The sequence below is a fragment of the Mizuhopecten yessoensis genome, unplaced genomic scaffold (genome assembly GCF_002113885.1).
Source record: "Mizuhopecten yessoensis strain PY_sf001 unplaced genomic scaffold, ASM211388v2 scaffold8811, whole genome shotgun sequence".
Lineage (NCBI taxonomy): Eukaryota > Metazoa > Mollusca > Bivalvia > Pectinida > Pectinidae > Mizuhopecten > Mizuhopecten yessoensis.
The window spans coordinates 882692-1019569 of NW_018407733.1; the positions used below are offsets into that span (position 1 = coordinate 882692).

General features: G+C 36.4%; 6 protein-coding genes and 1 long non-coding RNA gene across 11 annotated transcripts in view; 2 read left to right on the forward strand and 5 right to left on the reverse strand.

Moving 5' to 3' along the window:
• The window catches only part of LOC110456640 (syntenin-1-like), a 13133-nt gene extending 9469 nt beyond the window's left edge, over nucleotides 1-3664 (forward strand). For both annotated transcript variants that reach the window (XM_021507484.1, XM_021507485.1), the window contains one exon: nucleotides 601-3664. In XM_021507484.1, coding sequence (XP_021363159.1) covers nucleotides 601-655 — 55 coding nt within the window. In that variant the 3' untranslated portion in view covers nucleotides 656-3664. The remainder of the gene's footprint in view (nucleotides 1-600) is intronic.
• A 3953-nt stretch (nucleotides 3665-7617) lies between these two features.
• Nucleotides 7618-44033, reverse strand: LOC110456590 (tyrosine-protein kinase SRK2-like). 2 transcript variants are annotated; one of them, XM_021507412.1, is made up of 11 exons: nucleotides 43893-44033; nucleotides 33413-33722; nucleotides 22006-22105; nucleotides 20465-20572; nucleotides 19877-19980; nucleotides 18751-18903; nucleotides 16312-16476; nucleotides 15675-15934; nucleotides 15044-15197; nucleotides 12666-12797; nucleotides 7618-12365 (listed from the first exon to the last, which is right to left on the reverse strand). In XM_021507412.1, the coding sequence occupies exons 2-11, from the start codon at nucleotides 33585-33587 to the stop codon at nucleotides 12157-12159; spliced, it is 1560 nt and encodes a 519-aa protein (XP_021363087.1). In that variant the 5' UTR covers nucleotides 33588-33722; nucleotides 43893-44033; the 3' UTR covers nucleotides 7618-12156. The 2 variants fall into 2 exon arrangements, with proteins under 2 accessions (XP_021363087.1, XP_021363088.1); XM_021507413.1 differs by lacking the exon at nucleotides 43893-44033 and adding an exon at nucleotides 37842-37958.
• Nucleotides 44034-48751: 4718 nt separating this feature from the next.
• LOC110456591 lies at nucleotides 48752-54051 on the reverse strand. Its single transcript, XR_002463601.1, has 2 exons — nucleotides 53491-54051; nucleotides 48752-53448 (listed from the first exon to the last, which is right to left on the reverse strand). It is a non-coding gene; the product is annotated as an uncharacterized LOC110456591 (long non-coding RNA).
• An 852-nt stretch (nucleotides 54052-54903) lies between these two features.
• On the reverse strand, nucleotides 54904-88793 carry LOC110456589 (RAB6A-GEF complex partner protein 1-like). Its single transcript, XM_021507411.1, has 32 exons — nucleotides 88599-88793; nucleotides 81460-81567; nucleotides 79545-79633; nucleotides 78041-78148; nucleotides 77139-77281; nucleotides 76650-76783; nucleotides 76242-76333; nucleotides 75568-75656; nucleotides 74717-74861; nucleotides 74285-74333; nucleotides 73990-74142; nucleotides 73517-73687; nucleotides 71293-71403; nucleotides 70831-70920; nucleotides 70249-70414; nucleotides 69785-69892; nucleotides 69158-69294; nucleotides 68548-68676; nucleotides 66926-67022; nucleotides 66115-66248; nucleotides 64768-64814; nucleotides 64280-64404; nucleotides 63737-63879; nucleotides 63013-63099; nucleotides 62639-62723; nucleotides 62191-62428; nucleotides 61606-61773; nucleotides 60250-60368; nucleotides 58972-59175; nucleotides 58221-58392; nucleotides 57634-57822; nucleotides 54904-56905 (listed from the first exon to the last, which is right to left on the reverse strand). Exons 1-32 carry the CDS (start codon nucleotides 88737-88739, stop codon nucleotides 56662-56664), a joined length of 4215 nt encoding a protein of 1404 aa, XP_021363086.1. The 5' UTR covers nucleotides 88740-88793; the 3' UTR covers nucleotides 54904-56661.
• Nucleotides 88794-89135: 342 nt separating this feature from the next.
• Nucleotides 89136-121441, forward strand: LOC110456599 (tctex1 domain-containing protein 1-B-like). Of its 3 annotated transcripts, XM_021507427.1 has the most exons (6): nucleotides 89136-89232; nucleotides 99915-100047; nucleotides 100993-101037; nucleotides 104606-104629; nucleotides 116795-117008; nucleotides 117820-121441. In XM_021507427.1, the coding sequence occupies exons 2-6, from the start codon at nucleotides 99944-99946 to the stop codon at nucleotides 118021-118023; spliced, it is 591 nt and encodes a 196-aa protein (XP_021363102.1). In that variant the 5' UTR covers nucleotides 89136-89232; nucleotides 99915-99943; the 3' UTR covers nucleotides 118024-121441. The 3 variants fall into 3 exon arrangements, with proteins under 3 accessions (XP_021363102.1, XP_021363103.1, XP_021363104.1); XM_021507428.1 differs by lacking the exon at nucleotides 104606-104629; XM_021507429.1 differs by lacking the exons at nucleotides 100993-101037; nucleotides 104606-104629.
• Nucleotides 121442-125457: 4016 nt separating this feature from the next.
• LOC110456616 (filaggrin-2-like) lies at nucleotides 125458-131993 on the reverse strand. Its single transcript, XM_021507449.1, has 3 exons — nucleotides 131988-131993; nucleotides 126939-127060; nucleotides 125458-126903 (listed from the first exon to the last, which is right to left on the reverse strand). The coding sequence occupies exons 1-3, from the start codon at nucleotides 131991-131993 to the stop codon at nucleotides 126357-126359; spliced, it is 675 nt and encodes a 224-aa protein (XP_021363124.1). The 3' UTR covers nucleotides 125458-126356.
• Nucleotides 128612-136878, reverse strand: part of LOC110456598 (sorting nexin-30-like) — a 22398-nt gene continuing 14131 nt past the window's right edge. Inside the window, exons 6-11 of the mRNA XM_021507426.1 lie at nucleotides 135551-135681; nucleotides 135282-135350; nucleotides 134736-134822; nucleotides 134249-134353; nucleotides 133653-133805; nucleotides 128612-133136 (exon numbers count right to left, since the gene is read on the reverse strand). Coding sequence (XP_021363101.1) covers nucleotides 133005-133136; nucleotides 133653-133805; nucleotides 134249-134353; nucleotides 134736-134822; nucleotides 135282-135350; nucleotides 135551-135681 — 677 coding nt within the window. The 3' untranslated portion in view covers nucleotides 128612-133004. The remainder of the gene's footprint in view (nucleotides 133137-133652; nucleotides 133806-134248; nucleotides 134354-134735; nucleotides 134823-135281; nucleotides 135351-135550; nucleotides 135682-136878) is intronic.

Genomic DNA, 136878 nt, shown 5'->3' on the forward strand with positions numbered 1-136878 from the left:
ATGGTTTTATTTTAAAATGTCAATTTGTATATCGTGTATAGAAAAATTAATTTTACACAATTTCAGCATTTATTAAATTGATACACATTAATGCAATACTGATATATGTCAGTATCATTTTTATTGACATTATTTTGTAAAAATATTGTGTCTTTCATTTTTTTTTTCAAAATTCACTCCTTTTTACATAAATTTCCATTTAAAATTCTTAAAATTCTGACAACCTATATTTTTTTTGTGGCAGAATTTTTTCTTTACTTTAAAGCAATATACTACAAAATTTGAAGAAATTCTACTGAGAAATGGTGACACAATCCTATTACCTTAACATATATTAAGGCCTATATATCCTCAAAACTTTAATTGAGATAGTTAAATATTTATGACTTTTATGTAAATAAGCAATTGACATGAAACAGTGAATGAACTGCAGAAAACTCTAGATTATTGGACTGAAAATTATGAAATTCAAAAACATTTTAGAGCATTGTTTGAGTATCAAACCTTTTGTAATAACAGGGCCTGTTACTTATGAAAGTCAATGTTTAATAACATCAGGCTTACACCGTTCTTTACTGATAATTGTTTTTGTTTTTGCAGCATGGGTAACAGTATAATCAAGAAGCTGATGGACCACTCCATCCCAGATGTGTAAACAGTACAGCAGCAAAGTGAAAAAGACTTCTGTTACTAAAACTGTACATTACGTGGTGGTGAGTCTGTGGCCTGGGGGAGGAGACACTCTGACCCTACATGTCTCAGGCCATTACCAACCCTCCTTGTGGTCTTGGCTGTCCGACCAAAACAAGGAATCATTACATTCATCACATATTACTATGTGACTCTCGCATTTGTCTCCAGCTTTCTTTAGAGGACTTTGTACAGCTTGTGTGTTGTTGTACTCATTTTTCGTGTGTTTACCATGTTTGATCACTCTCTAATTTTCCTAGATGTACTGGTGGAAGAGAATGATACCCTGTAGAATACATTGGACAAAAATAATAAAAATGTGCGTTTCTGCTTTCCACCTTAATACCCTAAATTGCTGTTTATATAAACACTATAAAATTCTAAAATGATGCCTTTGTCTAATTTTTGCAAAATTGTAAAAAAAAAAAAAAGGTTTTATCAAACTACCCAAATTTATTGAGATCCGAAAGCAGAAATGGAAGGTTTTTTGTTTGTCTTACCAAGTATGTCTTATCCTTATATTTCTCATTCATTGTATTTCACTGTTGAGTTCTAGGAATATTGATTATTTTGATTAAGGATGTTGCACATTTAATTAATTATAGCAAGAAGGAGCATCTTCTTTGAATTGAAGCTTGGAAAGTAGGATTGTAGTCAGAGACTGAAAGTAGGATATGATGAGCTACAGAAAGGGATTGAGGCTGAAAAAAAGGATATGATGAGCGACAGAAAGGGATTGAGTCTGAAAAAAGGATATGATGAGCGACAGAAAGGGATTGATCAGGGACACAAATGGATGTGTTTAGTTACAGAAGGAAGTATGTTAGTATTGGAAAGGTCAGTTAAAGCTTCATGGGTCGACAGTTTAAGTCTGTGTATGAGAGAATGTAGTGGATATCATAGTTTATACTTTCCCATAATAACTGCTTTTATTAAAAATTGGACTTTTTATGTGACCATACTGTACATGCATGCTAATGGTAGGAAAGAACAACCTATAGGAGATCTTAAGCAAAAAATAATCTGTGTTTCTGCTTTTCATTGTCAATTCCAGATTTGGTTCTTGCCATAACTTTGTTCACTGATTTGAAAAAAAGGTCTGAAACGCTGTCTGTATACAACCTTTGTTAAGATATTTTGAAAAGTATCAAGTTTTGCTTACCAACGTTCCACAATCTTTTGAGAGCAAAAGTTGAAACACAACATGTAACTATCTGTATGTGGCCATACCAAGGAGGTGAAACTACTACAACTGTCCTGTGTTTTATGTATATAGTGTAGAAACCAGTTTTTATCGTGTAATTACTATTAATTATCACTAAATTATATTTATTTTTGTTGAAGTTTGAAGGCTCTCATGGTAGTGCTAGTCTATCACAATTTCATTAATCTATTTTAGTTAAAATTACTTATGCCTGTTCAAGGGCTGTTAATACAGAATGTATGATGTACTAGAATCTATTTTCTGCTTTATTACTTGACCTGTTGTAGATTAAGAATAGCAAAGTTCTTTCTTTGGCAGAAGACCATTTTATATGAAGGTTTGTAAGTTTTATTTAGAATAGAGATGAGGGCTCAGTTTTTCAATTAATACCTGATTGGCTTATTCACAACATAAATCTTTCATCTAAATTATATGTAAAAAAAAAAGTTTCAAGAATAAATTGCATGTGTGTACAGGGATTCAGAATGATTGTCTGATTATGAATAAGACACTAACTAGCTGTAAATTTTCATATCACTTTCAAACAGCACACGACCTAACCAGACTCCAGACATCCAGGCCCTGATCTAAAGTTGTTTTCTGTGAAAGCCCTTTGTTCAACTTTTATTTTCACACAACTCTACAAAGTTGTTAAATAATTTGTTAATTATAAAGATATGTATATCATTACTATTAAAATATGTGTTAGTTTTATAAAGGTTTTCATAATTCTTTTCTTACTTATGATAAAACTGTTATCCTTGTATTGTTATTTCATTGTTTTCATTGTTAACTGAACACCAGATTAAGTGATTTGCTTAATATTTTCATTTGAATTTCTGTGTAAAAAATACAACAGAATATGCACCAAAGCAAATACAGTTTATTTTGCAAATTAATATCTGCTGTGCAAAAATGAAGTTGGGCAGATTAGTGATAGAAAACCAAAAGTAGTTCGATAATTTATCATTGTGGTTCTATGTCAAGCCATTTTATCTGGGAATGTGTACAATGGAACCTGTGTATAATGACATCAGTGAGGAGTATTTGGTCGGATAAGAGAGGTGTTAGGAGTAAGAGTTAAGGACAGAGACAACTAGTTTTGTGGGGCTCAGAAAAGTATGCCTTGTGTTTGCAGCTCATACACCAGAAAAGAACAATGCTAATATTATCTTTGTCATTCGTATGCATCTATATCCAGACAGATTTTCATTTTTTATGTAAATGATAAGAAATTTCAGCTTTCCCACAACATGTGTATCGAAAATAACAGAAATTCATATTTGAAAATCAACTCTCATTACAGTACAAAAATAATAATCTAATGCATAAGGCCATCCCATCTTCCATCAGTGGCTTTCAGTGATTACATACCGGTACTGATGTTTGATTTAGGTCTCATCTGTTACCTTCCATTTAACCTTGTCTATCTAGGGTTAGAATTGACAAGTTTTACGGATCATCAATTTTGTTTGCCCTACTTCACTACCTGTAGTCACAGATATTTTGTCACAGTCCATGATTTTCTCACGAAATTGCAACTACATTATTTTTCCATTTGGTTTCTACCAGTTAGTGTTTCTTTGAAATATTCTGAAGACAGATACAATGCACTCACTAACTCCTTTTGTCATCGAACCCAACATAGGATGGAATTCACTGGATACGGAGATAATCTGGTTTGACATAGTTCTTCTGCATATATTGTGATCTGATATGATTATGGATGTATTTTCTTATTTGATAATAAAATAAAATGTTGAAAACTTACTTAAAGACTTCTTTTTATCTATGACTAAGAGAGAATTGTAATAAATTCTAACCTGTGTTTCATATCAAAGCTTGAAGCACAGGATAGATTTGCCCTGTACAGCCCGACTTTCCAGTCAGAATGAGTTCTTTTGTGTTGGGCTAGAAAGACATAATTGTTAAATCAATAGAAACTTTTCCAGAAAGTTTCCTTTCAAATTTTTGAAAAAATTATGAAAACAAAAGGTGAAACTAATTTTATCTTTATTTTCAACTAGGGGTTAATTCCGACAGACCTGTTGATTATTAAGCCCACCGTCATACAATGGAGGGCTGCAAAATTAAAATTGCTTTTTGTTCATGGCTCAGCATCTGTTCATAAATACCATCAGCTATTTCTCAGAAACAACTTACAAGATCATGATTAAACTTGATACACATGATCCCAGTGGACTGGTCTATAGCTGTGCATACTCCAATATTTGAGAAGGATTAGAAAAGTAAAATGGCTGTCTGCATGTAGACAGACATCTTAGATTTTGCATGTCAAGTTTGCTTCCAAAATTCGTCAGGAATTACAGAAGGATGCTATGCATACCTGTTCATGATCTATCACCTTAAGCCCTAGTTGTGCCCAATTCAGAAAATCAAAATGGCCACCAGATCATATCTTGGATTTTATTGTTTACACTACTTCAGTGGGACTATACAGAGGGGATCAAGAAGAAACATGGTAAACATGATCCACTAGTCGTGCCTGTCAACTTTTTGATTTGTAATCTAGTCCACTTGTCAGATTTAGACAGTAATCCATTTGGCGAATTCAAATGATGTATTAATTCAGATTCTTAATACAAACTTCAGTACCTATATGTTGGCCTTGAGTTTTATTTCCTACTGAAAACCCCAAATTACTATTTCCCTTTATCAACTTTAGTAAACTTTAGCTCCCCGGGGGATGGAGAATGGATGACGCAGTGATAATAAAATTTACAATTTTGATGAAACACAAAGCTTTCTATCTATGTAAAGTATTTGACCCTGCGATTTCTTGATCTGAAGAAGATTTTTGACATATTTGTCAACTATTACTCCTTTTGGCCCACTCCTAGGATCCATGGGTTATTTGTCAACTATTACTCCTTTTGGCCCACTCCTAGGATCCATGGGTTATTTGAAGCAATGTATGTGTTACAATTTCAGTTTAGGCCTTACATGCTTTCAGCATTTTTTGTTTTTAAATCGGTGCACTAGTTTTTGAAAAGTCATGTCATTTGTTTACAGATACACGTCAATGAACGAAAGACAGTCACAATAGGTCATATGGAACATTATATTTCTTGAAATCATCATAAACATAATTTTAAAATCTAGGTAGGTCTAGGTCATATTAATTACCAGTATATTTATCACTGGTATAGGACAGTAATGTTTAGCTCACCTGCCCAAGGGGTTGTGAGCTTATGCCATGGTGCAGTGTCTGTCGTCCGGCGTCCATCGTCCATCAACTTTTCCTTTAAATGACTTCTTCTGAAGAATGGACAGGCTTTCAGTCATGATTTTTCTGTGATTGGTAAGAGCCCAACAAAGTTTACGAAAATGACCTTGACCTACTTTCAAGGTCACAGAGATCAAAAGTATCAAATACTTAAAACGTTGGTAAGAGCCCAACAAAGTTTGAGAACGGAAATGATCTTGACCTACTTCCAAGGTCACAGGGGTAAAAAGTGTCAAACACTTAAAACGACATCTTTTGAAGAACTAACAGGTATAGAATCTTAATGTATGGCTAGCAGCTTTGTTGGTAAGAGCCCAACAAAGTTTGAGAGCGAAAATGACCCTGAACTACTATCATGGTCACAGCTAGGGGTAAAACGTGTCAAATGCTTAAAACAACCTCTTCTGAAGAACTGAAAAGTAAAGAATCTTATAATATGTCTAGTAGCTTTGTTGGTAAGAGCCCAACAAAGTTTGAGAACGAGAATGACCCTGACCTGATTTCAAGGTCACAGGCGTAAAAAGTGTCAAATACTTCAAACAACTTCTTTTGAAGAAGCGAAAGGTATGGAATCTTAATATGTGGCTGGTTGCTTCTTGGGATAGAGCCCAACGAAATGTGCGAATGAAAATGACCTCAACCTACTTTCAAGGTCACAGGGGTCAAATATGTCAAACACTTTAAACAACTTCTTCTGAAGAACTGAAAGGTTCAGAATCTTAATATTTGGCTGGTGGCTTCTTGGAATGGAGCCTGACAAAGTTTGAGATGAAAATGACCTTGACCTTTTATCACAGGGTCAACTATGTCAAAAAATTACAACGACTTCTTCTGAAGAACTAATAGATATACAATTATTAAATTTGGCTGGTAGCTTCCAGACACGAAGCCTAACATAGTTTGCGAGTTAAATTGACCTTAACCTACTTTCAAGGTCACAGGGGTCAAATATGTCAAACTTATCAAACGACTTTTTCTGAATAATTGAAATGCATAAAATAAAAGTATTTGGCTGATTGCTTCTTGGGATTGAGCCCGACAATGTTTGCGAAAGAAAATGACCTCAACCTACTTTCAAGGTCACCGGGGCCAAATATGTCAAACATTTCAAATGACTTCTTTAAATAATCTAAAGGCATAAAATTATATATTATTCATTATTCATTCTGTTGTGTGTGGCTAACGTGTCTCTTTCCCTTTGGTTCAAGCTGAAGAATCTCACCTCTAGGGTTGACATTATATAATTATAATACTCTGGCACAGAACCTCTCTGTAGAGGACAATTGTTTTCTCCCATCCAGCTATCATTAACATTTTCCCAAACATTGATTTACCAGTACTTGTAATGTTTTCTTTCTGATTTACACATATTCTCTACTGTCAAAAGCTGCTTGTGATGTCAGTTTTTATTGTTTCTGTGTCACATTATTTCTTTTGACCTCATACCATTTGGTTAATCATTATGATGCATACCTGAATCAGGTTCAACCCCCGCCCTCACCCACTCCCCACTATGTATACGACCTTGAATCTTCTTTATCCAGGGATGCTTTACATCTAATGAGGTTGGAATTCCTTCATCAACACTTCAGAAGTGAGTGACACAAGACGGACATCTTCAGGCGAGATGAAGCTGGCAGGTAACACCACCATCATTTACTCCAAAGTCATTCGGAGAAAACCTGTTTTCCCAGTAGGTTCCACTCCTTTGCTCCCTATCATTCTTTTATCCTAAGACAAACTTCCATGATAAAGTCAATACCATAGTCCAGCAAATGTTATCTGGCCCAAATATTACGAATGTTATCTGGCCCAAATATTATAAATGTTATCCGGCCCAAACATTACAAATGTTATCTGGCCCAAATATTACAAATGTTATCTGGCCCAAATATTACAAATGTTCCTTAAATGAAGGAAATTCTTCAAATTAAGATTTTTCATAGGCAAGAAATATTGGAGTTCAAGAAAATCTCGAGCAAAGAATTTATTCCTAAACTTAATTGTTATTGTTTTGTTTCCTATTTGAAATAATCATAACTTATGGAAAATTTGTGAAACTGGAGCCTTGAACGCTCCTGTTCAGAATGAGTCTGAAATTCAACGGTGATCTTTTATTAAAAGAAATCTGAAAATACCATTGTCTGAAGCCGAGGTATGATGGCTTCTAATTTATAACGTCAATTCTTTTCAAGATATCTCCATACAATTTGGTCTACATTTTACAGACAAATACTAGCAAGAAAACACAATCTAGATATATTATACCCCTCTTTTCACTTGTCACCTCACTTGCAGCCCAACAGTACTTTTAATACTTCAAAGGTTCCCTTTTCCTAAACATGTCTTTTATATAACTCCCTTGATGTATCACACATCCTTTTTATAATGCTAAACTGTGGTGGCAGTAAAACGAAGTTATAATCAACACAAACACAACACAACTGTATTAAATGATAAGTCAAATCTCTTAATATTCATGGTTGAATGTTTTTATTGATGACATAAATGAAATATGAGCAATATTTGTCAATGGTTATTTAGCAGCAGTGGGAAATAATTACACCTAGGACAAGAATATATGGAAATCACTGATTTAGAGCTATCAAAAGGGTTAGTCCGAATTATTCTGACGTTTTATTTATATATCGGTCTGTCGTCGATTAACCGATATCAAAAAAATCGATAAAATGTCAGAATAATTCGGACTATCAAAGAGTGACTATCAAAGAGTGACCCCCTAATTTTCTGTATACTGTCATAATCAAATTTGCGGTGCCTAAGCCCACAGCTAAAATGCTGAAACAAAAAGTAATTTTATATGCTTTTGTCCATATCTGTTACTCGGTATTAAGGAGAGTTGCCTCCCCTATGTCTGGATTCAAACACAGCTAATTGGTTAGTCAACAAAGACATAAAAGACATATCTAATCAGCGTAAAGGTTATGAAGGACTACCAAGTAGAAAAAGCATAAAAGAAGTTTTGAGGAATTGTGTAATCTGTTTCATTTAAAGAGACAAATATGAGGGTCACAATTTGTCAGCTCTAAACTATATTTTATTTCCAACAAAAGGGTCCTCAGTCCAATGTTTTTTTTATATGATCAGGCCCTGTTTATAACAATAGATGCTCAGTAAGAAGTAAAAGGTTCAAGGTCTATGCCCTCAGTCCTTTTACATGTATATCTCACTGACCCTCTACAGTTCTCAAGACGGCCAGTAAAGGACTCTATAACTTGTAGTATCACTCACAGATCATTCATGGGCTGTGATCAAACTTTCTACAGGCATTTCTGCCAAATCTACCTATTTTGAAACTGGGTCAGGAGACCATCCCTACTATGCAATCCTCTCACTAAAGATATCACAATGTTTTCATTCATATAAAACAGTTGAATGCACAGTTATATTTAAGAGACCATCTCTTGAGACAAATTTTGAGCCTTTATTTGGGCGAGCTCTTAAACTAGTTTTGTTTGATAGTGAATGAAGAGTTTTAATCCTGTAGACTGTTCTGAGTAATCTCTCTTGAACAGCACATGAATGTGAGTGAGTGACTTGTACTCCCTGGTCAGGGGATTACTAAGGGACCTTGTGTACAAAATAACACACAATACTAAGAAGCAGTAAGCATGAAGATGTATAAATAAACAGGTGCTACAAATTATATCAACACTTTTGTCTTAATGGATTAAGAAGATTTATATATACAATTGAAAAAAACATACAATCACACCATACGCACACGAATCATTGAACTTCGTACTCCACATTCCCAGTGTTAAACAGTGTGGTAAGGAAATAACCTGGAATATCCTGTTTGATACAAAAGGAATAGGTCACCTCTGACAAAGAATCATCTTCTTGTGCTGAATATATTGCTTACCTGTAGTTTGGGGATTATGTAAGGTAAATATGGTATACACTATATTTTTGTGCTTTGTGTCATCAGTAAAATAAAATATTTTAAAAAAAATCCACAATGTTAGTTTTTATTGTTTCAAACAAAACATATCCTCTTCTTTCTTTTGGAGAAACAAAAATTAATAAAAAGAATGGATATGCCTTAACTACAAATAATCGCTTTCAAATAGAATACATGACATTGCTTTTTTCCCCCCACTTTTCTTGCTCTTGAGATGTCAACTGAATTTATAAGCAGTACTACGGAAAGATAATAAGAGATTTAAAATCTAATCTCCACAAGCTGGTCACAGGTGACACTACTAACATCACCTGAATGTTTGCCAGACATAGGAATGTATTAAGTTAAGATCAAGCATGCATAAAACATTGACATATCTTTATAAAGTATAAAAGTCTGAGATGTTTTTTAACCTTATTAACAACACATACAACATATTTCTTACTTGTTTTTTTCAAACTACAGGATTTCTAGGATCACCAGGTAACATCAGATGAAACTGAACAACTCTATACAAGTACAGAAGTATCATTTTTACACAAAAAAAGAACCCCAGACAAATGGTGTGTACTAAGACTTGTGTGTATACCACTACAGGCTGCTGTACTTTAGGTGCATCACTACCTGCAAATGTATTTTATGATGAATCTATGATGTGTCCTAATCCTCTACCTCTTATCAATTCTGTTACCTTCTACATATTTCATATATCCTTTTTATTGTAACAATGCATTCATATGTCTCGCTCGAATTATCACCGAACCCTTTTAAAATGACAAAAGTTTACAGGTGGCAATATAATGAGATTATACAAACCTGTTTTTTTAATATTTGACATTGTACATTATGATAAGACTAAAAAAAATACAAAATCTGTTAAATACATGTAATTAAATGTACTAGCAATGTGCCTTTTAAGCAGAAGTCACGTGACATTAATTTGATTAGGAACAACGTACACACCACCTAACTACAGGTGTGAATATTCCTCACACCTGACTTGGATTAAACGACATGGAAAATAACATTGTATAAGGATAACAGTATAAGAACAGTAAGGTTACAAATATATGTAGTATAGGTTATATAGTTTTTGACATTGTTCGTATGCTGTGTATTAGTCTGTTTATAATCATTCTATTTCTAAAACAACACATAAACATGAAAGGCAATATATACATTATATATACACAAAGAATGAATTATGCACTAAAACATATATATATAAAAAATGTAAAATGATACAAAAATATGCACTTAATTATTTTACAATATTAAAAAAAATCCTTTGGTCCACTTATAGGTAATCAAGTATAGTACTGTATAATCAATGATAATAAAACTATTTTTTTAAGCCAATCACCTCGGAGTTTTACCTTGACCTTGTCAAACATTTTAATCTCATACTGACTTCTACATATCACTCAGGCTTAGGTTTCACCTTAAACCAATCAATGATTTAGAATTTCAGTGATCAACCAGAAGCAATTTCAGATTACTCAGTTGACGCAAAATTCAAGGTAAATAAATTTCTAAAACTTCAGCTAAGTACCTCCACAAGGGGCAGGACAATTGGCACAGAATTATGTGTGTTATCGCAGAAAACAAAAAAGGCACCGAACTGAAATCAAACTTTTGCAATTTATAAATCCAGAGCACCTTAATATTGAGTACATGACCATAGTGACATGAGGCAACTTCTTACAATCAAACCTTCAGAAAAAGTCTTGGTCACTTTAAAGTTTGCTGCCATCAGCAGTTAGACACAGTAGGCTTTCTAATGTAATATTTTGGAAACTGCTTACTTATCTTTTTGTCAAGACTGTTTGGTACTTAATCACTACAGGAAGCATTCTGTAAATGTTGTTCACACATGTTTGGTGAATACATTACATTATAATGAAAATAACTTTGAGGACTATATGTATGAGGAAATCTTGTGTTATCATAAATTTCCAAGTAGACAAAACATCCTTGTGATCAAGACTACCAAACCAGCACTGAGATTGATACATCAAGTTTCTAACACTGTGAACTACATCCTGAATTTACCATAATGGAAGCCTAAGTTACCCTTTCCTACCCTTCTCTATCAATAAATTAAGCCTCTTTTGTTCATTGATTCGAACAAATTTCATGTTGGTCATCAGAAAAAGTCGGTCACTCTTCATGGGTTTGTTTAAGTATATACAGAAATAAGAAAAATATCAAAGAATTAATCATGCACATGTAATCAAATATTGCATGAACTGCTATGTTAACCATTATATATCCTCATAAATTATCATAAATCATTGTTTATGTGTTTATATCAAATAGTAACAAATTTGTTTCATGAATTGAAGCAATATCAATAGTGAAGGATGTCTATCTAAACATACACTAATAGTAAAATGAATGACACTTGTATTGCTTTATCTTAAAGCTTGAATGTCACTCAATGTTTCATACCGAAGTTCTATATAATACTTATCTGATCCTACTAGATGGATGGAGTTTGACACTTGAAGCATGGAAGTGATAGCCTAGCCATGATCCCTCCACCTACGAAGCCGGTTCAGATACCTGAACTTCAAGTTAAGTCACGCAAGAATCTCACAATCCTAACACATTGTACACCTATTTTGGCACACCTGTATTGCCGCACCTGTATTTGGAATGTTTTATCACCTTTTACACATGGATTCAAAATTATTCAAATCTGCCTCATATTCATCCATGTGCATGTACAATTTATCATAATTGTCCAGCTGAAGATTTTTTTTTTTCAAATGTAAAAATTCATTTCCAGTCAATCTCAAGTTCTTTATTTACAATTTAATAGAAAATTCATGAAAAGAATTCTTTGATTTTCTCAACTGCAGATTCACAGCCTGATCCAGGTGTTTTATCGTCAATCACTCTCAAGGTCAAGCTTTCAGCTGACCATCTTTTATTGCTATCAGTGTCAATAATTGTCTTGTATTTCTGAACGATTGTCCTTGTAAGTTGTCTGCCCACCATGGACTGGAATCTATAGCCACATACAAACTTGTTTATTACCTCCCTTCCCATGGTTGGGCATATTTAACTACCGAACTCTGGCCATCATTAGAATTCGTCCGACTCCTTGTAGTTTGGTTCAGTGGATACAAAGTAATCGTCAAAGAAATTGTAGAGGTACTCAAAAGTTGGTCTGTTTTGTGAAACCTTATCCCAGCATTTCTTCATGATTTCATACATGGACTCCGGGCAGTTGCGTGGCTTGGCCATCCTGTATCCTCGTTCTACCTGCTCTAGGACTTCTCGATTAGGCATTCCTGGTAGAAGATAGCAGAAATAAACACTAAGCTGTAAATCAGTATCAATACGTCCTTATATCAACACAGCAATTCAAACAATTCAAGTAAAATTATTTTGTGTTCATGCTCATGCATAACCATACAATTATGTATTTAAAAATAAATGTGTGAATTTTGTTCCATTCACATGTTTCCATGTTAACTTTTACAAAATGTCTAAGATAATAAATCCATGATAACAAAATCTAAAACAAACTTATATCAAAACCGTCCTCTGAATGATACCCCAGCATGTATTGCTGTAGGTATGATACCTACCTGGATATGGGACCTGGCCGTGTGTCACTATCTCAACCAGGAGGATGCCGTATGACCAGACATCTGACTTGATTGTAAACCGCCCAAACAAAGCTGCCTCTGGAGCAGTCCACTTGATTGGGAACTTCGCACCTGTTGGGAGATTTAATTTTTTTTAACAGTTACAACTTGTTTATCCTGCCTCAGTTAATCTGTGAATTTACAATCTAGACACATCTGCTTAGGTACGGATTTCCTCAACAGCAACTGTATCAGTAAACTAGGAATTCTGGATCTGGAAGTTTTTTAAGGGAAAGAGGATCACATTACATATATTCCGTCTTTTCGTATTGCCGAGTTATCTGCTCTTGTGAGCAGGTATTGATTGTTACTTCATTAGTTTGTGTGAGAAAATTACGTTGTTTTCTCAAAAATGTATGACGTTTCTCTCACAAACAAATAACGTAACAATCAATACCTGCTCACAAGAGCAGATAACAAAATACGAAAAGACGGAATACCTGGCCAAAAGGTTTTGTATATATAAAGCATGAAATTTCACAGACAAAGCTCTATGACCATGTAGTAACCTATGACTCACTGTCACAGTAAAACCTGTGTAATCTGACACCCTTTGGGATCCAACATATTGTTCATATTAGACAAAATGTTAGACAAGAGACCAAGAGGGCCTGTGTCGCTCACCTGGATATCTAACCAATCATGGCAAAATATTCTCCTAATGAGATCCAAGGGAATATGCCAGACCCCAAGACCAATCCTTGTAGCATATCTGTATTAGATTTTTCATGGCCAGCAATTTAATGTATGGTTTTGGGGTGGGGATCTCAACTGCTTCCAAGCTGTGACTCAGAAACTAGGTCCCTAGGGTTGTGGCCAGACCCCAGGATCAATTATAATATCATGACTGCATTTGTCTCTTTATGCCCAGCATTTGTATATATAGTTTTGGGGTGGGGATCTCAACCATTTCTAAATTATGACCCAGGGACTATGTCTTCAAGGGTGGGGCCAAACCCTAGGGCCATCCTGGAAGCAAATGTGCATTCTTCTCTTTATACTCAGCAATTGTATATATGGTTATACGGTAGTGATCTCAACCATTTCCAAGTAATAAACTTTTTTGGGCCCCACCCCTTAGCCGGGGGGTTAGCCCCACCATTTGTACAATTTTGAATCCCTTCCTCCAATGAATGCTTCCAACCAAATATAATTGATATCCAGTGCATAGTTCTACAGAAGAAGTCGTTGGTAGCAANGCTTTTGGGCCTGCCTCTTAGCTCGCCCCCTGGGGGGGTCAGCCCCACCGTTTGTACAATTTTGAATCACCACCACCTAGGATGCTTCCAGTCATATGGTTGATATTTGTCCCTTAGTTCCAGGGAAGAAGTCGCTTAAAGCAATATAGCCAAATAACCCTTTTTGGCCCCCCCCCCTCAGCCCCCTGGGGGTTAAGCCCCATCAGTTTGCAACTTTGAATCCCTGCCTCCCATGAATGCTTTTGATCAAATATGATTGATAACCAGTGCATAGTTCTACAGAAGAAGTCGTTTGTAGCAATATAGCCAAATTGCCCCCTTTTGGCCCCGCCCCTCAGCCCCACCATTTGTACAATTTTGAATCCCCAAAAAATTTAGTTGAATTCCAATCAGTGGTTAAGAAGAAGAAGCTGTATAAAGAAATTGTTGACATACGGACGACGGACGGACGACACGGTATCGCATAAGCTCACCTTGGTCCTTCGGACAAGGTGAGCTAAATATACTGGTCTTTTTTAATAGCTTTCATCAGAAATAAAACAACACATTGTGTTGTATCAGGTAGGACGTCAGAGGTCAGTTTAGACAGGTTTCACTGTATAGTCGCACACAATCACCCTTGTTTGTGATGACTGGACCATAATAACTCCGTAACTATGGCTACAATGAGTGACCTAACTCACAGTTCATACAGACTTTTCAGGACAAAATTCAAGCATTTTTCAACTACTTTCAGTCACTATTTTGCCATATTTTCGACTAAGGGTTGGGATTTTTTTTTTTTTTTTTTTTTTTAAATTATTTTGAAATCACAACAAATTACCACAACACAAATTTGAAAACAGTTTGCATAGAAAAGAAAACATGTTGTCTCTGGTATGTATTTCAGCATTTTTCAATGAGCATTGAGCAAATGTTAGCCGTTTCCTTGATATACTTGTTTTTCACCATTATTCAAGCAGTGACCACAATTCTATCTGTGCACTTTTATGGCCTGTATGCTGCATGTCACTTTTGACACCAAACTCATAGAGGATATATCAAATGATCTTTTTGGAGGTTCTAAAGCCCAATATATTAAAGCTAATACTGTTGTCATGTGACAGCCAGTGAACCTACCATGTTTAGGGTTGTACTCGTCATCCTCTATAATTTTAGCCAATCCAAAATCAGCTACCTTGGCAACATTGTTGTCACCAATCAAAATGTTCCTGGCTGCCAAGTCTCGATGGATGAATTTCCTTTCTTCTAAAAATGACATTCCACTGGCTATCTGTAATTCAAACATCAGTTGAAAGGGTCATAAGTGTTACTTGAAAATATCTTGGAAATCTGTGTGAACTCTTTAATTCAATCATTCATCTATTCTGCTACAAATTATATCAACTATTTGTCAATTACATTGCCATGACGTACACTTTTACGCTGTTAATGAAATGTAAATTGTTGCCAAGTTGTAACTGCAGTTAGGATAAAGCATTTGCTGAAAGGCAGACACCAGACCAGTTTTAGCTGAGCTAAAGATGTAAATATTAATAAATGTCTGATGCTGGACCAGTTTTAGCTGAGCTAAAGATGTTAATATTAATAAATGTCTGACGCTGGACCGGTTTTAGCTGAGCTAAAGATATAAATATTAATAAATGTCTTGTCGCTACACCAGTTTCACCTGTGCTAAAGATGTAAATATTAATAAATGTTTTAAAGCATTGGATTAGTTTATGAATGACATACAGTAGATTAGCTTTACCTGTGCTGAGATGTCAACCAGCTGGGGAAACTTGATGAGCTGTCTCTCGTCCTCTCGTAGGTAGTCGAGCAGACTGCCGTTAGACATGAGCTCGGTGACAATGTAGATTGGCTCCACATCTGAGCAGACGGCATACAGACGCACCAGTTTGTCATGTTTGCATTGCTTCATGATGTGAGCCTCGGCCAGGAAGGCACTTGGTGTCATGGCACCTTCTTTCAGAGTCTTTATAGCTACCTCTGTTGTCTTGTTCCAGGTCCCTACAAGTGTATAAGAAAGGTAAGCTTCGCCCTACTATAGGCAAACAGTTTATATATACATACCTAACAGTCGCAATTGACACATCACATGGGCTGTTATTAGACCAAAGTTTATAAATTATAGTATCATTTTACTACTGAATTCAGCAATGTCCCCTAAAACATCCTTCTAATTATTTGGATGAATTTCCTGTCAACAATACACTGTAGTATGAAATATTTGATACAGAGTTTTGTCAAATTAGGCCATTCCAAATTTATCCAATTCCTACTTACCTGTTCTTATTTCCTATGAAGCTTTCCAAAACTCTGATTTCTATTAACTTCACATTTTTTTTTATCAACCTCTCTAAATCTCTAAGAATCAGTTTACAAACCTTTCCAAACTTCTCCGAACTGTCCTGCGCCCAGCTTCTTTGTAAACTCCAATGCGTCTCTACCAATTTCCCAGGCATCTTTAGTTTCACGGGATAGGTCATCCATAACCGGTTTAGGTTTCGAACATGATTTTGTGAGCATCCGACACAGTCCATCTGGTCCTTCTGCAAATGTATAAATGTCCCATACAATGAATTAGCACGAAAATATCCACAAATGTCCACAAACATATATTTATAGATTATATAGATTAAAGGTATATAGAGAATATATATATATATATGGGTCAAAGAAGTAATATAGACGGTACAATCCCATATAACACTGGATCCTAATGGAGGTATGTCCGTAGGATACTAATTACTTAAAATATTATATGGGGCAAAGAAGTAATTCCAACAGTGTGGACAAGTTTAGGTTGTCAAATTTTCGGAGCGATCCGTTCCTTTTTCAAGACACAGTGAAACAGAACAGTTACATGTACATATACATCATATTACAAGAAGATAGAATTGATATACTATAATTGAAAATATAGCTATTATATAAAACCAATAGTCCCCTCGGCTAAAGACAGCCGAAGGCAGCAATTAAGCTGAGAGCATCGCGGACAAGGAACGCTGATGTAGAGGACCTATTCTTGCGCAAGATGCACAGTCATATAAAGTGGTATTAATCTCATACCTGTAATATTAAAAGTGGACTAAAATACAACTACAGGCAGAATATCAGTGTTTGATTCATAAGAACCTATTAAAAGATTTAAACCTAATTATGACGCCCGTGACCTTGAATGTCGAACAAAGACATTAGGTTGAACAGCTTCTAACAAATATCATTACCCTTGACCTTTTGATTATACAGAACAAATCATTTTTTTAAATAAAGATTTAAACATACATTGACCACTGTGACCTTGAATATGGGCGAAGGTCATTCATTTGAACAAACTTGGTAGCCCTTCATCCCAGCATAGTAATGGCCAAATATCATCTCCTTGGCCTTTTGATTATTAAGTAGAAGTCGTTCAAAGGTTTTAAACATATTTGACCCCTGTGACCTTGAATATATGTCAAGGGCATTTATTTGAACAAACTTGGTAGTCCTTCATCCGGGAATGTTACTGGCCAAATTTAAGCACCTTAGGCCTTTGGGTTAATTTATTCATAAAAAGCAGTTTAAAGGTTTTAAACATATTTGACCTCTGTGACCTTGAACATAAATCAAGGCCATTTATTTGAACAAACTTGGTAGCCCTTCATCCCAGCATGTTACTGCCCAAATATCATCACCCTATGCCTCTTGGTTATTCAGAAGAAGTTGTTTAAAGATTTTAACATATTTGACCCCTGTGACCTTGAAAATGGATGAAGGTAATTTATTTGAACAAATTTGGTAGCCCTTCATCCCAGCATGCTTCTGGACAAATATCATCATCCTAGACCTTTTGGTTATTGAGAAGAGGTTGTTTAAAGTAAAAAGTTGACGCTGGACGCCGCACCATGCCATAAGCTCACTTGGCCCTTTGGGCCAGGTGAGCTAATAAAATGAACACAAAATTTTAAACATGCAATAAGACCTCAGTTTGAAAATGAGGTCATATAGAAATGCAAATAAAAAACCCTGCATTCTTCTTTACTCTTTGATGAAAGTAATGATGGGTCTGAATCCTTATTAATTTGAATCTTCTTCAACAACAATCAATCTGTACAAACGGAATTCTTCAAGAAGTCAAGAAGTATGACCCTTGGTCTAGCGTAATCAGGTTTGCAAGTGATAATTAGTTCTACTTCTTCAGAGGAAATGATGAAAGTGGCTAAAAAGATGTGTGCCTCCTCCAATTAGGTTAGTGCATCTCCCAATTAGCCTTTTTAAATAAAGTTCATGTATGTATATTAAACAACAAAGCATCACAAGTGATACAAATCCCATCGCATTCACACATTGTGACATATGTAAGAGGAAATAAAGTCGCTAGAGCGATGACAAAGTTTTTCTAAACATAGCAAAAATTGCCTTGACCTTTAACGCAGTAACCTGAAAGGCGAACCTGTTCAAGATATTGCCATACAAAACACTTGAATGAAGTTTCATGAAATTCTGTTGAGGAATGAATTCGCTAAAGCGATGACAAAGAGTGTAACATACGGGCAGAATCATATATCCCCTCAAACTTTTGTTGCGAGGGGATAGAAATGAGAGTGAGAAACATACTGAATACATCATGTATTTATAATAGGTAGTGTTAGTGTGTTTGATAACTTGTCACCAAAGGTAAACATTCAGCAGGAACATCTCACTATATATTCTTGTCCTAGTCAGTCTCACTAAAAAGTCTTATTCATTCACATCATGAAGACAGAAGTCAGTCTCATCATAAAGTTAATCGTTTTAGGTCTTGTCAATCTGACATGTCTTAGTACCTGTGTGGTATTTACCTGAGTAATGGCTTATAAGCTCCGGTAGACTTTCCAGCACCCTTCGTGCTGCTATGTAGTAGCCTTTGTTTTCATCCATGTTGCGGATCTTGTAGTGTTTGACTGTGTCCCCTTTGGTGGCCTCATGGTCATGTACAGACAGCACATAGTTCCCTGTAACAAATCATAGGAATTTACCTGTAGTCACACCGATCACCCTCATACACAGATTTACCTGTAGCCACACCGATCATCCTCATACACAGATTTACCTGTAGTCACACTGATCATCCTCATACACAGATTTACCTGTAGTCACACTGATCACCCTCATACACAGATTTACCTGTAGTCACACTGATCATCCTCAAATACAGATTTACCTGTAGTCACACTGATCATCCTCATACACAGATTTACCTGTAGTTACACTGATCATCCTCAAACACAGATTTACCTGTAGTCACACTGATCATCCTCAAATACAGATTTACCTGTAGCCACACTGATCATCCTTAAACACAGATTTACCTGTAGTCACTCTGATCCTCCTCAAACATAGATTTACCTGTAGTCACACTGATCATCCTCAAACACAGATTTAATTGTAGTCACACTGATCCTCCTCAAACACAGATTTACCTGTAGTCACACTGATCATCCTCAAACATAGACATTTACCTGAAGCCACACTGATCATCCTCAAACAAAGACATTTACCTGAAGCCACACTGATCATCCTCAGACATAGAAAATTACCCGAAGCTTCACTGATCATCCTCAAACAAACATAGGAATTTACCTTAAGCCACACCGATCATCCTCAAACATAGAAATTTACCTGAAGCCATACTGATCATCCTCAAACATAGAAATTTACCTGAAGCCACACCGATCATCCTCAAGCATAGAGATTCACCTGTAGCCACACTGATCATCCTCAAACATAGAAATTTACCTGAAGCCATACTGATCATCCTCAAACATAGAAATTTACCTGAAGCCACACTGATTATCCCCTTACATAGATTTTTACCTGTAGTCACACTGATCATCCTCTTACATATATTTTCACCTGTAGCCATATAATGATAATCAAACAGAGATATACCTGTAGGCACTCTGATTCACCTGTAAGGAGACTTACCTGGGCTAGTTTCACTTTCTCTAATTAAGAAGAAGCCAGGTTCAGTTCCATGCCCCAGAAGGAGTCGTTCACTCTCCTTTCTGGACAGACTACCCATGAACCACCTGGAAGGAATTATTAAAAATACAGATACCAGTCAGTTTTAAAGTTTACCTACTCATTGGCATCAAACAAACACACACCAAAATACATCGATAATTTAGGTAAGTAATTGTCTGAAATACACCTACCAATCAGAATCATAGAGCTATCCTGACCTTATCTTAATATTCAAAGATTCTGCTTATTCTCAAACTGCTTATCCTCCAACTCTATCTGAGTATTCCCGTTATAAAACTGCCTAAACTTAGTACCTTACAGAGCGAGTGAGAAAGTTCTGCATGTTAATCAAATATTTAATGATTCTCCTCATCTTCAAATTTATTGAAAAAAGTGAGGAATAAAAATTGTTTTACCAAATTTGATCTCAGTAATTGAAAATTCCCCTTGATTTTTTTCAAACTCAACATTTGACAAGTCTTATTTTTCAAATACGTATCGAGGTCAGTGAAAGACTGATGAATTATTTTTTTGAAATAAGCTACTTACTCATAGGCATCCAATGTGTCTTCCTTCGCCACATAGTTACGAGGTATATAACCTTCCTGGTTACTACATTTAGAATCTGAGTGCTTCGCTAGCCACCAGTCAGCATCACTGTAATGTATAAGATGTGTAATCAAATTAACTGCATATTATTTTATATATTTATGAAACAGGGCAAAGTATTGCAATAAATCTTTGCCTCTCACAAAACAAATTCTGGTATAAAACAAGCCATATGGATTGACATGTCTCACCTGTGCCCCGCTTTGACCATCAATGCACATATCAGAGAAACTAACTTTAACACAAAAACTTAGGTAGGCCGCATCCAGAATTTGATGCATGTGTTGAGATGTACTATCTAAGATGCATGTATGGTTTAAGTTTGGTTGGTCTAGCACTTATACTTTCAGTGAAACTAACACAAAAACTTCATGTTGACCCTGCCGTCGCCGGAAAAAAACACCTAAGTCTTACTTTGTGGCGGCGAGACAAAAATGAACAAAGGGCCATAACACTGAACAAAGTCAGTGACAAGACATTATTTCAGTATGCAACACTCTGCCTCCTAAGAGGTACTTGCATACAAATTCTGGCAATTCTAAGGTGAAAGCCCCCGTACAATGTCAGGAACATTGAACGAAGGGTCACAAATCTGTTAAAATCGGGACAAAAGACACAAGTTCAGCATGCAGGATGCTTATTCACTTACAAAATTTGGCAACTGTAGATAAGAGATATAAGAGACATGCCGTGGAGAAAGGGATACACAGACAGATTGATAGACAGATGGACAGACCGACCTATAGTCCCATCTGGTAGTACACGTAGGGTAGTCGAGTGGTAAATACATGTACTGTATTATATTTTCACTCATCCAAGGGAAAGGCTGGACACAGTAACAAAAAGGTCCCAAGTTTATGGTGGGGACACAGTAACAAAAAGGTCCGAAGTTTATGGTGGTTCAGTATGCATTATGTACTGAATGTTTTCACTTAATTATTTTTGTGATATTCCAAATGATCAAAGAAAAAGGATTTTCAAAATGAACCATACATCTTGACAACATTAGCCCAATACTGAGTGTACAGCTCATTATGCTTACTGCTGTGTACATGCATATTCCAAAAAATAAAACAGAAACTAACTGTTCAATATGTTATACATTTTTGGGAATTATACAATATATATACTTCCTGGTTACCACTAACTGTGTACAGAGTTCAAAGTAATGAGGAAGATATATATAATGGAGAGAAAAACAGGAAAACGCTACTTCATATGTACATGTACAACTCTCTACTCCCACCTCAGCCTCATCATGAATAGAACTTCATACTCAAATTCATCCTCCTCTTCACTCCTACATCTCCGTCTCATATCGAGTAAATTCACTCTTTATTAAAATCTCCATTTTATAACTCTCAATATAATCAAAATGTCAATACAAATGATACTGAAACAGCCACTGTTTAAGTGTTAGTCACGACGAGACAGATGAGCTTAATTAAAAGTCGGAGGAGAGTGTCTCAATGTATAATTACCTGTCATCTATCAGGAACAATAGTTCACCCTTCTTGAAGCTCAGATCGTCCTCTGCACGGGCATCATAGTCATACAAGGCTCGAAGCTGTCCCTTATGGGCTACAAAATAACAAACATTAAGTCTTTTTTAAAGATTAGAACACAACATTTTTTCTTTTCATATTTTATGTTAAAATAAAGGCTTCCACAGCACAAATTAAAAGCACGAAGACAAACTCTACTTTTCAACTTTCCTCCCTTCTTCATAAAAGATAAAGTAGCTGTAAGTTTTTATAGCTTAGAGTTACTTCCCCTTACAATATATTCCTCTTTCATTTTGATACTGTGCACTAACAAAACATTTTATAGCAATATTTGTAACGTGTAGGATTGGTACTGATCAATAGGTCTTGAGTTTGATCTCTGGTGGTAATATAAAACAGGATCAGTTATATGCTGTGAATGCTGTCATTGGAATCAAGCACTCACAAAACCAAGATGCATAGCACAATCGCTGATATTAAATTCAAAATAAATTGTACATTATGACTTTTTTTGTTCATGAAATGAGTCCAATGACGAAGGCAAGTGATTTCATGTAAATTATAAGTTAGCAGCATATCAGGATATAGCGACTGGTGTAACAAATATGGCATAGTAAGGAATTAAATGAAATAACTGATCTGACCAGTGATTATGATGTAAACACAAAAACCAACTTTATATCATTGCATACTGAAGTTAATTCATTATTGAAATTCATTGAACTTAATTGAGCATAGAATGTTGTTGTTTGAAGAAGATTTGTTTGAATCAATCAGATTAAATGAAAACACAGCACAGCTTTTAACAGCTCATAGATAAAATTGGAGATTACAAGTGAATTTTCACACAATAGCACAGACTCTTTTGGAAAGAAAAGTAAAATATAATTATTCTTTAAAAGTGGTAAAGCGCATTGATCTTTAATAAACTGTTTGTTGTGACATCACATGTACCTTCACACACTTGTATAATAAAAATTAGTAATTTCACGTTAAAACTAATGTTATCACTATTTCCTGATTTCAGTTTTTTCACAGAATCCTTGATTGAACAGTATTTACTGTACAATAATGAACTCTTCCTGGTTTATGAAATCATGAATGCAAATTCTATTCATCGATATGCTCCAGTACACACACATAAACAAGCTATGAAATTCCCACGTTCATACTTTGCAAAGAAACATCTTTAAAAAGACGACATAAACTCACTGAAGTTTCAATAAATGTCTTGAATCAGTAGGTAGTGATGTACATTTCAGTAGGGACAAATTATGATTCCTTCATAATGCTTTGTGTAATATGCCATTCGTCAGCGCAGAAAAATATTATAGCCATTCACTTGTATCATATGGCTCAAATCCTTGTACATTGTTGAAATTGTCATATATGAGTTTCATCTATGTATAGAGTATATATATGCACATGAAAAAAGATAAACAAAGTAAATATGATATTGATTTAACAAAAGTGTCATGACATAAGGACTTTCAGCAAACCCTTAAGAGTAGGTTATTGTCTCCCAAAAATCATCTTTAATTCTCAAGTTTAAAAGTCTCTACATGTTTGCCATGTGCTTTGATTATTAAAATTCCACAAAAAATGTTATTTGTTTTCTGAAATTGTCAGGGGTCAACTGGAAGCCCTAGACATGGTTCTGTAATATATAAGGACCATATATAACACGACCAGGTAGTTTGAATTGATCACCTTTGAGACTTGACAACAGTACTATTCTCTATATATGATAGGAATCTAATCAAATGAATACTGGCATGTAATAAAACAGGCCTATAATTTATAACTCTGGTTACTTTAAAAACAAAACTTGACAACCATGTTTTTTCTATTCCATATAATACATCTGTATCAGTTCACAATCTCAAATAAATTCTGGAAGTTTTCATGTTCTTTTTTCAAAATGTCTAACATTATAGAAATTTTCTAGTACCTGACTAACTGTAATTACGAAATCAAAGGATATTCAGGCACTCAACAGTACAACATGGACCTGAATTTACATTACAAGAAAGAGAGGCTCCAAGAGAAATAGGACTGTGAGGGGTTCTCACAGAAGTAGGACTGTGAGGGGTTCTCACAGAAGTAGGACTGGGGAGGGGTTCTCACAGAAGTAGGACTGGGAGGGGTTCTCACAGAAGTAGGACTGGGAAGGGTTCTCACAGAAGTAGGACTGGGAGGAGTTCTCACAGAAGTAGGACTGGGAGGGGTTCTCACAGAAGTAGGACTGGGAGGGGTTCTCACAGAAGTAGGACTGGGAGGGGTTCTCACAGAAGTAGGACTGGGAGGGGTTCTCACAGAAGTAGGACTGGGAGGGGTTCTCACAGAAGTAGGACTGGGAGGGGTTCTCACAGAAGTAGGACTGGGAGGGGTTCTCACAGAAGTAGGACTGGGAGGGGTTCTCACAGAAGTAGGACTGGGAGGGGTTCTCACAGAAGTAGGACTGGGAGGAGTTCTCACAGAAGTAGGACTGGGAGGGGTTCTCACAGAAGTAGGACTGGGAGGGGTTCTCACAGAAGTAGGACTGGGAGGGGTTCTCACAGAAGTAGGACTGGGAGGGGTTCTCACAGAAGTAGGACTGGGAGGAGTTCTCACAGAAGTAGGACTGGGAGGAGTTCTCACAGAAGTAGGACTGGGAGGGGTTCTCACAGAAGTAGGACTGGGAGGGGTTCTCACAGAAGTAGGACTGGGAGGAGTTCTCACAGAAGTAGGACTGGGAGGAGTTCTCACAGAAGTAGGACTGGGAGGGGTTCTCACAGAAGTAGGACTGGGAGGGGTTCTCACAGAAGTAGGACTGGGAGGGGTTCTCACAGAAGTAGGACTGGGAGGAGTTCTCACAGAAGTAGGACTGGGAGGAGTTCTCACAGAAGTAGGACTGGGAGGGGTTCTCACAGAAGTAGGACTGGGAGGGGTTCTCACAGAAGTAGGACTGGGAGGGGTTCTCACAGAAGTAGGACTGGGAGGGGTTCTCACAGAAGTAGGACTGGGAGGGGTTCTCACAGAAGTAGGACTGGGAGGGGTTCTCACAGAAGTAGGACTGGGAGGGGTTCTCACAGAAGTAGGACTGGGAGGGGTTCTCACAGAAGTAGGACTGGGAGGGGTTCTCACAGAAGTAGGACTGGGAGGAGTTCTCACAGAAGTAGGACTGGGAGGAACTTCCACATACAATAATAATAATAATAATATACAACATTTATATTGCGCCTTATATAATTTTTTAAATTTCTCTAAGGCGCTTTACAACATATGGATAATAGTAATGGCTATAATTGTGAAAACAAAACACAAAGGCTTACAATCACTTTTATAGATTTAAGCAAGCAATGTGCACATAAATGAACAAATAAAAGGGTGGTATTTACATGACGTCTTTGCAAGGATTCTAAAATGCGGGCGTGAAGAGGTGAGTTTTGATGTCCCTCTTGAACTTGGCCAGAGTATTTGACTTTCTAATAGCAGATGGTAAGCTATTCCACAACGTAGCCGAAACCCTCCCAAAGCATCTGTTTCCGCAGGTCACAGTACGAGATTTTGGGACACACAACAAAGATTCTGACTCCGACCGCAGTGATCGTGACAGACGAAGGATTGAGAGGGGCTCCAAAAAGGTATATTTGGTGAGATCCAAGAAGGGAATGCCAAAGTGTAACAAGAGGCCCAGAGGGCCTGTATCGCTCACATGGATATCTAACCAATCATGGCAAAATATTCTCCAAATGAGATCCAAGGGAATATGCCAGACCCCAAGACCAATCCTTGTAGTATATCTGTATTAGATTTTTCATGCCCAGCAATTTAATGTATAGTTATGGGTTGGGGATCTCAACTGTTTCCATGCTGTGGCTCAGATACTAGGTCCCTTGAGTTGTGGCCAGACCCCCGGATCAATTCTAATATCATGACTGCATTTGTCTCTTTTTGCCCAGCATTTGTATTTATAGTTTTGGGGTGAGGATCTCAACTGTTTCAAAGTTATGACCCAAGGATTACTTCTGCAAGGGTGGGGCAGACCCTGGGGTCAATTCTAATATCATGACTGCATTCGTCTCTTTATGACCAACTATGGTATATATAGTTTTGGGGTGGGGATCTTAACCATTTCAAAGTTATGACCCAGGGGTTAAGTCTCCGAGGGTGGGGCAGACCCCAAGGCCATCCTGGAAGCATATGTGCATTCATCTCTTTATACTCAGCAATTGTATATATGGTTATAGTGTGGGGATCTCAACTGTTTCCAAGCTGTGACTACGAAACTAGGTCCCAAGGGGTTCGGTCAGACCCCAGGGTCTATTCTAATATCATGACTACAATCGTCTCTTTATGCCCAGCATTTGTATATATATAGTTTTGGGGTGGGGATCTCAACCGTTTCAAAGTTATGACCCAGGGACTATGTCTCTAAGGTTGGGGCCAGACCCTAGGGCCATCCTAGAAGCAAATGTGCATTCTTCTCTTTATACTCAGCAATTGTATATATGGTTATACGGTGGGGATTTCAACCATTTCCAAGTAATAAAGTTTTTTTTGTCTCCCCTAGCCCAGGGGATCAGCTCCAACATTTATACAATTTTGAATCCATTCCTCCCATGAATGCTTCCGACCAAATATGATCGATATCCATGGCATAGTCCTACAGAAGAAGTCATTTATAGCAATTTAGCTAAATTGCCCACTTTTGGCCCCGCCCTCCCCTTAGCCCCCTGGGGGGTCAGCCCCACCATTTTACAATTTTGAATCACCACCACCTATAGGGATGCTTCCAGTCAAATATGGGTGATATCCATCATTTAGTTCCAGAGAAGAAGTCGCTTAAAGCAATACAGCCAAATTGCCCCCTTTTGGCCCCATCCCTCAGCCCCCTGGGGGGTCAGCCCCACCATTTGTACAATTTTGAATCCCTGACTCCCATGAATGCTTTTGATCAAATATGATCGATTTCCAGTGTATAGTTCTACAGAAGAAGTCGTTTGTAGCAATATAGCCAAATTGCCCCCTTTTGGCCCCGCCACTCAGCCCCCTGGGGGGTCAGCCCCACCATATGTACAATTTTGAATCCCCACCACCTAGGGATGCTTCCAGTCAAATATGGTTGATATCCAGAGAAGAAGTTGCTTAAAGCAATATAGCAAAATAACCCTTTTGACCCCGCCCCTCATCCCCAGCATTTGTACAATTTTGAATACCCACCACCTAGGGATGCTGCAAGTCAAATTTAGTTGAATTCCAATCAGTGATTTAGAAGAAGAATTTGTTTAAAGAAATTGTTGACGTACGGACCAGGTAAGCTTATAATGACATGTACAGGGTAATATAAGTAGTCTATATAACTCCATGTGCCATTTTATTAGCCAATGAAATACTATGAGATAAAACACAACATATCTCTCTGGACTAAATCAACAGTTGAATACCTGCTGCACAGTTCATGTAGATTAGATTTCCATGTTTTTGCATCAACCAAGATAAAAGATTTGTATCACAGTGATGACAAACACTATACAGTAAAGAGTTTCTCCTGTGCATGCCTACAACTTAGTTCTAAATGGCATAGCATGAATTACCTAAAAAAAAAACTGCAAACTATCCTGATCTACCTCGTGTGTATTTTGAATACCTAGACGTTGAACCCTGACCTCAGTATTTAGTTATCTAACACCAGTGTGAAGGTAACTTCCTGATTTCGATAAACAGATAAAGGACTACCTATGTATAGGTATAAATACAAGTAAACGGTTTGGTAAGAAGTCTAGAGATTTGTGTTGGTTTACAAAAACGTATGTCTCTACCTATTTCCCAATTAAGTCACAGCATGGAAAAGATTTTGCTGGAAATAATAAACACTTATTTTACTGTTGATCTAGAAGAAAACGTCAGTGTCCTAGTTATAGTGCACTGCACACCTCCTGGAGGTGATGCAGGTATACTTCAAGTAGAAATTTCTTTCACAGTTTAAAAATTATCACATAAACAAGAGTTTATGAGAAAAACATGTTCTAATATAGTATGTCTCCCTTCATTCAAAGGTGGGACAGGATAAAGGACAGAATAATGTCAAACTTGACAGGTAAATTACATAAAAATAGTAACAGTAATGTTACCATGCACCTGAAGGACTAATACAATGAAAACGTTAGTGAATATTGTATTGTGTTCTATTATCATACATACAACATTGATCCAGTACATGCCCAGTATTAAGTCCACATGTATTTATTCTTAACCTTATAATAGACAACAGCCTGTTGATGGTGCTGGACAAACATAGCACAAAAAATACTGCTCAAAAACTTTAACCTCAAGCTTGCCAAAAAACGTTAACCAAGTCCAATTAAGCTGTTTTTGGCCCCTAAAATATGAAAATATGGTTCAACACATTGCTTACACTCCATATAAATGGCTCAAACTTATAATAGACAACAGTGTACTGAGTGTGAAGATCCAGCACTGTCTGCAAAAACTTGCCCAAAAAATTTAACCTCAGTGAAGTGGGACGCCAACGCCGGGTAGACTACATAAACCCCACTATTCTTGGAATAGGCGAGCTAAGAATGGTGATACAATAAAGTAACAGAAAGTAATACATGTAATGGCATTCCATACTACTATATCATTCTATATTTGTTATATTGTAACTTAGGACATTATTTACTTCCTTATAAGGACATGCTTTCATCCTTATAATATATATACACAGTGTGAATCAGAATTTTAAAATGATCAATCTACAATTTTATGTAGGTCATTTACTATATCCAAAACCAACCTATATCTGTGTATATACCATCAGCGGAATATATAAACATATACATGTATTTTTATATATATGTACAGTGAAACCTGTCTAATCTGACACTTATGAGACACAAGATATTGGTCAGATTTGATTTGATTTTCGAATATTCTGTTATTATTTGAAAGGTTCCATAAGAAATGAGATCACATCATTATGCTGTGGTATTATAGAATGTCAGAATACTCAGGGGTCAGATTATATATTTCACAATATTGCACAACATATACAATTGTTGAAAAGGCTAAAGTGAAAGTTTCTTTTTAAAAGATTCATCCCTTATTTCCTTATGTCTATAGTCAGCAAATAAAGGTTTCATTTCATAACAATCAAAAATATTTTTGGATTATATGATACACCTTTACAGTTTTACCATACAGTAAAACCTGCCTTTACCGACACCTGACTTAAAGGACATATTGTAATATTCGACACAGTTCTGTGGTCCGTAAAAGGTTTATTTCTCTGTCCATAACCAAACAAATAATTCAGTCCTTCTTGAAGTCAGTAAAAACAGGTTTAATTGTATTTCAGCATAAATGCCAGTCCATTCATGGTATAAAACATTCCGGAGCCGTGTGATTGATACTCCACCACAGCGTTACATACGATACCAGTGGAAGTTACATAGATACGGAGGTCCAGGAGGAAAGATTTATATACCACAGTAAACCTTACCTCTGGGCCTGGATTTGTTGTTCGCTGAAATGTTAGTCACTTATTAAATGTGTTGAACATAGGATAGTCGTAGGAGCTAACAGATTATAAGTAGATATTGTAGGGACCATATAGGATTCTCTGTTAAAATCAATTGATTAGACACAGGTGATTAGACACAGGTGATAATATTAAGATTTTATTGGAAGTTCTAACATACTTAATTTTCCCACAAGTTAAATACAGGTGTTACACAGCAGAGTACAACAACACCATTCAAACAAGCTGGAGCTTACACAATCATTGCTATATTGTACAAATTTAACACAAACAAGAGGCCCAGAGGGCCTGTATCGTTCACCTGTGTCTTTTGTTACATGAAACTGACATATAGGTAACTTCAAACCAAATTTGGTTACAAGAACACAAGACATTTTAACATCTCTTAAACGCTTAAGATATTGTTGTTTGAAATTTCAAATCTTAATTCTAAAGCTTTTAACCCACATTGACTTTTGACTCTGACTAGCACTCAAAGTTGACATGTGACCTCATTACTGTTATAAAGAAAACGTTTCACAGCTGGTCTATATAACATACCAAAGTATCATGACTCTAGTCCAAATGGTTCTTAGGATATCGTTGTTCGAAGTTTTTAACTTATTTGACTCCTGTGATCTTAGAGTAGGTCACGGTCATTTTAAAGAGGAAACTTTATAGCACTCTATCCCTGGTACCTACCGGCAAAATATCATGACCCTGGGCCTTATGGAACTTGAGAAGAAGATTGTTAAAGCTTTTAACCCATGTTGACGCTTGACCCCCGACTACCACTTAAAGTTGACCTTTGACCTCATTACTGTTATAAAGAAAATAGTTTGCGCTGCTGGTCTACATAACATACCAAAGTATCATGGCTCTAGTTCAAATGGTTCTTGGGATATTGTTGTTTGAAGTTTTTAACATATTTGACCCCTGTGACCTTGAAATTAGGTCAAGGTCATTTTAATGAGGAGACTTTATAGAACTCCCTCCCATGTAACTACTGGCGAAATATCATGACCCTAGATCCTCCAGTTCTTCAGAAGAAGTCGTCAAAAGAAAAAGTTGACGGACAGATAACAGATGCCGCAGCACGGCATAAGCTCACATGGCCCTTTGGGCCAGGTGAGCTAATAAAACAATACCAAGTTTAAGATCAGCATATGGAGTATCGCACATCTGAACACATCAAGCAACAGGTTAGACATGTATAGGATACACTTGGTGAAACTATAGCTAAGAAGTCATGAACAAAACCTACAATCTACTTACACTAGTATTATATATTGTACCTGTACAATCTACTTACACTAGTATTATATATTGTACCTGTACAATCTGACTTACTTTAATGATAAACCAAACAAATAACAACTGAACAATAGGGAAGAGGGGCAGCATTGATTGCTGAAGATTAAGAATTAAAAATAAAGATATACCAAAATTGCAACAATTCAGAGCACCGCATTGTGCATCAACATATGACTACAATATCCTTGTTGAAGGGAAATACACATCTCTGTTTTGTCTTATTTTGGCATAATGGTCGAAAAGGAATATCAGTAGTTTTGAATGTGCATATTAATTTTACTTTTCCAAGATTTCAACTGTCAGATAAGCATGTTTTTCAGAAACCATTGATTGGCAAGTGTTTTTATGCCTTCCGTTAGAAAATTACATTATCAGATGTATACTATTCCACTAGACCAACACCTGGAGCTTGTAAAGTTTAGCCCAACACCTGGAGCTTGTAGAGTTTAGCCCAACACCTGGAACTTGTAGAGTTTAGCCCAACACCTAGAGCTTGTAGAGTTTAGCCCAACACCTGAAACTTGTAGAGTTTAGCCCAACACCTGGAGCTTGTAGAGTTTAGCCCAACACATGGAGCTTGTAGATTTTTACATCAAAGCTAGTGATTTTTTTCATATTACTACACAGTATAAAGATATATGTCAAGCAAGTGTATATTTTTCAAAATCTACTTGGGTGCTAGTTTTCTAAATATGAAACTTTACACCCTAATTGATTTTGTACTGTTACGTCAAAGCTAGTGATTTTTTTCATATTACTACACAGTATAAAGATATATGTCAAGCAAGTGTATATTTTTCAAAATCTACTTGCGTGCTAGTTTTCTAAATATGAAACTTTACACCCTAATTGATTTTGTACTGTAACAACAAAATACAGCAGTTTTAACGTTGTAACAGTAACTCGCTTACACTAAACAACTACTAAATAGGAATGACTATTACAATGAATAAGGCTGCGCCATGTTATTGATTTTTCTATGTGAGTCAGGTCTGATGATGAGCAACCATTTCCATGAGATATAACACTGGAAAGGTGAAGTTGGTTAACAGATGAACACCACTTGCAGGAGTGCAGAATACTAAGTAACTTTATTTTCATTACATATTTTGTAGTTTTACCTGTCTAAGCAAACCCTGTTTTATGTGTAATAATGTGTAAGCTGAGCTTTTTTTTTTTATATAATCTTGAATCCTGTCTAAATAAGACCCTGTATAATTGGAAAATCTATTTAAAACAAAACCCTACATAATACAGAAACCTGTATAACCCAGACCCTGTATAATCTGAAGTTTTCTTGAAACAAACCTTTCATAATCTGGAATTGTACATTTTAATTGGAAACATGTTAAAACAAAACTGTGAGACCTGTTCAAACTGTATAATGTGGAAACCTATTTAAAACCAACTCTATAAAACTTGTAACACTGTCACAACCAAACTCTGTATAACAAGGAATATCCTTTCTAAACGAAACTCTATACTTATAATCTGGAAACCTGCCTATAAAATAACTCTGGATAATCTAGATACCTGTACAAACCAAAATCATGTTGTTTATAACAAGATTATATTTAGTTCAACATTCTATTACATTAATTTTAATATGCTTTCTTTTGCAAACAAATACAAAAATTTAGAATGATGTTTTTATTTCCTGTCCTCTGATGATCAATTTGAATCAATAAACATGTATTTTTAGTTTTGAATTTCAACCTTATTTAAAACAATATATATATATGAGAATGAAAAGTTGTGTATGGTTGTAGTAAGGCTGATCAGATTTCATCAACACTTCACTACATTCACTTTTACTCAACTTACTGGTCCAACATTTCTAACTAATTTTTATCTAAAATTAATAAGTTCATAAAGGGTCAAACAAAACTAACTAATCTACCCAAAATCAACAGTACACATGCACATTACAACAATCCCGCGTGCCGAAAGTTTATCTCTTAATGAGAATGATACTTCCCGGAATCTAAGAAGATAACGACAAGTGATGTGGTAGGCTAGAGTGGTTCATGACCTTCCTTGATACACACCTAACAGTACAAAGTCCAGATCATAAAATAGCCTCTGTGTCTCAATATTGCTGGAAGAAGCAAGAACCTGATTGAAGTGAATTTAGAAGAAAAATAATTCATAAGATAAACATAGCATTATCCTGTATCAGCAAAGAAACTGTCAGATAAACATAGCATTAACCTGTATCAGCACAGAAACTGTCAGATAAACATAGTATTACCCTGTATTAGCACAGAAACTGTCAGATAAACATAGCATTACCCTGTATCAGCACAGAAACTGTCAGATAAACATAGCATTACCCTGAATCAGTACAGAAACTGTCAGATAAACATAGCTTTACCCTGTATCAGCACAGAAACTGTTAGATAAACCAAAATCACACACCTTCAGTTCCAATAAAAGCAGAACTTTCAACGAAATTTTATTATCTCCTGTAGAATTCTTCTCAGCAAAAGCTTTGCTAGTTACCATTGTTATATTTATGACCCCTAAATCTTAAAATCAAACAAAGATTAACTCCTTTGATTATACCTGTTGGGGTTGGCGCTTCACTATTTTGGCGTCCGGTGGTTTTCGTAGGATCCTCTGTGTAGCGTTCCCGTTTTTTCTCGGTACCCTCAGATGGTTCTTCAGCTGCTTTACTGTTTACGTCCGTAAATTGAATATTTGATGCATTACTCTTATCCTTACTTTGCACACAACCCATGATGTTTGTGTTTTATATCACAGTTATAAATAAATTGAAACAGATTGCCACTGGTCAGTCCCCTGTCCTTGTCTGTGGTCAGTGGGTAGTTAGTGTGAGGATATCCAAGTCACGGGACATCCAGTCATGATTGGTCTGAAATACAACACAATCTGCATTAATTAAGTCATAACCTGGTAGATTCATATATTTTTATATATTACATACCTGGTGCATCTTACTTAAGTGATATAGTCAGTTTTCGGGCCAATTATAATACAATGTCCTGTATTTTACACCATGATCATTCAAAATGTATTACAGAAGTAACTAGAATTTCAGTGTCATTTTATGCTATGGAAATGTCACATCATTATTCCATCCTCTACATTATTTTGTTTATCATTGCTATGCAATTCAAATTAAAAATGTATACTGTGTAATTGGTAGGTAATGACTACCTCACAGTACTGCATGACTCAAGTTGACAACACGTTGTATAACACCCCACCCCACCCCCTCATGGTAAACCTCTCACAAATTCTTGTGAAAATAATCAACAATATTGGCAGATGACCCCCCACCTGAAACTAAATTTTGTTGTAGTTTATATTACCGTATTTATCCTACAATAAACCGAGGGGGCCAGCACATTCATTCTGGCTTATGTAGAGGTTGGGTTTATTGGAGGCACAGTAATCTAGTGGTAGGATGCCGGGCTCGTGACTGAATGTTGCGAGTTTTAATGGCACGGCACTGTTTTAAACAAGATACTTTACTCCGCTTATTCCAGTCTACTCAGCTGTAAATGAGGATGTGGTTGCATTGGGCAGTGCTAGAATTGTTGAATGCTAGCTGTGAGTACCGAAATGGCAGTACTGGCTGTATGCACCCCAGGGAGTTGGGTTTTAGTTCAAAGATATTGGCTGGTTGCAAAAGCCCTATAACCAAAGATAATAATTTGTGAACCGCTTTGAGACAACCTAGGAACTACCTAGGAACTGGTAGGTTGTGATAAAGCAGTATATACAAACCTGGAATTATTATTATTATTACTATTATTGCAGGACAGTCAAATAGCATTTGTTAGTATTTCTACCGAACTGTATTTGACAACGATGGGCCTAGTATGGGTTTATCGTTGAATAAATAGTGTTTATTCCATTTCTTTTCTGTTATTAAAATGCATATATGACAATAACTCAGATCAGGATGTGTTGGTCTATGCAGACTTAACTGTTATTTGGTCTAGTAAACAAGTTGTGGTCCCCGTTGTAGGTGATATGAAGGTGTTTACTCTCAGCAGGTATTATAGTTATGACCATATCAGGTAAACAAACCTTCATATCACTGTAAACCACCCCAGCCATAAAGTGAAATATCATTTAGATCAATCCTATCACTTTCTATCGTACACTAACCGAAAAAGTTTTTCTTGTTGAATCGGGGTTAATTTCTTAATATTGAAACATTAACAATTATGTGTAGATGCCCTTTTTAGGGAGTTGGAACATTAAAAATTATTGTTATATTGCAGAAAAGTATTAATTTAACAACTATAATGTAGCATGTTGGATTAGCTCTCTGCTTTAATTAAGAGGCCTCGAATCCATTGTTGATTTTTTGTGTGTGTAAAAGTTAAATATAAGATATCGCCCTTAAACATAATCAAATATAAATATACTCTTTGTTAGACCATTCTTATCAGGCAATAAGCCATTGTCTGGTAATAAGCCCACCCGTATCTATAACAGTTTGGTAGAATGCAAACAAAAGCTGTTTCATTGCCCTGCTGAAGTCCATAGCCCAACATTGAGTGAGAATGTATGTGTTGGCACTCTGAGCTTTTGGCAGGATATTCAGTCCTTTTTACCTTTCTTTAATCTGGTATACTTTAAAGAAAACTGACTTTACTCTCTCTTGCCCGCCAAACGCTCTGACAGTGTGTAATCCAACACGTCAGGACACAAAAGTTATTATGTAAACCAGGAAGAAATCTTTACACTTGGTCGGTAACATTGACTGAAGTGGACATTATATCTTTATACAATTCATCATTCACTTCAATTTTTTATGTCGTCTGTACCTTATTCTGACATACCTGATTTCTCTCTCAGTAAACAAGACCACTACATCTTATAAAGTCCATTTCCTTTTTGCTTGCACACTCTGTCCTGATTTTTTGTTTGTTATTAATATCCAATGTTTAATTTGGGATATTGTTGGTAACTTAAATACTCAATGAGTTAATTATTGATAGTTAAGAATATATGCTACCTTTCATGTCATACATGTGATCTGTAAACTGTATTAGAGTTAAGTCCCTTTTTAGTTTAAATTGATATCCATTGTCAGTGAAATGTATATTTGGGACAGTGTTGGTAAAAAATATATTCCATGAGGGCAGTTTTTGTTAAGGATATATGCTACTTTATTATACATGTTATCTGTGTTAGAGTTACCTCCCTTTCTATGTATTTTTGTTACTATATATCTACTATCAGTACACCAATGTTTGGGTAATGTTGATGGTAAATATACTCACTAAAGGTTGACTATTGATAGTTTAAAGTATCTGCTACCTATCCATGTGATTTGTGAGATAGATAACTCCCTTCTTAGATTATTGTATTTATCCGACAATTAACTCATGACTGGTAATAAGCCCATAACTACTGCAGTTTTGTAGAAATGCCAACACATGTTATTTAAATGTATAAGCCTCTGGTCCTACTTAAGGATGAATATGGTATATAACAGAATGCTTATTGAAGTATACTGGTACAATCTTGTGTACCTATTAATTTAACTTGTCAATAAATAACAAACTCTAATTCCACATCACATGGTTCCTGGTTTGAAACTCTTTGTGAAGAGAGATACATTTTGTACACAAGTTACAGAGGTAGTATAAACCCTTAATTGTTCATGTTTAACATTTTACTTGTTATATGGTTCTGGAAACCTACACCCACATGCCTTTAACGTAGATCAGTTAGCTATAGGCATTATGTACATTATGCATGTGTAGTGTACTTTCATAAAGTGAAATATACCCTAAGGTAAAAACTACCTGGTATGTACAGTAAAACTTCAATATAACGCCCCTCATTTCAACTTGCAAACTGGCTTACCATCAACATATTTCTAGGTCTCTTTTTGGGAAATGACTTACATAAGGCAGATCATACTGTTTTAAATAATCACATCTTAAATAAATTTAATTTAAAGTCCAATTTTCCCTTTTTGTTAATGTAATGTCCCTCCATGTTATACGAAAGCCTTTAAACAATGCCAAAATTTGACTGGACAAGTGATGGCATTACAACAAAGTTAATTCTTATATAACACATATTATTAAACTACCTGTACCGCGATACTCCTCGTAATATTCCCTGCTATAGAATTAAGATATTAATTTTAATATTAGTTTTGAGAGAAATATCAACTTACAATTTACTTTTTAAAATGCTATGAGTAATTTGTAATTAAGTATGAAGTCAAACAATTTAATACAACAAATATCATCACAACATCCTGGTTTATAAACCTTTGTTAGCCTATTGATACATTCAGGTTCCTGGTTCATAAACCTTTGTTAGCTTAATGATACACGCAGGTTCTTGGTTTATAAACCTTTGTTAGCTAAATGATACACGCAGGTTCCTGGTTTATGAATCTTTGTTAGCTAAATGATACACGCAGGTTCCTGGTTTATGAATCTTTGTTAGCTAAATGATACACGCAGGTTCCTGGTTTATGAATCTTTGTTAGCTAAATGATACACGCAGGTTCCTGGTTTATGAATCTTTGTTAGCTAAATGATACACGCAGGTTCCTGGTTTATGAATCTTTGTTAGCTAAATGATACACGCAGGTTCCTGGTTTATGAATCTTTGTTAGCTAAATGATACACGCAGGTTCCTGGTTTATGAATCTTTGTTAGCTAAATGATACACACAGGTTCCTGGTTTAAAAATTATCACTCTCAGGTATTATGCACAGATATACTCATATTTCTTTTATACACATATACTTCAGAATATTTGTGAGAATTTGTAATGTTGTTCTGCTAAGCTGATGACACTAATGATAATGGCTCCCTGTATGTCTGACATAGCCTGTGGGGACCATTGTTGTATTTATGATCACAAATACTGTTTAACACATAATGAGGCAGGTTTTGTACAAATGTACCGAAATCCCCGCTCCTCTCCCTACCTTCACAAGACCACCGTCACTAGTCGCCATAATGAATGGCTATCACATGTTTACCTGTGTAACTGTTACGTCAGAAAGTCCTGAGCGCTGGTTTAATCCATCATCATCCTTTTGTCCAGAACAAACAAACTCACTGATATATAAACTGTATATATAGAGACAACATATCTTCCTGGTAAAGTTCATATATAAATATATATATAAGGTACTTATGGTCATCAAGAGATGACAATTTCCTGTTATTCAACTATCCTGCACCTTGTATACACAGCTTAACATCTATTTACCACGAGGACTTAGGATGGACGTCTGTGTGGGCTGTAAGTACTGTACATATGACTAGAACAGGCTAAGTACACAAGAATCTGTACCAGTGTACACATATATCATCCTTCTGTATTCTGGAAAATCCCTGAAACATGCTGTATCCTAACTATATACTGTATATAACTTAGTGTATTTGTTTATATGAACCATAAACTTATTTTTTCAATTTTGTGTATCATAGAATAAATTGAGAATTTGACCTGCGTCATTATAATTTAAAAATATCCTTCAGAATAATTCCTTCCCAATGTTAATCGTTTCACAACAGGAACATTCATAACTACCAGACAGTAAAACTTTGCTATAATGTCCATCGTTAAATTTACAATTCCATTTACAGCCAATATTTCCGTTGCCCCCCCCCCCCTTTTTTTAACAATTCCTTTGTCTCCCTTGATATAATGTCAAAGCCATTCATAATGCCACATTTAGCTGGATTCTAAGCCAATCAAAAGTACAGAGCCAAGGATTGTTCTATCATAATTCAAAATAACTCTACAGCATGTGAGCTTCACCATAAGGGGGTAGCTTTCTTCATCAAGATATAACGCTATCTAAACGAGTACATGTATGCAAGCTGTTTAAACTGCTCATCTTCATCAGTTTCAAGATGCAGTGAAGGATAGTCGATATACCTGTATCATCCATCTTCTTAAGATTTAAATACCATTGGAATTGTCCTTTTTAGGGGAATTTAGGGGAAATCATTAGTTTTCAAATTTTACAGGATATTCACCCAAAGAAATAAAAAATGATAAGAAATATTTTATAGATAAAATATACTTGGAATCTTAAATATATTTATATAACACATGCATATGACTACAAATAATAAGATTACAATATCAGTTATTTTGTTTATCTAACAAAGCTTTAAATGCATTGAATATGGAAATTTTCAAATTAGTGAACAAAATGTTCGAATTGGAGGGAAATATTGAAATTATCCAGTCATATTGGAATTAAAAAGAGGGTGGTACACTAATGTTCATTCTTTGGGAGCATAAACCTGAATTGGTCCCTCACTGTGGGTCTAGCTAAAGATCCAGGGTTCCATTTAGAATATTTATGTAATTTTCCCTTATATTATAGTATGTACACATCCCTTCTTCAGTCAACTGTTCAAGCAATATGATTTTAACATAGGGAAAACATTTCTCCTAATCATCTGAGCAAAAACTGTTCAGTACAGCACATCACTCAAGAACATATTGTCATAAAAACACGAATGACAAAATGAACTTATAAAGCTAGATGTCAGGGTCAAATAAAAGTTTGATGTCAACATTTCAACAACCTTACCGACCAAGATCATGTTGTGTCTGCACCAAATGGCGCCCCAATCACTCTGTGGTCCCCTAGTATCAGGGTAATCTCAAGACCCCACTTGACCCAGCATACAATATGAATGTGCGACAATGCTGTGCGGCTTTTCCAGCACACGATTCATTAGAAATTCATGAGAGTCCATGCAGACTTAGTCAACATTAAAAAAGATCCCTCAATTGTTGTTTATCACAACCAAAATAGTCTTAAATGAGACCCCTCTTAAGTGATTTGTTTTTTGTCCTTTGTGTTTCAAGAGAATCTAAGTAAACAACAGCAATGCAACTCTTATCAGCAACCTCCCATTTACATGTAAATGGAAGTTGATACAACAAAACAAGGAAATTACTCCACACAAATATCAATTAGATGGAAATCGGATAATCTAGCAGTTCACACAATTGTCATAAATAGTGATTACATAGTGTTTCAGAGATGGACTAGGAAGTTATGGAGATATAAATACACTATGTGGTTTGTGTTTCAAAATTTTGGTATGTGGGAAGCAGAGATTGTGAAAGCAGGGTTAAAACACGATCCATATTTTCACAAATGTTTAACCACTATTTCCTACAAAAGCCATTATCTTAATTAAAATACCACTCAAAGTGTGTATCACATGTAGTAAATTGAAATAAAGACTGAAACCTGGTGAATATTATCACTTCACTCTGGCATCAACTGATTTCATCTTTAAATATCCGCAAATCCTGAAAAATCAATACACCGGGTCGGTTATCTCCTTGCTGTGAAGGTTGAGGAGCAGCAGGTCTTCCTGAACTTCCAGTCCAGATAAAACCAGTACAAAACAGTTTGTTTTTGTTAACACTGGCAGTATCTGGGGAGGATCAAGAGTCTGTTTAAGTTACTAGTAAATATATAGCGGGTTTTTTATATAATGTATTGTAGTCAAACTTTGATATGCTGATTCTTTTCATTTGCTGACTCTCTTGTGGCCAACAAATTTAAAGGTACTTTGTATTCTTTTATCTTAATACTACTTTTGTAAGTACATTTCATAACCCTGTTTAAACTGCCAAAATTTTGTTAAACAAAGTCGAACAGTGGCAGAGTAAAAAAGTTTTTATCTGTACTTATCAGCCATTTACCTGAGACTTCTCTTACCAGCCGCTGGGCCCGAGGTTCCAAAACAGAGAGATATGCATCACAATGGTATTTTTCTGACCAATACTGACTCAATAAGTGATGACATACTCGCTCTCAGATTTGAACAAGTCACATTTAAATGAAAACATGATGTACCCAAAATTCACCCAAAACGTACCTGTTTCCTTATAATCACATCCTTTCCAATTTTTGGTCTGAGCATCAAATCACAAAAATTTACCAACATGCTTGAGAAATAACTGTTAAATATGTATTGCAATTTTATGAGCATTTTTTTAAGTTTCTTCAACCCTCTAATTTTACCAATTTGCAAAAATGCCCAGGACATTTACTAGCTTGAATACAGTAACTCTCTATGTGAAGTGCTGAAAATGTATTTAACAAAAGATTCAACACAACTCTAAAGCCACTACATTGAGGCAGTTATTGACATGGAAGTTTTTGTTGGACTCTACATTAAACAATAACAGCTAATTTGTATACAGGTCAACAACAAAAACTAGACTCGGTGCAGTAGACATGTACATTTCATTGGAACCAGGAAATAATATATATGCTGTTTATCAGTGGCCATTTTAACAAAACACACACCTAACCAGGAAGGTGAACACACAGAATTTTTAAATCATTGTTGTGAAGTGTTTTATTGAGGTTACTTTAAATGTGCATATAAAATTATGCGTAGAACAATAAAGATCACATAAATGTGTTTACTAAAGCATGTCAATGCTATTTCCAGGCCAATACAACTAACCTGTCAATGGTTTACAATTTTTTTTCTTCATTAATAATTGAGATATTTATATATATACAGGTACAATATTTACCCAGTATATACACATTACCAATATATATGCAATACTCTTGACATTTAACAGTTCAGACTTTATTTTTCTACATTTAGTATCCAGAATGAATCCCAAGTTACCATACTAATCAGAAGTATTGAATTGAAGCCAAGAAAAGTACATTACAGGTAAAATTGTTCTGTTGTTCAACATCAGATATATATACAGACTTGGACTTCAACCTGGGTCCTCAAAACAAAAGCTGGTTGCTCTGGCCAAAGTGTCTGTGACATAAATCAATATATAATTATGTAATATCGGGGGAGGAAAAGATCATGTTTCAATCAAGTTATATACATATCTTCAAATCAAAGCTTCCTTCAATAGGTGTTAGATGCCAACATCCAAGATGGCTGCAGGTGGCCATATTCAGTTTCAGATCCTGGTCAAAATTGAACATGATTTGCTGATTAATATTATAAATACTTGGTTATTAAGTTTCGTCATATTCAAGGCATTCCTTAAATAATTATTTCATGGAAACCATGTGACTTTTCAGAACATTAAAGATGACCATGTTGATTTCAGATTTGAATCAGTATCAGTCTCAAATGGGTAATTGATACTACCGGTATCGGTATGCGTAGAAAGTATTACGAAATCAAGGCCTTCTTTGAGAGCTACTGCACGAAAACCATGCAACTTTTTACAAATCAAAGACAGCTGCAAGTGGCCATGTCAATTTTCTTGCTTAGGCTAAGATCAAAATTGAGTAGCTTATTTGTGTAGAACATTTCATAATGATATAAATCAAAGCATTTCTTCAAGAGTAATCCAGTAAGAATCATTTGAGTGAACATCAATGCTGACAACATTATCCCTATATTGGTGTCCATTGCAATTAATTGTTTTTTGCTTAGTATAATATTAAAACAGGTTACAATAAAACGCCACCACTCACCAGGAACACTGTTTTGTCTGATCAGCATTGTTGATCAGAGATAAGATCACTATCAATACCGTAAACAAGTTCTAGGAAATGTATAACCAGCATCAAACCAACCTGTCGTACCAAAATTAGAGATTTACAATTATTAAGAATTGCTAAGTTTAAGGGGAGACCTAATTATAAAAAGTGTACACAATTCTGAAAATCAAAAAGGCATAGATTTTATATTTCTGAAAGGGTAATTTAGAACTTATTATTATGATTAAAATATTGCAACACACTTCTATAGGTAAAAAAGCTCTACAAGAACTCCAAATTTAGACTCAGCACCATGCAGTGGGAATACACTCAGCAATTTAGACAGCACTCTGGAGACTGATATAAGCTTGTCTTCCTGAAGAATTGGTCTCAGCTGTTAACATCAGCATCATCAAATCAAGTTGAGTTAACATTGGAAAGACCACTGACACAAATTTGCACTATCTAATAATCACATATATATAGCTCATATGGTTTTTTTTCAGAACTAATAGCCTTTAAATAAAGTTGTTACTTAATTTGTGTAATGCCATTAAATTACGACTGTGAGTTGGTGAAACTGTTAGGAGCACAATTTGTTATCACTAGTTAGTGATCATGATAAAGCTTGTATATAGCACAACAGGAAGAACCACAAATGTAGAGAATGATAAGAGACAACAAACCTACAAGGCTATCAATCATTGCAGTAAAGTACAGCAAGTAATTTAATGTTACTGTCAGTCAGCTGTCCTGTAACAGGAGCACCCCTTGAATAGGGTGTGGTAAATGTGTACAGTGTGGTAAACGTGTACGTGCCAAGCAAGAAAGTAGTCCCTCTATCATTCTAATATCCCTTTTTCATTTAAAAGTCCTTCAATCATTTAAAAAAAATATAAAGTCCCTTTATCAGGACAGTATTTAAAATTCATTTATAATTTCCTTATCACTCTATCAAGGTTAAAACAAGTAATCATTAAAAGAATACATGTAACTGATCTGGATTTAAAAGCAATATATGAGATACATGTTAAAAGGTTAAAAGGAGGGGGTTGGGAATAACTGTAGTTAGTCTGGTCTGATATTTTAGTACACAAATAGTGGCGTGTAGTTTACTGGGGGTATTAAAAACAGCGACACAGAATGCTGGGTAATGGTGTTACAAATTAGGTACCTGTACATTAATACTTTATATTTCTAAATAGCACTGAACCTAAGTCACAGAGCCAGTATCATTACAATCCAGACCAGTCTATGAGGTCAGATGATACTCGGCCTACAGTACCTAGCTACTTTCCGTTTGGTTATAACTTACTATAGTGTTAATATCCATAACAACATGAAAATTGTTTAAACAGATACTCAACAATGATATGGACACACTTATTTTAGTTTGGGACATGTTTACCAACTGCCGCAATAGCAAACATTAGCACCCACCAACAAGGAAGTAACAATCTAGAGGTTCAGTTTATAAAATCTCCGCGTCGCTGTATAATGGAAAACATGTAACAGTCAATCTGGTGCCTACGGCAATCTCTTTGAGTATTCCCCGACAGTTTGTGTTACCTGTTCGTTTGGTGTCTAGTCTGTCTTCATCTTGCCTCTCCTGTAGTCTCGGCTCATCGTTATCCGGTGCGGCAAATCGGAGACAGTCACTTCTCTGTCATGAACAGTTTCAGGAAGTAAATCCTAGTGATCGCAGTGCCCTGCCCATCATTATAAAGGGGCGATAACTCCGTCACGCGTACATTTGTTCGCGCCAAATATTTGACAGACAAAAAGCAAATGAAAGATATGACCTATTTTTTCATATAGTAGACAGTATACAAGTCAACAGAAAGTGTGTAAAACCAAAACACACTGATGTACCTATATGTAGAGTGCTATACGCATAATACTTAGGAACCTCTCACAGTGACAATTGCACTCCATCAAGGAGATCTGTCACTTAACCCTTTCACCCCTATATAACTTTAGTAAACTCTATCATGCATCGATCTGGATGAGTCCATTATGGTCCTCAGTGGTGAAAGGGTTAATGGAAGATGATGATGATGATGATGATGAATACTGTAAATCAGTATATTATTGTGTATAGTGTATCCCCTTTAATTTGAGGCAGATACCTATTGTTTTTACATTTTACAAAAAACAAACACATACAGAATAAGAAAGGGTATAAAACTGTTCATTTTTCAAAACAAAATTAGCCTTTATTAAACATACACACTCATTACACAATATTAATCAAGGTTATACACAATACAAATTAGATATTTCTATGTTTCACTTCCGAATAGAAATTGAATCAGATGACATATTCTGTAAAATAAGGACATCTTAGGCTCTCTCCAAGTCGGTATTATTAAATTGAGAGCCACATTTTTTTTTTCAATTTTCAAGAAAAATAAGCCCTGCCCAATCGCAAACCCAAATCCTGTCCTTTGAAGTTTACAGAGGAGTAACACCCGAATTCAAAGCCGAGAAAATCTACCGTTATGCATAAGCACGATTCTTTTGATTTACATCACAAAATCAAACTTGTGTCTGTCTGATCAACATTCACAACATATCCCGGGGGTGCAAGGAACTTAAGTCGGAGAGTAACCCCTGAAACTTCGAGGATGATCATACACAATAAAAGGGTCAGTCCATTGACGATGGTATCTCCCTCCTAGATAGATACCAACGCTGTTCTGGGTCATCAGTTTTTTCTGCTGCCTTATTTAATGATGACGAAAAAACCCAAGAGAATATCGAAGTGTAAACGACACCGTCAACATCGATTACTGTGACTTGGGAGGAATACAACTAAAGGAAACAAATCCTCAGAGACCTTTTAATATGGTGAACAATCATAGAAAGATCAAGTGTTCCGGAAGGGTGAGAGTCTTCTGCATCATCGAACGACACGCGCCATGTAAATCTAGGTCAAATCCAGTAATGTCACGTCCCTAAAATGAAAACTGGGGTGGGCACATGAAACAACAAAGCACACACGAATGAGCATTAATGAAAAATACATCATTATCATCATCTTCCAAGCTGACAGATTCGCTGAGGTTTGTCAGAATGGTCCAGAGGATTAGCTCTATCAGTTTGTGTGTTTTGGTAAAGTGGGTATCTCCAGTATCTAACGTCAGTCTGTACCTCAATCAGGACACTTTTTAGATAAATATCAATGTTCTTTAACTATCAGTTTCAAAAATGTTTGTTCTTTTTGTATAAATAGATACTATATCCACTTTTCATTTCTATCACAATTTGATATTTCGGGCCAGTTGTTCTATAAAAAGAACGCGAAATACCATCAGAGTTACGTAGGCCCTTGAACCGGCATTACTGTACCCTGGAAGGGACAATTCCGGTCGATCAAATTATCAGCAGAAAATCTACATAGGCCTAGTTTAAATATTTTAGAGTCAACGAGGGTTCTGATTAAATTCCTTAGTCCAAACCAGCATTAGTTTTGATGAACTGGACTTTTGAAAATTATATCCAAATAAATAGCGTCGCACGGCACGTAAATCAGGCAAGTCTTGTTTTTGGTAATTATTCTTATTTTTAAATTGTTCATGTAACGATAATCAGCAGCCAATAAAGCTTAATACAGTTTAATTGTCATGAACAGTATCATCAAATGAAAACTGTATACATAAAAGTAATTGTTTGCATTGAATGTCAGTTTCTTGGGCCGTTTTCCCACAAGTGTCCCGTTTTGGTAAGGTCCTGAACATACCTGTAATCCTCTCCTCTGACTTGAGGTGTCAACATAGCTTTTCTTAGTCATTGAGGCAGTCATTCTCTTGACAAATATCGAAAAGAAATTCTTTCTTTGACACTCATAAAATGGTCAACTGTCTTTAAATCTTTACCTATGGGAACGAAGAATCATTCCGCGTTTTTCCAGCACGCTGATCCCTTTCTTCAATTCTTTATACCCCCTTTACACAGGATGACTAGCCAGGCTGCCGCTGAAGGCTCAAATAATGCCTATGTCATTCAAAGGTGGTACACAGGATGTTCAGACATCGCCATGGATGCCTTAACATTGTGGACCTGTTCTAAGCAGTCGCACAAAGGTCGCCGAAGAGGTTGGTTGCTAAAAGGTGGCTCAAATGAGGCAGAAGGGAGTCACACGCATTGTCGTGGGTGTAGAATGGATGCAGAATGATCAGCCAATAGTCGCCACATAATAAATGTCTCAAATTTCACGTCAATCTGGGTGACGTTTCTGCTTTTCTTATGCATCCCTCGTCTAGTAGGAGGCCAAGGGGGCAGAATCATGGCTGAATTGTCGACCAGTGATCGCCGTTAGTTGCCGTTGGTTGCAAATGATCGCACAGAGGAGGCACAGAGGAGGCTTAATGGTTACTCAAACATTGCTCGAGGGTTGCCTATGTTGATTTTGATTGAACGTACTGGCAATTTTTTACCATTCATAGGTGGAACAAAGGTTGCAGCCTTGTGTAAAGGGGGCTTTACATATTAGCTTCCACAGATTTCCTGGGAGTATTTGTCATAGGGCTGATCCTATCTTTCCTTCTTCACCACATTTTGAATCTCAATTGAGGTCGGGAGTTTGGTATCTTTGGATTTATGAACATTATCCACTGACTGGACACCTTTGAGATGAACTTCCATTTCCACGTTCAAGCTTTTCTGATGATCTGATTGCTCCACTTCAAATGCTTTTATTTTCTCTACTGCCTCTTTTCTTTTTCTTCTTAGAGTTATTCTTCGTTTCGTAGGCAACATATCCTCTTTAAGGTCATCCCAAAGCTGTTGTTGCCCAACTTTCTTATTCTCTGTTCCATGTCCCTATCTTCATTTCACAGTTGTTTGATGACATTCCCTGCAGATTGCAGAGGGGAGTTGTCCTCTCTCGACAGCTAATAGTGAAAGGAAGACCAGCCTTATCATTATACTTGCAACCTTTTACGACCACACATTTTTATTTTGAATGCATTGATTTTAAACAAAAGCGTGACGATTTTAATTATATTTTTTTGTTCGTTAGTACCTCCCTACATGACCAAATCGGGTCCTAGTAATAGGCCTTCTTTATCCTTCATATCTGTCCAGAATGACATCTGATTTGACTGGGTCTTACTGGACGTGATTTGAATAGTAATCGGCGTGTTTTCTGTGCTATGGTGCTATCTTATCCCATTCTTGAAAGGATCTCGAGAGTTTGCTCTAGTCTCTGGGTTTTTTTTAAACTTTTCTTTAGGAGGATATCTTTTTCATAATCAGAACAATCACTAATTTCAAACACGTGTACTGTCAAACTTAAGCTTATATAAAGGCGAGGAGAAAATGGTGGTGGGACTGGATCTGACAGTGCACTCGAGCGTTGCTGAGAAATGAGAACCAGGTATGTTTACTATGCGATCAATAAGCAAGTAACATGCTGGGATGAGGGGCTAACAGGTATATTCAATTACAGGACTTTGGCCTACTTTCAAGGTCACGGGCTAAAAGTTTGAAACAAAATTCTTAAAACAGTTTCCTCAAAATAAACAAAATACCCAGGTTATTCATATTTGCCTAGTAGTAGTAGAATGCTTGGATGAAAGGCTACCAAATTTTAAATGGATGACCTTGACCTATTTTCGAGGTAACGATGGTCAAATGTTTGATGCCATCATTTTATTAACCAAAAGTGACAAGTTTGTTCGAATGAATATCTTTTACTCGCTTTTAGGTCATAGAGGTCAAATGTTCAATATATCTTTAAATTAATTTCTTCTTAATTAGTAAAATGACCAAGGTGACGATTGGCCTGTGTTTTATTTAGTCCATTTAACATATTCGACCTTGGTAGACTTTTAAAATTACTGATGTCATGGATGTGAGATAAAAAATTAGGGGAGTGATCCAGGCCCATGGGCCCTCATGTTTTACCAAAGACTGTTTCCTTTTGGATATAAATACCTGGTCATTTCCTATCCCACCTAAAGGTTTATCATATTAGTTTAAAAAGCTTTGAAGAAATCATAAAATATATGAGAGGTTTATGGATGCTTTTCAAGAGCTGATATGATACAATGGTGAAGTTCTACAAGTTTATGAGTAGTGGAATGAATATGTATTAAACTGTAATTTATAAATTAAATTAGTACTTAATTAAGTAATTATAGACATGTTTATACATAGTTCCTTTGTATTTAGTTTTCTCATCCGACTAATGTTGAGTTCCTTGTAAATCCAGGTTTTTTTTCTATGACTTCTGCTTAGCAAGCCTTGAAGAAGTTAAGACTGATCTTCTGCCCCCATCACAATAATTTGGACTGTTATCTTTTCTCCAATACCTACTCCTTCTTGTTATACCTCTCTCCAAATAACTGCAGCCCGTGGGGGGACTTCAATGGAGAACCAAAAACAGTAATGTTCAATGTTACAAAAAAACAAAAAAATACAAATTAAGATATGTTTGTTTTCATTTATTTATAAAAGCACCTTCATTCGTATTAGTATTCACATGTCACCACTTGTGAATGCAGAATATTTCTGTGTGTCACTCTCAGTCTACATCCATGCTTCACCTGCTCTCTCACCTGTCACACTTAGAGAGGTACCTGATTTGATCGCCATGACAACCCTGACTGGGGAGCTGGTATACATCTCCTGGTAGGGGATGTTTCAGTTTTTGCTGACATTTAAATCGGACCAATTTAATACTGCCATCAGTATTCGATAATTATTTATTTGTTAGGTCTAAATGCCCCCATCAACATTATAAGATCATGCATGGCCATACTGTCAATATATAATACTTATAGCAAATGTATTGTCATCAATATTGTGTGAAACATTTACAACCCGAGACTGCAAACTTGTCGTTTTTAGCAAATGACAACCATGGTTACAACAAAACTGTACAATACACTGAAATTACCCTACTTTAACTTCCGTTTACAAATATAAAGAATTTATGACATTTTGAAGTGAATCTGGTTTTGAGTTCTGGATAGTGTGAAAGTTAAATGAATTAAAAAATACAGGTGTATTTTAGAGACAACATATAAAAACCTTTAAAGGATCTGTTATGAACATTTCTACTACTAATGTGCGATGAACGCTGTGGTATACACACCAACACATCGACGGTAATGGGATTTATCTGTACAGAAACTATGACAATTTGTTTTGATTCCTTTTGCAATTGATGTTTTTCTTCTTTTAAGAGAATCATTGCATGTCAAGAAAGTTAAAATGTTACCACCAATAGTTGCTAGTTGTCACAACCTGAATGACCGATAAATAAGGCCAAGTGTTTGCTTTCTTTCATTTCACATAAAATGCCTAAGCCTGATATCAGTGATACTTTTCTCACATCTCCGTAGTGTGAACCAAGTTGTATTTACAGACAACCGGGTTCAAGTATACCTCCCTTCCCTCCAAACTTTGTTGCAGGGGGTATACAAATATAAGTGGTTACTATTAGTTTTGTTTTTGGATAGATTGAATAGTTATCTATATCAGATCTTTGTGCTTTTAAATGGCAGCAGAATTAATAATATGATCGTATAGGATTATTGTGTAATAATACCTAACGCGATTCATTCAATATGTCCATAAACCCATTGTTGTTATGACCTCATAAATGTTGAAAAAATAAAAATCATTCCTTAAATAATACCTATTTTTTTTTATCAAATTACGAATCCTAATCACTGTGAGTAACAAGCAAGACTTAGATTTAAACTTCAAAATGTATGTTGACAGTCTACATACACTAGAAAAGCATTCAAGCTAGGAAATCTACTTAGTAATGTTCCTATACTCACACAGGAAAATGAAGTACAGCAGAAGTTCTTTTCGTTCGCATTATGAGTAATTATGGTAATTAGCTAGTATGAAGCCATGTACACATCACCTAGCTGTTGACAGTATTACATACGTATCTCCATCTGATGAGCTACAACTTGCACAAAAAATTCTACATGCAATACAAAAATAATGCTCTAAGTGAATAACGAAGGGACTTCGACAGCATACACGTTTGTATACATGTCACAAAATTTCTGTCCAACAAAAATATATCTAACACAGAAATATAACCACCAGGCGGACAAACTAATGCTAACAGCAAAAATGACAGACAAAAAAACCATGGCAGCTCGTCAATAAAGCGAACACCAATGGCTGATAAAATGCTGACAGACTAAAGATATTCTCAAAACAGTTGGATGTATATATATATTCTCCATTGGATGTATATATATATTCTCCAAGGAATTAGCCACTTCATAAATGGAATCAATTTGGTTCAATTTTTAAATAACAAAACATTGATTTTGTGAGTCGTGACTTAAGTATTAAGCTGGTTCATAGTTTGTACATCATTAAATTTTCATTTTTAAGAAAGTTAAGTTAGTAAGAAAAAAACCAACAGTGTCTGTCAAATCAAAGAAATTATATTCTTTAGTAGTTTTTTTTTAGAAAATGAACAAATATCACAATTCCACTAAAATGTTAAATATATGTTATAAATCACAGATAGATATAATGATAAATGTATACATTTTGTGGAGAACCAATCCATAATGTGGTGGACTAGTAAAGGAAGGCGGGTCAAAAGTTCAGCTTTACTGAAGCCTTACATAGGTCATCTTGTCATACAACTAAAGCTGCTGAAAGGCAAGTTTCTTCATTTTTGTTAAATACATAACAGGAAAATTCATAAGCAGTGATAAAAAAAATTCAACCAATAAGTTGATTACCACTGTTCTTATGTAGGGCTGTTTATTATATACAAACAGACGTAAACACTCTCATTGATGGACACACTCAAACACCCAAACACACACTCGCCTACAAACACGCACACACTCGCCTACAAACACACAATCACACCCATGCAATAAATGCTTGTCAATAAATGTGACCATTGCTTATTTCAATAGCAGACTTAACACAGACCTACCACAGGAAACTATATGATGCTTTTATTCAAACTAGTAATAGTAACATTGATGACTGCGGTTGTGATTGGAGTGAAAACCTGAAAGAGAACATATGTATCAGGTACTACAGTACTTCAGACTGAATCCTGCTTAGTCATGTCCATGGGATGATTAACACGAAATGTTCATGTAAATTTGTTTCAAGACCAACTATTCAACCCTTATGTTGCCATAAGATATATTCAGCAGCAGAATCTCAGACAGTATCAGTGTGAATCATAAACTACGACGACATTTACCATTGTTGACCTACTCACAATGTTGTTAGGGAAAACTACTCAATTTCATGGGCAAAATGAAACCTATTTGGTAGTAAAGCAGACTTGAACTTAAGTAGATATGGAAATATAATACTAAAAAGTAGCTTCACGATGCATATATATATATATCTCTACATAAAGCTGATTGCCTAATCCTAGCTCTACCACTGGCCTTGTCGCTCAATCTGTGTAACCATTCAAGATTTTATTGAATTCAAGGGAAGCATAAATACATTTATCACAATGGTGAAAATCTAGTTATATGTTACTGACATTTCCTTTAGTTTAGTTGGTAGAGAAACTGGACTAGTGGTCTGTAGTTCCAGGTCCATATTCTAGTGGAGGCACTATGAAAAAAGGACCTCGGTTAAACATTCACCAGTGAAAACATTTATATAGAATTAATACTTACATGTGTACGTAAACAAGGTGTGTGGGGTACATAATGTGTGAATAAATACTACATGCTCTATATAACTCTCACCACACATGTATTTACACTAAATCCTGCTGACTACATATGTACAACTATTATATACATTCACACATGCTCTCCATACATCTATCACTTCAGACATGCTCTCCATACATCTATCACTTCAGACATGCTCTCCATTCATCTATCACAAAACACATCCTTTGTATGATCCATCCACAATATCATTAACATGTTAATACACTGGGAATAGCACGCCTGTTAAACTATCATCACATGTTTATTCCCCCACATTGAACTTTGCTAATACAGATTCTGAAAGTCAGGAAATTGCTACTTTAAATGCTAGCTGATGTTCACAGAACCCGTTTATTATAACTGAAAACAACAGTCTGACTGGTTATTAATACACCTGTCCTGTTGAGTTTATACAACTTTTTTATTACCTGTTATGGGAAACTTGAAAATTCAAGTTTTGGACACAATCTTAATGTCTTCCCATGTGATGGATAGAATTTACTGACACTTTTCGATGGCTTTGAAAAGCTAATGCTTGGTACCTAATACCAACTGTGTCATTGTTTCAGAAACTATCTAGATTTTGATGGGGCGACTCACAATGTTTTACAAGAAACACTTAGTCTACAAATGTATTTACAGTTTAAAATCTATAATGTCATCAAAAGAAGCAAATTTATTGCTTTATATGACATTATATATGTGTCATGCATATTCATAAGGTCAATAATACCATAACAACATAAAAATAACAACAAGGGTAGATTATAGTCCTGTTACAAATTTTTTCTCACCAATGTGCTATCATATAGCAGGTAAATTTTGTAAAGCTTTAATCTGGTGAAATGACGGGCCCACATATAGATCAATAAAATTTAAACTGCTAAAGAGAACAATAGCTAAATCAAGAGCCGCCAGCATTTTCATCTTAAGCTAAAAAAAAATTCTGATTCTCATCAACATGGGATAGCTCAAAAAAGTACTGAAAGGCATATATTGACGTGGGCCCAACAGAAGCACCTGGTTTAGGGTAGATACCAGGTAAATTACAAAAACCTGAGTAAGGACTAATGATTTCGGATGGAAAGTAACCTGTTTGTTTACCATACTAGGTGGAAAATCAATAAAAATCTGTCTAGTGATAAATTATCAAATTCTTAATCACAAAGTAAAGTGTGTTAACTTTAGAGTTTTTTACATCAATATCACCAAACATTATAAACAACCAAAGTTCTGCTGGAAGGTGTCGGACACCTTATCTTGATTGATGGTCTCAAAACAAAGAGTCTGTGAGCGAGTACACCTGTAAGTTTATCTAAATGTTTGAAATGAGGTTGTGCAAATGTGATAGGTACTATATAAGCATTATTATATAGAAAGAATCTAATTTGTTTATCACCAGCAAATATCTATATAAATATATAGTATCTATAAACCTTTAACACTGATATCTATATAAATATATAGTATCTATAAACCTTTAACACTGACTTGTCGCCTTTTCTTATTTTCAGATGGCACAAAGAATTTTTAAAGGGATACTATATTAAGAAGCATGTATACAGAAATATTGAATCTTTGAATCCATAAACATATTTAAAGGTTTGCTTTTTAATTACTGAATTGTTCAAATTACTTCAGAACAATGTTTTAAAGGGTTGTTCTTAATCCTTCCCCCAATAAATTATCTAAATACATTTTGCTGATAATCTCAATACTGGTGGTCAAAGTTGCAAAAATAATTGATCAAACTGGCTTAACTTTCAAATTTCCATAAACAGAGCACTCACGTTATGTCTGAAACAAGTCTCGTTTCTGTACAGTAATATCTGGTGGTTAAATACTCACTAGACATGGTAAACCACATAAGTACATCCTGTGAATATTCCCTTCATTTACCTTACAAATTACATGTATTTTCATATATATGTTACATGTAACTAACTGTGATCATTTACTGTCAACATACAAATTACATGTATTGTCAACTTACATTTACTGTCGACATACAAATTACATGTATTGTCAACTTACATTTACTGTCGACATACAAATTACATGTATTGTCAACTTACATTTACTGTCGACATACAAATTACATGTATTGTCAACTTACATTTACTGTCGACATACAAATTACATGTATTGTCAACTTACATTTACTGTCGACATACAAATTACATGTATTGTCAACTTACATTTACTGTCGACATACAAATTACATGTATTGTCAACTTACATTTACTGTCGACATACAAATTACATGTATTGTCAACTTACATTTACTGTCGACATACAAATTACATGTATTGTCAACTTACATTTACTGTCGACATACAAATTACATGTATTGTCAACTTACATTTACTGTCGACATACAAATAACATGTATTGTCAACTTACATATACTGTTGACATACAAATAACATGTATTGTCAACTTACATTTACTGTCGACATACAAATTACATGTATTATCAACTTACATTTACTGTCGACATACAAATTACATGTATTGTGAACTTACATATACTGTTGACATACAAATAACATGTATTGTCAACTTACATTTACTGTCGACATACAAATTACATGTATTGTCAACTCAGTTTACTGTCGACATACAAATTACATGTATTGTCAACTTACGTTTACTGTCAGCATACAAATTACATGTATTGTCAACTTACATATTACTGTCGACATAAAAATTACATGTATTGTCAACTTACATTTACTGTCGACAAACAAATGTATTGTTAGCCAATATACCAAACTGTAACATTTCACAACATTTATGAACCAGTCGTAACAAAATAACTGATCCATATATTACAGAATGATATAATGGTGTCATATACATGTGTATACTTACACAGATCTAACATTGTGACGAGGTATCTCACCACAGCGAGGAAATGACAGATATCTATCCTTACACAGATCTAACATTGTGACGAGGTATCTCGACACAGCGAGGAAATGACAGATATCTGTCCTTACACAGATCTAACATTGTGACGAGGTATCTCACCACAGCGAGGAAATGACAGATATCTAAACTTACATAGATCTAACATTGTGACGAGGTATCTCACCACAGCGAGGAAATGACAGATATCTATCCTTACATAGATCTAACATTGTGACGAGGTATCTCACCACAGCGAGGAAATGACAGATATCTAAACTTACATAGATCTAACATTGTGATGAGGTATCTCACCACAGCGAGGAAATGACAGATATCTATCCTTACATAGATCTAACATTGTGACGAGGTATCTCACCACAGCGAGGAAATGACAGATATCTAAACTTACATAGATCTAACATTGTGATGAGGTATCTCACCACAGCGAGGAAATGACAGATATCTATCCTTACATAGATCTAACATTGTGACGAGGTATCTCACCACAGCGAGGAAATGACAGATATCTAAACTTACATAGATCTAACATTGTGATGAGGTATCTCACCACAGCGAGGAAATGACAGATATCTATCCTTACATAGATCTAACATTGTGACGAGGTATCTCACCACAGCGAGGAAATGACAGATATCTAAACTTACATAGATCTAACATTGTGATGAGGTATCTCACCACAGCGAGGAAATGACAGATATCTATCCTTACATAGATCTAACATTGTGACGAGGTATCTCACCACAGCGAGGAAATGACAGATATCTAAACTTACATAGATCTAACATTGTGATGAGGTATCTCACCACAGCGAGGAAATGACAGATATCTATCCTTACATAGATCTAACATTGTGATGAGGTATCTCACCACAGCGAGGAAATGACAGATATCTATCCTTACATAGATCTAACATTGTGACGAGGTATCTCACCACAGCAAGGAAATGAGAGATATCTAAACTTACATAGATCTAACATTGCGATGAGGTATCTCACCACAGCGAGGAAATGCGGATATCTATCCTTACATAGATCTAACATTGTGACGAGGTATCTCACCACAGCGAGGAAATGCGGATATCTCCAGCGATAATTTGAATCAACATCATCATGATTTGATGCAACAGATCACCCGAGCGATCCCATGACAAATCGAGCTACAGGATCATGAAGAATTTAGACTTAAGGTAAAGAGTCTCATCACCTTCCTACTGTATACATGGCTTTTGTTTTTATTAAATTTATTACATTTCCTATGTATTCCAACCAAATATTGTAACCTGTTGTGTAGTGGATAAGCCTCCTGCTTTTTATCAAGAATTTCGAGTGTCAAATCCCAGGGCAGAGATTTTGTTGTGAAAAACAGGAAGTGATAACAGACATATTTCTTTTTCACAAATAAATACTCTTTGCAGTGGTAAATGGGCAAGAAAGTCAGAAAAAAAAGTCAGAAAAACTGCCAAACAAAATCAGAACCCTTCAATTAATATACATCAAACAGCACTTGGAATTTCCTTAAGAATGAAGTTTTAATATTTCATTTTTAAGTCTGACTGAAGTCAAAGACCACTTCATGATCCTGGGTCCTGATCACTGATATGACAAGATAACATATGATGAATACTGACGATGATGTAAATCTTGGTCCGCTGGCTGTTTCCATAGCAAAGTGTTTTGGTCAATGCAAGAAATATTTGGGAGATATGATAATGACTATCAGGATATGACACAATCACTTCCCTTCTCCTCCTTGGCTTTGCTCTCAATGTCATTCTCTACCACAGTTTCAATGTCCATGGTGCGCATGGCTTGTAACACGGGTGATATTTGACCTTCATCCAGAGGAGAGCTCTCTAGGGGCGTGGTGCTTAGCTGTAGAGTTGGAGGTGTCTGTTCCACCAGTTTATTTAACACATGGATCTGTCCTCGAATCGCGTGTAGGAATGGCTTGTACCCCAGACTGGAAAAAAACAAAGAGTAGACAAGTGTTATTTTGTATGGCTTGAAACAAAAGTGTAAGCTCAATCTCCTGTTCCAAATGTTTCATAATGTCCAGAGTCATTAAGTCATAGTTAGATAAATCTCTTTATGTCTCTTCTGAAGTACACTGTTGTGGGCTTAGTCAACTTTTATTTTGATTCAACAGTGGTCATAATGTTTTAAGTGCATCAAGATACTGGACCTTTATCTTAAATGAGTTCTCTTCAAGGAAATGTTCTGGTAATAGACTCAGAGGCTTTATAGAGCTCTATATGGAGGTCATTGGTAGTCAGAAGTAAGCATCGTGATGTAACCTTCTCTTTTTATGATCTCAACATAAAGGTGCCTTTTATATCCCCCAAGACTTCAGACCTATACCTGTAAGTCTTATATAAAGAACTGTTATAGTGATGAGTCAATGAGACACAGCACATACAACTTTGAGTCCTTTCCGAGCAAGTATTCTTGTTTTGAGTCACTGAAACACAAGGCAAACAACCTCGAGTCCTATGCGAAAGCTCTTCGGTGGGCAGGACAAAAACGTCTCTGGAAATTTTCTGCTTCCAACTGGACCAACCGGTATGGTAATACACAACAGGGTTAAAACAATGATTTTCCTTAATGTGGGATACTATCATTTCAGGATAAGTAAGGACATGTATTATACATTAGTGATCCTATCTTTTCAGGTACCTGTACTATGCTTACCACTCAGTATCTGACCACAGTTCCAGGTAAGATAGTCCTTCCCTCATACGTGCCACCATCTCCAAGGGTGTGTCTGTCATACTGGCAGTGTTGACGGTCCTCACCACGGCCAACGCATCACGCAGCAATACAGAGAAGATGAGTGCCCACTCTAGACATCCTGCCTCTAAAGCTATCTGGAGCAAGTACCTGGTGGATCAACAGTAAACATAACTTATCCAGACAATATCAAACAGAAACAAAGTGTTAATTATGTAGGATTCACCTACATAAGGCTCAAACAAGCTTTCTCCTATTTGCCTCAAAATGACTTAAATAGTCAATGGACTTTAAAAAGATACAAAAACAAATCTATGTTTGGCACCAGGCTAGGCAAAGTCCATTCACTTAGTAAACATGGGGACTAGAAACCCATTTTTAGGTCTGAGAAACGGTGGCTGCACTGACACGGTTTAAGTTGCAGTACATGTACCACAACTACATATTAATAAGAAACTGTATACTAAGTTTCTGCAAATTTGTTGGGGTACACTTGCAGTATCCTGGGACAACTAGGTGAACAAAGTAAAATGTGATAAGACACCCACCTGAGTTCCAGCTCTGACTGTATAGGGCCCTTGTTGGCCATCTCTTGGGAGAGAATCTCCAGTTCCGGTGACAGAGGTTCGTTACAGCTGCTGACATCAGCCAGGTACTCAAACTCGCCCAGTAGAGAACTGTTGTCTGACACTTCCATAGTGGCTAGGCTGCTCTCCTCCGCTACAAACAATCTCATCATTAGTCTGGTATTCAATCTAGTAAGTGCCCTAGGCGCTTAGCAATTTTAGAAAATTAAGTTATTGCAGAATTTTAAAATTTCAAGAAAGTTGGTAAATTATGAGACAGTTGGACCAAACAAAGTATGGGCATTATAATAGGGACCTTATAGGGGGATAGAGTGCGTATTAGGTCAAGTATAACAGAATTTCTGATAAATAACTAACTACAGGTGACGGAGATGAAGCGAGCACAGGCTACAGAGGGAAAAGTCATATGTCAAATGGTAAAAAGAGACATTTTATTACTTATATTAATGTTAAAAACAACATATAAAACGAAGGTTGGTTTTCTAAGGTTACCATTTCCATCAGGCAACAAACTGGAAACGATTCATGAATTTTCCTCAAAACTGAATTTGATAGAAAGACCTGAACAGTTTCAGAAATATTCTTGAGTAGTAGTTCTAAATAGCATGTTTTGGTTGGTAGGTTTATCTAAGGACTGTAGAACAGTAATGTATATATCTGTATAGACACTTAAGGTCTAGGTTGTTCTCTGATCCTGCTGGGGGATACTCACTGTGTGATATCTGTGGTCTGAGGAAGACGTCGTCGGAGAGGGAGTGAGATATGTTCTGGTCGTTAGATCCCGGTCGCTTATTTCCCAGGTACTGGCTGTATGTCCCTCCCTCTTCTCTCTCTCTTCTCTCCCCTGGAGATCCATCTAGTTCTGTCCCTAACTCTTCCTCTAGTAGTGACACAGAAGCTAGACTCGAAGTTGAAACTGCAACAAGTAAATCAACAATGTTCAACAAGAAGTACAAGAGTTTTACTCTTGGTAGCAGTAAATCTGAACTGTTTATACCAACTGTCTCATGGACTATATCTTTGGTGATTTCTCAATGAACATTCCACAAATGTCAGAAGTCATACCTTATTTCATTGCTTTTTTGAGTCCTCTACACAAAATATATCTGATAAAATTTGCTTGTTAAACTGATCCAACTAATGGTGGCAGTATATACCCTTATACCCATACCCTACTTACTGTATAAACCCTTATACCATACCCTACTGTATATACCCATACCCTACTGTATATACCATTATACCCATTCCCTACTGTATATACCCATACCCTACTGTATATATCCATACCCTACTGTATATACCCTTATACCATTCCCTACTGTATATACCCATACCCTACTGTATATACCATTATACCCATTCCCTACTGTATATACCCATACCCTACTGTATATACCATTATACCCATTCCCTACTGTATATACCCATACCCTACTGTATATACCATTATACCCATTCCCTACTGTATATACCCATACCCTACTGTATATACCCATATCCTACTGTATATATCCATACCCTACTGTATATACCCTTATACCCATACCCTACTGTATATACCCATATCCTACTGTATATACCCATACCCTTATACCCATACCCTCCTGTATATACCCATACCCTACTGTATATACCCTTATACCCTTATACCCATACCCTACTGTATATACCCTTATACCCATACCCTACTGCAGTTCAGTAGAAATGCCAACAAATGATAATTCATTGTCTAATTCCATCTACCTACTTTGAGTCAGAGACTATGTGTTGGACTCCTTGGCTAAAAGAAGAATAGATACCAGTAAGCTATATCAAGTTTGAAGTTTTCACTCCAGTGTTATTTTCACATTACAATGGATAGGAAATATTTCTGATATAACAACACCACAGATCTGGACATCATATATCCCAGACACAGCCACTTCAACGCAACTTGTGTTGGTGACATTATTACAGTATGAAGACAAAGTAGTGCTACTGTACTTACATGTTTTGTTTTTAAGCTGTTGGAAGGCAGAGTAGGATAGTATAGGGAAAGGCCACTGGAACTGCTGGTGAAGGTCCCTTAAAGCTGTCACGAAGTCCTCAACCTTCGCTGCTCGCAACCTTGTTATAGCAGTATTGTTATTACACAACGTTAAGTACCAAAAGTAAATATTGCAGAAAAGGAAATGATACTCTAACAAGAGGCCCATGGGCCTTAACGGCCACCTGATATATTTATACAGAGAGTTGATTTTGTTTTTAACATGAACAGAAATATTATTCAAAGTGACAAAAAACAATAAAACCACCTTATTCAATATCTAGCATACAGATTTAAGACTGAAAAGTATTTGAAACTAGCACCTCTGATTCTAAACAAGGAAAATGAAGAAATGTTAGCACACTGACTCCTTTGGGCACCCTTGGGTGTAGAGCTGGCTCAAAATGTTCAAAGTATCAACTCAGGGTTATAATTCAAATCAAGTTATTAACATGTAATATTCAAAGTATCATTTGCCATTATAAACCATAATAAATTTTGCCCCCCCCCCCTCCTTCCCCAGGGGGTAAACGTGAGACCCTAGAGTCATAAACCTTAAGACCCTTCCATCTATGCAGAGTGTTTGATTCTACCATATCTGGGTCTTTGAGAAGAAGATTTTTGAAATTTCAGTCAATTCGACCTTTTTTTGCCCCACCCATCAGCCCCTGGGGGTCAGTCAGGGCTCATATGTGCATACCATCAAACTGCTATCCAATATTGATAATGCTAACCTAAATTGAATTACTTCCAATGGAAATTAAACAAATGTTGGTCCAAAATGTGATTTCCCTATATAAACTATAGTAAAGTTTACCCCCTCCCCAGGGGTAAACGTGAGACCCCAGGGTCAAGAAATTCACAATTTTGGTAAAGCACCTTAAGACCCTTCCATCTATGAAGAGTATTTGATTCTACCATATCTGGGTCTTGAGAAGAAATTTTTGAAATTTTAGTCAATTTGACCCTTTTTGGCCCCGCCCCTCAGGCCCCTGGGGGCTTGGGACCAAATTAGCCACTGCTTTTGTTGACCTTTGGCCATGGAAGGTTTCTGCAAAATTTCATTGAAATTGGTTCAGGGGTTTTGGAGAAGAAGTCGAAAATGTAAATTGTTTACGGACGGACAACGGATGCCGGACGATGCCGACAAAAGGCGATCGCAATAGGTCACTTGAGACTTAAAAATGTTAGTTCATGTTAACTAAGCATACAATACATTGTGTTTATTACCAAACACCTGAACATTTACAATAACTTAACACAGAGCAAATAAAACCCACAAAAACTAGGAATGATTTTGTCCCATTATATACATACCTTTCTCGTTTGAGCCAGGACACAAGTTGAAAATCCTCCATATTGGCGGCAAAGTAGCCCAAGTCTCGCATCCTGTTTGCCTCGGTAAGGCGTCGACAGTGGCGACACAGAATAATATCTATATATACCTGGTCGGCTGAGGAATCATCTTTAGGCTTTGGGGACATCCTGAAGGGCAAATATAACATAATTATTATACCATCAAACTAGTACTCAGAGTCCATCTCTGGATAGTCCATAACGTGAGCTCTTATTGCAGGTAGTCCTTTAACTCTGGATAAGTTAACCTAGAAATAACTGAATGAGGAAGTTTTTAAAGTAGTCTTTTAACACAAGTGGTCTCTGGAGGAGGTTGGACCATAAAAAATATATCAAGTACTAGAACATAAATATACATGTTACAAATAACATTAAATATAATCTTGATATATGACGCCCATCATAAAGTTTTAGTTACAATATAGGGCCAGGAATATGCCAGCATAAATAAAAAAAGATTCATTTGAACTAGAATCACAATTTACATAGAATTACTCGTATAGGAGAAAATTAATTTATGAAAATTAAATTTTTATAAGTACTGACCTTCTCCCATGGGCTGGGTTGTCTGAAACAGTGTGTTTGAGTTTTTCCTTGACCTTGACGTTCTGAACTAAGTCTGTAGAGGTCACACTTGAGCTTCGTACACGGTTAATATTACTGACATTGCTAACATTGGTGAAGCTGAAGCCGTCCGCGTCAGGCGGGGATAGGGGGGGGCTGGGGTAGCCCGAGGCACGACCATGTGAGGACAGGTGGGTGGGCGAGTCAACATCTGAAGGATCTTATGACAAATAAATATGGTTTATCAAATACTTCTTATATGTAAACAGTAAAGAAAAGAAAAAGGAAAGAAAATTTCAGCAAAATTGCTACTACATACAAACAACGTCTCCTATTTCAGTTTTGAACAAACCTATAAAGCAAGTTAATGATTAAATTTGAAAGTAAAGCTGGTCACAATGGAGGTGAAATACAACATAACGTGTCTTACCTATTGCTTTAAGAAATCGAACCAAGTCTCGAGCTAAATCCCATTTTCCTTTTTCCAATGATGAATCAAGTAACAAGGTGGCATGCTGCAAAATAAAAGTTTGTCTTAATGAAATGCTGCTTAAGACAGTAAATTTAACATGAGAACTGGGTTTTAAATATCTGGGAAAAATCGGTTTGGTAGACAGTGACAAGCTCAGTGAACATCTGAACTCACTGGGCTGCATTACTCACCTGTTTTTATTTGTTGTACCGATATGCTGATCGTTAAATATCTCAGCGTCAACCCTCACCTGTTTTTATTTGTTGTACCGATATGCTGATCGTTAAATATCTCAGCGTCAACCCTCACCTGTTTTAAATTTTATATCTCACCTGTCTGCTGACGATGGGTTTTTCCAGATTTTGTAGGATGATGAGGTATGAAGCTGCCGTCTCTAAGTTTCCACTGATCAAACACTCCTGTAATATCACATAATACATTAATTTCTGTCAATGACATCTCACATGTGACCAAATAGAGATTACCTATCTAAAGGAAGCAAACAGAGTGGAAATAGCTCGGAGCTCTGATAAACTCTAAATACTGGGGAAGTGGTGAAGTTCTAATCAATGTAATTGATACTCCTGAACAAATCACAAGTATTATAAAACATCTTAAACTATATTCATTTATTTTCATATTTCATGTATTTATAATGACACATTTTTCAGTACAGATTTATGAATTATTATGAACGTCATCAGTTTTGACATCTGAAATATATGTCCTTTTTCTAGTATGAAGTCATATACCTGGTATGTATATAGTTTGCATTACAGGAACAAACACGTAAAAGAACACATACCTCATAGCGAAAGTATACATGGGTGAATGGAACACTTGGTGATATTGTTTAAAAAATAAATAAAAAAATTAGCATAGTGATAAAATTGCACTTTTCAAAATTACAGAACCAGTTAAGAGGAAGATAGTTCTTGGGACGCTAAGTTTTTTCCATTACCCAACAGTCTAGATAAACACTTCTATCCTGATTTCATCCTAATGGTAATCTTGTGAATCAATATAAGACCAGCAAAAAAGTCTTGATAGAACTACCTGAAATAGGTCCTTTGGGTTTCCCACAGATGAAAACAGATACGGCCATAGAGCCACCTCCGTTTTCCTGGCACAATGGACAACAGTCTGTAGGAATTCTGGGAATTCCTGGATAAATGCAACGATTCTTGGCAGTAAAGGGTCTGGAAAATGAAGATAACAGACCAAATTTAAAAAAAAAAGTAAATTATCCATATCTAACAAAGTTACTATCTCTCAATACAAATTCCACTGTACAACCAAATTTGCAGTCACAGATGAGACGTAATAATTACATAAATGATTCTAAAAATATAACACTTTCAATGTTCAGGTACATGTTCAGGGTCAAAGTTTTTTTTTTTATCCTAATCAACATCTTGCAATCAATTTATGAAATAAAAATCTAAAACATGTAATTTATTCAATTTCAAAAAGTAAAATTCAGCTTTACATTTCCTTACATTAAATGCAAGATTATGATGTCACCAAGAGTGGATCTTTTTTAAATTCTAGAAATCTTGAATTTGTCCATGTGAATGTGATACATATTTGTGATCTCACCAGGAATGGGTTCCTTAGTCGTGGCCTCTGCCTCCAGGACTTCGTGTAGTAGAAGTTCCAGCACGTGGGGGAAGTATGAAAGCTCCGTACAACTCCTGGCCAGGTCAAGTGCATTCACTCCCAGGCTGTGACAAAAAGGGGTCAAAGGTTACAGATCACAAGGTCACAAAGGAGGACAAAGGTTACAGTCCCAATATCAGTGGTACAACAAATGAAACTGAGATCACATTTTGCAAGTGCATCCACTAGACTCAGCCCAACACCTACAGATTACTAGGTGCCCTACTGATTAAGCTGAAGGAAATTTCCTCTTGCCGAATCAGTAATATGTGACTAGATGGTTCACCACTGTGGCATAAAATACATCAAAATAAAACACAGATACATATCAGCCATCAATTCTGATCATGTTGCTATAATTTTTTTATAAAAATATTCATGACAAATATGAGATTTCAGTATTATGTAAGACTGGCAGTTTTACTTACTTCCTCCGTAACAGCTGTCTGAGAATATGATGTAGGTATATTTGACTCTGAAATATAAACAACATATCTTCATCATATAAAAAAATAAAAAAAATAAAGAAACCACATAATACAGTTACATACAAGGCAGTAATTCGTGAACTCTTTTATATCTACTTTGTTTTTGACATTACAATAAAGTTAGAAATCAGTCAATAAACCATTTAATTCTGTAATGAGTATTACTTGCTAATTGTCATTTCCATCTTTCCTTTATTTCATGAACTCTCTCAATACAGTTACAGAGACCTTGGTTGCCAGTTTATCTCTGCACTTTGTAGTATCACCACAACAAAAGCAAATTTTATGTTTTAACCATGGTTGTTGACGTCATGGAAGATGACAACAATGAAATAAGAGAAGAATGTAGAGTGTTCTCTATGCAAGGAGCACAACTCTTCATTCACACAATGTTTCCTATGGACCAAAACATGGTACAGTGCCCATTGTCAAGTAGAGTATCCTATTGTCTAGGCAGATGGCATTTCATATCAAACAAGAGATCCCAAAGGGATCTTGGCACCCAACATTGTACTATCTTCATTAGTTCTTTGTCAGTTCAATCTTTCCTCTTCTTTTCTCTTATCTGTTTGATCAGTTTGCCTGTCCACCATCTTAACTAGTCTTTTGATCAACCTCAAATGTTGACATTCACAACTCAGGATCAAGGGGAACGTACATATCAAATTTGAGAAATATTCCTCCAGTAAGTTCCGAGAAATAGCAATAACAAACTGAAACTGTAACAAGATGGCCGCCTGTTCGCATCTTAGTTTTCAGATCAATCCAAAAATGTCACATGCATAACTCAGAACCAAGGGGAACCCTTAGGTGAAATTTGAGAAAGATCCCTCCAATACTTTTTGAGCAACAGGGCTAAAAAACTTTTACTCACAAATTCAATACGACCACCTGCCAGCCAACTTGGTTTTCCAATCATTCCCAAATTTCGAAATACGGAACTAGGAACCATTGAGAACCTTCATGTGAAATTTCAGAACGACCCCTCCTGAACATTCCCAGAAATAGCGCTAACAAACTTTAACTCTAACTTTAACCGTCTGTCGGCCATCTTGGTTTTCGCTAATGTCCCAAAATTTGATATGCGTAACTAGGGACCATGGGGAACCTTCCTGTGAGATTTGATAAAGATCACTCTAGTTCTTTCTGAGAAATAGCGCTAACAAGAATTGTTTAAGGAGGAACGGAATGACAGAGAACGGACCACTGAAGCACGGTGATGTGAAAAGCCCACCATCTGATAATGGTTACAAAATATCTTATACCATGAAGTATTATAGAACTTACAGTTCTCTCCAGTATACAGAAGGGGAGGTAATGTGTAGGTTTCTTTGGGGAGGCGGCATCACTCGGGGAGTTGTGCTGGTAAGTTAAAGCATCCCCGGCGGCTCCTAATATCACAGCGTCCTCAAACAGTACGGCTACAACACAATACAACTTCACAGTTTATTTCATACTATATCAAAAACAACTAGTGAAATATTCCTATGTTCCTTATGATTTATACACATAAGAAGCTTGATGACTGTTGATCTTGTAGTGTAGGAGCTTAATTGAAAGGGTATAAACAGACAGGTGTATTGATAGGGTGAACAGGTGATACCTTTTACATTAATGTTGCAAAAACGCATAAAATTCAACTAACTATGCATACAAAAACCACTTTTTTGCCATTAAAATGAAATCATACAGAGTTATCAAGATATCATTTTTCTGGTAATGCCATATATATACATGTATGTAATAACCTACAAAAATCCTGTCTTTTTCGCATATTAAAACTGATCATTTGTGGCATAACCAGAATAGAAATATGTCATTCTTTTAATAAACAATAAAAATTGTGTCATGCAATCCATAGTCCCACACCTTCATGCAAACTTCGGTATGAGATATGAATTAAGGGACTTAACTCTATATAATCAGGTACAAGATCGGACTTAAGAGATATAAAGTGTTGCATGGTTGGACAGACTGAGTGCAAACCTATAATCTCCTCATGTTATACCAGTGGAGGATTAATTAGGATTTCATTCTATATTGAATGATATAAAGATCTACATAATGAGTTTACCTGTCTGTTTTGTGTAAGTCTTACCTAATGGGTATATATCCACCCTAAACGGCAGCATAATTCTTTTGGACATGAAACTTAAAGTCTTAGTTTCATCACGCGGGTAAAGTGGCAGCCACACCTGAGAAGAAACAAACAGACAGGTACAGTAGGAGTATTATATTTACGGGAGGATTCATTTGTCCTATGTTGTGCCCTGAAAAATATATTGGAAATACAAATACCTTACTGATAAAGTGTTAGTCACAGCAAGAATATGCCAGACCCCAAGGCCAATCCTTGTAGCATATCTGTATTAGATTTTTCATGCCCAGCAATTTTATGTATGGTTATGGGGTTGGGATCACAACTGTTTCCAGCTGTGACTCAGAAACGAGGTCCCTAGGGTTGTGGCCAGACCCCAGGATCAATTCTAATATGAAGCCCAGCATTTGTATATATAGTTTTGGGGTGGGGATCTCAACTGTTTCAAAGTTATAACCCAGGGGTTAAGTCTGCAAGGGTGGGGCAGACCCTGGGGTCAAGTCTAATATCATGACTGCATTTGTCTCTTTATGCCCAACAATTGTATATATAGTTTTGGGATGAGGATCTCAACCATTTCCGTTTCAAAGTTATGACCCAGGGACTATGTCTCCATGGGTGGGGCAAGACCCAAGGGCCATCCTGGAAGCAAATGTGCATCCTTCTCTTTATACTCAGCGATTGAATATATGGTTATATGGTGGGGATCTCAACCATTTCCAACTAATAAACTTTTGTTGGCCCCACCTCTTAGCCCCGGGGGGGGGGGGGGGGGGAGCCACACCAATTTGAATCCCTGCCTCCCATGAATGGTTTTGAGCAAATATGATTGATATCCGTGGCATAGTTCTACAGAAGAAGTTGTTTGTAGCAATATAGCCAAATTGACCCCTTTTGGCCCCGCCCTCAGTCCCCTTGGGGGTCAGCCCCACCATTTGTACAATTTTAAAACCCCATCACCTAGGGATGCTTCCAGTCAAATATCGTTGATATCCATCTCTTAGTTCCAGAGAAGAAATCGCTTAAAGCAATATAGCCAAATTGACCCCTGTTGGCCCCGCCCTCAGTCTCCTGGGGGGGGGTCAGCCCCACCATTTGTACAATTTTGAATCCCCACCACCTAGGGATGCTTCCAGTCAAATTTAGTTAAATTCCAATCAGTGGTTAAGAAGAAGAAGTTGTTTGAAGAAATTGTTGATGTACGGACGACGGACGCTACGTTATGACTTAAGCTCACCTTGGTCCTTCGGAGCTAATTATGATACATCAAGTTATTTACATGTGATGCCAATTTCATTAATTAGTTCAAAATAAAACTTCCACGCTCTAATTTTGTGATTTTATCCCCAATCCAATGCTATCACATTAGTGTGTGGTATTTTTCAGTTTGTAATCAAATGTTCACTTTCTTCTTTTATGCAATTTCATTATCTTGCAAATAAAGCAAAAATTGGATACTATTAAAGCATGCAAGATATACCGCAATTATATATGGTAGAAGTCACCAGTAAGATAGTAGTGTAATTCTGGATAACAGGGGGTAGTCTTGATTACTTTTTGTATTTATAAATTAAAAACTACAGAGTTTACAATCAATCCCTACAACATTTTTCTTTACTCACTTTCATTCCCTGAGCTCCACAGCCCAACCACAAAGCCTCCATTAGCTGCATTTTACCCTGATTGGCTCGTGAAGTTGTCCACATGTTCTCCACGTTGGTGGCTACAACTGACGGTGGACAAAACTGCGGCTGAAAACAACAAAACTTCTGTTTTAGTGACAAGATATCAACCGCAGTTCAGATGTCGCAGTCTAGATTCTTTGATAATGATTCAACTTCTGAAACGTTTCGCGAGGTATCTATTAAACATTCTGAGTTGGGCAATTATAAGTTAAAATTTGTAAATCTGGAGTAATAGGTATTCTGCTACATATATGCAAAAATTATAAGCCCATCAACTTTTCCCCTCTCGTTCAAGCATATGGGGATTGTTTGGTAATAAACTCCAATTATTTTTGAGAATTGCAAAATCCTGTGTCTGGGTTTTTGTTTGTTTGCATTGTAAAGCTAGCCAGATGGACGGACAGATGACAAATGCCATACTATCGTATAAGCTCACATGCATTTTGTGTTAGGTGAGCTAAGAAACACCTACCTGTGATTTTGATATTTGCAAACAGATTGTTTTTACTCAATAAACAAAATTAAATATTAATGATAACAAGCTTACCGGTTTGTGCTTAGTTTGATTCAACTTTTGATCATTGACCTGTGGCCCTGATATATCACGCTGGAACATGAGTAGTTTCCCCGCCACACTCAGCAGAAGGCTCTCAGCCTCCTTGTTGTTATGGTGTGACCTTGTACCTGTAACAAAATTACAGAACATTCTTTGTATAATGAAACCTTGTACAAGAGATGCAAATCTTCACTATACCCAGTATGTTATAAGAAGGCAGTTTATTATGAAACCCTGTAAATTTCAGGGTTTTTTCCAAGAATTATTTTCAAGTCAGATTTGTTCTTTACGTCAAGTGCAGACTAGCCTTAGGAAAAATGTATCAGTAAAACTGCAACACCATGTTTTCTGGTTCATTTATCACCAATGTATTACAAGGGTTCATTTTTATTTTTTTCTTAATAATTATGTATTGGTACTTCTTCCCTCAATATTATATCTAAACCCCTGAAAATGCCAATAGTTTGCTGAATCAATGGTGGCAGTACAGACTGAACTTACTCGACCTGCTTGTCGTGTAGTTATTGGTATCAATTTCGGTTGACTGTTGTGTGGTATGGGTAAATCAATACCAAAGTACACACTAATCAAAATATTACAAAATACATATAATCTTACCATACTCGGTCTTCAGTGAGGTAAGGGCCAGACCTGTTACACACACGGGGTGGGGAACGTAGTTGTTAAGGGAAACCTCCTGTACCTTGTTAATGTCCAACAGTGGATCTACAAAACGTCATAGAGTGTAATAGAACCAAAACATATGACATGAGAAATGGAAATTGTGTACCATTTATGTGATGTACTGCAGTGTAACTTTGGCCAGTTTAACAAATATTTGGACTAGATGGGAGCCAGTTTTGACAGGTTATACTGTAGGTATTTATATTCCTGACTTCCAGTTCTTTTTATCAAATAAAGCAAAAGATGATAGCCCTAATGAATTATAACACAAATTTCCGCAAAAATATGAAACATGATATTCTAGAATTATAGTGTCCTGTAATATATGTGATTAAAATCAAATTATACTTTGTCTTAACTAAGTGATATGATATCAAGATGGATGATATCCTACTTACTGGACTGAGTATTCTTTCTCTCCAGGTTGTATAACATGATGTGAGAGTCTATACAGAACACAATGAGAATGTCACGGAACGTGTTTAGTAACAGAACCTGGGAAGGCACCTTTGTGCTAATGGCAAACGTATTGTCTAGTTTACTGCTCCGTGGATAGCACTTAATCTGGAAAGGAAAGACACACATCAACTACAAACTTGTTTACTGTAATGTTATTTTATGATATATGTATATAAACCAAACACAATGATATCAAATTATAAGCCCCTGACCAACTGCATTGTTCTCCAATACTTAGAGGGTGGTCGAATGTCATAGAAGTTAGTGCACTCTCCTTTCATCAAAAAGGTTTGAGTTTGATTTGTATGTGAAAAGGTATAGGGTCACCTGGAGCTGGACGCATTTAAAAAGTAGACCAAAACTTTCCACTTTCCAGTTTCAGGTTTGACATTGAAACACACTAGAGGATAGCATTAGCTCATGATCAGTAGTAACATGTAAGCTAACAAAAACAGCATACTTATATCCCTTGCTACTTGTTAACAAGGTAGTATCATTAGTCACAAGATTTCCGTACTTACCTCATCTCTCTGTCCCACAATGTTGTAACACGCCACACATATAAAGTCTTTCCACCAAGCCATACCCCCTGACACCACTAGGTCACGCTCCTGTAGAGAAACACCGGATTGTCATTATATCATATAGAGTCAATATCATACAAAACAATAGTTGTTTGAGTGATTGACAAAAAAAGCTGTGTTATTTGTACTGAAACATCAAGCATCATTTGGACTGAGACATCAAGTATCATTTGGACTGAGACATCAAGCATCATTTGGACTGAGACATCAAGCATCATTTGGACTAAGACAACAAGCATCATTTGGACTGTGACATCACGCATCACTTGGACTGAGACATCAAACATTACATAGGCAAGTTTAAAATGATAGCATGACAAATTTTAGAGATTAAATGATAATAATCACAGAGAGTCTTTAAGTACCTATATTTGAAACCAAATTATGAAACTATCATACCTGCGTCTCGTTACCAAACAGCTTCCATTTCCTGTTGAGAAAATTGTAGTGGGCAAGTCCAGTCTTACCGGCCACAGCCAGATACTGACCACTTCTGTCCACTGCCGCATACTGTAAACACAGACATTAAATTGACATAGAAACATAAGGGTCTGATGTCACCAATAAAAAGTGAAAGGTCTGAAACAGGGGTCAGCAATCAAAAGTGGATTAAAGGTCAATGACCAAGGTCAAGAATAGAATAGCAGTGGTTTGAACCATTGTGTTCAAGAGTGTTGTTTTTTATTATTGGACTTTGCCCATTCCCACATGTTTTGGCAATTCTCCTAAGTAACAGTCAAACTAAAATTGCACAAATACTCAGACATCAAGAGGCAATTACCCATCCATATGATGATCTGCCAGTGTCTATTGTAACACTTATCCTGATTGGCCAGTTGGTGGCCGGTAGCTATGGGAGATGGGTATGATCTGCAATTATTGTCAATTGTAACACTTACCCTGATTGGCCAGATGGTGGCCGGTAGCTATGGGAGATGGGAATGATCCGTAATTGGCAATTGTACCACTTACCCTGATTGGCCAGTTGGTGGCAGGTAGCTATGGGAGATGGGTATGATCCGTAATTGGCAATTGTACCACTTACCCTGATTGGCCAGTTGGTGGCGAGGTAGCTATGGGAGATGGGTATGATCTGCAATTATTGTCAATTGTACCACTTACCCTGATTGGCCAGTTGGTGGCGAGGTAGCTATGGGAGTTGGGGATGATCTGCAATTATTGTTTTTTGTAAAACTTCCCCTGATTGGCCAGTTGGTTGCGAGGTAGCTATGGGAGATGGGGATGATCTGCAATTATTGTCAATTCTACCACTTACCCTGATTGGCCAGATGGTGGCAGGTAGCTATGGGAGGTGGGTATGATCTGCAATTATTGTCAATTTTACCACTTACCCTGATTGGCCAGTTGGAGGCGAGGTAGCTATGGGAGAGGGGTATGATCCGTAATTGGGAATTGTACCACTTACCCTGACTAGCCAGTTGGTGGCGAGGTAGCTATGGGGGATGGGTATGATCTGCAATTATTGGCAATTGTACCACCTACCCTGATTGGCCAGTTGGTTGCGAGGTAGCTATGGGAGATGGGAATTATCCGTAATTGGCAATTGTCCCACTTACCCTGATTGGCCAGATGGTGGCCGGGAGCTATGGGAGATGGGAATGATCCGTAATTGGCAATTGTCCCACTTACCCTGATTGGCCAGGTGGTGGGGAGGTAGCTATGGGAGATGGGCATGATCCGTAATTGGCAATTGTACCCCTTACCCTGATTGGCCAGTTGGAGGCGAGGTAGCTATGGGAGATGGGCATGATCCGTAATTGGCAATTGTCCCACTTACCCTGATTGGCCAGTTGGTGGGGAGGTAGCTATGGGAGATGGGCATGATCCGTAATTGGCAATTGTATCACTTACCCTGATTGGCCAGATGGTGGCCGGTAGCTATGGGAGATGGGTATTATCCGTAATTGGCAATTGTCCCACTTACCCTGATTGGCCAGGTGGTGGGGAGGTAGCTATGGGAGATGGGAATGATCTGCAATTATTGTCAATTCTACCACTTACCCTGATTGGCCAGTTGGAGGCGAGGTAGCTATGGGAGAGGGGTATGATCCGTAATTGGGAATTGTACCACTTACCCTGATTAGCCAGTTGGTGGCGAGGTAGTTATGGGAGATGGGTATGATTCGTAATTGGCAATTGTACCACATACCCTGATTGGCCAGTTGGAGGCGAGGTAGCTATGGGAGTTGGGGATGATCTGCAATTATTGTTTTTTGTAAAACTTCCCCTGATTGGCCAGATGGTGGCCGGGAGCTATGGGAGATGGGGATGATCTGCAATTATTGTTTTTTGTAAAACTTCCCCTGATTGGCCAGTTGGTTGCGAGGTAGCTATGGGAGATGGGAATGATCCGTAATTGGCAATTGTCCCACTTACCCTGATTGGCCAGGTGGTGGGGAGGTAGCTATGGGAGATGGGTATTATCCGTAATTGGCAATTGTCCCACTTACCCTGATTGGCCAGATGGTGGCAGGTAGCTATGGGAGATGGGGATGATCTGCAATTATTGTCAAGTGTAACACTTACCCTGATTGGCCAGATGGTGGCAGGTAGCTATGGGAGGTGGGTATGATCTGCAATTATTGGCAATTGTACCACCTACCCTGATTGGCCAGTTGGTGGCGAGGTAGCTATGGGAGATGGGTATGATCTGCCAATGTTTGTTGCCCACAAGTAAGTGAGATTCTGTGCGACCAGTAGACTTCTGGGAAACATCACTGGTGTTCATATACAGTTTGTCTTCCCCTTGTAGGAAAACATGCTCGTGGTTGGCCTAGAGATAGAAAAGAGTCCAAATAGCTATAAAACACAGTACACAAAAATACAGTAAAATTTAAGACATAATGTTTAAGTTACCACCAGGCATACTGCAGCTTATTTCATGGTCCTTTTTCCTTTTTCATATATTTTCTTAATATTTGTCTCCATCCATATATCTAGTATATGCATCAAGGAAACCCTTTATAATGCCAATATTTATTCTGTTTGATAAATGGTGGCAGTGTGATGAGGTTTTCCTATACTGCCAAAAACAACAAACAACAGAGACTACATCGATCTATGATAACAACTTACCATACATGGGTTGACGGTTAAAGCACTCTTTACAAACTGGAGCTGCATGATGTGGGACATATCCCGGTGTCCATGGTAACCGACATACCCCTCCTCCTCCGTCTCTACCGTCTCACATACCATCCACAACTGATAGCCCTCCAGGCCCCACTCCTGTTATATAAACTTCAATTTAGATATAACAAACAAAAAAGTGTTTATCAAATAGACTATTTGTAGACCAAACCAAACTTTTCTATTTTATCTTAATGTGTGATAACCCAGTAAAGAACTTAGAAGACAACTGAAAACTTACCAATGAGCGGATGGGAGGCGGGAACAGACGTACACCATCATTTGGGAAACTGAAAAATCATAAAATATCACTGTACATACCAGTATCATCCAATAAATGCCCAAAATACACATTTTCCATGTTTATCATAAATCCTTATACGTTAAATTTGCTTCAGTTTTAAATTTGAGTGTTTGTGTTATTTATCTACGAGTCATTATTTCCCTGAGATATGTAATCTGTAATAGGGAAACTGACTGATATATAAGCCTCAGCATTTCCTGATTTTCACAGTTGAACAGGAAAATTTGACCACCAAATGTATCAAGGAAATAGTTTGTAAATGTAAACCTGTAAATAAAAGATTCCTTGACTGTTTCATATCTCAGCTAAACCAAATACTAAATTTCTATTACTCCATTTCTTCTTGTAATAGGTCCTTGACCGACATACCAGTAGTCTCCGCCAAGAGAACACACCAACAAGGAGCCAAACACACTCCACAGGGAAAAACCACCATTTCTCCAGCACATTGCTAATGCAGTGCCATCTGGTGTCCATTTCAGGCAGCGTACCGGCCCTGCAGTCTGTGCTGCATCTGAAACATATAAACACCCCACAATACATATATGCAATAGGAAACAATATTCAGAAACTGTCATAAACATAATCATATTTCAGTGAAGTATTTTAAGTGCAAAGAGCACTAGAATATAATTACTGTACTGCTAAAGCATGTATTTTTATAGTATTAACAAGAAGAGACAGCTTTCCTTAGATCTAATACAGAATCTCAAATGTTTTTTTATCATTAATATATGTGATACTCCGAAAAAAGAAATTACCTGGATAAAACTTACTGAGGTGAATCTAAGTGACAGTTCCAGGAAGCAGTTAACGTAGATAATCCCTGCTGGACATTGTCAATTTAAAGGACAGTTCCAGTAAGCAGTTAACCTAGATAATCCCTGCTGGGCATGGTCAATTTAAAGGACAGTTCCAGGAAGCAGTTACCGTAGATAATCCCTGCTGGACATTGTCAATTTAAAGGACAGTTCCAGGAAGCAGATAACCTAGATAATCTGTGCTGGACATGGTCAATTTAAAGGACAGTTCCAGTAAGCAGTTAACCTAGATAATCTCTGCTGGACATGGTCAATTTAAAGGACAGTTCCAGGAAGCAGTTAACCTAGATAATCTGTGCTGGACAGGGACGTTTATATGACAAGTCTAGGAAACATGATACCTGGATTATCCCAGTGAGATATGGTAAATTTATGTGACAATTACAGGGAACATTTTACCTGGATAATCCCTGCTGGACACGGTCAGCTTATGTGACAGTTCTAGAGTTCCTTCCAATTCATTGATAACATACACATGTCCATGACCGCTACAAAATAATACAAACATTCAAAAATTGTTGTTTACCAATCAATCAAAAAGTAAATATAAGTAAATCATTTGAGTAGAAATGGAAATGAATAAATTGTTGCCTTTATTGATTCTCAGTTACCTATGAGTTTGTCATTTGACACATCTATGGAAAGTTGCACTGTGAACTACGGTAATACCTAATATAACCATCCTAGTGTCATTTTCCATCCCGCTTACCAGCAAAGTATTTCAAAGCTCCATTCTTTTCTTAATATTTCCTTAAAAGAGATATATATCCCTTGATACAAAGGCAAACCCCTGTATTACACCCATATTTCCCTGGACAAATGATGGCAGATTAACAAGGTTTGGTTTCGCTTGTTTAGAAACATTCTGATTTAATGCCTGAACATCTATGAAGGTTTTTTTTAGCACATTGCTTACTGCGAAATTTTTTCAAATTCCTTTTTTCAAGAACAATTCCTCTATAATTGTCCCCAGATATATCCCAAAACCTCTTCATAATGTCACACATTTGCTGGATATATGGTGGCAGTATAACAAGGTTCTACTGTGCTAGTGGCAGGTAACCATGACCTACCTGCAACAGCCAAAGGCCATCAACCTGTACCGGTGGTTCACACATAGACAGTTGGCATCCTTCAAGTCCTGTACCCAAACACCCTGAGCCACCTGTCGTAAGGTCAAAGGTCAGGAAAGGTAACTTTTTGATTTTGTACTAAACTGTGCTCTTGATAAATAACAGGGTGTAACAAATCTGTGATAAATATTTCATAAACCGTCAAACTCGCAGAGTTCCACTTAACATTGCATTGAAATCAATAAGCGTACACATCTAGTTGTAAAATTTAATATTATATGCAGATGTGTTTGGCAAACAAATATGAAAGATTCTTTCACCAAAAATGATTCTGAACTACAGTGGAATTTATTTTAGGTTTCCAACAAAATATCCTAAGAATACAAAAAGGTGACTTATACTACATACGCTGTTGTCGACCCGTGAGGAGGGCGGCATGACAAACAAGCCACGCCCACTTGACAGCACCATGATGTAGCCACCAATGATAGGGCTATACTCCATGTGGACCACATGGCCGTCATCTGCCGTCAGCTTGGCAGCTGTAACGAACATCATACATAACACTGAGAAACACAAGTGCATCAAAATTGTTTGTTTACATTTGGTATTTTGTAATTGTTGTATCAATCTGTAATAAAGTTTAAGGTACACATAAGCATCTTCTATTAATAAAGCATTGAGGGTAAAAGTCAAAAATCATAAATTAAAGCAAACACTTGACATGATGTCACTATTTTGTATGCCAGCTAACATATTGTCAACTTATTTCAACATGCCATTTTCATTTATCTATATCTCCCTTAATAAAACACCAAACCCCTCTATAATGCCAAAGTTTCGCTGCAAAATGGTAGTGACTTTTTTTTTATTTTTTTAGTGGAAAATCACACCTACCTTTAGTTTTCTGGAAGTCTAGTGATACAGGGATATCTTGAAGGACTAGGCGAGCCTTGGCGTTGAGAGTGCCATTCCATTTGACCCGGTTCAAAGATCCATCAGCGGTGGCAACCACTAGCTCCTCTCTCACACATAAACACCTACAAAATCAGGGGAAGGCTTAAAGGGGTTTGGCCTTATATATTCACAACATCAGGGGAAGGCTAAAAGGGGTGTGGCCTTATATATTCACAACATCAGGGGAAGGCTTAAAGGGGTTTGGCCTTATATATTCACAACATCAGGGGAAGGCTAAAAGGGGTGTGGCCTTATATACACACAAAATCAGGGGAAGGCTTAAAGGGGTGCGGCCTTATATATTCACAACATCAGGGGAAGGCTTAAAGGGGTGTGGCGTTATATATTCATAACATCAGGGGAAGGCTTAAAGGGGTGTGGCCTTATATACACACAACATCAGGGTGTAATAATTAAACAGTAACAGGTGAAGCTAATCTTTGTAGGTGAGGTTATGATAAGATCTTTGTAGGTGAGGTTATGATAAGATCTTTGTAGGTCAGGTTATGATAAGTTCTTTGTAGGTGAGGTTATGATAAGATCTTTGTAGATGAGGTTATGATAAGATCTTTGTAGGTGAGGTTATGATAAGATCTTTGTAGGTGAGGTTATGATAAGATCTTTGTAGGTGAGGTTATGATAAGATCTTTGTAGATGAGGTTATGATAAGATCTTTGTAGGTGAGGTCATGATAAGATCTTTGTAGGTCAGGTTATGATAAGATCTTTGTAGATGAGGTTATGATAAGATCTTTGTAGGTGAGGTTATGATAAGATCATTGTAGGTGAGGTTATGATAAGATCTTTGTAGGTGAGGTTATGATAAGCTTGTTATAGGCTGACCATGTTATTTGGCTGGAGAGCTTGAGCTGGAACACAGCGGTCAGTTTGATGGCCGGAACACTGTCACTGTCCGGGATACCATTCAAGTCCTGTTTGGACGGGTGGGCTCTGTAACAAACATTGATTAGGCCAACATTATAATGTACAATAAATAGAATGACATACATAGACGAAGACATATCCTACCATGACAACTTTTCCCATATCCCATTACTCAGGGATGCAAAACTCAACTTGCCTAATATCATGAACATCCAATTTTAGGTTCAAATACTTTAAATTCACACTTACCTGAAGACATTTTTGGGGCTTATTTATAATTCAGCAACCTAATTTTTAAATATGACAAATATTTTTTTATGCCGACGTATCATTGGCAAGTTGATTTGAAGTTATTCTACACCCCTGTCTATTCGTCTCTATTCCAAAACAGTTGCCCACAAATTAATGCAATTAGCTCATAAAACAAAGAGTGCTAGAACATCTAAAATGACAAGTACTTGAACTTCTAGAAACACTTCGGAAATAATAACGAGTTTCCCTGTAAGTATCATACCCTTCACGGTTGAGAGTCCGGGCTAGGAAGTTCCAGGTGATGGGCATTAGACTGCCTGACGTTCTGTGTGGACCACTGGTAGTGTGCGTGTTGTGAGGGGGACTGTGGAAGTTGTACGTGTAGGTGTTGTGTCATTGAGTATATAATGTGTTGTTAGTAGTGTTGTTAGTATATAGACTGGTTGTATGTGGTTTGTATGTCGTTTATAAATTTGTTTTATCTGTGTGTTGAGTGTAATTTAATGGTTGTATTGGTGTGTATGAAATATTCTGGTTTAACTGTGTGTTGAGTGTAATTTAATGGTTGTATTGGTGTGTATGAAATATTCTGGTTTTATCTATGTGTTGAGTGTAATTTAATGGTTGTATTGGTGTGTATAAAATATTCTGGTTTAACTGTGTGTTGAGTGTAATTTAATGGTTGTATTGGTGTGTTTGAAATATTCTGGTTTATCTATGTGTTGAGTGTAATTTAATGGTTGTATTGGTGTGTATGAAATATTCTGGTTTTATCTGTGTGTTGAGTGTAATTTAATGGTTGTATTGGTGTGTTTGAAATATTCTGGTTTTATCTATGTGTAGTTTATAATTTAGTTGTATCAATGGATTGAACACAAACTTGGGTTGTATTTACATTTTAATAAAATGGTGCTGGATAACAGATTACAATTCAATCAAAAGAAAAATGTGTGAAAAACTGGAGAACAGACACAACTTGCCTATGCTATTTCAAGTTGAAGAGAAATTCAAGCACATTTGAAATTTCAATTTTAAGAACTACTTATTAATCAGAGAAGGAATTACAGCATGGAACAGAAAATTACTTTCAAGCACTTTGTAGAGCAGTTAGTCAAACATGGAAGTTACCAGATAAATATTGTGAAGCAATTATTAATTAATATTACACCTGTATATCATGCATAAGTTTATCTTCTTTATAAGTACATACCTGCCCTCCTGCTGTACATACAGACAGTGATGGTTGGCAACCGAAATGTCCAGGTCCACTTTGAAAAACATCACATGTTGCTTGGTCGTCTGTGAGTAAACAACATCAACTTCACAACATTTTTTGTACCTGATTTGGAAATAACTGACAGGTGTGCTCTATATATCATAATAGTGGAAATGTTCATGCTGTGAAATGCTTTGCTGAATTTATAGTTTCGTACCGTAATCAATGTGAAAACATGCACTGATCATCATCATATTGACATTATAGGAAATATCTATCACAGCAACATATTGAGGATGAGAAAATGTCCAAACCATAAACAGTTTGAAAAGGGCATACAAATTGGTCACTGTACAAGAGATAGAGTCCTTGTCTTTGGTAGTTTGTATATTTGTTCTGAGTTTTGTATCTTTCCTGCAGGTAAATAAAGATAAACCTTCAGTTTGACAGCATATACACTAGTATTTTTATTGGCAACTGCATTCATACTACCGTATATGCCATCAACTGAAGGTCAATACTTATAGTTACATCCAAAAATAAATATGTTTGAATGCAGTACAAAGAAAAAAATAGCAAAAGTGGGTTGCTATGATGGTAACTACAGTAATTGTGGTTGCTAGAATAATATCGTTCCCTTGATTCTACATTGATATATATATATGTGTATGAGTAAATTTAGAAAATACACAGTGAACAACACTATTTCTGTTCTTTTCATAGCTTTTAAATTAATTAATCTGAGTAGCCCTGCAAACATTTGTTTTCTTTTAAAAAAGCTGTTATTTATGCGATCTATTGTTATAGAACAATGACTTCATTGTTTACTTTAACGTCACAGAAATTTGAATGTGCATCCATGCAACAGTACCTAGCAATGATTGTCATTGAACTGTTATCTCGATGAAGTCTGAACAGCACCATATTGGAAATAAGTATCAATATTTGGAGCCTTAACTGACTATGCACTAACTTTTATGCAGTCATAGTTTACTAACCTGAAGAAAGGAGATGTAAGTATATTCATTTTCAATTGCAGATTCAAATACTTCACAAATATTCATTTCTTATACTATTAATGCTGATAACATCCTCTCAATTGCAAATTCAAGTACAAGTTTAGCGAATAAAAAATTATCGTTTTGGTTTGATTTCTTGTTTTAGGTCCTATCATCACCTATAAGGATATGTCATGTTTTGATGGAGGAGGCAAAGAAAATAACCAAAGATAAACCACCAACCTGCGGCCAGTACCTTACAAATGCCCATGTAGGCCTCAAACCCGTGACCCAGTGGTGGAGGGCTAGTGATCAAAGACAGTCAGACGCCTTCACCACTCAGCCACCGTGACCCAGTGGTGGAGGGCTAGTGATCAAAGACAGTCAGACGCCTTCACCACTCAGCCACCGTGACCCAGTGGTGGAGGGCTAGTGATCAAAGACAGTCAGACGCCTTCACCACTCAGCCACCGTGACCCAGTGGTGGAGGGCTAGTGATCAAAGACAGTCAGACGCCTTCACCACTCAGCCACCGTGACCCAGTGGTGGAGGGCTAGTGATCAAAGACAGTCAGACGCCTTCACCACTCAGCCACCGTGACCCAGTGGTGGAGGGCTAGTGATCAAAGACAGTCAGACGCCTTCACCACTCAGCCACCGTGACCCAGTGGTGGAGGGCTAGTGATCAAAGACAGTCAGATGCCTTCACCACTCGGCCACCGTGACCCAGTGGTGGAGGGCTAGTGATCAAAACAGTCAGACGCCTTCACCACTCGGCCACCGCGGCCCCGAATAAAAATGAGAATCATGATTGTTTCACAAAATAAAATACATGTAAAATAAAGTGATTATTGCATTGTATATATATGAAGTTCTACTGACAATTTTGAAAGGAAGAAAGGACTATCTCACCATGACCGCGATCATAGAAGAGTCGGGCTTCCATTCTGCCAGGCAGAATCCCCCTAGGGAGGCAAGGTCGCGCTGTGACTGGGTGTAGTTCACAATCTGTACTGTGGGCTGTAACACAAAAACATCTTTTTAAAGGATATTAACCAAATGAGGCATTGTTCATATTCTTTACAGTATTTCATGATCAAGTTCCCTGATACTTAATTAAATGCTAACTAGGTGATAGGCCAATGGTCATGGCATTTTCTCACTATTTTTTTTATTGGGGCCTGTGGCTTTGGAATTGGGGGATGGGGGGTCACATATACTGATTTTTGTGGTTTTTTTTTGTGTTTACCAGATTTTGGGAAATACCAGCAACAATTTCCACTGGGAATGGGGACAAATTTCAGCCCCTTAATGACTCCAGAATTGCCCTGATAACGAAAGTTATTTCCAAACATACCTCATTAATTCGAATATATTTCATTAAAATTTGAATTCTAAAGGTTGTATTTAGAGGTTATTATATTATTGTTTTCGAATCAGATGCCAGATAGCCTGAGCTACGGTACCTACCGGGTATATCAGGCCTAAGGCCAAAGTTACACTGACCTTAACTTTAGGTGCATTTGGCATCTGAATACATGTACACTAAACATGTGTTCAATATAAATGTGAGACACTGACTCGGATGTATGATTGGCCAGACATAGGTAACAAATACATAAGCCCCCAGGATTATCATGTGGATATACATAATTTATACAGCTTCTACCTTGTGGCCGATCAATTTATCGTGTTGTTGGACCGTTAAGACTTTGATTAATAAATAAATAAATGTGGAGGCATAAAATGTTAAATAGGACCCTGCTACTACTAAACTAGAATATTTGTAAAAAAAAAAGGGAAAACCTGTTGAAATCCCAGTGTAAATGTATATACTAGTGTAGGGAGGAGAAACAAACTGCATGCTGTTACGTTTTACACAATGCAAGCATATAAACTGTTGTTTTAATATGATTGTTTATTTCATTTAACCTTTGTACCCCCCGAGTTGCTGGGAACACATCTGCCTATATATAGGTAGCAGCCCCAGGGAAACAGTTCTCCAGGTCTTCCCCAGCAATACATGCACAAGACATGGTACAAGAGTTAATACTGTTCCCAAAAAAACTGCAGCCATAATTGTTACCTTTTTAAGAAATTAAAACCACCCAAATTTGAGCAAACACAAGGCATAGGGAATTCTGCTGAAGTTTACTATTGAGTTTAAGGATCCCTGTCCCACTGCAGTTTTTCCTAAATACTAATAGAATCTATCACCCCCTTGGGGGTGAGATAGGAGAATCTCAACCCGAGGGGGAGTATTCTTAAGTTGCCAAACACGAGGCTTTGCCGAGTGTTTGACAACTAAAGAATCTTTCCCGGAGGGTTGAGATTCCACCTTCTCACCCACAAGGGGGTGAATGATTCTTTTTCTCTTAACCTGTTCTTTAATTGTGTATCATATGCACAATGTAATGATAACGTTACATGCTAAATTCAGGGTTGACGTGATGTTGATGGATTGTTGACGTGACGTCATTGTATTGTTATGTGACGACATGCCATTGTTAGGAATAGGGGAATCCCCCCGTCTCAACCCTAGGGCGAGACAAGGAAATCTCACACCGGTAAAAATGCGGATACACCTGTCCAGGGTAAGAGAAAGTATAATCTCCCCTTAACTTCCGTTTGGATATATATAACTAGCTGTACAGTATATTTGGGCTCATACACTTCCGTTGCCTAGGTAAGTAAGCTTAATAGGTTTCAGCAAATGGTATATATCAATCTGAAGTCCAGGGTTAGAATCCCGGTCTTGCTCGTTTGTTGATTATATTTTGTTTATTTCACCTCCATTATGTTTTCATAAAAGTCCTGCATGGTAAACTTTTCTTTTCACAAATGATAAATTTATCAAAGCCATATATAGGGATAATGGAGAAAAAAACCTGAATGCATAATTCCATTTTTTAGCAGTGGTACGTGGATCCTTAACTAGAGACAGTGGACTGGAGTACATGATTATAGAGAACACACTATGGTATTGACTCTTGGTTTATTTACCTGAAGAGAGAAATAAGAACTTTAGCCATCTCCAACATCTATCACCAACAGGTAGTGCAAACATCCATTAACAATGTTTGCTAAATGAAAACAACTACATATAGCTCTGTCATCAAAGGGGAAATGTTCTGTCATCAGATCATGAGCCTTGACAGATCATCATAAAAGATGATATAACAATATGTAAGGTAAGAATCCTCAAGAGGTTAACTACAGTATTCAAACATCCTGCCGAGGGCAACAAGACATACTAACAAATTGACACACTTATATTTAGTGGGGCATCTAATGTCTAGTTGGTTGTCACGCTTCATTGCAGACATGCCTCACAGTCATAGTTTACAATTTAATATACTGATAAAAACAGATTGCATCTTTAAATCTACAAAAGGTGAGGTGTTTGATCTCCTCATAGCAGGAACACCGAAAATATGAAAACCCGGATAGGCTCCAGATTTATTATCTTTAAGCACTATTAATGTATATATATCAACTATGACCATCAATCATCATTGTCAAGATTACACTTACGGCTCTAAAAAACATCAGCATACAAGTATAGATACAGTATGAAGGAAAAACATTACTTCCACTAATTGAATGCTTAAAAAAATCAGTGTAGATAGGAAGGGGAAAAAATTACTTTGTAAAAAGACAGCATCTCATACTAAACAGTTCTTGTTTGAAATTAAACTAAAAAAATAATGCCACAGTGCATCAGGACAAGTGTACATGTGTATATATGGGGAAGTTGAAACAGATTTGGTCAATACAACACTATCAATAATCCTCACTGCAATCCGGACTATACTTAGAGATTCCACAATGACTTAAATAGCAAACTTACTTACAGGTAATTAACTCTTTTTTTTTTTTTTAAATTCAATCTTTTTAAATGAAAGTTTTGCTTTTTTACATATGAAAGTTAATGACAGATTGATCTTTTAAAAGTAGGCTAGTTTACTTTTTCAACTTTGAAATTAACGAAAGTTTGAATAATCTGATAAACAAAAGTCATGAGTTCGAGCATTTCTATAATTTCTGTTATTGTCGACTAATCCACATATTTGTTCTATAAACAATTTGAGTCAGGCAACAAAGGAATCTGTTTAAGGTGATACGTATGTAAATTAATATGCAAATGATTAATACATGTACATTCAAATTTTTTCACATCTGACTTTAAGTACTGTTTGGTTTGAAGAGTGTCAAGAGTTATTGGTTCTGTAGGTCGAGTTTAGTAAGGAGACTTTTGGTTCTGTAGGTCGAGTTTAGTAAGCTTAAGGAGACTTTTGGTTCCGTAGGTCTAGTTTAGTAAGCTGAAGGAGACTTTTGGTTCTGTAGGTTGAGTTTAGTAAGGAGACATTTGGTTCTGTAGGTTGAGTTTAGTAAGGAGACTTTTGGTTCCGTAGGTCGAGTTTAGTAAGCAGACTTTTGGTTCTGTAGGTTGAGTTTAGTAAGGAGACTTTTGGTTCTGTAGGTCAAGTTTAGTAAGGAGACTTTTGGTTCTGGAGGTTGAGTTTAGTGAGGAGACTTTTGGTTCTGTAGTTTGAGTTTAGTAAGGAGACTTTTGGTTCTGTAGGTTGAGTTTAGTAAGGAAACTTTTGGTTCTGTAGTTTGAGTTGGGAATGTTCTTTTTGTTCCTTGGTCCGAGTGTTTTAATTTCAGTTCCTTAATCTGTATGAGTATGGAGTATTTTAAGTTGTGTGGGTCGATTGGAGAAAGTATTGCTATATATGTTGTTAAGTGGGTGGTACTTTTGGGTTTGTGGGTGCTTTTAAATTTGATTTCTTGATCTGACAGAGACAGACAGGGATAAGTGGGGAGTTTCTTCCCCATAGGATGAGTGTGAGTGTTTTTTCCCCAGGGATGAGTGTGAGTGGGGAGTTTCTTCCCCCTAGGATGAGTGGGGAGTTTCTTCCCCCTAGGACGAGTGGGGAGTTTCTTCCCCCTAGGATGAGTGGGGAGTGTTTTTTCCCCAGGGATAAGTGTGAGTGTTTTTCCCATGGGATGAGTGGGGAGTGTTTTTCCCATGGGATGAGTGGGGAGTGTTTTTCCCATGGGATGAGTGGGGAGTGTTTTTCCCCCTGGGATGAGTGGAGAGTGTTTTGGTTCTATGGGTCTATCCCTCAGCCTCCTGCATCACCTTCAAGCATACACTTATTGAATCCCACTGACCATAAGCTTTCTATGAAGTAAGATAAAATCTGTGAATCAGTTTTTAGGTTTAGTATTGACTTGACCCTGTTTTATCTGGCCCTTTTGATCGTGCTGACTGTCCCAATACAGTATATGTTACTTTCAATAACATGTAAAACTGTATCCCCTTTGCACATGGTATATGAAGTTTAATCAAAATATATTTGATCACATTTCAAGATCAGTGTAGTCTCTGAGTTTCCCTCAATAGCCGGCCTAGCCCTCTGATCGGCCCACATGACATGTACACTTCATCCAGAATAATGATAGGGCAGTCAGATACATGTACCGGTAAGTTGATTTTTTTCAGAATTTTCAAATTGTGTTCATGGAACCAGAATTATGATCATGACTCGTAATTTATAATATATGCAAAAACTCTCAAGGTTCAGCAGTAAAAGTTATGATAGATATATAGATTTCCCGAGTTAAAGTTTCTAAACAGGCAGATTTAATTCTTAACCTTCACTTGTATCAGAACAGGAACTTTCCCAAACAAGTGCCATTTCATGATCAATGCCTGGGGTGGCCAGGTAGTATCCCACTCAGATCAGTTCTAATCACGTAGGCACTTACCGGTGGGTCAAAACCTAACATGATTTCTTATTTGTATTAAAAAAATACAAAAATGATACCTAAATTGTATAATTGACATGAAACTTAGTTTGAACATTTTACTTCTTCCATCATATTCCTGTAAATTCAATGTTTTTCAAACAAAACAATAATGATCCTGACAAATAACCTGCTATAATATAGCAGTTTATGTCATTAATTTCATTTCTCAATTTTGTATAATATTGTTACTTTCAATTTCTCCTGAGTGTCATTTCTCATTGCCTGAGTGAGAATTCAAACTCCATACTATTTTTGGAAAATCATAATTGTAGTATCATTTTTTTATACACATGTGACTGGTGATTTACTGATTATATGTTAAAATGTTCACTAGTTACAAATCTAAAATAAAATAGGAGAAATGGGTATTGTATGTTTTAGGTACTTAAATACATATACACCAGGATGTATATATATGTATACAGTTCTGGTTACAGACCAATGTTGATGCATAATTCAGCATCAAGCTTAAGAAGCTTGTGTATTCTTTTACACAAGGCATACACACTTATAATAACATATATTCCTATTCTTTTAAAAACACCTATTGTTCTGATTCTTGGTAAGTATATCGCTGAAATCCAGTTGGAAAGCATGTTATGCTTTACACATATCTGCCAAGTGACCCGATTTTGTCAGGTTACACCCGGGATTTAAGCCCTTCACCCACCGGGTTACGATTTTGACCCGGATTTCGTCCATTTCACCCGTTTTCGCCCAGAATCTTTTCATATATTAGTTAGGAAGTTACCGAAGTCACTCGGAATTATCTAGACTTTTCCATCCTTTGTCAAATGAAAGACGATCTATTCCCTGTTTCCGTTTCTCACCGAAAGGTAAGTTGCGAGTTATATACATATACATATAAGAACTGTTTTTACAAATGTTTTTATAAAGACTGTTGTTACTGAACTTACCGACAAGTAATTAGTGAGGTGTTTTAACGAATAATTGAGTTGTTTTTACAATTGTATTTACGTAGTATAGATCGTATTTTGACGGTAATTATGCCTTCTTGAAGGAAGAAGTCGTTATCGGGACTTGCAGGTTCTACTACACGAAATGCAAAAGCAAAAGCTAATTGTGTACATATCAAATGTCATAGGAAAATGAGTTATAGTGTATAAAGTATGGCGGTCGTAGTCCAAACGCTCCATTCTGCACTCTTTTGTTGATCACATATTTCAGTTGGATCTGGTGCTAAAAATGACGTTACTTAGACATCCAAAAACATGCACAGGCATTTGATGATTTGTTTCTTTCAATCAAAATGATCCAGCTGGCAATAAGAATTCAAACCCTTCTCGGAAAAAACTGATATTTTTTTTATGAGTAGGGTGCGACTTCTTATTGTCAGGACTATTTTTATTGACAGAAACAAAATGGTTTTTTTATATGAGAAGAATGTGACATCTTATTGTCAGGACCATTTTAATTGACATAAAAAATGCCTGTGAAAACACAGTATCATACTTATTATTATGAATTAATTTTATAAGTTGTCTTGTTGATAAATCTTTTTATTTTTCAGCTTTTAACTTGGTATTGAGGATGAGGATCAGCTAGATCTGCTGGAAGCATAGTTAAAGGAATGTAGGATGTACCTTTTACATCATTAAAATATTAAAGTTTAAAATCTACATATACTTTTCTTAGTTTTGTTGTTTTCAAAAGAGGCCCTGAGGGTCATCACCCTCTTTCATTATATCCAGAGTTGGCAGGCATGTTTACATACATGGGCTTGTATGGCCAGGCTTGATGGCCATCATTGTACTGGATAGCACTTGGTGGTCATTAAATTGTTCCTCTCCCTTTTTGTATGTACAAAGAAACTGTTCTTTCTGCATTCCTACATTCCCTAGTATAACAGCATAGTTTTTAATCAAGCGCATTTATTCCAAATCAAACAACATGCAGGGAATAATATAAAGTATATTACACTAGATACACTCATACTCACGGGGTGGGGTGATGAACAACAACATAAAATGTACAAAACCTGTAGTTACGAAGAAAACTAATGGGAAATAGATAAACAGTTATCTAGGCCTATAGGTTTGTGTTGGATTAAATACAAATATTAATTAACAGAGTTTGTGTTGCATTAAATACAAATAATAATTAACAGAAAAGCCCATAACATACTTCCATTGGGTCGTTTCTATGTCTTTCGTGTATAAAAAGCCATCTGAAAATGTCATAGAAACTGTCACTTTCTCCTTCGTTCTTACCTTACAATACCAAATACTCAAAGTATCCTCCGTAAGGACAGCAAATAGCATTCGATCACAGTTACTGATAACATATTGGAGTGGTGGGGAATTTCTCTGTGCTTCTTTTAGATATTTAGGCCATCCAATCGGGAAATACATCGTTTATCTACACTAATTCCACCTGATCCCTGCCACAACGACATCTCAGGTAGCCATATTGCTCAGCTGTGATATTTTGATAGGAAGTTGCTGATTGGACAGTTAGGAAATTCCATGGCTAATGAAAAACGTTGTTACGTTTTATTGTAGGAATGGCGTGAAGGTGTTTCCCGTATTTCAAAGCACGTAAGGATATGTCAAGACAAATCCGAAATCTTATTTTCGTTAATGTACCAGTATTTACACATATTTAATAAAAACTAGTAGTGGGAAAATCAATGGGAATCTAATAAATATATAACAGAACCAATATTTATTTAAAATAAACAAGTTGAAAGATCTCATTCAACGGGCACCTGTTACGAATTCGAGATTGTTTCTTTCGTGCCACAAAACAGCATCTAGTCTCCAAGCAACTGAAGACACTGACTGCATTCTCCTATTTTCACATTGTCATCTGTATATTATCTGAGCTAAAGAAGACGAGGAAGTGGTATGTATCTGTTATTATTTAGCTATGACACAGTGTTCAGGTAAGGTACATTTAATGCTCATAAACTCCCGTTGTGGATTAATTAGGTGGCGTGTCGTTCCATGGAATGTGAAGTGAATGTGTGTAGTAGGTCCGTACAGACATGTGTTCGCCAAGTCGTTTCACGTACATGTACTTTACAGGGGGAAAAATACACCTACCTGCTAATTTTACCTTGTAGTTCAGTTTGTTTTAGTGTAAAATAAAATGTTTGATTAATATAAATGATGTTAGAAAAAATAATAAAAATAAATGGGAATGTAAATAAACAAAATATTAGGAATAACAACATAGACTTGGTGCTCCTCTTATTCTGTGTTTATATCATAAATGGTGAAAAAATGTTGCAAGTAATTCATTTTATGCAGTAGTATTATGCAAACTTAAATTATAAGGATTGGTTACTTTCACACCAAAGGTTGTCACATATTACCTTGCCATTACCTGTACAGTTAATACACCTGTATATACTACATCCACAATCACACATAATAAATCTGAATCTATTTTTTATTGTTATGGGCACACATCTTTAGAATTTCTTTTATTGGTGGTATACATTCAAAGTTTAGAACTTCTTTGATGCTGGAAAAATAAGTAACCCTTCATATCTTTTAAACAGCAAAATATTGCTGAAAATCAACGGGAACCAAATTTTAAGGCTGGTTTATAATTAATTTAAAGTGCAGTTAGTGTGAATACCTAATATATCCCCTATTTTCTGTTCATAATGACCACAGTTCTACTCCAACAAATTTTAATTATTTCTAAAAAGTCTCTTTTTGCCTCAGAGCTTTATAATCAGGAATCTTTGAAGGCTCCCATAATTGAATTCGGCTAAGATGTTGGAAGGTATGTTTGTAGGTGGCTGTCAGTAATGTTTTCCCATTTTTCCTACCAACACTGGGTTTTTGACTACCATATTTAAACTTTGAATAAGTACGTAGTTATGGTCTGAAACACTGTCTTTATAACCTGTATGTAAAAAAGAAGTTTTCATACCTGCCTATCCTAATTTTTCAGCGACAAAATGCAGAAACACAACAATTATTTTGTTTGGCCTAAATATGGAATGCAAATGCTAAAATGTGATCTTCATGCAGAAATGCATGGTTCATTGAGACCAATTATGTTATCAATTCTTTTGAACATATTTATGCTACAGTGAAAAAATTGTTAATATTTTTTTTTATTCATGTAAATCTGGCTCCGTTGTAGTATCTCAAAATCAAAACCAATATATATAATTACATGTATATTTTGTCAAACCTTTAAACAGAGTTTTAAGATAAATGTATTTATCCCTTGGGTAAAAAAAATACTTCTCCATGCGTCAATTTGCATCATATTTTACATATTTATCCAGTAATATAAGCCCATGCCTGGTAATAAGTCCTTGCACCTATATCTATTCGTGAGAAATGCAGTCAGAGATTATTACATATGTAACAGTTGGCCTCTTAGGCTTACTGCAGGTTAAAATCAAAATCAAAATCAAATGCTGTTGGACTGATACTTTCAGGAAGTTGTCAGTATTTTTTTTGAATATTGGTAGTGTTGGCATAGTCTATCTTTTTAATTCCATAAATTTAACATACACTGCTAGTATAGATATTGTTTCAGGTAGGCACCAAATTGTAGGGACAGTAGCTAGAGATATACAGTAACACAGCTATGTTTATTAGATCTCCCAACCTGTGTGATAGGGTGGCGACAGCTCGGTAATATAACACCTGACTTTTGTGGCCTGGTCCTGTCAGTTGGTAACACTGCCAACAGCTTTGGCAGTTGTTGTGTATTGGCTGTCGGTTATGAATATAAATCATCAATTTATTTTAATCATAAAACACAATAGATTTTAAATTTATATCATTCTAATAAAGAACTGGTTAGCTGTGAGACCCCAAACACAGGATTTAAGCATTTATTCATAACTGGAAATCTCCTAAAATAACACAGTATACACTGATAGAAGCCACCAATTCAGATACAACTGGAGAATATCCATGTAACTTATGTAAGTTGAATATCTTTTGTAAAATAAGTGTCGACAAGTGGTATGCTGCAGGATATTTTTTTAAGACAGTTTGTTGAACGGTCTGATGACTTTTTTGTTAGCTTATCTGTAAGATCAGATCCTGATTAGCTTTGAATCAAGTACATGTGTTTGGTAGCGAGGTAATTCAACGTGCACTCAATCGCTGATATATGCATTTGTTTACATATCAGTGGCTGTACTTACTGAATATTTGTCACTGACACTTTATGTGGAATTTTAATGTGCAGTGTCAACAAGAGTTCAATAGATTGTATATTATAATGTTGTTTGTAATTCTTGGTTACTGATTGTAGTAAGTATAGAGGTATAAGGATAGATATTCCTGTATTATACTGATCACAGAAAGGAGTCTGAGGGGTGATAGAATAGATTATTATGTCATACAGATCACAAAAAGGAGAGGGATAGAGCTACATTTTTGTTGAGAACAATACAGCTATTTAGCCTGATTGCTTGTCAGTGTATCTGAGTGTTTCAAATAGATAAAGATTGCTGAAAGTTTCATTGACTCCCTATTGTACTGTAGATGTTTAGGGAATCTCGATTGAAAACTATTTTGCCATAAAATAAAAATACTTCTAGGATCTGGTTTATTGCCAAAATCTAAATTAATAAATTTTCTAGCTAAAGTTCTATGATAAAATTTCCATCATTTTCAATAGCCGTCTAAATAATGCCCTACACAATTCCACAGATTACGATGTAGAACTACACAATTTTGGTTCTTAATGTGCAGATGGGAAAAGTTTGTCACATAATAAAAACACTTAGGCCCCATTAAATATGGATGATATTGTTGCTGTTGAGTAGATATTGTGGGAAATCTACAAACATGGTGTTGTGAAGCCTCGTTAATTGTTATAGCACATGTAATTCTATAATAACAGAATTCTGTCTTTATAGTTTATAGATAAGAGTAATGTATCCTTCATGAAGGACAACAGCGGACTGGAATAGAAAGTTTTAGAATCACTTGTATGAATACTTGATGGCCTGCATATAAATTTTAGTGGAGTGGATTCAAATTACTAGATAGGGACTGTCATTACTCATTACAATCTATTCTGCAAAATGTATCACTTATAATACAGTTTTGAATAATTCATTTAACTTAAAATGGAAACTAGTTAACAGTAGAAAATACAACCTAGGACATTGAATTAGTTCTTTTGTGAAATAATGTCAAACCTTTTAATAAAGATTGGTCACTATTGAGCAACACAGATGATAATATTTACATATTTCTGACAGTGATGGATCCATATTGAAATACAATTTGTTTGTTTGTTTTTGGTTTGGAGTCTTTGTAAAAAAGACCAAGTAGATAGCAGAAAGGCCATTTTTAGCTGTATTTATAGGCTAGCAATAGTTTATAAATAACATTTTTTAAGGTATCAACCTGTATGTGTGGAAATACCACATTTGACATAATAAGAAGGGTACCCACTCTAATGAGAATGCCCCTTGGGATTTTAGAAATTTAACTTTAAATTTCATTGTAAATTTTTGAACTTTTACTGTTTCAGATTTTATAATTCCTGAAAGTTGTCCTGTAAGTTTTGTTTAGTTAGACAACTGCAACCAGCAAAATGGTGGCGTGTTAGTTCAGACAAGTTATTGAATAAAAACAAATAAACCTACCATGATATATTATCTGCTGATACTGTGACCAATGCAGAAAAATTTACCACACAATTTATGGGAAATTTAACTTCGGCATAGAATTAAGACACCTCTGCTGTAGAAGGAATCAAAATTCGAGTTGTATGAGGTTTGTTGTATAAAGCAAATGTGTCTACGTTCGGCCCATTTTCATTAAAGTCCGTTCTGGGAAGTATGGTAGCACGTCCATTTTTGAAGTGTTATACCCTCAACCGATACCCTTACTAGGTCAAATATGATATGGCATTATGCGACTTATGTAGAGTAGGATTGATCAGTTGGAAGTCTGGTTTAGATAGGTTTCTTGATTATAAAGGTTTTAGTTCAAAGACGAGATAACCATATAATTTGCTTGTTTTACAAGAGGTAATAAGTTTATAAAATTTATGACATGAAATTTAAATTACATGTACTTTCGTTTAAACATCTATAAACAATTTTGTTTTGAGAATTACATCTTACCATCATAATGAATGAAATTTATTGAAATTTAAAATTTGAATATATATCTTAATACAAAGACAGTTTTATTAATATTATGATATGACCTTAGCTGTTGCAAAAATATAAAACCCCTGAAAACAGACAAACGGAATAATAGATTTGTTATTGACTATATAAACACTATAAAGCATATACAGTTATATATGTAATAGATCAGGAAGTTTAAAAATCAAATCTAAAATCATGCTCTATAGAACACCATACTGAATCAATAGATCTGTAAAATCAGTGATGCACATGAAGCCTGAACTGGTACAATAAACAGTATATTTAAAGAAATCTGATAATTTGGTTCCAGGATCAATTTTAGGTATAATGAGGTTGTTATTTGGAATAAATCTACATTTTTTAGTAGTAAGTTTCCTAATTGATAATGAAAAACATTTATGATCGAATACATTTTGAATACATTTTCTACTTTGCAGTTGAGTTTATGAAATTAAAATGTATGACTGTAATAAAAAGATTCTAGAAGGAAGTTATAAGTTTGATTGCAAGTACATGTAGTCTATAAACAGATAAATACATGTTGGAATATTTAGCCTGAGGGAATGGTGATGTATCCGACCTAGATCTGTTAAGTATGACAGAGATAAAGGTATTGGTGAGTCTCTACCAACACACCACAGCTACACTGACCACCACTCTACCAACACACCACAACCACACTGACCACCACCCTACCAACACACCACAACCATACTGACTACCAAACCACAACCACACTGACCACCACTCTACCAACACCCCACAGCCACACTGACCACAACTCTACCAACACACCACAATCACACTGACCACCACTCTACTAACATACCATAGCCACACTGACCACCACTCTACCAACACACTACAACCATACTGACTACTAAACCACAACCACACTGATCACCACTCTACCAACACACCACAACCCTACTGACTACCAATCCACAACCACACTGACTACCACTCTACCAACACACACACACCACAACCATACTGACTACCAATCCCCAACCACACTGACCACCACTCTACCAAAAACCACGTTGACTACCAATCCACAACCACACTGACCCCCACTCTACCAACACACCACAACCATACTAACTACCAATCCACAACCACACTGACCACCACTCTTCCAACACACCACAGCCACACTGACCACCACTCTACCAACACCCCACAGCCACACTGACCACCACTCTACCAACACCCCACAGCCACACTGACCACAACTCTACCAACACACCACAGCCACACTGACCGCCACTCTACCAACACACCACAACCATACTTACTACCAATCCACAACCACACTGACCACCACCCTACCAACACACCACAACCATACTGACTACCAATCAACAACCACACTGACCACCACTCTACCAACACCCCACAGCCACACTGACCACAACTCTACCAACACACCACAATCACACTGACCACCACTCTACTAACATACCACAGCCACACTGACCACCACTCTACCAACACGCCACAACCATACTGACTACCAATCCACAACCACATTGACCGCCACTCTACCAACACACCACAACCATACTAACTACCAATCCACGACCACACTGACCACCACTCTACCAACACCCCACAACCACACTGACTACCACTCTACCAACACACACACACCACAACCATACTGACTACAAATCCACAACCACACTGACCACCACTCTACTAACATACCACAGCCACACTGACCACCACTCTACCAACACGCCACAACCATACTGACTACCAATCCACAACCACACTGACCACCACTCTACCAACACACCAAAACCACGTTGACTACCAATCCACAACCACACTGACTACCACTCTACCAACACACCACAACCACACTGACTACCAATCCACAACCGCACTGACTACCACTCTACCAACACACACACACCCCAACCATACTGACTACCAATCCACAACCACACTGACCACCACTCAACCAACACACCATAACCACACTGACTACCAATCTACAACCACACTGACTACCACTCTACCAACACACACACACCCCAACCATACTGACTACCAATCCACAACCACACTGACCACCACTCTACCACCACCCCACAACCATACTGACTACCAATCCACAACCACACTGACCACCACTCTACCAACACACTACAACCACACTGACCACCACTCTACCAACCTACTACAACCATACTGACCACCACTTTGCCACTACCCTACCACATTCCACATAACCATCTACCAACACACCACAGCCATACTGACCACCACTCTACCAACACACCACAACCATACTGACTACCAATCCACAACCACAATGACCACCACTCTACCAACACACTTCAACCACACTGACTACCAATCCACAACCACATTGACCGCCACTCTACCAACACACCACAACCACACTGACCACCACTATACCAACACACCACAACCACACTGACCACCACTCTACCAACCCACCAAAACCACACTGACTACCAATCCACAACCACATTGACCGCCACTCTACCAACACACCACAACCACACTGACTACCACTCTACCAACACCCACACACCACACCCATACTGACTACCAATCCACAACCACACTGACCACCACTCAACCAACACACCATAACCACACTGACTACCAATCCACAACCACACTGCCTACCACTCTACCAACACACCAAAACCACACTGACTACCAGTCCACAACCACACTGACCACCACTCTACCAACACACACACACCACAACCATACTGACTCCCAATCCACAACCACACTGACCACCACTCTTCCAACACATCACAACCACAATGACCACCAATCCACCACTACACCACAACCACACTGACTACCAATCCACAACCACATTGACCGCCACTCTACCAACACACCACAACCACACTGACTACCACTCTACCAACACCCCAAAACCACACTGACTACCAATCCACAACCACATTGACCGCCACTCTACCAACACACCACAACCACACTGACTACCACTCTACCAACACCCACACACCACACCCATACTGACTACCAATCCACAACCACACTGACTACCACTCTACCAACACCCCAAAACCACACTGACTACCAATCCACAACCACATTGACCGCCACTCTACCAACACACCACAACCACACTGACCACCACTCTACTAACATACCACAGCAACCCTGACCACAACTCCACCACCATACTACAACCATACTGACCACAACTCTACCAACACACTACAACGATACTGAACACCACTCTACCAACACACCACAACCACAATGACCACCAATCCACCACCACACCACAACCACACTGACCCCCAATCCACAACCACACTGACCACCACTCTTCCAACACATCACAACCACAATGACCACTAATCCACCACTACACCACAACCACACTGACTACCAATCCACAACCACATTGACCGCCACTCTACCAACACACCACAACCACACTGACTACCACTCTACCAACACCCACACACCACAACCATACTGACTACCAATCCACACCCACACTGACCACCACTCTACCAACACACCACAACAACACTGACCACCACTCTACCAACACACCACAGCCATACTGACCACCACTCTACCAACACACCACAACCACCCTGACTACCAATCCACAACCACACTGACCACCACTCTTCCAACACATCACAACCACAATGACCACTAATCCACCACTACACCACAACCACACTGACTACCAATCCACAACCACATTGACCGCCACTCTACCAACACACCACAACCACACTGACTACCACTCTACCAACACCCCAAAACCACACTGACTACCAATCCACAACCACACTGACCACCACTCTACCAACACACTTCAACCATACTGTCCACCACTCTACCAACACACTACAACCACACTGACCACCACTCTACCAACCTACTACAACCATACTGACCACCACTTTACCACTACCCTACCACATTCCACATAACCATGCTAGGCACCATATTACCACTTTATACCACATGCTATACCAATGGTATACTATTGTGGAATGTGGTGGTAGTGAAGTGGTATAGTGATGGTGCAGTGTAGTCAGTATGCATATTCCTGCATATTCAGGGTTGCAGAGAGTGTAAGTGAGCGTAACTCCTGGAGTATCGAGGATGGTAGTAGTGTGGTAGTTTGGTAGTGAATCGTTTAGTGTGCGGTAGTGTAGTACTTTGGTAGTGAGTTGTTTTGTGTGTGGTACTTTGGTAGTGAGTTGTTTATTGTGTGATTGTGTAGTACTTTGGTAGTGAGTTGTTTAGTGTGTGATTGTGTAGTGCTTTGGTAGTGAGTTGTTTAGTGTGTGATTGTGTAGTGCTTTGGTAGTGAGTTGTTTAGTGTGTGATTGTGTTGTACTTTGGTAGTGAGTTGTTTAGTGTGTGATTGTGTAGTGCTTTGGTAGTGAGTTGTTTAGTGTGTGATTGTGTGGTACTTTGGTAGTGAGTTGTTTATTGTGTGGTACTATGGTAGTTTGGTAGTGAGTTGTTTAGTGTGTGATTGTGTAGTACTTTGGTAGTGAGTTGTTTAGTGTGTGATTGTGTGGTACTTTGGTTGTGAATTGTTTATTGTGTGAATGTGTGGTACTTTGGTAGTAAGTTGTTTAGTGTGTGAATGTGTGGTACTTTGGTTGTGAGTTGTTTATTGTGTGAAGGTGTGGTACTTTGGTAGTGAGTTGTTTAGTGTGTGATTGTGTGGTACTTTGGTAGTGAGTTGTTTAGTGTGTGATTGTGTGGGACTTTGGTAGTGAGTTGTTTAGTGTGTAGTACTATGGTAGTGAGTTGTTTAGTGTGCGGTACTATGGTACTTTGGTAGTGAGTTGTTTAGTGTGTGATTGTGTGGTACTTTGGTAGGGAGTTGTTTAGTGTGTGATTGTGTGGTACTTTGGGAGTGAGTTGTTTAGTGTGTGATTGTGTGGTACTTTCGTAGTGAGTTGTTTATTGTGTGATTGTGTGGTACTTTGGTAGTGAGTTGTTAGTGTGTAGTACTTTGGTAGTGAGTTGTTTAGTGTGTGATTGTGTGGGACTTTGGTAGTGAGTTGTTTAGTGTGTAGTACTTTGGTAGTGAGTTGTTTATTGTGTGATTGTGTGGTACTATGGTAGTGAGTTGTTTAGTGTGCAGTACTATGGTAGTGAGTTGTTTAGTGTGTGATTGTGTGGTACTTTGGTAGTGAGTTGTTCATTGTGTGGTTGTGTGGTACTTTGGTAGTGAGTTTTTTTTATTGCGCGGTAGTGTGGTACTTTGTTGTTAGTTGTTTAGTGTATGATAGCCAAGGAAAGGTCAATGTTATTTAACAGGTTTGTGAGGGGGATTATAAACGGTAGATTATCTGTTAGTATATTATAATCGGTTATGTATAGCGTTAATGACATGATCTATATATCTGTATTGACAAAAGTAAGCGAGGTAAACATGTCACACAATGGCCCCATCCTGACTTTACCTGGCTTTTGTCCCATGTTTGTACTGTATTATCAGCTACAAATAGACAATCTACCTGTGTTCACTTTCACTCACGTTAAATCACTCGATCTTTTGATCTCCAGGTGTCCGTCTGATGATTTAAATGTCCACTGAGATAGGGCTATTAATGGAATTTTAGTTTATTCATAAAACAACATCTGTGTTCAACTCAAGTGAATTTTCATTTTCAAACACATTTCCTTTGGTTGCCACCTTGTTGTCTCCTGTTTTGATAATTTGTAGATTGAATATGATATATAAGTTGTTAAGATATTAATGAATGCCAGGTAAGTTACTTACAAACAACAAAACAGGATCAACATGTGGTAGATGTTGGCAATAGGCAAACCTGTGTAGACAATACAATGCATAAAACATGTTTTTCACAGCAGCTAATCATATGAAATGTCGACTTTCAAAGGCATGTCATTTAAAAAATAAAGTGCCATCAGCATGCATGATATTTTAACCTAATAGCTAGTTTATCCTGATGGTAAATGTTTCTTTATGTTATCCAAGGGACTTTTACTGTGTCATTAACATCACTTGGTAATTAAGAGGACTTCTTTGAAGTCTCATATACATACATACATCACGACTGCCATAAAGACTACCAATTAATAAGTAAGAAAGCAAGAAACAGTCTTCAGGTGGTCTGTATAGAAAGGCAGTCTTTATTCACATGTGTTTTTTTTGATAGAAGACACCATTTGAGGATTCTTTAGATAGTATGTTTTGCAACTTATTTCTTAATTATACACATAATGGTCCTGTGGACATATGTGTAAACAGGTGGATTTTACAGGCAATCAGTCTTTATAGACAGGTGGTATTTATTTATAGATAGGTAGTCTTTATAGACAGGTGGTATTTATTTATAGATAGGTAGTCTTTATAGACAGGTGGTATTTATTTCCTTTTGATATTTTTCAGTGCAATAATCTGAAGTTGCTGTGGTGACCATGACGAGTGATGTAGCACGCGACAAGGCGGCCCGTCTGCTAAAGAAGCAGGGGTCGATGTCTTCCCTGGCCAGCAGTGATGTTCACCGAGGAAAGAACTTGGGGTAGGTCCATCTGACCCTCTGTGAGATACACCCAACCCCCGGGGAAAGTCTTTATATGTTAGAGTAGCAGCAAACTCCTCATGTTTTAGACTAGAGTCCTGCAATATGTCTACATCTGATTTTTCTTGAGAGAAAATTTTCCAGATACATAGGTAGTTTGTCTTGTGTTGCAGTATCTGGTTTTGATATTTGACCTGAATAGAAATGTGGGTTGTTGAACATTATACCCACAATTTCAGACAATTCTTTCAGTTTTGAAAGATAGGATTCAGTTTCTTGCATTCATGTTAATTATCTGTGGCCAATAGACTGGCAATAGTGTAGAAAGAAAGCATATTGAATATTTGTTTTTCCTTAGACATCAGATGTTAGCAGAAGTGAAGATGTGAAGTGTTTTTCATTACAGAAGAGTGTCACTGTTAAAGACTATATAACCGTCACACTGATCGTCCTCCTCCACTGTTTCATGTATCACCTAATTAACATACATGGTGTATCTTTTAAGTGATTGTTCTTATTTGATTTAAGCAGCTTTATATATTTCTTTTCACTGTTTGCTAAAAATATACACGGAGGAAAATAAGGGCAAATTTAAGAAAAAAATAAATACAAAAAAGATCCAATAAAGGTTAAAAAAAGTCTTTTAGACAAGATAAAATGTGAAAGACCCACCATGAGGTACCAAAATTTCAATCGTCCATCTACTAAATGTTAAATGTGTTGACTTATTTTCCCAGTAACAAACCTTAATTACTGTCTTCTTGTTTCAATGTTTTACATGAAAGCACAATATAAACCAGGTGTAGGAATGAATCGCTATTGTTTTGTACCACTGATATCATTGATGTGCTCATCCAATCACGCACCATGACTTGTATAGCAATCGGTGTAAGCTTGTTTGTTGTTGGTTTGTGTGTATAAATTGGAAGTGAATTTTCTTTGCAGTCTACCTGTAGAAAAAAGTATAGACAAAAGTCTACCTGGAGAATGGTAATTGCTGGTATTGTGTTACTGCATGCTTGTGTTAACTGGAGTCATTGTTTGCTTGGTTTGAATTTTAACCTGCCAGTCTTAGTGACGTGATGCACTCAAAAGACATTTATGTAATTACAAAATGGCATCTATGCGTTAATGTTTAGTTAAACCATGCTAGTTTTGATTTACAGGAAAAGAAACCTGATGCGATTAAGTAAATCAACATGTTACAGTAAGGAATGGTGGGATTGTGAAGTTTTGTCATGTGATGAGATTGCCTAGGTAGTCACACACAGGATGGGATTGTGAAGTTTTGTCATGTGATGAGATTGCCTAGTTAGTCACACACAGGGTGGGATTGTAGTTAGCTACATATGGGATGACTGGGATTGTATAGTTGGTCACACAAATCACACAAACATTGGGAGGAGTGGGATTGTATAGTCAGTCACATATTGTAGGAGTGGTGGGATTGTATTGTCACATGGGAAGAATAGTGGGAATGTGTAGTTATAGTCACATATAACAGAGTAGTGGGTTTGTGGTCACAGGCCTAGGGTAGTGGGAATGTGTAGTCACACACAGGAGGATCAGTGAGATTGTGCATAGTTATAGTCACATGTGGGAGAGTGGTGGGCTTGTTTAGCCAGTCCTATAAGTTATAGTAGTGGGCTTGTGTAGTCCTAGTGTCACACACTCTAGGGATGATGGTAGTGTGTAGGTTTGAAGGTGCATCATGTCACATGTAGGCAGAGTGGAATTGTATTAAAATTATGCTGCATGTTTTTGTGATTTTGACATTTACGATTTTAGTCAGATAATACTGATTTATAGGTACTTAACAGAAAGAGTTTCTTAATTGACCAATTTACTGAATATTTACCGTACAGTGAGACAGAGAGTCGGCAAAATTATACAGTACAGTTACTTTATGTACTAATGTAAAATGCAATCATTAGATTAATTGGTGAGTGGAATTTGTATATGAAATCTAACAAGTACATATGCGTATATGTATATATTTACATAAGTAAAACATGATTTCACGATCTATGGTCCTATAACACTGTTTTTCAGGTAATTGTACCAGTATTGTACCAGTATACCTTCAGTATATTCAGGTAGTAGGGTGTACATAATATTGTATCACAACTAGTAACACTGCAATCGATACGACAGACCAAACCTTTCCGTGACATTGATCTTTCGTTGTACATGTATGCACGTATGGATTAGATTTCCTGTGATCAAAGGGGACATACACACTGGGCTGTACTTCAAATTTCACTTCAAATAACATTAATCAATAAAACGTTATAAAGCACAAATAAGTCAGTTGTAAAATATACTCATTCTCCTAACTTGTTTTTCCTGCTGTTGAATATCTTTCAAAGCTTTTAAAGTTTCTCGATTATCTTAAAGAATAATTTTGTACTTGATTGTTGACTTCACTAAATGTTTTTTGATTACATCCTTTTCAGGATCAAAATTTTCAGAAACTCAAGCAAAGTCTTTGACTAACATACATTTTATTTCTCATGTAATGTTTGTAAAAAAATATTTCATTTTTTAATCACATCTTATATTGTGTTTTACTCTTTCAAATTTGACTGTTCTGTCGATCTATGTATGTTAATATTTGTATGATGCAACTTAAAATATCTACCATATTTTTCTACCTAAAAAAACACCCTGGACACTTAGAATTAGGAAAAATTATTATGATCTAAGTACCTTCCAATACTTCAAAAATAACCATTATCACTAATCTTTCCTAGTAATTTGTAAATTATAGTGAAGAGATGGAATCTTTGACTGGAAAAAGGATCGGGGGTGGGGGGAGTGGGGGGTGGGGGGATTGGGGAGTGAGTGCTGTTTAGGTTGAATACATTATTCATATATTGCTGTCAAACTGCTATTGTAGATAAATAAGTAAATGTAGTGAATTCTGATTCCACGAACAAGGTGTACCTGTGTATTTGATCTGACATTTAAAGGTTTGAAGGATAAATATATATTTGATTGCATGTAATACACTTACCAGTATATATGTCTGGTATACAGTTGCAACTGTTACAGACAAATTACAATATACGTACATCAAAGCTCAAGCTTCAGAATTACAATGGATGTACATCAAAGCTCAAGCTTCTGAATTACAATGTATGTACATCAAAGTTCAAGCTTCAGAATTACAATGTATATACACCAAAGCTCAAGCTTCAGAATTACAATGTATGGACATCAAAGCTCAAGCTTCAGAACTACAATGTATGTACATCAAAGCTAAAGCTTCAGAATTACAATGTATATACATCAAAGCTCAAGCTTCAGAATTACGATATATGTACATCAAAGCTCAAGCTTCACAATTACAATGTATGTTCATCAAAGCTCAAGCTTCAGAATTACAATACATGTACATCAAAGCTCAAGCTTCTGAATTACAATGTATGTACATCAAACCTCAAGCTTCAGAAATACAATGTATGTACATCAAAGCTAAAGCTTCAGAATTACAATGTATATACATCAAAGCTCAAGCTTCAGAAATACAATGTATGTACATCCAAGCTCAAGCTTCAGAATTACAAGATATGTACATCAAAGCTCAAGCTTCTGAATTACAATGTATGTACATCAAACCTCAAGCTTCAGAAATACAATGTATGTACATCAAAGCTAAAGCTTCAGAATTACAATGTATATACATCAAAGCTCAAGCTTCAGAACTACAATGTATGTACATCAAAGCTAAAGCTTCAGAATTACAATGTATATACATCAAAGCTCAAGCTTCAGAAATACAATGTATGTACATCAAAGCTCAAGCTTCAGAATTACAATGTATATACATCAAAGCTCAAGCTTCAGAATTACAATATACAAGGATATTTATCTTGACCAACCGGAAAGTAAACATCAGAGATCATAATAGAGCTAGATGTTTATGCTGCCCAGCAATGCATGTGACACCAGAGTATGGGTGAATCATTTTATGACTTTTTTACACTATTATACGTAACAAAGATTATCTGATAATAATAAGATTTGATTGACCTCAATGCATTGGTTAAGAGTCAATGTAGCAGCTAGGATACACAAGTATTTTCTTATCATTGTAATAGGCACATATTTAAAATGTGATCAAATTTATTTCCCATTTGATAAAATTTAAGATGAAACAATTGCTTCTACTTTATTGATGTGTTTTTTTGTCCTGCTCTGAGATATAAAATATGTATGGATTTTTGATGGATATTTTCTTATTGACATCAATCATCATTTTTAAATTTCTATAAAGTATGTGAATAATTCTAACAATGCTAATATCTGTGTTAATAGACTAGTGAGTCTGTCCTTGTGTTGGGGTGAGAGTTATAAATGTGTTGTCAGATATGGAAATACTTTTAAGAAAAAAAGTGCAATAAAAATCAATTCTTTTCCTCAAAGAATTCTGGTGTTAATACATTTGTAATGATAAGTTGTTATCTTGAACTTGTTTGAACTGTGTCACATCAATAGAGAGTAGTGGAAAAACTTAAGTTAAAAATAAGTTTTAATTGAAAACTTTGAATTCCAGGTCTCGAGGCTGGACTGATAACTGGTAATGATTTTGCCCATATTTGGGCATCCATCTGTTACCTTGATTTCTGTGTCCTTATAGGGGGCATCCGTCTGTTACCTTGACTTTTTCGTCCTTATATGGGCATCTGTCTGTTATCTGTCTTTAAACAGATGCATGCTACCTGTCATTACCTTGCTCTTGTTTGGACTTCCTTGTCATTAAATCTGACCAACTTGCCATTTCTCTCTGTATTACCCCGATATTGCTACGATTGTCCTCTTTCTCCACCAAATGTCTATTCGCATTCTCCACCAAATGTCTATTCCCAATACCCTTGCAAATCCCAGTGATTTAGTATATCTTTTCTCCTTTCGGAGTGTCTGACTTTTATCGTAGGCAGGTCATGCCTCAGTGTCAGTTCATGCTTGAATGTTTGTGTGGTACTTGATTATTTCACCTTTTTAATGCCTATAAAATGTATATACTATTGATATGTGCTGTAATTGTCTGACATTCATTAAAACAAAGAAGATTTACAGATTACCTGTTCTGTATTCAGTAACATATGTCTTACATCAAGGTCTATGACTAGTTACATGTTTCTGGTACACCTATCACAAACTGGTATTTAAGTTTTCATCAACTTGTTATGCAAGAAGCCAGCTTTTAAATCCAATAGTTTTACTTCAAAAGACTGTATAACTCTACCTGACACAAAATACCAGATAGCTGGTGTGATGATGTGCCCTCAGCTTTTCTTTGAATTATATCTTCAGAAATGTGGATCAAGGAGAGGATATTTGTTGTGTAATTTGCAAGATGTAAATTAAGGGTTATCAGATTGTTTAAATGATTGACCATGATCATGATCATAGCCTGTTTTCAGGGTAATATATATGATAATTTTAAGGACAGCGAGAGCAGAAAGAGTTTATCATTATGTTAAAGATGAACAAGACAGGCCCTATGGGCTGCATGTTCCAGGAAGTGGACAGTAGAGGTCACATTTCTTATTATGTCACAGTTACCAGACAGTAGAGGTCACATGTCTTGTTATGTGATTTACCAGACAGTAGAGGTCACTTGTCTTGTTATATCACAGTTACCAGACAGTAGAGGTCATATGTCTTATTATGTCATAGTTACCAGACAGTAGAGGTCACATGTCTTGTTATGTGAGTTACCCGACAGTAGAGGGCACATATCTTGTTATGTCACAGTTACCAGACAGTAGAGGGCACATGTCTTGTTATGTCACAGTTACCTGACAGGAGAGGTCACATGCCTTGTTATGTCATAGTTACCAGACAGTAGAGGTCATATGTCTTATTATGTCATAGTTACCAGACAGTAGAGGTCACATGTCTTGTTTTGTCACAGTTACCAGACAGTATAGGTCACATGTCTTGTTATGTCACAGTTACCAGACAGAAGAGGTCACATGTCTTGTTATGTCACAGTTACCAGACAGAAGAGGTCACATGTCTTGTTATGTCACAGTTACCTGACAGTAGCGGTCACATGCCTTGTTATGTCATAGTTACCAGACAGTAGAGGTCATATGTCTTATTATGTCATAGTTACCATACAGTAGAGGTCACATGTCTTGTTATGTCTCATTTACCAGACAGTAGAGGTCACATGTCTTGTTATGTGATTTACCAGACAGTAGAGGTCACATGTCTTGTTATTTCACAGTTACCAGACAGTAGAGGTCACATGTCTATAGACAGTAGAGGTCATATGTCTTATTATGTCATAGTTACCATACAGTAGAGGTCACATGTCTTGTTATGTCTCATTTACCAGACAGTAGAGGTCACATGTCTTGTTATTTCACAGTTACCAGACAGTATAGGTCACATGTCTTGTTATGTCCCAGTTACCAGACAGTAGAGGTCACATGTCTTATTATGTCATATTTACCAGACAGTAGAGGTCACATGTCTTGTTATTTCACAGTTACCAGACAGTATAGGTCACATGTCTTGTTATCTGAGTTACCAGACAGTAGAGGTCACATGTCTTGTTTTGTCACAGTTACCAGACAGTATAGGTCACATGTCTTGTTATGTCCCAGTTACCAGACAGTAGAGGTCACATGTCTTGTTATGTGAGTTATATATAAATTACCAGACAGCAGAGGTCACATGTCTTGTTATGTCACAGTTACCTGACAGGAGAGGTCACATGCCTTGTTATGTCATAGTTACCAGACAGTAGAGGTCATATGTCTTATTATGTCATAGTTACCAGACAGTAGAGGTCACATGCCTTGTTATGTGAGTTACCAGACAGTAGAGGTCACATATCTTGTTATGTCACAGTAACCAGACAGTAGAGGTCACATGTCTTGTTATGTGAGATACCAGACAGTAGAGGTCACATGTCTTGTTATGTGAGTTATATATAAATTACCAGACAGCAGAGGTCACATGTCTTGTTATGTCACAGTTACCTGACAGGAGAGGTCACATGCCTTGTTATGTCATAGTTACCAGACAGTAGAGGTCACATGTCTTGTTTTGTCACAGTTACCAGACAGTAGAGGTCACATGTCTATTTATGTCACAGTTACCAGACAGTAGATGTCACATGTCTTGTTATGTCACAGTTACCAGACAGTAGAGGTCACATGTCTTGTTATGTCACAGTTACCTGACAGTAGAGGTCACATGCCTTGTTATGTCATAGTTACCAGACAGTAGAGGTCATATGTCTTAGATTGTTTTTAATGGAACACCATAGTTAAAGGACCAGAGTAGTTCATGTAGAGAAATTGAAATAAATACCCTTAAAACAAATTGCTTTACACTGTTACACCTGTCAGATGCCAGGTATACAAGGCTATTTTGTTCACAAAACAAAAGATTTAGTATCCAAATACAAAATGTACTAATAATGTGAAAAGGAAAACGGCAGCTTTGGTTTAGACGATTGCTCTTAAATTGTCAGCAAAACTGTTTTTATCCTTCACAAACATGTTTGGAAAAAACCTGTAAAACCCTGTTTCCACTTCAGTGCTCTTGATCTGTGAAGATATTTGTAACAGGAGCGTGATTGAAAAAACCTGTCACAATTTACTGTTGCTTTTTAAAGGAGTGACTTGTATGTACAATATACTATTTATTGCTCTCTCTCTTTATATATTCATCGCTGAACAGTAGGAGCCATTGTTTAGAAGAATGTTGGTGAATTTATGTTTTAGGACTGAATGGTTTGTAGGTTTACACACTTTTAAAAATTCACAAGGAGAACTATAGCCAAGTTACTTTCACAACAATTAACAGTAGGCGAGAACAGTATAGGGCATAACACTGTATAAGTCTAGTGGTGTACATTATACTTGGTGTGTAGCATGAAAACAGCTCCTGTTTAAGCGATCAGGATCACTCAATCACAGATAAACACATACTCTTTTGCTAAGAACTAAGTTTGATTTAAAACACCCCCGAAACCTTGTAACGTCCAATGGATAATTGACTGGGTCATATTGTTAGATCTCCCGAAGGGCTTAGCTTCTCCAACCCTGGTCAGCTTATAACTTCTACTGAAAGCAAAATTTTGATTTAGGATATTTTCAAAAAGATTGAAATTGAGTTCTAAAATTATATGTATATGGATTAAAAAATAAATATCATCTGAAGAAAAAACACAAAAAATGGTAAATTTAAGGTTACCAGGTATTTCTCAAATAAGGCATTTTGAAAATAATAAAGTTTTAAGCAACCAGACTAAGGGATACTTGAATAGGCTGAAGTATGGACTAGCTATGCTATATTTTTTTGTACGTACGTACTAGCTGATGTATCAGTGGATCTGGGTTCCCGCCACGTTAAATCCTATCACTTTTGTTGATTATCAGTACAATGCAAGGTGTTTTTCTTATTGAGTCCAGTGTTTGGTTGCTTTTGTATTCTGCAGATTTACTCAGCTCAAGTTCCCCCGCAGAGTGTTTTAAGAACTGTGTTCATGATGTCAGTGTAATTTATATGCTTTAACTACAGATGTGTCCTTTATGATATATACAGTTTAACCTTGTTATACTGCTGTCATTTGTCTAGACTACAGATGTGTCCTTTATGATATATACAGTTTAACCTTGTTATACTGCTGTCATTTGTCTAGAAAAAAATGTTGATATAAAGGGGATTGGTGATAAATTGAGGGAAATGTATAAAGGAATGCTTAACACACAAATGGGCCATGAAATATATGTGCAGTAAGTGAGGTGGCAAACGAAAGGAGGGACATGATATTGAGGTTTGACTAAAATACAGTGTATTTTGTTTGTTCATTAAAGGCATAATGGTAAACAGAATTTACAATGTTCAGTCAGTTACTCAGTTCTCAGAAAATACACATAAACAGGACAAGAATTTTTGGGACAAATATAAGGTTATAGATACTCCATGTTCCTGATGGCTGGTATTGGTTCAGCTGTATTCTCTATTATGAATCGTTGAAGCCTTGGTGAAATTTTGCCTTCCTGAAATTGAAGTACCTAAATAAATGATTTCATAAGGCTTGTGGTAATTCACGTGTAGTGTGTGGGTCTTTTGAAATTATCCTCATTAGTTCCACTGGAGGGGGAGTATAGCTATAGGTTTGCATTCTGTTGGTCAGTCAGTCCATCAGTTACTTAAAGTGCATGATTATGTCACTTTGTACAGGACATAGAACATATATTTCCACCTACAATGGCCAGATATTGTATGCGAGTACCTCTTGGGATGCTGGAGTGTTGCTATGTTGTACTATTTATGGAGTTATGGCCCTTTGTTCATTTTCATACAGACGTCTATATGACTCCTGTTATACAAACTTAAAGTTACTTTACATAAACTTAATATACTTGTAATACACAAGATGTACTCTTTGAAGACAATTATTTGAATCCATTCCAAAGGACAGACAGGGATTTTGAAATATGAAATTTTCCCTGTTGAGTATTTCTTTTCATGACAACAGTATACTATCTATCTTCTAAATTGGATATAAGAAGGAGTACTCAGAATCCTTTCATATTACATATTAACCCTCTAACCCCTGGAGTTTACGCTAAAGTGGCCGTGGCATTCAAGTTATACAAGGTTCATTGTGTCTGGGGCTGGATGACACGACACACTAAAGACATCTGTTTATTTAGTTTGATGATTAGCTAACGTATATAGCTGGTCCCTTTTTGTATATTACACAATGGTATAGATATTAGACTAAATCTTGAACTTTCAAATCAAAGCTGTGATTATGTTTTTTCTTTGTATCGTTATACATTGTGTAGTACATTACTATTTTTTGTGTGCCAGGCACAGTGAAATGTTGTGTTGACTTAAGTTTGGACAGATTTGCGAGATTTAAGATTTTTAATAAAAACTTATTCATAACATTTTCTCAATACAGCTATAGTAATGATACTCCTTGTTGCTCCCTTTTAACACCCATCATTTGGATGTGATGATGGTCTGCTTGATCAACAGATCGTCTGATGATATATACCGGTAAGGTAGATTGCTTTATGGAATTATAAGGCTTATAAGTAAGTTGACTTTACCAGTCTACATAGAATAAAACTTGGTGGAGATTGAAGGTAAGTCTACTACGTGTTATAATGCTATATAAGTAGGTCAGGTGTTATAATGTGTTCAACATAAGTAGGTCAAGTGGGATTTTTGTTTCAGAATGATATAATCCTGTGTGTAGAACTAATCAAACACTTGTTATTCCAATTTGTAATCTTCTTACATACTTGTCAACCTTTCAATTTTTTGATGGAGAGAAAATGTTTTGCGAAGTCAAAACATGTAAAAAAGGACTTACCTACATGCCAACTCCCACTATTTTGAAGGGAGACTCCCGATTTTGGACCCTAAAATTGAGCATTTGCTAAACTATTCCTACCTGGTATATTCTAAGATCTGATGATTTTATCTGAAAGAACAGCTAAAACAATGCTATTTAAATGTATTATTTTTTACCAAGGGATATTGTACACATATTTTATTTATGCTTATTAGTTCTGAACATGTGCAATTATACTGCTGCTTTGTCTCTGCCTTTTTTAATTAAGTTTGTTTTTGTTTTTGAAGTATGAAATTTATAGCAAATTGATCCGGTTGACTTGCATGAGGACTAATTCCTCTCAAAATAAAAGTCAGCTGAATGGTTACATTCTGTATCTCTGTACACGCTGTATCTCTGTACACACTGTATCTCTGTACATGCTGTATCTCTGTACACACTGTATCTCTGTACACGCTGTATCTCTGTACACACTGTATCTCTATACATGCTGTATCGCTGTACTTGCTGTAATATCATCACTGAGATGTTTGCTAGTGTTAGAGTTAGCTTCAGGTTTAATTTTAGACATGGATATACTAAGATCTGGATTAGCACAATACAACAAAATTGGAAAACAAACAAGCAAAGATCAAGTTACACATTGAATATTTATTTTACCTAAAGTAGCTAGATTTAACAGATAAGGTTATACAGAGTGGGTAGAAGTCATTGGATTTAAATTCGTAATGGTGTGGCACTCGGGAGACCTGAAATATAACACTTGTATGGAGAGTAATGGTGTTTGTGTAGAGTGAGGAGGCCAGTGTTGGTAATTCAGGTGTTTACATAGTTATATGTGGACTAGATCAGAGGCTACATCACCATAAAACCCTGTCATACTCTACTGTCAACAAATATTAACTGGTCTAGGGGTTCCCTAACATTTTAACTCCCCACCAATACACATTCTTGTGACAACTATAGGCACTTAATTAGCAGCAAGTGCTTCCCATCCACCAAATTAGTTAAGGTTAAAGCCTTAAAGGTTCCTCCACACAGGTTTATGAAGTAAAGATCCACTTCAAGGCTGGTTTTTTTCACATGGAGTATTTTCCCTTGTTTGGCAACAAAAAGAGAGTTACTTCCCTTGTCAAGGTATATTCTCATATTTCATTTTGTTACTGTGAATTTACAATTCCTCTGAGTTCCTGTAGGATTGGCGTGTTCGTCCAGAGCTCACCAATGACATTCATGTTTTTGTTTTATGTTTGTTTTTATTTTCCAAAAATCAAATTTTAAACAATGTTTTTTCTGAAAAATATGATAGGTATGGTTTGTATGGAATATACATTTGCAGAAACCGATTACGACTATCATAATCCTGCCAGTGGTATTAACATCATTTAACGTGACAGTAATTTTTACCATAAAAAGTAGCAGGTCAGCATGCATGTAAAGATGACGTGTACCTTAATGCTGGTCACTTTACACAAATAGACATCTGTAAATACTGCTGGTCACTTTACACAAATAGACATCTGTAAATACTGCTGGTCACTTTACACAAATAGACATCTGTAAATACTGCTGGTCACTTTACACAAATAGACATCTGTAAATACTGCTGGTCACTTTACACAAATAGACATCTGTAAATACTGCTGGTCACTTTACACAAATAGACATCTGTAAATACTGCTGGTCACTTTACACAAATAGACATCTGTAAATACTGCTGGTCACTTTACACAAATAGACATCTGTAAATACTGCTGGTCACTTTACACAAATAGACATCTGTAAATACTGCTGGTCACTTTACACAAATAGACATCTGTAAATACTGCTGGTCACTTTACACAAATAGACATCTGTAAATACTGCTGGTCACTTTACACAAATAGACATCTGTAAATACTGCTGGTCACTTTACACAAATAGACATCTGTAAATACTGCTGGTCACTTTACACAAATAGACATCTGTAAATACTGCTGGTCACTTTACACAAATAGACATCTGTAAATACTGCTGGTCACTTTACACAAATAGACATCTGTAAATACTGCTGGTCACTTTACACAAATAGACATCTGTAAATACTGCTGGTCACTTTACACAAATAGACATCTGTAAATACTGCTGGTCACTTTACACAAATAGACATCTGTAAATACTGCTGGTCACTTTACACAAATAGACATCTGTAAATACTGCTGGTCACTTTACACAAATAGACATCTGTAAATACTGCTGGTCACTTTACACAAATAGACATCTGTAAATACTGCTGGTCACTTTACACAAATAGACATCTGTAAATACTGCTGGTCACTTTACACAAATAGACATCTGTAAATACTGCTGGTCACTTTACACAAATAGACATCTGTAAATACTGCTGGTCACTTTACACAAATAGACATCTGTAAATACTGCTGGTCACTTTACACAAATAGACATCTGTAAATACTGCTGGTCACTTTACACAAATAGACATCTGTAAATACTGCTGGTCACTTTACACAAATAGACATCTGTAAATACTGCTGGTCACTTTACACAAATAGACATCTGTAAATACTGCTGGTCACTTTACACAAATAGACATCTGTAAATACTGCTGGTCACTTTACACAAATAGACATCTGTAAATACTGCTGGTCACTTTACACAAATAGACATCTGTAAATACTGCTGGTCACTTTACACAAATAGACATCTGTAAATACTGCTGGTCACTTTACACAAATAGACATCTGTAAATACTGCTGGTCACTTTACACAAATAGACATCTGTAAATACTGCTGGTCACTTTACACAAATAGACATCTGTAAATACTGCTGGTCACTTTACACAAATAGACATCTGTAAATACTGCTGGTCACTTTACACAAATAGACATCTGTAAATACTGCTGGTCACTTTACACAAATAGACATCTGTAAATACTGCTGGTCACTTTACACAAATAGACATCTGTAAATACTGCTGGTCACTTTACACAAATAGACATCTGTAAATACTGCTGGTCACTTTACACAAATAGACATCTGTAAATACTGCTGGTCACTTTACACAAATAGACATCTGTAAATACTGCTGGTCACTTTACACAAATAGACATCTGTAAATACTGCTGGTCACTTTACACAAATAGACATCTGTAAATACTGCTGGTCACTTTACACAAATAGACATCTGTAAATACTGCTGGTCACTTTACACAAATAGACATCTGTAAATACTGCTGGTCACTTTACACAAATAGACATCTGTAAATACTGCTGGTCACTTTACACAAATAGACATCTGTAAATACTGCTGGTCACTTTACACAAATAGACATCTGTAAATACTGCTGGTCACTTTACACAAATAGACATCTGTAAATACTGCTGGTCACTTTACACAAATAGACATCTGTAAATACTGCTGGTCACTTTACACAAATAGACATCTGTAAATACTGCTGGTCACTTTACACAAATAGACATCTGTAAATACTGCTGGTCACTTTACACAAATAGACATCTGTAAATACTGCTGGTCACTTTATACAAATAGACATCTGTAAATACTGCTGGTCACTTTACACTCTTTAAATACTGCTGCTATTTACAATTGTACAAAGTTTACTAACTCAGAGTTCAAGTAACATCAAAAAGTGAAAAATAAGTGAATCTGTTTATGTTACATGTATATCATGTTACAAAAAGCTTTATGGGAGAGTTATGCTCCAAATGGGATCAATTAAGCTCAGACTATAGAAATACTTTTATTAATTAACTCATTCACCCCTATAGACACATTTGAACTCTTCCAATTCAAAGCAGAGAATATTGTGAAATTCCTACCTTGGTAGATAGTGGCTTGAATTAACATATGACCAACAGTATGCATTACTACTATGACCTTTGACACGTACATTAATTAATCATTTGTAGTTTTTTTTGTGTCTTAATTAAGATCAAGGATAAGAAGGTGAAATATGACCCTGACTGTGCATGTATGGTTACCATCAGTGGAAGACGGGACATTGTTAATTAATGAGAATAGCTGTAAATAATCCTTTCGGTAACACAATGCTGAAGCATTTTACCTGTTGATTTTGACAAGAAAGGTAACATTCAGCATATCTAGCAACGCCTGTACATATAAGGAAATTAGGATCGGTCTGGAGGTTCTAGCCTGCGTCTTTATTGTTAAGTTGTAGTGCTTGAGGCATATTACATGAACAGATTGTGAAATTTATGCTGATAATTTTTATCCAATGGATGTATGTGGTACTTAGATGAAATTTGTGATACTCAACGCACAATAAGACTATAACCTGGATTTTTGTTCAGCACTTTGTATGTGTGGTTCTGAAGAAGAAGTATTCTCGCATTAATATTTAGAGCCTTGGAATCGAGAGGTAAACAAGCATACAGTTTTTGTTTTCAGGTCTGATCTTTCAAAACTGTTGTTGATTCAGATAAATTTAAGATCATTTTCTACAATAAGAAATGCATGTGGAATATTTCATTAAAGATTGATTCTCACAATAGCGTTAAACTGTTTTGCATAATTATGATGTTGAAACAATATCAGTTTTAAATTACAAAGAGATTTAGAACCCGGATAAATAAAATTCTAACAGGTAATTTTTCAATCAAATTTCTTTAAAACCTACATATACTGTGTTTTAATTTTGTAGAACATTTGTGGGAATCCATCAAACTTCAATGAGAAAAAAAATGCGTTACTGTATTTCTCCTGCAATAAGCCCGGGGGTTTAACACCTTACCTCTGGGTCAAAGTAGGGTTGTTCAACACCTTACCTCTGGGTCAAAGTAGGGGTGTTCAACACCTTACCTCTGGGTCAAAGTAGGGGTGTTCAACACCTGACCTCCGAGTCAAAGTAGGGGGTGTTCAACACCTTACCTCTGAGTCAAAGTAGGGTTGTTCAACACCTTACCTCTGTGTCAAAGTAGGGGTGTTCAACACCTTACCTCCGAGTCAAAGTAGGGGGGGTTCAACACCTTACCTCTGAGTCAAAGTAGGGGAGTTCAACACCTTACCTCTGAGTCAAAGTAGAGGATGTCCAACACCTTACCTCTGAGTCACACTAGGGGGCGTTCAACACCTTACCTCTGAGTCAAAGTAGAGGATGTCCAACCCCTTACCTCTGAGTCACACTAGGGGGTGTTCAACACCTTACCTCTGAGTCAAAGTAGAGGATGTCCAACACCTTACCTCTGAGTCACACTAGGGGGTGTTCAACACCTTACCTCGGAGTCAAAGTAGGGTTGTTCAACACCTTACCTCTTAGTCAAAGTAGGTTGTGTTCAACACCTTACCTCTGAGTCAAAGTATGGGTGTTCGACACCTTAACTCTGAGTCAAAGTAGGGGTGTTCAACACCTTACCTCTGAGTAAAAGTAGGTTGTGTTCAACACCTTACCTCTGAGTCAAAGTAGGGGTGTTCAACACGTTACCTCTGAGTCAAAGTAGGTTGTGTTCAACACCTTACCTCTGAGTCAAAGTAGGGGTGTTCAACACCTTACCTCTGAGTCAAAGTAGGTTGTGTTCAACACCTTACCTCTGAGTCAAAGTAGGGGTGTTCGACACCTTACCTCTGAGTCAAAGTAGGGGTGTTCAACACCTTACCTCTGAGTAAAAGTAGGTTGTGTTCAACACCTTACCTCTGAGTCAAAGTAGGGGTGTTCAATACCTTACCTCTGAGTCACACTAGGGGGTGTTCAACACCTTACCTCTGAGTCAAAGTAGGGGTGGACTTCCTCAAACACAGTTACTTACATTTGTTGACATTAATATGTCTACAGAACTGCATTAGATATAGGTGGGCTTATTTCCAGGCATGGGCTTATTGGCAGATAAATACTGTACAGTGCAAAATGCATGTAATATTGGAATTCCTATAGTGTTTTAAACACAGGAGACAAATGTAGCTAGTTTCTGCATGCTGCTTCTCCATACTGTAGCTGATCATACAAGAAAGCATGTTTTATGACAAGGTTTTAGTCCTGCAGAGATAATAGTTAAAATGTAACATTTAAACTGTGAATATTTCTAATGTTTAATTGTGTCAAAAAATGTTTTTTCTGTTTACCACTGTCCTAGCTCTGCTGTATCCACTTTAATGGTCTGTAAGATTGAGTTCCTGTGAATGTCACTATCTGTTTGTCATTGTCAATATGCTGAATTGTAAAGTAATACATTACTCTAACATAATACAGCTGTAAACATCATGTTTTAATAACCATGTGTAACTTATCACAAAGTCTAACACTTCACAAACCGCTACACTAATCTGTGTTCCTCACTGGTGTTATTACTTTATCATAAAGGTTGGGTTGGAATAAATGATAATATGCACCTCTATGAAGAAATGATTTAGTTTTTTCTTTTTCCAGTTCTATGAGTACCGTGTCTTTCACCGATGACCCAGGTCATGATGACCATTATCGACCACCGGTCAAATATGAAAACTCATACCAAACAGCACCCGACCAGAAGTTCCCTACTGCCAAGATACGCTACATCATCAGTGATGTTCTTGAAAGCTGTCTTCGCCATGAAAAATATGAGCCCGAACTGTGTCGCCAACTCTCAAAGACCACATCAGAGGTTTGTACGAGTTTGATAACTTTCAAGTGAATATTAGCATTTGTATGTTAAAATCCTATTGCCAATATGTAGTCTTTGTACATGCAGAATTCAATTTTCCTTTCTGTCCTCTGGTGGTAACTCAATTTTATTAGAAAAAAAATCTAAACATTCCTTTCATAAAAACTCATTGACCCCTGAAGACACATCTGAACTCTTCCAATTCAAAGGTTGGAATAGTTCATTATGAAACTTCAGGGGTGAATGAGTTAATGTGCAGCAACATAACGAGGTAAAAATGAAACATTTCACATAAATACTGTATAAATTCAACACAACTTACTGTGAAGCTCTTGTGAATTGCCTATTACTTCATGGTCCCATTTCATATCAAGAGAGAAATATATCTGTCACATGTAGCACAGATTAAACTTATGACAGTACATCAGATCACTTGCAGATGGTTTGAGCACTTGTTACTGATGTGCTTTTTGACCAGGCATTCACTCATCTTTTCAAACAGTTCAATGACCCTATCTGAGTATCATTATTGTTTTAAAATCATGACCAACAAATATCAGGTGGAAACAAAAACATGATAATAACCGAAACATGATATTAAGTGAAACTGTACTAGTGCAGTAAAAACCCTCTTAGGGGAAATGCAACTGAGTACCTGTCATACAGAGCTATAATACATTGCAACAACATAAAAGTCTAACTAATGAGCCACAAAACCTGAACACCTTGGCTGAGGAAGGAACTCGTAGCATCATCACGTAAGAACTGGAGAAGATTTAAATACTTAAACATAAACTTTGATTGTTTTCAGATCATTAAGACGCGGGTGAGAGAAATGAACATACCACGCTTTAAGATCATCTGTCTAGTCCACATAGGACAGCTCAACAACCAAGGTCTCCGGATCGGCAGTCGGTGCTTGTGGGATTCAACATGTGATACGTTTTCCTCCTACGAATTCCGTAACAATAAGTTATTTGCCATAGGGTCAGTTTATGGGGTATATTTTGAGTGAGTTGGATCATTTTTTTTTTTTTGGGGGGTGTTCATGTTCAACTCAGTTATATCACTATAAGATATTTTGCAATTTTGGCAATCAGGTTGAATATAGACACCCACAACAAGATATTTAAAGATGGAGGAAAAAAATGGATGATATTTAGATTTTGTTTTTATATCAAACTAATTTTGAAATGACTTTTTGGTTCAAGAACAAGTTTGATAGATGTGAATGCAAAAGCAAACAAAAAAAGAATATTTTTGCATAAGAAATTGATTTTGATGAATTAATAAGGTTGTATACATTAGCAATAAATTTCTCCTGATTGAATATGGGAGTAAGGTATGGTCCCACTTTTCATCAAAACATCCATGATTGTGCAATAGTGTTTTGCTGAATTTCATGGACACTTGTTTTGACCATGAAGATACACTATTCTTTATGTATGAATGTGAATGTATTGTGGTGATGGAATTTTACAAGTTCACCAATATTTCTATCTAGGTAAAAGTCTGAGTAGGTAAAAGTCCTGCTTTATCCATATTGGCAGGAAACTGTTTTGGCAATGCTTCACATGTATTTGAAAAAATTAGAAGAATTATGGATAATTCTCAAGTATCAAAGAAATTGTCAATATACACGTATACCAATAGTTAAATCAAATTAAAAATCAGGAATAATTAAAGAAATTTTGCACTCATACTGATACAATGTTATCTGGTCATTTTTAATTCATAAAAAGTAAATCATGTTATTTCAATATTGTTTGAAATACTATAAATAAGTGAAAGCTCATCTTTACAATGATTGCTACACAAACAATAGAGCTCGGAAAGCTAACTGTTTGGATTACAAAGATTTCCCCTGCCCCCAGAGCTGACACACTACCAGTTAGCCTGTAATGTACATACTTTATATAATCTAACTTAGACAGGTTTTACTGTTAATACAAGCTTACCTGTACAAAGGTAGATCCTGTACCATATTCCAACTAATAAGGGCCCTTGATAATCAGCAATTTACAAAAAAATACAACCATTGCAAAACCTGACAAAGTCATAAAAATAGTTTTTTTTTCAAACCAGAAAAAGCATATATGTTTGTAATTATAAATAGAATTGGTCTTTTAAAGAAAGACAACTGCTAATTTATTTCTGATTTATAAAATAAGTGCTATATTTATTTTAATATACAAGATTGGTCAGGTAGATCTATGTTGGTGTTTCTGTAAAATTATACATGCCATGTATATACTAGTGTGATAGTCACACTGTATGTGTGTCTGCATTCTCGCACAAAACCTCACTCCATCGTTTGAGGAGGAATTGATGTCTTGAGTCAGAATCAAGAAGTACCTGTATGGCTGTAATTTATGATTTTTTGATGATTCAAAACGTGTTCACTATCCGTAGATATTTTTGTCAATTTTGACTCCATTGTGGGGTACGGTTTTCTATCTTATGTATTCCCTCCGTTATATACTGCTATTTATTCACTGCTTATTTCAATGTTTCTAGTTTTACACATTTAGATGTCTTTTTTGGACAAATATGTTACATACTATTTTAGAAATAGATTTTTTTTCTTGAGAACTGAAACAGATTGTAAAAAAGTCCTCCTGATTTTTTTATTATTTTTTTGTAGGTAATTTTTTTTCACATTTTTCTATTTCTGTGTTTTCCTTGTTTATGTTTACTTTCATATTTCTGTGTATGAACATTAATATGATCATGTATTAATTAAGAAATGAGATCTGTTTACTTTCAAAATAAATGATGTTAAATGCTGTAAGGACATACAGTACAGTGGAGTCATGCCAGTCTCACAAGGTCCTTTCACAGATAACTGGTCACCATTTTGGTATCTATTTGTGCAAATTTGAGAAATGAAAAAGGATTTTTCTGTTTTAGTACCGTTTCATTCTTGAATTTAGCTGAAAACTTGCTTATACTAAAACATGTTTCTTACATGTGAAATTCATGTAAAACCTTAACATAAGCATTTAGAAGTTGATTTTCTTGTTTATCCCAGCGTGACGATTAACAAGGTTCCACTGTACATGCAGAGTACGAGACGTTTTTCTTTACTGGTGACGGTATTCTATCTAGTATAACAGTATTAAGGTTTACATGAACTTGTGGTTTTCTGATCTTTGTATTCTATACATCTTTTGCTCCTTGATACAATCAATCTAATCAAAATAGGTTTATTCCCTATGTTATTTAAGTGCCTCTTGGTAATATATATACACTGTACATATTGCGGTCGAAATGGTTTGTTCAAAGGGTTTTTTAAGTCTTCTATCTTTCATCTATGCATCATTAATGTTACATGTTTTTCCGTTCGTTTTAGATTTTGTCAGTCAAACTTGAAATAATTCACTTCGTTTCGGGTATTTATGATATACAGTTTATGGTATATTTTCCGTCGAGATGCCATTTCATATTTGTTCCATTTAAAAATGTAAAATATTATAAATTGTCAATGAAAACCCTCTTTGATCAATATGGTATTTGATGGTTGGCCTGTCTAAATTATTTCTGCATGCCGTTTTCTCCCTCCTTATTGTTAAATTATTAACTGGAAGTATTCCTTTACATTTGTATTTATCTGTAATCTGTTTCTGTGATAGCACTGTCAAGTGTACCATACATTCCTGTACCAAATGTCCATTGTGTATGATTAAGGGTTGGAGAGCATTTTCTAACTTATTTATATGATATGAAGCTGTTTTGAAATATACTTTTTTCTATAATATATATACAATATATGTACATTTTATTATACTGATATTTTAAGTTATCCACTTGCACAATCAATTAGAAACATGTTCATGAATTTTAATTTAATAAGATGATATAATTGTGTTATTGGTGACAGTTTAAAACAAACTATACTATCTATTCTAAAATTTATCGATGATGGTCAGGGTTAGATCACAATCATTGACGAACATTTTCTTGTCTCTGACTGGCCAATAGTAATATTAATACAGTTGTACCTGTATTTCCTTAAAGTTTAACCAGGTGTGAACAGAACGCCTTCACCAAATAAAATGTCACTCAAACTGTGTGCTCTTACAACGAATGTTACTCAACGAAAGTGACTGGGACGTAGCTAAGTGTCCAAAGAATTACTGTCTCGAACATTAGTCATCAAATCTGATTTCAAAGGATGATCTTTTCTGCATAAACATCCAAGAAAGGTACTTTTTTTGAGCTATTTCTGTAACTTTCCAGCGTTATTATTTCTAGAATTATTTGCTGATTATGAAGTTATGTTGCACAGTTTTCGAGTGCTGGTTGGGAGGACACATTAGTGTTGGGTGGAGTGGGTAGGAGTGGTAGATTTTGTCCTATGTACTCCCACCAAGATCCTTTCTCTTGCTTATAGACAGAGAACACAGTTTAATAAATGACAAATTACCAAATAATTTTTGTCTGTGATTTGTTGTTTATTGATTTTGAAGTGACCATGTTTGTTGACAAAAAGTTCCAGCATTATCCTATGTCGGGGGTTGGAGGTTATACAGACCTGATCCACAGCCGACACATCCTTTGTTGTGGATCATAAGGGTTGAACTCCCACCCCAACACTTCAAAAGGTTATTTCTCAGAAACCTCAAGAGACTTTTACAAAACCAAAATGGCTACTGGGGGGCCATGATTTTCAGAGAAGGTGCATAACTGCACTGAGTGACTAATTGATATATTTACATATAGATATGTGTAGAAAGTTTCATAAAAACCAAAGCATTCCTTCAGAAGTTATCGCACGGAAACCATTGGTGCAGGCGCTAACAGAGTGACCCCTGGATTTTACATTTGCTTCATAGGCAACACAAAACAGTACCAATGCTGATCTATGTCCATCATTTATTAGCCATGTGTTGTACATTGTATATCACAGATTAAACATAAAGCAAATAGTAAAATCAGGTACCTGTCATACACTTCTACATTGTAAGTCTATAAACGTCTCACGACTTACATATGTGGCTACATCTCCAGATACATCAAAGCCATACACTTCTACATTGTAAGTCTATCAACGTCTCACAACTTACATGTGTCGCTACATCTCCGGATACATCAAAGCCATACACTTCTACATTGTAAGTCGATAAACGTCTCACAACTTACATGTGTGGCTACATCTCCAGATAGATCAAAGCCATACACTTCTACATTGTAAGTCGATAAACGTCTCACAACTTACATGTGTGGCTACATCTCCAGATAGATCAAAGCCATACACTTCTACATTGTAAGTCGATAAACGTCTCACAACTTACATGTGTGGCTACATCTCCAGATAGATCAAAGCCATACACTTCTACATTGTAAGTCTCTAAACGTCTCACGACTTACATGTGTGGCTATATCTCCAGATACATCAAAGCCATACACTTCTATATTGTAAGTCTATAAAGGTCTCACGACTTACATGTGTGGCTACATCTCTGGATACATCAAAGCCATACACTTCTACATTGTAAGTCGATAAACGTCTCACAACTTACATGTGTGGCTACATCTCCAGATACATCAAAGCCATCCACTTCTACATTGTAAGTCTATAAACGTATCAGGACTTACATGTGTGGCTACATCTCCAGATACATCAAAGCCATCCACTTCTACATTGTAAGTCTATAAACGTCTCAGGACTTACATGTGTGGCTACATCTCCAGATACATCAAAGCCATACGCTTCTACATTGTAAGTCTATCAACGTCTCACAACTTACATGTGTCGCTACATCTCCGGGGACATCAAAGCCATACACTTCTACATTGTAAGTCTATAAAAGTCTCACAACTTACATGTGTGGCTACATCTCCAGATAGATCAAAGCCATACACTTCTACATTGTAAGGCTATAAACGTCTCACGACTTACATGTGGGGCTAGATCTCCAGATAGATCAAAGCCATACACTTCTACATTGTAAGGCTATAAACGTCTCACGACTTACATGTGTGCCTACATCTCCAGATACATCAAAGCCATACACTTCTATATCGTAAGTCTATAAACGTCTCACGACTTACATATGTGGCTACATCTCCAGATAGATCAAAGCCATACACTTCTACATTGTAAGGCTATAAACGTCTCACGACTTACATGTGGGGCTAGATCTCCAGATAGATCAAAGCCATACACTTCTACATTGTAAGGCTATAAACGTCTCACGACTTACATGTGTGGCTACATCTTCGGATACATCAAAGCCATACACTTCTACATTGTAAGTCTCTAAACGTCTCACGACTTACATGTGTGGCTACATCTCCAGATACATCAAAACCCTAAATGTGTAGGAGAAAGCTAGTAGATCACTCACACTACAAGTAGCATACCATCGGTACATTGTTTTTGAGATCTTTTTTAACTTTCAATGAACATGTATAGCTATTACCAGTTATCACAAAACTCTTTATATATCTCTTCCTTTATTTCAGTATTTATAATGACACATGTAACTGATTCTGACATTATAAACTTGCACAACTTATTGGCTGAATCATTCCTGTTCAATTCATGATTGTTTGCAAATATTTCTTCCGAGGATAAATGTGTATCTTCATCCACAAACTCAATAACTTGTTCATACCAATCTTGGATCATTAAAAACAAAAGGATTTCTAAACTTGGAAATATTTTCCAAAACAAACAATTTCATAAAAAACAAAGTGGACCTCCTGACCAAGTTTGTTTGTGTTGGCGACATCTGTTGCACAGGTAAGACATCAATACTTTTATAATTTAAGGGCCGTAATCCATGAAACATTCCTACAGATCTAGCAGGAAATATTTGTCTTGTGTGCGTTTTGAATGGAGGGTGAAAACATTCATTTAATCAAACATGGTGTTGACATGAATATTGAAGCCTTAGTAAACAATCTAAGCACGTTTAAACGTAGTGTAATGTACGTGTGAGGAAGTGAAAGAAAGGGGCGCCACATTTGTTGTTGTTTTGTTGAGGAGGAATTTTCTAAAGTGATATTTTTCGCTACCTTTTCCAGAAAGCAGGAAGACAATAAAAGGTTACAAATATTTTTTTAACAAATGAAATAAGAAGTAGTATCATACTACACAGGTTTACCAAGTTTATGTACCAGGTAGCTGTCAAAATATACACAGCATGTAGTTATACAAGGACAATCTACACATTACTCTATCTTACGACAATATTGACTGCAAATTGTGTTCCATACTGTACAACTGAAGCAGATCATACTGTACTACTGAAGCAGATCATACTGTACGACTGAAGCAGATCATACTGTACTACTGAAGCAGAGCGTACTGTACTACTAGTACTGAAGCAGATCGTACTGTATTACTGAAGCAGATCATACTGTACTACTGAAGCAGAGCGTACTGTACTACTAGTACTGAAGCAGATCGTACTGTATTACTGAAGCAGATCATACTGTACTACTGAAGCAGAGCGTACTGTACTACTAGTACTGAAGCAGATCGTACTGTATTACTGAAGCAGATCATACTGTACTACTGAAGCAGATCGTACGGTACTACTGAAGCAGATCGTACTGCACTACTGAAGCAGATCGGACTGTACTACTGAAGCAGATCGTACTGTACTACAGAAGCAGATCATACTGTACTACTGAAGCAGATCCTATTGTACTACTGAAGCAGATCCTACTGTACTACTGAGGCAGATCATACTGTACTACTGAAGCAGATCATACTGTACGACTGAAGCAGATCATACTGTACTACTGAAGCAGAGCGTACTGTACTACTAGTACTGAAGCAGATCGTACTGTACGACTGAAGCAGATCATACTGTACTACTGAGGCAGATCATACTGTACTACTGAGGCAGATCATACTTCACTACTGAAGCAGATCATACTGTACTACTGAGGCAGATCATACTGTACTACTGAGGCAGATCATACTGCACTACTGAAGCAGATCGTACTGCACTACTGAAGCAGATCGTACTGTACTACTGAAGCAGATCATACTGTACTCCTGAAGCAGATCGTACTGTACTACTCAAGCAGATCGTACTGCACTACTGAAGCAGATCGGACTGTACTACTGAAGCAGATCGTACTGTACTACTGAAGCACATCGTACTGTACTACTGAAGCAGATCGTACTGCACTACTGAAGCAGGTCGTACTGCACTACTGAAGCAGATCGTACTGTACTACTAGTACTGAAGCAGATCATACTGTACTACTGAAGCATATCATACTGTACTACTGAAGCAGATCATACTGTACCACTGAAGCAGATCATACTGTACTACTGAAGCAGATCTTACTGTACTACTGAAGCAGATCATACTGTACTACGGAGGCAGATCATACTGTACTACTGAAGCAGATCGTACGGTACTACTGAAGCAGATCGTACTGCACTACTGAAGCAGGTCGTACTGCACTACTGAAGCAGATCGTACTGTACTACTAGTACGGAAGCAGATCGTACTGTACTACTGAAGCAGATCTTACTGTACTACTGAAGCAGATCATACTGTACTACTGAAGTAGATCGTACTGTACTACTGAAGCAGATCATACTGTACTACTGAGGCAGATCATACTTCACTACTGAAGCAGATCATACTGTACTACTGAGGCAGATCATACTTCACTACTGAAGCAGATCATACTGTACTACTGAGGCAGATCATACTTCACTACTGAAGCAGATCATACTGTACTACTGAGGCAGATCATACTGCACTACTGAAGCAGATCGTACTGCACTACTGAAGCAGGTCGTACTGCACTACTGAAGCAGATCGTACTGTACTACTGAAGCACATCGTACTGTACTACTGAAGCAGATCGTACTGCACTACTGAAGCAGATCATACTGTACTACTGAGGCAGATCATACTGCACTACTGAAGCAGATCATACTCTACTACTGAGGCAGATCATACTGCACTACTGAAGCAGATCATACTGTACTACTGAAGCAGATCGTACTGTACTACTAGTACTGAAGCAGATCGTACTGTACTACTGAAGCAGATCATACTGTACTACTGAAGCAGATCAAACTGCTGTCACAGTAATTTAGCAACGTTTCCTCTGATAGGGACTTTTTAACTGTAATCAATAAACATGCATTTTTGAACATTTAATAAGAATCCATGTTGAAAACCACACCCCCTCCTGAATGTCCCAACACAACACTCGACAACAGCCGCACAAAACTGTTAAGAGAGTAGGCCTAGTGGGGATGTTTTAGGTGCATATTCATGAATGATGTCAAACTCAGGACAATCTTGAGGTGCCAGAAATAGTGCATATAAAATAACATCGCTTACTACAACAGATCATATACAATTAGAATGCATATGTGGTAGTCTGGCCATGTGTGGTAGTCTGGCCATGTGTAGTTGTCTGCCCATGTGTGGTAGTCTGGCCATGTGTGGTAGTCTGGCCATGTGTGGTAGTCTGGCCATGTGTGGTAGTCTGGCCATGTGTGGTAGTCTGGCCATGTGTGGTAGTCTGGCCATGTGTGGTAGTCTGGCCATGTGTGGTAGTCTGGCCATGTGTGGTAGTCTGGCCATGTGTGGTAGTCTGGCCATGTGTGGTAGTCTGGCCATGTGTGGTAGTCTGGCCATGTGTGGTAGTCTGGCCATGTGTGGTAGTCTGGCCATGTGTGGTAGTCTGGCCATGTGTGGTAGTCTGGCCATGTGTGGTAGTCTGGCCATGTGTGGTAGTCTGGCCATGTGTGGTAGTCTGGCCATGTGTGGTAGTCTGGCCATGTGTGGTAGTCTGGCCATGTGTGGTAGTCTGGCCATGTGTGGTAGTCTGGCCATGTGTGGTAGTCTGCCCATGTGTGGTAGTCTTGCCATGTGTGGTAGTCTGGCCATGTGTGGTAGTCTGCCTATGTGTGGTAGTCGGCCATGTGTGGTTGTCTGCCCATGTGTGGTAGTCTGGCCATGTGTGGTTGTCTGCCCATGTGTGGTAGTCTGGCCATGTGTGGTAGTCTGGTCATGTGTGGTTGTCTGGCCATGTGTGGTAGTCTGGCCATGTGTGGTAGTCTAGCCATGTGTGGTAGTCTGCCAATGTGTGGTTGTCTGTCTGCCCATGTGTGGTAGTCTGCCCATTTTTACACACTTCCTGCTACTTCTACTAACCGGATTGAACCAAACACAAGAATGAGATGGGATCTTTCTCGCAAGTCATCACTTTAATACATCTAAGAACAAGAAATTTGTCATACAGTTTCTGCTTTCGTATCAAAACATGAACAAATATACTTAATACCTAGTACAGTACATTAAAAAAATAATTCATTAAACTATAAGTTAGCTAATTATCCTGGCTTTATTCTTGCTTAGCTAAACGAACAATGCAACAGAAAACTACCTGGAATGTTGGTAACAATGATGGGGGTTGATACTTTGTGGTTATATATAGGGTGGCTTCTTTGCTTTCTATGATAGCTTTAATATTTGTACATTATATATACACAAGATGATTCAACACATTCACAGTAATTTGTTGATGAATTTACAAATATGTCAAGTGTGTAAAATGAAATACAAAATGTACATATAATTATATATACAATAAATAAATAAATAAATCATAGTAAAATTAAGACTCACTCTCCCACAAGAACATATCTGCTTAACAACAGAAGACGACTTTCCTGTATTAGTTAACACAATTTGAGTGATTAGATTTAACCAGTAAAAATTAGTTATATAGGGGTTAATCAGAGATGATTGGTCATTGTTTTTGTCTAGCTCCAAGTAATTTTTAAAAAGTTACAAATAAGCAAAATGTTTACCTAGACGCGACTGCAACTTTACAAAATTATCCGACGACAGCGAGATACTGTAAACCTATTTAGCGGTTTTCTAATTTGAACGCTCATGCCACTAAATCATGGTCAAGCTAAAGAGGATGAGTATATACTAAAGAGGATGTGTATATACTAAAGAGGATGTGTATATACTAAGAGAATGTGTATATACCAAAGAGGATGTGTATATACTAAAGAGGATGTGTTTATACTAAGAGGATGTGTATATACTAAAGAGGATGTGTATATACTAAAGAGGATGTGTATATACTAAAGAGGATGTGTATATACTAAAGAGGATGTGTATATACTAAAGAGGATGTGTATATACTAAAGAGGATGTGTATATACTAAAGAGGATGTGTATATACTAAAGAGGATGTGTATATACTAAAGAGGATGTGTATATACTAAAGAGGATGTGTATATACTAAAGAGGATGTGTATATACTAAAGAGGATGTGTATATACTAAAGAGGATGTGTATATACTAAAGAGGATGTGTATATACTAAAAAGGATGTGTATATACTAAAGAGGATGTGTATATACTAAAGAGGATGTGTATATACTAAAGAGGATGTGTATATACTAAAGAGGATGTGTATATACTAAAGAGGATGTGTATATACTAAAGAGGATGTGTATATACTAAAGAGGATGTGTATATACTAAAGAGGATGTGTATATACTAAAGAGGATGTGTATATACTAAGGAGGATGTGTATATACTAAGAGGATGTGTATATACTAAAGAGGATGTGTATATACTAAAAAGGATGTGTATATATTTTTCTATTGCACATTGTTTGAGTGTGCTGATTCATTAATGCACTTGTCAGTTCAAATTCAATAAAATGCCAAAACTTGAGTGTTAAAATAAGTACTTTTACTGTTTGATTTATACCTCATTTCTTCAAAATAAAAAAATAAACATTTTATTGCTTTCCCCGTCTCATTGCTAGGTAATCAAATATTCGATCATTTGGACCGATTTGTAAAACAATTTTCATTTTCCTCAAGGATATATTTTATCAACTGAAAAAAAAATCACAATATAAGATGGTTATAAGATGGATATAAGACACCCAATCAATCTTATACTTAATGCATCATTTATGAGTGACAAGATACAAGAATCATAGGATAGATTCAGTTCCAAACTTTAAACTGATTCAGTTTCCAACTATAAACTATGACAAGTAGAGAAACCATATTTGAATAAAGTACCATAATTTCATGTGTATGTCCCTCAGACTATAACACTTTTACTTCTAAAAATGCCTTTAGCTGGCTTTCTGGTTCTGTTTTGTCAGGCACAATATAAGCTAGTTGGGTGGGTCAGAGTGCCATCTCCAGTGGTACACCTGGGTATCTAGTATCTAGACCATACAGTGATCAGTGCATCTGTACATACATAACTGCTCTTCATTACACGAGTCGTTCTTAGTGTAAAACCTGTTGGCAATCAACCGGAGTAGACTAACTGGTAATACTTTTATAAAATACTAAATATTACCTCCTTTGATGCAGGCAGTGTGCAGAAAATTCAAGTACCATAAAATCTTGACAACGGAAAACTAGTAAGAACATGTATATTTGATTTGCTTACACTTGGACAAAGTGGTAAGGTAATGCCACCTAACCTGGTACTGACAGCAGTGATATTTGAGACACAGATATCAGGGGTCCTTGACTCGGGCCGTTCCTTTGGGACTCGCCTACATTATCTAAACAAACTATATTCCGCAGTGTAATGGGACTAGTCAACATTTTGAAAATAATGTTGTTGACTCGCCTGATAAAAATCTGACAAAAATCACTGCTGTCTCCAGATGAAAATCTTAACATTTGGGGGAACTTTAAAATTTATAGACTTAAACAATTTCTCTATTTGACACCACAATAACGTACTTTTAAATCTCTCATCAACTATTAAAACGAACAACACCATTCTTTGATATATGTATCAACATGTTTCCATACAAATTTCTCTCATTACTTTATACCACAGATTATCTAAGTTTAAAAACATTTTGAACACAAAATCTGGGTATAGCATGTGTTTCAACAAAAATTGCACAAATCCACTAATACTGTCTACATGGGCGTGGCCCTTTACATAATACCAAGCAACTTTGATGCAAACTTTCTGCATCAAACAATATATTTGCGTTATGAATTACATGATTTTATATTATTTTTGAACCTCTTTAGCCCGGGCACTTTCATCTTTGCTAAACTGTTCCGGAATTACAAATGCATTTATCAATATTTGGAAAAAGTTCTGTGAAACATTCATGTCAGGATATAGTCTTATTTAGTTTTAATCTGTTTTCGTGCAGTGTTATTTTTTCCCTTTACATATTATTTCTTTGTGTGGTATGTTGTTTGCTAATTTTCACCGTCGTGATAAATTCGCCCTCATTATGGAGGGTATAAAAGGCAATGTTAAACTGCTGAGAAATTTTCCCAATACACAGTATACAGAACTAAGTGTACGACTTTGGAATCCCTTTCCTGTCCAGATTAAAGAGGACCAACTGCATGTAAATGAGATCAATTGATAACCAGTTAACTTTGTTATATTGCCGCCCACAAGGGTAAAACTTAGTAAGTTCTGTATCATTCAACTCAAAAATACTTACAAACTGTACAGTCACATGCTCATTTTGCTTATAACTATTCCCTAAAATAAAAGCAAGGAAAAATGGGGCATCTCTTAATCACATACCATCAATGTATAAATTAACAAAATAGGTTACACACTTACATATACATCTTAAGTCTACATGTATTTGGCAAATGATGATAAACAGTGTACTACGTGATTGGTGTCCTACAATGTATGTGAGACAGTTAATGTTACAAACATCTCCAATGTTTTAAACCGATACAGAGAAACAGTTAGCATGTCACATTAATAACTGTTATAAGGATGTTCTGGAATTTAAATTGCAAGGCCTTTTATCACAGCAAAGGCCTGCTTTTTTCCTGGTCTTCAGATGGAATTACTAACCCTATTAGCGTCAAAAAGAGGCGGTCAATGTGACGTCCTTAAGGTTGTCATTTACATTCAGTGAGATCTTGAATGCACAAAACACATTAATGGGACAACACTGAACATATATATTGATGAGTGTTTTATCATAACTAGGAGTCCTTCATTTCAAGTTCTCGTCTGCATCACATGCTTACAATTCATAATAAATCAAGTGTCACCCATGAGGTACACTCTTATTTTTTGATTTACTGATAGTCCCTTTGAACCATTGTTTTTTTTTCTATTTCGATATATTTCATCACAATAAGACATGTAAAAACATAAATTGTTGTAGCTGTGTACATTATAATCAGCTGTGCAACAAAACCTACAATTATACGAACGTGAACAGCCTACTTGTGTGATATCAAAACACACTTTGTAAAGAAGTGAGACAACATTGGTCAAGATAGTTATTTATAAACATAAACTTTCTATGCACACAGCAGAAACACAAAACATATGGCAGTTATCTCCCTTTAGGTATGTGTTATTCATCGTTTTCGTACATGTCAAACACATGGCAGTAATCTCCCTTTTGGTAGGTGTTATTCATCGTTTCCGTACATACATTTACCAACAACCTGTCTAAAAGTCAAATATAGGGTCAGTGCATCTACAGAGCCTTCATTAACACTCTTTTGATAAACAGCAGATGTTTCCCGTTAACCATCATAATTTGAAACAAATAACTGTGATATAATTATAAAAAAAAATCAATATTGAACTGATGTACATTTCATCTCACAACCGTTCCCATATACTTCAAGCATCATGAGTATTTCTCAAATAATTTTTTTAAATAATGCAATTAAAATGTAAATAAATGACAAATACAGAACACACAATAATCCCTATCAACATCAGTACTTTTCCTTCACTAAAATGAAGTCAGAAATTGAGAATGTTTATTATGGTTTATTCCATTGCTCAGAATAAATTGTAGACAGTGGCTATATAGCAGGAGGCTCGCCTCTTATATTTCATATATTTCAATTTTACATGCTTCAAATTTCCAAACAATATTTTTATTTAAAAATTTCAAAGTTGCTGACAATATCTGAATGACTGGATGTATCACTTCCTTACTATAATATGAAACAGTAAATGTTTACTTTCATCCTGGAAAATTCATGGAAATATTTCAAATATATACAAATGTAGTATTGTTGTTTTAAAAAGTGGTCAAGCAACTTCAGCATGTGGCAATTATGTATTATAGACCAATGGGGACAATTTGGTTTTGCAATAAAATGTCTTGTATACAATGCATGCCTCTGATTACAACAGTATAACAGCTATGAAAAATTATAACAAAATTCTGAGAATGGAGTGCTTGACGATTACGGTAGCTTTAGTATTGATGGAGCAGTGAACACAACCATACTCAGGAGTAATGTAGACAAGGATACAAAGCTCAAACAAACGATAACAAACTGTTTTAGATCCATGTATGGTGTTGACTATCATACTTACAAAGGTAATAGAGTACTGATCGATTCAATCCAAATATTTTTCCAGCATTAAATTCACTTATTTGATAATATTTTCAGAAGTATGACGTTTCTGTTTTAAATCAAAGCGCTTTGTATATAAACTGTTTGTTCGTTGCCAATTTCTTTCATAAAAACAGTTAAACTTCGCCAAGTGATGATGTTTTAGTAAATCCATGAATACAAGGCATAGATGGTACATACAAATGTATACATCATTCTCAATGAAATATTGAAACCAAAACTGCTGCTTAATAATAGAGTAACAACTGCATTGAATGTGTGTGACGTATGATAAATTGAAGTTGGACAAAACAATATAACTGCACAGCAGGAAATATTATCATAGACACTTGTCAGGTGTGACAATGTTTCCTAAAAATATTGGGTCAAAAGACAACCCACATATACATCACTGAAGCTTTGGTCTGCATGTGTACGACCCTCACGCTACACACTTGTTATAGTACACACTTGTTATAGTACACACTTGTTATAGTACACCATTGTTAGGAGATACACTGTAACATCTTTCCAGTACTTTCTGGTTAGTTCTGGTCCTAACCATTGTAAAACATACAGCTATTGGTTGCTATAGTTATATCCTGACACAGAGGGTAGGCAACTGTACTAATGTCATCAATCTGTTTCTTCCTTGTTCTCTTCATTTTTCTCAATTTCTTCACATGTATCAGTGTTTGATTTCTCCCTGGGAGCAAACAAATTCTTTTCCTGAATTGCACAGATAGCTTCTTCCCAACAGGATAGCGACTGAAATTAAACATTTGCAAAATTCATGAAATTTAACACAGTAAAAACTGTCTAATCCAACATATTTTTTTAGGCAGATTTCAAATAAGATGTGTATAATCTGACACACTGTCTAATATGACAAACACTTCACTGTTTCCCACAGGGTGTTGTATTAGAAAGGTGTTATTTTAAGTCCTTTCATAACCGATGAATTCTTTTTCTAAGCAGTGATCAATACAGTCTATCAAGTTTTGACCGAGACAGGACACAGCTTGATCATACGTAGTAAACACTTCAAATTCCCATCAATAAAATATATCCATTAAACTGAACATTGTTTTCTTTATAGAGGATGCAAAAATATCAACACATGCAGACATAACTTGAAGTAACTAATAAGCACTTTGAGTCTTTAAAATGTAATTTTTAATGTGCCGTTTTCCTTAATCAACACAGAGCGTAGGTGCTCTTTATCTAAAATGACTTGAAGATAACCTATAATGTACACTGTCGAGGTTGATCTGGTATACGTACCCTTTCATAGTATGCTATTTGCCTGTCTGCTAGGTTGATGAAGAGTTCCTTGAGATCGCGCTGCTTGTTCTTGTGCCACCGTTCCATGTCCACCCTAAGGTCTGCGTCGGCACAAGCTGTTTTATCATTTAATGATTCCATCTGCTTAGTGAGCTGAAATGATGAGTAAAAACAAAATATTTAAAGGAGAAGGGGGGAAAAAATCATGAAATTAATACAGATATTTTATCATCTTCAATAAAGTTATAAGCAAAGAAGCAATCAAAATCAGGAAAATTCAGAACATGAACAGAGACGAGGGGGACACCAGCTGAGTCATCTGTATGACCCGATACTGACATGACAGGGGAAGGGGCTATATCTACACCCTACCTCTAACCTATCTGATGCAGTGTGTATATGCTCCCCATCGATAAGCGAAACGTCTCAGGTCGAGTGCCATAAAAAATATACAATTTCGTCACATCGTGGTACAGGTAAAAAATACAAATCGCTCACTCACGCAAAAATCAAACTTTTGCCTGACAAACTGTGCCAGTATAACCAAATTTTACAACAAAATATTGTCGGTAAAACATTCAATGTATAAAACTTACATCTCCAATTTGTTGTTCTAATTTATCCTGTTTTTGCTGTTTCACATCTTCAGGATCCTTTCCCAGGAAAGCCCCAATGGAATAGGTTTGGTCCGATATCTTTACCTGAAAAACAGTTATAAAACACAATACATAGCCGACACCTTTATTTGAGACATAATAACAGAGTTACTTTAAACCTTAATGAACTGTAAAGTACTAGTGCAGGTGTCTAAATTGTTCAAAATTAAAAAAACAAAAAACATACCAGCCAAAACTATCTTTAGAACATGCAATCACAGGAAATCATACAGTACCTCTGATGTATAATGGAATGTTTTCTAAATGAGGGCATGTTTTTATCGTTTATTGCATTCGTTTTATGTCCCAACAATATGAATGCATAAATATAGTTTTATCAATAATAAAAAATGTTATTACCATTGATATTATAACCTTTTTTTTCTTTTTTTTATCAATTTGATACCGACAGCTACATTATACCCACTTGTTCTCGGTCATCCTTTTTCTTGCTCAGCTCTTCTATTGTCATATCATATTCCATCTGGATCGCGTCTCTACGTCGTAAAACAGCCTGTACAGAGAGAAAATATTATACATATATATCACACGTTTCTGCAGCACCATCCCAACATGTCTATATGAATCAGTCACATATTAGCCAAGAGCAATTATCTTCAATTTCAATACATATGCATGAAATATTTAGTTCTTAAACATCATCTCATCTCATCTCATCTCATCTCATCTAATCTCATCTCATCTCATCTCATCCAAAGTGGTTTCCTTCGATTGCTTCGATTTAGAATCTGTTTCTGTGAAAGCATTCTTGGACAAAAACATTGAAATCCATCTTTATGGATAATTTTACAAATAACCCTATAATTCTGTTATGAAATTGTTAAGTAGAACTTGGTAAAAGTAGACATCGTTTCCAATAACATTCCAGATTCAAGAAACACGATGAGTCAGTTCCAAGAACTCTTTTGTCCTACGGAACATCTACAATACACATTTTGAGAAAATGACTTACCCTAATGGCATCACAGTAAAGTGTGTACTCTTTCAGAGGCTGGGAGAAGTTTGCTTCTGTCTGCTCAATCTGTCAAACAGTGTGAATAATAACATGAAGTAATGCACAGCAAATATTTTGCAAAAGATATTTGTGACTTTTTATTGAAGAAAAAATAAAAATTTAGAAACAAAAGATACAATGTACATTATAGATTTAACATAAGATTTTTTTCCAGTCTTGTTTTGTCTAAAATGATATCATGATATCACACAAGTTTCTGTACACACAGTGTCCTTCAGAGCATCACCGCTGGCATCGACGGCCTTAGACATGGCCAGTAGGGAGGTGGTGAGGTTGTCCTCAGAGTTCGCCCATAGCGTATAGATGGGTCCCCAATCCTTCATCTCCAACAAATATTCTGAAACCACAAAATTTGTCCATCAAAATCTCCAACAAATACTCTGAAACCACAAAATCTGTCCATCAAAATCTCCAACAAATACTCTGAAACCACAAAATACTTCTATCAAAATCTCTAGAAATGTTTGTTATCATTATTTAATAACAAATCAACCATTTTTTAAAAGTACTATGACCATGAACACTATCACACTAACACAAACTACTGAAATAGTTAATCCTCTAGCTAGACTTGATAACACCTCTAGCGTAATGACTGGTATGGTAGACAAAAAAAAAAAAAAATCCATTTTTGGCTCTCAATAATTTTTGGTAAGTACCTCAGCAAAACTTCTTAGTTTGCAAAACTAATTTTAAAAAGGGACAGCATTGATGACTTTAACAGTGCTTGTTTTAATATCCAAAAATAAGAAAATGTTTAATGTTTGTAAAATATATATGCTACTTGAAATGGAGCTAAACAAGATGTCTAACCAAAGTCAGTGAAATGGAAAATATAGGTCACAGTGACCTACATTTGATGGTGTAGTATTCCTCTAGATGTACCCACATATTAAGTTACATAAACATGTTCTTTAATTGAAACAAGAGGCCCAATGGGCCTGCATCGCTCACCTGGTACTAATCTCACAATTGTAACCTTAAAAGAGGACTAAAATAAAGCTACAGGCAAAATATCAGCATCTTGACTTAAAGTTTAAAGTAATTCAGAAACAAGAGGCCCAATGGGCCTGCATCGCTCACCTGGTATTAATCTCACACTTGTAATCTTAAAAAGTGGACTAAAATACATCTACAGGCAAAATATCAGTGTTTGATTCCTAAGAACCTATTTAAAGATTTAAACATAATTTTTTATGACGCCTGTGACGTTGAATGTCGAACATGGACATTAGGTTGAACAGAGTTTATAGTCTTCCAACACAGCATGCATCTGGCAAAATATCATTACACTGGACCTTTTGGTTATATAGAACAAATCATTTAAAGATTTAAACATATATTGACCACTGTGACCTTGAATATGGGTGAAGGTCATTCACTTGGTAGTCCTTCATCCCAGCATGTTAATGGCCAAATATCATCACTCTTGGCCTTTTGCTTGTTAAGAAGAAGTCATTCAATGGTTTTAAACATATTTGACCCCTGTGACCTTGAATATATATGTCAAGGTCATTCATTTGAACAAACTTGG

Excerpts from the sequence above, each read along its gene's own strand:
- LOC110456616 (XM_021507449.1), bottom strand. Across the intron at positions 126,904-126,938 it reads GGCCAGACTACCACACATGG|GCAGACTACCACACATGGCC; the intron begins GCAGACAACCAC and ends TACCACACATAG.
- LOC110456590 (XM_021507412.1), bottom strand. The coding sequence starts at position 33,587 with ATGGGTTGTGTGCAAAGTAAGGATAAGAGTAATGCATCAAATATTCAA. Across the intron at positions 15,198-15,674 it reads TGGTTGACATCTCAGCACAG|ATAGCCAGTGGAATGTCATT; the intron begins GTAAAGCTAATC and ends TTTGAATTACAG. Across the intron at positions 12,798-15,043 it reads CGAGTACAACCCTAAACATG|GTGCGAAGTTCCCAATCAAG; the intron begins GTAGGTTCACTG and ends ATCTCCCAACAG.
- LOC110456599 (XM_021507427.1), top strand. The coding sequence starts at position 99,944 with ATGACGAGTGATGTAGCACGCGACAAGGCGGCCCGTCTGCTAAAGAAG. Across the intron at positions 104,630-116,794 it reads CGAGGCTGGACTGATAACTG|TTCTATGAGTACCGTGTCTT; the intron begins GTAATGATTTTG and ends TTCTTTTTCCAG. Across the intron at positions 117,009-117,819 it reads TCTCAAAGACCACATCAGAG|ATCATTAAGACGCGGGTGAG; the intron begins GTTTGTACGAGT and ends GATTGTTTTCAG.
- LOC110456589 (XM_021507411.1), bottom strand. The coding sequence starts at position 88,739 with ATGTATTTCCCGATTGGATGGCCTAAATATCTAAAAGAAGCACAGAGA. Across the intron at positions 62,429-62,638 it reads TCGATTTCTTAAAGCAATAG|ATCCTTCAGATGTTGACTCG; the intron begins GTAAGACACGTT and ends ATTTGTCATAAG. Across the intron at positions 56,906-57,633 it reads CTGTGGTCAGATACTGAGTG|TCTGGGGTACAAGCCATTCC; the intron begins GTAAGCATAGTA and ends GTTTTTTTCCAG.